The sequence below is a fragment of the Amblyomma mixtum genome, chromosome 4 (assembly GCF_055824585.1).
Source record: "Amblyomma mixtum isolate Tamu chromosome 4, ASM5582458v1, whole genome shotgun sequence".
NCBI lineage: Eukaryota > Metazoa > Arthropoda > Arachnida > Ixodida > Ixodidae > Amblyomma > Amblyomma mixtum.
The window spans coordinates 86,917,445-87,061,623 of record NC_143015.1 but is presented as its reverse complement, the minus strand read 5'-3'; the positions used below and the strand labels follow the sequence as shown (position 1 = coordinate 87,061,623).

Sequence of the window (144,179 nt, the reverse complement as noted above, 5' to 3'; positions counted from 1 at the left end):
ATGCCGTAGCCCCAATGAAACTGACTGGCGGTTGTTCAGAGCCGCTTGGAATAGTCTGCGGTAATTTTTTCGTATCTAAAAGTTCATTACTTGAGCGTAATCAGCTCACATTCCAATATTGACTTCAGGAATAATGCGTGAATGGAAAAGTTGTACATCATCTCGAAAAACCGCTAGCAGCGCTGTTTTCATCAGGGTACGATTTACGTGACATTATTGATTGGGTTTAAAAGAAACCTATCACTTGACAGTCTGTTGTCTGAAATCTCTGGCTCAATGTGCACGCAAAGGCTCATCTGGGCGCTTCCGTCTGTTGTAAATTATTAATCCTTGCTCCCGTTTCCCGGTGATATATTCTACGATTACATGAAGAACAACTACAAACACTGATATGCAGTTGGCGGATTATGAGGTTATCATAACGTCACCAAGACTTTTAAAATAGCAGTGATCCACGGCTGCAAGTATGGGCTGAAGTGCCATCAGCATTCAGCGGGTCTTGGAGTAACACACACCACACCTTTATATGTTTGCAGAGTTATACGTTCAGATAATGTTTGGTTTTTCGATCTTCGGATGCACACGTCAGAACAATAAACCCAGTTTTTGAGAAGGATGTTGTTCGCACTAGCCTAAATATCTGTACACTGACCGTTAGCAACACTTCAAAAAATTTCTTCCTGTTAGCAGGCTCTATAGTAACCGCATGAACTCAGATGGCATGTGCAATGCGCTGAACTAAACGACAGGAGGCCGGCTCACACCCCACACGGCAAGGAAAGTAAATAGGTTTCAAGGATGAAGTAGATAAAGGATCACTTTGTGCGGAGAGCTGGGGAAAAGAACAGCGTGATTTCATTACATGAATCGAAGTCCTTGTGTGGTATTGATAGGATTTCTTATATACATCTCCCCAAGCGTAGTTAATACAGACCTCGTTATGAGCATACAACGTTCAACCGCAAAGGTGAGGAGGCAATGGTAGGGGCTGATTCTCCGCGCGTGGAGTTTGTCTCCTTGACCGAATTCGAGGCACCGTTAGCGAAATATTAATTAGGGCATTCTTGAAAATGGTTATGCTTCGATATGCAGGCGAGACTATGTAATCTGGACGCGTTTCCACAGAAATACGACCAGAAGGACTCCTCTGCGCTTGAGAAAAATTAGATGAAGACGACACTGGACAGTATGGAGCGGCCAAGGCGAGCCAATGGGATGATTTTAATTGAATATAGTTGTATAAGCATAGCGCATTAACTGGGGGACAGAAAAGCCAGCGGCGCCTAGCCCAAAGTCAAGAAGCTGCTGCAGAATAAGTGCAGAAACGAGATCTAGACGTCACTAGGTGCTTCCTGAACTCTATGCTTCCCAGGAGCCAAGCAGTGATCTCCAGAAAAGGTTTTCGTGTGAAGTACTGACGCATAGGTTATAGTAAAAAAGAATTTTGAAATTGTTGCCTTATTTTGCAATAGGCAAGCTTATAATAGCCGACACCTTCGGGCAGCGCAGAAAGAAGTTTTTCAAGAAATTTGCTGTAGCACAAAATATTCGCATAATCTGACGATGAACATCGGTAGCTATTGCGTAAAATGTCTAAAATTTTCGCCCCACATGCCTCGTGCGCGGATTTAGCGTGGCGAAAAAGTTCAATTAAAATAACTGAAATATCAATTATTTTAGTTCACTGTTCTATACAGTTAATATAGGCCGAACTCTCCCGACTGCTACAACCAGCCTTTAAGTGTATGTTGGAGGGGTTCAGAACTGCACATAATTATGCCGGGTGTTTCAGGGTACAGTTTAAAATTTTCAGAAATACGTTTTTTTTTGTAAAATTGTTGCCTTTGCGACTAAATATTACAAGTACTGAAAGACACCAGAAAACTGGTCAATCGTCTTAAGTAGTAAGCCGGCTAACTAATTTTTAACAATTAAGTTTCTAACTTCTAGAGTTAGGCGTCTCGTTACCATTCGATTTGTAGGCAGTTGTTAGTAATAGCCATATAAACTTTTAGAATTTCAATAACGCGATAACCTTTGGCGCTGTGGATCGACAAAATTTAGCTTTTTCGACTGACGTTGATTCGCTCACATGCTTTCGACAGCGGATGTATTTTCTAACGATGCAGCCAAATTTTGTCGAGCCACAGCGGCTATGGTAATCGCTTTTTTGAAATTCTAAAAACTGTTATGGCTTTTGCTAACTACCGGTTAAAAATCTCTATATGGAACTGGGAGCCAAACTCTACCAGTTAGAAAGTTAATTATTAAAAATCAGTTAACCACCTTACTACTTAAGACGATTCCCCGGTTCACTGCTGTCTCCCAACAAAGGTAATACTACACCGCAATAGCCTTATTTCTACACCAAAAATTTATTTCAAAGAATTTTGAAATTGTTCCCAGATATAGTCGATATATTAAATTGGCATTTGATTGTTCAAGGAACGCTTTAACCATAGAAACACATTTATTTTCCCGCATCGACGTTAGACCTATGGGTTGTAAGGCGCTGTAGAAGATATGTGAGGATTAAATACAAAGAGCACGTGGAGTTCCGTAACACGTATTGCAGTGATGCAGCACACTGAGCGTGTTTGCATAGCGCCTCCATCAAACCGTGGCCGCATCGGTTCGTGTACTGTTCCGTGTGCTCAGGAGCAGCACGCAATAGCCACTAACCAACTGCAGCTTTCTCATTTATTCTTTTCTTGCACTGCGTTAAGTACGTTGCTTGTATGCAGCTCAGTGGGTTCTTAAATGCGGGAAATCGCACCACATTGCACAGAACATGACACAGGACAACATGGTCTTCGAACAGAACATATTTATTGCTTACGATGCTGGTGCCACTTGATTACGTGCAGAATATTCCGTGTTGATTAAAGCATCCTTTTCTTTTTTGTGTGTAGCTTACAACTGAGAAAATAACTTCCACGTCCTTGAATAAGAAAAATATTCTTGCTCGTCGCCGTCCTGTTACTTCGGCCAGTTTCCTTAGCCACCTACAACAAAAAAATGGTGAATCAGATTCACATTTCGTACATTACGCAACGTACCTAGCTTCGGCAAGTAACCCGCAACCAAGACACAGCAAGCCTCAGTTTCTTTTTGCCTTCCTCAGAAGTTGAAGCTGAAGTGTAAAGCTGAACAACGTGCCAGTTTCTTTCCATTGCGCTTTGTAGATATGTTTGTTTGTTTTTAGGCCTCAAAGCGGGCATTTATGGCTGAGAGTATTATATGTAAAGATGCAACATCTATTCTTGCCGCTACTCGACTCATATTCAAGGTAAGTAGAGATGTCGTGATCACCACCTGGAACTGGACGGTGATTTTACCTAGCCTGAAAGATCCGCGGTAAAAACAACCGGTTATACGTCATCACAGTTTAGTTGAAATTGTTGCTGTGGGGTGGCGACACTTAAATAGCAAGCACTTTACCTTTTGCTTGCTAATAATAGACTACTATTTTATGCGCTAAACCGGTTTGCAGTTTGAAAGCGGTAATCTATCTTTGGAGGCCAAATTAAGTTTGTCTTTAGTATCGATTGAAGATAGAAAAAGTGAACAGTTGACTAAAGTCGATGACTCGGCACAAAGTTCACATTGTCAAATCCCCAAAATTATGGAAGTCGTCCTCCAAGTAAACTTTTTGTCGGCGCCGACGCGGGGCGCTTTACGAAGGCAGGGCTGCAACTTACATTTGACCTGGAGTTTGATGGCAACGATCAGTGTGGTGCACGCAGCCTTTATGGCAATGGTGGCAGTCGCGGCAACGCCCTCCAGCAGTGTAACCATTGCGCAAAGCAGTCCAGACAGGAGGTTGCCAGGATTCGTGCCAAGAAGGGCTTTCAGCAAGCACTGCGGAGATCAAGGTTCATTACTTGTCACTGTATGGAGAGCTCTTTCTCCCATATACAGGTATTCGTGTTTAGTGTTTAGCCTACAATTAGAGATCCTGGAAAAATTTGCAGAGTACCACTATCACCCTCTCCGGTCCAACGGATCTGGAAGGTAAGATGGCGGCCGGTGCCTTATGTTCCTGGCATGACAACCACGTCTAGGGCGCCCTGTGTACCCGCCTACGTTATGTTGCTATTAAAAGTCACATAATAGTCTTCTTCGCAGTTAGCAGAGGCATATCGTGAACAAACATTCAGGAGGAATAGTAATCAATGATATTTGTAACTTCTTTAAGCTGCAGCTTGCGTATGTTTAGAGTCCCTAGAAGAGAACCCCGGTTCTTTTGACCTGCAACTTTTCCTGCTCGCTGTTTTGGCAAAATTAGGCCACGGTAGGAGAATTCTTTCTAAGGCTGACGGCCAGAAGAGAAAGCTTTCATGTTGCACCACCATCTTTTCGCCAGCTACGAAGGCTGCTTGTGCGCATGGTCTTGGGGGTCAAGGAGAAGGTGGCGCGTGAGAAAAATTTGCGCGTACGCTGTTCGTGGGTAGAAAACCCGGTATAGGATGGCGGTACGTGCTTGCGCTAGGCGAAATGAAATGCTTCGAATCAAGTATTTATACAGAACCCTAATTTATGCTTGAATCATATACCGACTACGTGTGGCTCGCGTCTTACTTGGTTATCATCTTTTAAATGTCGGTTTGATATTTAAATTGTTTTTTAACTTTCATTCTCCTTGCATTGGCTTTAAAGCCGGGAAATGTTCTTGTGGTCCGGGCTCCGCCTGTCATTCATATATCTATATTTTATATTCCTTAGAGATGACTAATAAAACTGTAAAAAGATATATACGCGAAAAATGGCAATTGACGCTTCACATGTTCTGAAGCGTATTTTAGTATTGCAGTGTTATTGCAGGTCGCACGTCAAGGGCCCGGAGTTTCATTTAAAGACCTGCTCAAGCATTCTAAAACTGGAGGCAGTACTGTGCGTTTTCAAATTACCTTTCGCATACGCTAAACAAAACGGTTGAAAAGTTGTTATCACAGTATGTCTTACCACTATAGCCTTGACCAGGCTCACGAGAACTTCGTCCTGCAACAGAAAAGAAATAGCGCTGTCATGAAAAAGCACTGCTACCAATTTTTAATAACGCCCATTAATCGTACAACGATTGCAATTGATCTGTCTGTCGTTTATTTCGCGCATGTTCTCAGCGCTGGTGAGAACTGCCATTTTTCAGTATGAGCTTTGCGAATTTAATATATAATAATAAAGAATAGCTGCGTATTTGCAATGAACCCAATAGAATTGCCGGTGTATTCAAGGCATAGCAAGACTTGTAATGTGGTGCCTGGAAAATGTCGACAATATATATCGAGAAGAATAGTTTAAAAAAGCACGAAATAAATTAACCTGCGCTGATATCCATTTACAGTTTCTGGGCTCGAAAAATTTGGCAACGTAGAGTTTTCCTTTCAGGGTGCTGAGGAAAAACATTTCAACGAGAGGTTTTGTTACTGATTATTGCAACGTAAACGGGCGGGCGCGTTCGCTATATATAGTCCGAAAGTTTGGAATAGAGACCGCTCGTGCGGCGTAAGCTTGTTTTAAATCTCAATCAGAATTAGTAATCGCAAAGAAGATATAGCGCCCATCCCACAGCAAGACTAATTTAAAATTTGATTCTCTTGAAACATGGGAAGAAGCGCTATACATTCCCATTTCTTAGATACGTTCTCCGTTTACGCAATGATGGCTTTCGTTTTGTTAACTAGGAGTTAATTGCTATGTGACAAGGCGAAGTGCATACTAATTAATGGGCTTGAATTAACGGTCTTACCTTGCAAGGGTCACCTTCATTGCACAGAAGCAGAGCGTCGGTGAAGCACTGGAAAGAAAGCATTTGATTAGTAATCAGTAACTGATGTCACCGGTCGATCTCTGCAAATGTGAATATGGAAGCACCGCATTGTTTTTATAACGAGGAGTTCATATATATAACCCTAACTTTCACGCTGGGGAAGATTTCTGCGGCAGAAGCAGCGTGTCGAGCCCCCAAATTAAAAATTTTTAAAAAATATTTGCATTCCGAACACGTCGTTTCTGACATCGGCAGCTTTAAGAGTAACCTCGGGAATATTCCCAGGAATAACAGCAGAAAACTGCTCTGTTGCACAAACATATCTGCATGAGAACAACACACCTGACTCCACGCGCCGAGTGATCCAGATGGATAAGTGCGAGATAAATTGCTTTCCACCTTTAAAATGTGTATCACATTTCCTAGCCACACCTGCGGCTTTTTTCTTGGAACATTCACAATTGTTCTATAGGGAGAGCTCCGAAAATTCGATTAAGCAAAATCTGGGATGTGGACTGTGCTTTTGGGTAACTTCCCCAAATGTTCTGAGCATAAATGCGGCAGCGAGCTCCGCGCAAATCAATGAGCACCTTACAAAAAAACCAAGAACTTTGCTGTGACAAACGGACCGCACATCGCTAAGCGGTTTTGAACTCCTAGAGGCTTATTTCCACGCTCGGCAGGCAGGTACGCAACATTAAAAAAACAGTGACTGCTCCACAACTCTTTTGTACTTGAGTAACCTTCGCAACTAAGTGGATAAAACTTTATCTCGGAATGTCTCTATTAGCCATATCAGTTGACGAAGCGTTTCAAAACATGGCGAAAAATTTCCTTTTGTTGCACAGAATATAGAGCGAGAAACTGCTGTTTGCTGAATTGCTCACAAAATCCGCTTCGCACTGGCTGCAAAGGCAATTCTCAAATTTTTGCGAAACCAGAGGGCTAGCTACAGCGACAGGGGAGGTGGGAGTGGGGATAGCACACCATAGTCACAATCTTCGTTCATCGCTGTTTATAATGCATTTAAATACAGTGGAGCTGTTATTCTTTTCAAATCCGATAAACCTTACAGTTTTATTGAAGGAAAAAGAATTTAACGCGTTTGTCAAGAAATCTTGCGATTTTTTTACTTGACGCAACGTTGTCAAGAATTCGGAACAGCACCCAGGTGGTCCAGCTAAGCTTAGCTACTTGTGACGTTTTGTTCTGCAGCCAATTCGTCATTCACTTTTTTCTTTACCTTACGGAGGATGCAGACGTGCAATTTTAGTGTTAAAAGCCTAGCGTCACCTGTTGCAATGCAGGGAGATGGAAGCGCTGATTCCGATATCATGACAGCGTTGTACAACGTGCGCGTCTAGTCGGGTAAGCTAACAGAAGAGATTGCGTTCCGCGGCTACTGCAGCATTTTAAATATTGGTGTATGTTAAGTATAATAATGTTCTCTGTGCAATGAATCATTCGCAATACACGCACTGGACAAATAAGCATTCGGAAATTTGAAAATTTTCAAAAAGCTGTACAAAGTATTTATAATAAAGCAGACCACGATTTTTTATGTGCGATGTCAGTGCACGCTAAAGACCCCCAGGTGGTCGAAATTAATCCGGAGACATCTACTACGACCCACTTTCTCTGTTTCATCTTTCACTCCCACCTTTTTTCCTTCCCTCACGGCGCGGTTAAGGTGTCCACCGAGATATGCGAGACATGCACTGCGCAAGTTTCTTTCCTCAAAAAATAATTTTTTAAACCAGTACTAAAAATAATTCACCATCTACAAACTTTCCATTCATTTTTTTTATAGTTTAGTCGTGTGCAATAGAACTATGTCATTTTTGCTGTAAATCAGCTTTCCACTTCATTTGTCTATCTTTGGCGTTATCATACCTGAACCAATGGTATTTCTAGAAGCCACACATCGATAAAAAGTGGGCCTGAAATCAAGAGAGATTTCAGTTCTAATGAACTGACAGTTTCTTTTTGGGAGCCAAATTCAGGGTGATGGGGATGGCTTCAAAGCCTTTTTAAAAACAACTAGCATAGTTCGGTCTGTTCAGAAATAAAGGTCTGCTGGTTAACCAGATCCATACTCTTACTTAACAGTTTTACTTCATGCGTCAAAAAATAAGCGACGCCATCTAAATCAACCATCAAGAACATAGTCCTTTCCTTCGAGATTATCAAATTTTTATCCTTTTCCACGGTTATGTACGGTACTCTATCTTGCCACAGTGTGTTCTATTGTAGAACCTGTGCTTATGTCGTCGACAATGTTCCACTGGCGAAGAATGGACGCAGCACGGAAAGTAAAGGACAGAGAGGAGCAATGGAAGCTGTTACCGCCCCTGCATGACGCCGGGACTTCATACAATTTGCAGCATATTGTGTTACATAAATGTCGCCGTGGTGGCTCAGTGGTAATGGCGCTCAGGTGCTGACCCGAAAGACGCGGATTCGATCCCGGCCGCAGCTGTAGAATTTTGATAGAAGCGAAATTCTAGTGGTCCGTGAACTGTCCGATGTCAGTGCCCTTTAAAGAACCCGGGGTGGTCGAAATTTCCGGTGCCTTTAACTAAGACGTCCCCCATAGCTTGAGTAACTTTCACAAGTGTATGATTTAGTACGAATTCAAAACCTTTGCAAGACATTTGTAGATAATGGTAGGAGAAATCTGAAGTTATTGCATCATGAAGTTATTGCCTGAAGTTATTGCATCATACAGCTTTTTGTAGCAGGGGTGAATGTCAATGTCAATTTACAGAGCCCTCCAAAAGAAAAGAAAGAACCTGCTTGCCCAAAATTACATTTTTTCGCTATTTTTTCAATATAATAATAAAATTCTCATTATAAAAGTTTATGCACTGTCATTAAGAATCCAGGGTCAAGCTTGGGTGAAAATTGCAGGCAATTAAAACAACTAAGGAGTAATTACTTTGCATTTTTTGCGTTCCTCACGACACTAGAACTCTTGGTTCAAAAACAGCCCACAAAAGACTAGAGAGAAGAGTAAAGGCGACGACAGGACAAGCGTTGAACTCACAACTAAGGCTTTATTGCGAAAACCTGGGTATATAAGGAAGGCATAATACATGAAAACAAAATTGAACAAACAAAACTATGACTTGCTTTAAGTGATAACGAGATCACGTTTGTTGGCAGATTTTGGACTTCGGGCGCACGCTAGTTTTATCATTGTCAAAGTTTTGTTTGTTCAATTTTGTTTTCATTTATTATGCCTTCCTTATATACCCAGGTTTTCTCAATAAAGCCTTAGTTGTTAGTTCAGCGCTGGTCCTGTCGTCGCCTTTACTCTTGTCTCTAGTCTTCTGTGCGCTGTTTTTCAACCATGAACCTATGCCAACTCGGAAACTTAACGTTCTACTAGAAATCTGCTTTTAGTTGCAGACAACAAAATCTATATTTGAGGAGAAAGTTAACTTATCCTGTCACAGGTGGATTCCGCGTGGCGATCACATGCACAGAAATTGTGGACAAAATCAATTTTTTTCAGCGGGAGGTTGTTTATGAACGCAATATTTTTCGCCTATCGTAAGATTGCACCATTATAAGATAACCGATGGCTGTTAGGGGACACGAGCTGAATTTGAAGAGAAGGCAGGCATTGAAGAGGGCGTGAGAAATTTAGGTGGGCGGAAGAAATTAAGAAGGCTTCGGGGATACACGGTGGCTGCGACTGCAACAGGACATGGTTAATTGGAGAGGTAATGGGAGAGTAAATTGTGCTGCAGTGAGCGTAGTCAAGCTGATGATGATGAATCAATATATCCACAAATCAGCCCTCAAGACTTCTGTAGTTTGCGACCGTTTATTGTCAGAAATGCCCGAAGTAGTTTCCTATGCCACAATATCGATGCAATCGCAAGACACACTTTAAAAGCAACATTCTGCTACGCACCTGAAGCTTAGGCCATTGCCATCAATACGTTCCCACCAGTATCTTATCATATTCTACAGTTGCCTGAAAATACAAGTGTAGTCCAAGAAAGCTGGGCGTGTTGCTTACTGATGTCTTATACGTAATGCCAAAGATGGACCACACTGCAAAAAATTGTGTACGCACCTTATAAAGGAATAACCTAATCATAGCCTCTATTGCCGATATCTAGCAAAGAAAATAAAAATGTCAACCATCGCAGGCTGCCCGGCTTACCTTGTCCAGGTTGAGTTCTCCGGGAAGAGTAATGGGGATCGGTTTTTTGCACGTCTCAGTTCCTTTGAAGATCTTCTTGCATCCAGACACGTTGGACACACAGCAGAGCGGCTTTATCAGGTTCTTGAGTTGGATCACATCTGCAGCGACACAGCGCCATAACGGAATAAGCAATTCATGAAGTTTGTCTGATCCATTAAAGACTATAGGAAACTACCAACTCAAAATATAAGCTATTCCCAACTTTACAGCAAGTTTTTATTTTCTAGGCTAAAGGGCATCTTGAAGGATCATTAATTCAGGTAGTGGACATCTTAACGGTCCAGAAAAAGGATGGGCAAGATGACAAAGGCATGCAGGGTTCTCAGTGGTTATGCAGCTCGGGAAGCTAGAGCCTGATTACCAGAATTAGAATTTCAATCCTTGCTTTGATAAAACTGCTTGGTGAGCTCATCCAGAAAATCGGACTGAATGGGTGCTGGTTGAAGCATTCGCGATAACGCTCACTTGGACCAAGGGCCACCAATCCTCAGTTACTCTACAGGTTACGTGGTAACGTAATTCCAGTGATTTGTTGAAACGAAGTAAGATAATACTGCAGTTTTTCTTGCGATCATATGTTATCGTTTGAAAATTTCATATATTAATGCAACAAGCGATGGTTTTAGGCATAATAAACCATACTGTGCCCGGATTTGTGTGTCTTTGTCGCGTTCCTCATCTTTGTACAGGTGCCGTACGAAGCACTGCGCAAACTAATATTGATGTACGACAAGGTGTGCTTAGGCCTAATTTTTCTTGTCATGCACACCGGTCAGAACTGAGAAAGTTTGGTGGACGAGTCAAATGCTGCTCATCAAAAATCTAAGAACCACTTATGAAAAACACAAGTAGGAAGAAACACTAACATATTAATCAAAGCTTTGAAAACTAAAGTTCCATAAATATGGTAATATTAGATGTACTGGTTTACCACAACGATTTTCGCAATGAACATGCAGAGTGGGAATAGCAAAACAATTAAAATTAGTAAACATCTGAGAACTGCTTTGCTCGACTTTAGCCTTTCATCGACTTACCCAGGCCTATCAGGCTGAGGACGAAATCGAGAAGTTCCAACAAGGCAGCCAGGGCACTCAAAACATCGAGTTTCAGTAGGGCTGCGATCAGGCACTGCAAAGCAAAAGGGTTTTATTGTTCACTGCCCGCGGGTGCGTGAAAAGAAAGACATCATATTTAGTTACGAAGTGCTGTGAAGTATGGCTGGCATACAGGCTTTTTCTGCTTCCACCCTGAAGAATATTACGGACTAAGCATTTCGGTCATCAGCTAAAAAAGAAGCTCATGTGTGCATTGCTCTTGCGTGCGAACTGAATCCTTCCTTTAATATTGATTCTGCTTGTACTACAGGTATCAGCTCTATGCTGCTTGAAAAAAGGGTAAGGTTCAAAGAGTCCGATGGAATATGTTAGCGAACAGTGGGTTTATTTAGTCGTTATTGTGTACTTTTCAACCTGTGTTTTGTTGTTCTGCGAAAGTCGATAATAAAGTGGCCATTACGTGAAATAGGATATCTTGACTTCTATGGATTAGTCTGGAAGAAAAAGAGTTAAGGCTTCTTCTAGGTTATGTCATCCGGGTCAAAAAGTGTTGCCATATTCGAATTTCTAACTACTTCTAGGGCTGATTTTCCAAAATGCTTTTTCGCGCCCCAGAGATACCGAACGGGAAAAATGACACCTCATGATCAACTGGACGTATTAAAAAAAGAAACATAATGGCATATTATTCGCTCCAATACTTTTATTTAGCGCAGAAAATGTAGCGGTAGCGAAATTTCGGATTTCGGGTAATATTTTATACATATTTGCCACCACACTTTCATTGCTCGCCATATTTGTTCTAGCCTCAGCGCCATTGTCTGCGATAATTCAGTCACTTCTTGGGCATATACTATATCCTTGCTTCAAGGTGTAGATAACCATTGGCATTTCCCGCCACCCTATTGCAGCTATGACCGACATTTAATGCGGAACTGATAAAATTTTGTATTACGTAAAGAAAGCTTTTTTTTTTGTTGTACAGTCATCCCGGAGGCCTGTAACAGCGCAAAAGTTTGTCTCTCATCTCATGATCACTACTAGGGGCACTGCTATAAAACTAGAGCAAAAAGTTTTCTTCGGACCGTCGAAGATAGGTTTGCGTTGGCGCTGCAGCAAAACAGCGATCTATACACAGACATAATTGCGGCAACCATGGTCAATTACGATGCTTGTCACAGCCAACCAACTCGATTGGTCGAATGTTGCTACAAGCTTTAGCTAATATATATTATGGTATGATATGTATTATACGTTATATTATGGTAGGGTAGTATGCGGTATGGTAAGGTATAACACGGTATGATGTGGTGGGATATGATATGTTATTACACGATAAATTGTATGTATGGTCCGACGCTGCATGTGGAAATACAAGACAGCTAGTAGGAGCTAATTTAAGAAGTCACGTGTTCTTTAGCTTGCATCGACATTAAAAAGCACGCTCACATTTCAGGACTGAAACGGGGCCATTGCGGCTGGGGTGGGATCACACGATCATCGACTCTCTTCTAGACCGCCTCTACACAAGCGGGCAGCAATAAGTGTGCTTCATTCGTAATAGCTTATAGGGCCAGTGACCAGTGTCCGGACATTTTTGAAAAACAGGCCCACTGCATAGATGAGGCATCGAAGATAACCTCTGTAAAATACTAGAGCCATGCGCGCCCCGCAAAGCTGCAAAAATTCAAATCAAAGCCCGCTCGTTCTTTCCTTCACAAAAACGTCCCCGCCCCACTATTCTGAACCCCCTTGACGTCATGGGGGTTACTTTTGCTAAAGGCACTCCATTGGTGCATCGTTCTGACTGACGGGAGAAGGTTGGGCGTAGCCTTGGCGTCGCGTCGTCTGCACAAGGCTTTCCGCAGCGCCTTCTGTTTTGGCACATGCCTACAAACCCGCATGAAGGAACAACAACAAAAAAAAATGTGGAGGGAGCGTACGGCGACAGCCTTGAACCCTAGCCATAAAAAGTAAAAAATAGTAAAACTGAGTGAGTTGGTTTTCAAAACGCGTTCAAAACGGAGTTTTGAAGGTATAGCAGTGTCGCCGCGTGGTGGCAAAAAAGTTGGCTGGGTAATACAAAGCCATCAATGCCAATGTCGTAATCCAAATGTCTTTTTGTTTGTGCTTCAATTCGAACTTGTCTTGCCCCTTTTGCATGTGCAAAAAGGCGCTCGACGTATTGAAGACCTCGCTTTGAATGGAGAGAAGCGTAACCTCCGAAAACAGACGCTCCAGAGTGCCATCTGTTACAAAGTGGAATTTTCAGGTGAAGGTTTACATCGAAACCTTGAGTTCTGCATTTTCCATGAAACCAACAGGAATGGAATGTAGGCTTCGCCGGCAGCAAACGCTTTGGAGCATTGGTGGAGAGAACCATCGTTCTCGCCGAGCTAAATTGCTCTTCCGTAAAACAAACTTAAGACTGGGGTTATAGGTCAAATTCCAAGGCGCTCTCAGTTGCAACCATATTACGAATTTCACTAGAGACCACTCTGTGCAGCAGAAGTGGCATTGAAACTACCCGCGGGTAGCCGCCAAGTACAGGGGTACATGCAGCAGAATCCAGCTAGGTGAAAGCTTTCGTTATTTTGCTTGCATTATTATCTGGCCGCCCCGAAGCAACAACAGAAGGATTTATCCGCATCCGTGACCGAATACCCAGCCATGGTGGTGGCATTTTTAGAAGTACGATATGCACAAATGCCTGCTTTCTCGAGCTTTCACTGTGCGCTAAAGAATGCCAAAGAATAAATTTCATGACGAGTTCTCCTCTATACTAACAGAACAGGCTGCGGTGGAAAAAAGTACCGAATATTATTCGCACGACAACAAAGGCGCAGATCGAGGCTCGCGGAAATGGAAAGAACACCCCACATTAAAAAGCTTTTAACTCCGCCATCTTTATTACCCATTCTTCAATGAATAACGATCTGCTTCTTGCAAAATGTGCATTTCAATGTTTTCGACTCGCTTAGTATTCTTTTTAGTTTATTGCATTTGTTATAAGATCATAGTGACATGTGCGTTTATGCAATATAAATTTCGTGTGTGACCTAGAGTTATCGTACATTCAATCCGTTTTGCTCACCAGAGCTTGTTGGTAAACCATGCCAACACAGGGGCAGGAACTTTGTTAGGGTACTAAGATAGCAGCTTTTTGTTCCTGTGCTAAAATTTTTCCTTGCATTTGCAAGAGGACGAATTCTAAAGAAATTATTTGTACTTGTATTTGAAAAATAAAAGCTAGCATGACCACCAGAGCTGGAACTGGGGCGCGGTTCGGACGTTTCTACACGCTGAGATACACTTTATCCGGCATTTTTCACTTGCTAAAATAAGAAGCGATCTTTATGTTCGCAGGCAAGTCAGGCGGAGGAAATCTTTGTTTGCAACGTGCTGTCAGTGGAGACCAGCAGGTCCGACACAAAAGGTTAAAGCGTTGCAATGAATGAAAACCGCAAGACGGCCACCGTGAATAGCTATGAGCCAGGGCGGAACCGCTTGCGCATGACGGTGGGCACATTTTGTGCTTCTCACGGTAGCGATTTTGGGGATTGAAAACATTATCGTATGTTCACGAGCCTCAGCGCAGTGCTGCTTTTGTGAACGCCCGCTGTGTATATGCCTCTCATGACTCGCGACTGGCAGGGCGCTGAAGATTCAACTTTGATGCTTTGTACTTTTTATGTGTACATAGAGTTTCTTGGTTCCTCAACTTTGAGAAGCATTACCAATCCAGAAAAATAATTCATCAGCTAAAATTTGTCGATAGTCATGACGAAAGACCACCCAACGGCATAGCTTCATAGCCGTTGCATGCATTCCGTTGAAGGCGGTAGGTATTTTTACTACCAGTCAGATGCGTAGAGGCCACTTTTTAGCACATATTCTCCGTCTCCCCTGGTAAGAGAAGGTAGCCCATAGCTCCCCGGCTTCGGCTATGGAGAATAAATACTTCGCTTCCGGTAAATGTTCGCGCAAGTTTTGCTGAAATACGGACTGATTTCGCTGTGCTTACCGACGTGACGATCCACTACTTTCGCTTTCGTAAACAATATATAATTGTGAAACAATTGGATTGCTGCGCAAACTGAGTGCCGTTCTACGAATGTCCAAATGGACTGCAATTCTGTACTCACCTTCACAAGCTTGACCAGGGCCGCAACAATGTCCGTCTACGCCGCAGAAATGACATACAGAGAAAAGAAACAGTTAGCGCATTAAAATCACAGCGTTATAATGCATTTCAACTTTCTATTCATATTTGTGTTTTCGCCCCGCCGCGGTGGCTTAATGGTTTCGGCGCTCGGCTCCTGACCCGAAAGATCGGGTTCGATCCCGGTCGTGGCGACCGAATTTCGATGAAGGCGTAATTCTAGAGGCCCGTGTGCTGTGCGATGCCAGTGTATGTTGAAGAACCATAGGTGGTCGAAATTTCCGGAGCCCTTCACTACGGCGTCCCTCATAGCCTGAGTTGCTTCGGGACGTTAAACCCAAATAAACCAAGTCAAACCATATTCGTATTTTCCTTGGTTACGAAGATCTGCCAGGCACTACTTATTTTCTTGAGGCCCTCGTGCCTGTTCGATAGGCTATGGTTTGCGACCGGCAAAATCGTTAATCTCTTACTTGACGCTTCTTTTTTACTTCAGATCTTCTACCGTAAACTTTTATAAAGGTTGCCTCTAGTGCAGGGTAGGAAACTGGAACTTCGTTCATCTTGGCCCCCTCGCCTTTCCATCTCCATTTTCTCTCTGTCGGTAGGGGAAGCGCAAATGCCGATTCTAAAACTGAAATGGACTTGTGACATGTAAACATTATGTTTAGTGTCAAGGAATGAGTGGTTAGAGAATGCTTGGTCCTAGAAATAAGTTCAAAGATAGTCGCATTTGTTGGATGATGTTTGGAGTTTTTTAACACAAAAATGCGAAACTTGTATTAAGATGTTTAATAAGTAATAACCTTTGTACTAGGATGCGTTTATAATTTTTTTTTCTTCAAGAAACACGCTCATTAACTCCGGAGAAATTTTATTGCAATGCAAGTTAGAAAAAGGTGGTGAATTTTCTTCTTTCGTTCTGCCCTAAGTCCTTTCAGCCGTTGTGCTCAGACAAAAGCCGAAATATTTTTTAAAAAATCCTGCAGCACCTGTCAGCCGTTCTCACTGTTAAAAAACTTTGTCTCTGCAACCCCTCTCGCGTCATTGTTTTATTTCGTGCATTCCATTCAGTATCCAACAGGACTCATTTGCTGGTCGAAAAAGCTTGGCAGAGTTGCGAGCGTAATTTATTATTTCATTTTTTTATTTAATATTTCTAATATTATTTCTTCATACATCCCGCACACACAAAAGCTTTGCAGAGTGGAGTGCTGATGGACAGATCAACATAGCGCATATGAGAAACAGGATTGAGGTTAAGCAAATATAGTTTTTGGAATGCAGTCGAGCTCACATAAAATGAACATCATGGTAACGTGAATTGCGTTCCTTTTCTCTGAAGTTGGCGGTAATTAGACTTGCCTTAATAAGGCCAAAACATACATTCAGACAAAAGTGGCGTTTATTTATTTAAAACGTTAGTCATGCACTACTGTTTCTTCAAAGATGTCCCTATCAAGCCACTTTCTAAGCTGTCCAGTGCGGCCAACTCTTCCTGGCCGAGATGCTTGCTGCGGATGAGTTGCTTTATGGACGCAATAATGCCTATAGCAATTGACGCGTTCACGGAAACTGGAGGTAAGTAGGTATCCTTGTCTTCAATCGCCTACAATATTATAAGGATGTGGTGAAGAAGTGACCGCAGCGCAAGTGCCCGCAGAGCGTACAGTTTGCACTACCCTTTTGTAAAGTGATCTAGCAGCGTATTCCACTTTAAACAAAGGAGAATTCACTGCAGTTAGGTTCTTGAAGCATCCTTTGCCCGTAGGTAGAGCCGAATAGACCTACAGAAGCCGATGGGAACAAGTTCTCTAGCCGAGAACCATTGGGTATGGTCTGATTGCTTTTTTGTTGATTGGTGTGCGCTGCTTGAGCGCTGTAATCAAGGGTGACGCAAACTGGCAGCCATCTGCGCGCTGTAAGGCGGTAGAGGTGACGCACGCCACTTGTCTGGATGGGCCAGCTGACACACTTCATGACAGATATTCATACTTCTCATATTGCCGTCATTAGTTGATGACCGGCCGTGTGCAGTAGCTTGGCTTTCAACAATGCCCCTGTCTCGTCCTTGCCGCGCTTTTCCTTTCACACTAAACGTTCTGCCCAGCCGGCACATACGCACGCACCGGTTGACTTTGTAGCCTGTCTGGGTGCTCTTGGCGGGTGGTTAGCTTCAATTTCGAGCCGCCTTTTTAAATCGTTTTTCGGGGTTCGACACTTATCTGGAGGAGATCACGGGAGTTGGGGGCACTCTTTGGTTTGCGCGCTGGCATGAATCGAGTGTTTTTCGACTTTAGGGCAGGGTTTACGGCCCTTCGTCGTTCGTTATAACTCGGTAGGGCGGCCATGGTTGTTCGTTTTTATCTGAGAAGTGCAATAGGCATGATGTATATTTTGACAGAGCACCGCCCTCATTCGCAGTAAGCGAGAATTTGCTATAACTGCGGCCGTTATAAGTGGGCTCGGCTGTATTCAAGTTAACAAGCAGAAGAAAAGAATTACCAACATTTGAATGTAGGGCCATACATCAAACAAAGGCGTTCAGCAGCAGAGTGGACCTGAGCCTTTATATTACATGCTAGAGTGTACGTAACTGTTTATATCCGCTTACAACTTTGCTTGGAAAGGCAGCCGTAGGGCTTTAAACTTGCCAGTGCGGTGGGCCAAACAATATTTCAATAGCGAATCTGCTCAGAGCACCACATTCGAACGGTATTCCTGAACACTCCTCTGTGCTTCCAGAAGACACCGATCATTCATGATCGAGTGAAACCATTCCATAAGAATTCTTGCATGTACTCATTCTTTTTCTCCAGAGTTACCTCTTCCCTCTATTCTGTCCTGTTGTCATTGCTTAGCGTGGATGGCAACCCTTTCTAACACAGCCAAGACTAGTTCTGTATCATCTTTCGCTCCTTCTTGCTCGTCTCTCAAATACCTGATAAAATGTCTCTTACCGTAGTCGCTTTGCAAAGATCCAGAGAAGACCCAAGGCACTGAAAGTAAAGTTCATAATTAACAAAGAGTTCTATATATAATTTTTCTAAAGGCGTATAGTTTCCAGGTTCCCTGCTATCTGTTGTGAAGAGTAGAAAGGAAGTTGACTTTTAAATGGACATCACCGGTGTATACAGTAAAGCTTTAAGAAATTTTAAATGCCTCACTTAGCAGCTTCAAACGTTTTGCATTTTTATGAGTTAATCTTACACATCATTTCAGTTTAATAAACTTACGCATTCAATTTTTAATCCCGAGCAATCTTTAGGTATGTGTATTAGCGAATTTAATTTGTATGTGAAAAGCTGATTGAGCTATTGGCACCGGTAATATGGGTGAATTGGTCAGTGGAAAAGTAGGCCATAAGGAGAGTTATCAGTTCAGAAATTCTTCGCGCATGTATCTTTAGAGATTAGCAGAAGGTCCTGATCGTTTCATGAAATGTCTGAGAGAATCGATGAATGCCTTTCCTCCTCGGGTTATTAAGGAAAATGACAGAACTCCTCCATTCACAGGCTGCTGGATGAAGTGTACAAGAGCTTCAGAGCTCTTACTTCACTCTGGCACTAGGCGGTTTTTCATTATACTACCATCGGCAATGATGAAGTTCCTTTCACCTTTCCAATGTCCAAGATGTCCGGTAAATTGGCATTGAGGCACTTCGTGGCTGGAATGCAAACGTGAAAATGTTACTAGCATATCAGAGTGGGACACTAACGGTGAAAATTATGTAAAAGAAAATTGAGGAGCTTCTTTCCCATGATTTCAAATATATAATTGTTACTGAAAACAGAGCACTGATAAACCAGAAATTTGCCTAAAAGCATCTAAAGTGCCGATATATATGCGCTGCATGGCGACCTAGAAAAAGTATATATCTGGTGCAACCGATAGAGGATGACTTCAATACTGGAAAATGTTGACAGGCGCAGTTTAAAAGAAAATGTTGCCAATATATATAACGGAAATATTATTGCACTTCAAACCACATAACATGTTAATTATGTCGGAGATATGTTTACTGCAGTCATTGACTGCTCATTCATGTTGACTTAGTTACCGTGAAAGCTTACTGTATCCTTCACTTTTTGCAGCGAAATTTTAAGCATTCTCCGTCATCACTGAAAGAAAACTTATATCTTATTGGCATTAAGCGTACTCTAGAATATGCGTGCGTAACCTGGGATCAGTACACAAAAAAACCTCGTCGATAAAATAGAACGTCCCCAGAAACAAGCAGCACAATTTGTAACAGAAAATTATATCTTTAGTGCTAGGGAATCAAAAATACGTTAAGGGTTGGGCTTGGAAAACACTTTCGTCGCGCAGCAAAATACTAAAATTGAAATTCCTCCACAATGTATTTAAGAATAAAATGAGTATTGACAAAACACTATACATAAAAAATCGCATTGCGTCTCCTGTAGGAAAGACAATACTAACAAAATTGGCGCTCAACAGTGCCGTAAACGTATGTTTAAATATAGATCTTTTTCCAGGACAATTGACGACTGGAACCAGCTTCCTAATGAAGTGACGGATGCGTCTGATAGTGAAAATTCGACTGAGAGCTTAATTCATTGAGTTGTTTTTTGTTCAGCCTATACTACTATGTGCGCTGTTTCTATGTATGTATTTCCGTGTTTTTGTTGTAAAAGTTGTTGTACTTTTTGTAAGCTTTAATTTAATTTTGATTTCACTGTTTGGTAATTTTTAACTGATCTATTCATATGTGTTATGGCGAACGTTTTGCCATTGTGTGATACCTCTCCTCCCCCCTCCCCGTGCACTTAACCCCCCTACAACAATGCCTTCCCGCGATGTGGGCATTCTCAATAACTAAAAATAAAACCTCACGTCGCGTCACCACTTGAGTATTCCTGCAACTGTACCTGGCCATGAATCGTTCATCGCTTTATCGTACAACGCTATTTAGACGGCAATGGGCAGGTACCGTCGGTCAACCCACCGTGCCTTATTTGCAGAGCGCTTGTAGGAATTTATTTAACTCATGCTGCTGGATGATTGTAAGTAGTTGACGAAGAACGCCTTAAGATAATGCCTCTAGGAAAACTTATACGCACGTTGTATGTCGCACGGAATTAGCACTCCGCTTTAGTGAATTAGTAAATTAGTACTTTGGTTTCCGAAAATATCACAATAGCCTTAAAAGGCGGGCTAAATATGGCGGGCAACGACAAAATATTGCCACTGCCACAACAAATCAAATAGAGCTGCATTTAAAGCGGGGTAAAGCGGCACCAATTCATATCAACGAAGGACGGTTTCGTCATTGCCTGTTCAGATATGTAGAGGACAAACAACGAGACCAGCACGCGCACAAAAAAGAGGAACCAACAATAAGGACCCATCAAATTATCCAGTATACTGAGGAATGAACAGAAACAAGTATACGCCGGCCGCAGTGAAAGCAGCGGTGAAAGTTCTTCCCGTTTTCAGCTCGAGGGAAACCAAACTTTTTTCCCGCGACGAAGAGACAAGCACGGCTTACGCTTCTGGTGCCTCGCTGTACGAAAAAAAGCCTCTTGTTGTCTAGCTCTAACAGCGCGAAAAAAATTGTTCGATATTAAGAAAGGAAATGTTAAAGAAACAAAGTTTAAAAAAGTGCCGCTTGAACTTAATACGACTAAATTCAGAACAGCAAATAATCATCGACGACAGGATGCAGATAACTTTAGAGCGTTTGTTGTAAAGCTTCCTCGCTTGTATTATGGTCCTTGCTGTACATCATCGCTATCTCACAACTTTGGACATAAGCAGAGAAGGGTGAGGACGCCCTACAACGTGGGAAAGTGTTCTTCAGGGTGCACACCTAGACCCCTATGGCGCTGCGCCTTGCGTATTGTAGTTCGTCGTGTACAGTTTTCTTCATTGTAAACTTGGCGCTAAAGCAAATTTCTATTAATAAATGAAGAAATCAGCGTGTTCAGAGCGTCGAAGTAAATTCAATAGGATGTAATGACGGGGAGCCTTCTTATTAGAGAAATGACTTCGAGTTGCGTATGAAGAGACCTATTTTAAAACTTAGCGCGTCTTCTTCTTGGTGACGTGCTCAGCCTTATCTCCCATTCAGTGATTTGCTGCTGTGCCTTTTGAGATGTCTCTGTTGATTTTGCCTAAAAGCTCTGCAAATATTTCATGTAAATATAACATATTTTCAGTGTAATAAATAGCATATTAAAAAAATGCTTTTGTGGCTCATGGTTTCCGTGCGCGCTCGGAATCTCATAGGGCTTGGTTCAATGCGCGGCATCTTCGGAAGCAATTATATTTTTCTTTCGTGTAGACATGGCCATTTTTATGGTCTACTGACGAGATCATGCGAGAGTATACTGACGTCACTGAGCAATTTGGTGTGGTGAAAGCCGACGGACGGCGGCTATTGTGTTAACGGGACGTGTACTGCTCAAGCTGCACTTCATATTCAGCTCCAGTCTTGTCTACTTCCGTGGCCCTTGCGTTGCGCAGTTTTTTACCATTATATTGTACCAACTAGCTGAAACCTGTGTTTTACTACACGTGGGACAAATTCAGCCCTACTGACTGAGCGCGCAGTACGAAACGTAACAGCGCGACAAGCGAGCGACAGAACTCCGTGTGGAGCAGATCTTGGAAGAAAGGAAGAACACTGAAAATAAGGCAGGCACGTCACTAAAGGAAGTGCGGGACAAAAGAAACAGAAGCTGGGATCACGTTAGCCAAAAAAAGGTGCCTTACAGCTGACGCTGCTCCCCAGAGCAACAGGCATCAGCAGAACCAAGACCAGCATTATGGGAGCCATGGTAGAAGATGATGTCCTCGATTTGCAGTCTCTCTCAGGGGCTCAGAAGACTGCAGTGTCCTCAGAGTCTAAACCGGAGCGTATTTATTGGGCTCGGACGAAGGGGACATTTTTTTTTTACTTCTTTCGGCACGTGCGGTTGTGAGTTGTGAAGAAGCAAAAATTTAAAAGCTAGTGAAGGAGAAATGTGCACCGCCCGAACGGGCGGAAAACACCTGAAACTGGGTTTGGAAACAAGCCATACGCGGGTGCAAAACATAAGTATCAAGGTTTCACTTCTTGTTGCCAACTGTAGTGGCACTATTGTCCCGGATGTGAGTAGCTTGTTTTTCAGAAAGGCTCGAGTCGAAACAGGGCTGCGATAAGGGCGCCTGCACCCTGCAATCTTCGCAATTAGATAACATGTTTTTATGCATACACGTGCTTCGAAATCTGACTGCGCAGTTTCGTTTTGTATCACCGTGAAGGACTAAAGCCTCGCCATGTTTACGCACGCCGTTATTATAGTCAGAACAAAGCATGAGCAGCTGTTTCGGCCTGTAGCACCCACGCCGACCATGATAGGGGCTTTTCGGGATTTTTGCCAGATATCATTCCCGTAGCGCGGGAGAGGACACACAAACAGACAAATGCACTGCTATCTACATCTGGGGTATGTGTTCCGGCATAGATTGTTTCTCCTCCACATCTGGACGTGAATAGAGTTAGCTGGAACCGAATGAGATCAGAAGTTTTATATAGCAGCGTAGTTAAAACCGGCCCACTTGCAGGGCTAGTGGAAACTAAGGTATCCGGGTCGTGGATATAAGAGGGTACACGTGTCGTACATTGCATAAAATTCTTCGTTAAGTGACGCACCAGTCTTGGACCCCGACTTTCTCTTCTAGTGAATGCGTGTTTTGGTGGTAGACTCCTGGAACACTAGCATGGAGTCTACGGCATGCCAGAGAACCACAAGATCGCACTGTGCATTTCTCTGCGAAGTGCGAAAGGGTTAACCAAAAGGAAAACAATCCGAACAACTTTTTATGAATTAGCTGAAGAATGTGGAGATACAACTGCAACTGGCCACACTGTTGATCTTCCCTCCACTCTCCCTTCTTGACATTCACTTTCGGAAGTACACGTGGCCTAATTCCGCCGTGCCCTTTCCCCTCTCACTGATAACTTGACGGGATTTGAGCAGGCGTTGATTAGAGTGATTAGGTCTACGGTTGCCCGTGCCCTGCCGCTGGCATGCCGATAGAGATCTTCAAGAGATGGTGCACTTAGCACATGCTGCAACTGTTCTACGGTGGTATCGGATGTGCATGTTCAACCGCCTGTGAATGAGCCCAGGGACAAAGTGTTCAGGAATAGGACCCCTACGGAAAGTTGGACTAAGGGATGGTGCGTAAAAAAACCTCACTTTGCGGCTGCACCACAAGCTGAAGACTGCTCAGACATCTGGATAAAAGCAGCCTTGCAGCCATGCTTCAACAGCATATTGATAATCCCATATTATGTAACATTGAAAGTTGGCGAAGCAAAAAGGTACTAAAATATCCATGAAGTTCATCCTCCAGGTCTTCTAAACGCGGAGGCTATTTGCTGCGGTATATGAACTACGGGGTTCAATGCATAAACGGACACATGGACTCTAGGAGACACCGTAACAGAAGGCTTAGGATTCATCTCTGCCACCTGTTTTTTTTTTTTTTTGACGTGTGCTCTCATCTAACTACGCAAAAGAGTTTATGCCTTTCGGGTCCATCAAATTCGGCGACATTCTTCAATCGCACCGAAAACTTTCAGTCGGATATATGAGGCGCTTAAAGCACAAAAATGCATTCGCTAGACCTTCAGTCTGTAAAGAATTATAGTGTCCGAGACCGGTTTGACCCGCACCCGCGAGAAACCAGAAATGAAATCTGAAATACGGCGTTCCTCAGGGCTCTATACTCGCGCCACTGTTATTCTTTTTGTATATAAATGATATCGTTAACATTTCGTCAGCGGCAGAAGTGTTGGTGAATGCTGATGATACAAGTGAATCTTTTTCCGGAGAGAGCCTTGAGTAACTAGAGGCCACAACAAATGCATGGTTGCATGAGCTCAGTTTATGGGTATCATCAAGGAAGCTTCAAATAAATACAAATAAAATAAAATAAATGATATTTTCTTCAAAAAATAAGCCCAATGTCTTCAATATAAACCTGAACTTTAATGATGCATTGCTTTAGCGCTTAGATCGTCATTCATTTTTTGGTGTTACTTTTCAGCCGAACCGAACATGCTCCTATCGTGTAGAAAACAGAAGAATGAAAGTATCGAGATATATGGGAGCCTTCGAAATCTTGTCCCTGCCAGGCGCAAAAAGCAACTTTATTTTTCGCTTGTACACTCACACTTTAATTACTGCGCCTTAATATGGGGAACCGGAATTAATACCGATTACGATAGACTATCAGCGCTGCAGCGAAGGGCAATTAGAACACTATATAAGGAAAATGTACAATCTGTAACCTTAATGAGAACACAAAATATCCGGTCTTTTCACGAAATATACATACAGAAATTATCTACGTACATATTCTCTAAAGTATTAAGCAATTACAGTCGATTTGTTAGTCACTGTCTAAATAAAGATACTGGCCACAATTTGCGTAGGACTTTCATTGTCATAGAAAAACCTAGGACAAATTATGCTAAACAGACGATTGGTCATCAAATTATGAAACTATGTAATAATTACCTAAACATTCTCGAGATCGCAAAAAACTGCAGAAGTTTGAGAACTTGTAACATGCTTCATGTGCATTTTTGTACGGTGATGAGTGTTATAGCCAACTGTATGTGTACTCTCTACATGTATCTTGTAACCGCTCCTGCTGTGCCCAGTGGGGACAGGGATTCGTCAGGAGACTAATTACCTCCTTTTGTCCTGGCCCAAGGGCAGTACCATGTATTCCCATCCAATAAATCAATAAATAAATAAATATAACTATCACCGCAAAAGCAAAAGCCAACACCCCAATTTTGCCATGGGAGAGTACGGGAAGGAAGGGGGCAAGAGATATCAGAAGAATCGACTTTAAGAATCTTGGGGATGTGGATTTAGTCAGATCTCATGGTACACCTCACGCTTAAGCTCTTTAACGAAACCACCGGCCAAATTTTTGGATGATCTCCAAAGCGACCAACAGGAACAGTGCACTCAGAGAATGAAACATCATCGTCTTTCTCAGAGCTGTAGTGGGCAGGAAAGTCACATATCGCCTGACTTGTCACTGACTCACCCAGAGAGACACCAAACAAACTAATTCCTTAATAAAGAGAGCCTATAAGATGGCCCTCAGGCTACACTTACGCACCTCTACTCTGAAGTTACTCGAACTAGGCTGCCACAAAACCGTCTACGAACACCAGAAGGAGCTCTTTATAGCACAGAAGGAGCGCGTAGTCCTCTCCGTAACTCGCAGGGTCTTGCTGGCGAGACTGGCTTTTCCTGATAGTAATGAAAAAAAACTCATAAAACAGGCAACATCCCGGATTAGCTGCGTAGGACATACTCGGTCCAGCCCTGTCCTTTAATGTGCATACCGAAATAAAAAAGGGTGCTCGGAGTGATAGCCAGGACATTGAAGAAACAACTTGTGGGAAGGGCACACGTGGTCTACGAAGATGCCTCCAGCCACCTAGGGAACATAAGGCAGTAGTCTCGGTGGTTGAACACACTCATCGGGAGGCCACCACAGTCACTGACAATTGCGAAAACCTAAAAGAAGCGGCGGAAGTCGCCGTTGTTCTCGCGATGGCCAAAAGCTACAGGCGGATCACTCCCTACACAGTAATGACGGACATCCACATGGACTTCCGGAAAAATCAGGATGCACTTTGACTGTCTAAAGTGCGTAGAGGCGAAAGCGTTTTCCGCACCACTTTCGCTGCTTCTGTGGCACCGGTGACGTCACATATAATTGAGTACTAATTACCAAGTGATGACAAATCACTAATTAGTGGTTAATTACTGATTAATTCCTGAATACTAATTTTACTGCTAATTAATGACGCTTAAGCCTCGCCTTTAGGAGTTGTAGCGCTGTCAGGGAGTCCACGGAACGCCACCACCCGTTCGGCGCGATGCCTTGCCCTTTGAACGCAACACTTATTGAGGAAAGGAAATGGCGCAGTAATTCTCAGTCATCTAGGGGGACACCTGAACCGCACCGTAGCGGAAGGGAGGAAGTGTGAGAGAAAGAAGACAAAGAGGGCCCGTAATGAAGAAAATGAAAATTGTATTTGAGGAAAGGAAATTACGCAGTAACTGTCTCACGTATCTCGGTGGATACCCGTCAGAATTCAGGGGGGCACTTTTTTTACCTAAAGTGTGGTCACTGATGTGTGGTTAAGATGTTAAGCGTCGCCTCTGAGGGGGACGCGACAGCGTCTTGCAACGCTGCCAGGGAGTCCACAGAACGCCATCGCCCATTCGGTTCTGCGCCTCGCTCGTCGGAAGGGAAGGGAGGAGGATGAGAGTAAGCGAAGACACCGTATTCACTAGACGCGCCTCTGTTCATGCCAAACCATCGAGCTGGCATGGCGCAGTGGATAGCATGCTCGTCTCGCACGCCGAAGACCGGGTCTCGATTCCCGAGCTCGACTAATTTCCTACTCGTTTTTGTTTATTTATATGGCCTGACTGGAAAAGTTAATTAGGCTAATTGAGTAATTAAGCAATTAACTAAGCTCAGTCCCACTTACTTGGAGCATCACTATACGATCCCTTCAATTGGTTGCATGGTTACTAGCCAAAGTACAATTGGCCTCGTTTGAAATTCGCGCACTATGACGTTACGACCGTTTAGTCCAATTGAAAAGCGTGACATTTCTGTCGTCAACTGCTGCTTACAACGATGAGACATTAAAGGCTTTCGCCTTAATAATGCAGGAAAAATACCAGCACTCGAGCTTTCGAAATTCTAGAGGAAGGTAAGGAACACCAAGACACGCCAGCCTGGCTGGGAAATGCACGGCGGGTAACGTAGCTCGAGAATACAGTACCCGAGTTGCTGAGGATCTGCTAGAACTTAGGCCATTGGTTCCCATGTATGAGGATTATTTGGAACATTGAAGATAGAGGATGACCCTACACGCCCATCCCCTGCTTTAAAGCCAACTAATCATAGAATAGCCAACCGCTTGGAGGCGACTCAAGACAAACACTTGCTCTAATATTTACACATTCTAAACAATAATCAACCAAAAGCCTTGCAATGCCAGCGGTCCGTACTGTATTGCAGCTCGTGGGCAGCAAACGCAACACGGCAGTTCACAATTAACAAAACCCGTCGCATAAGCAGGGGGAGGATGCTTTTTCCAGCTCAAGGATGGACGGACGGACGGGCGGATGGACGGATGGACGGATGGATGGATGGATGGATGGATGGATGGATGGATGGACGGACGGACGGACGGACGGACGGACGGACGGACGGACGGACGGACGGACGGACGGACGGACGGACGGACGGACGGATGGATGGATGGATGGATGGATGGATGGATGGATGGATGGATGGATGGATGGATGGATGGATGGATGGATGGATGGATGGATGGACGGACGGACGGACGAACGGAAGTTAGGAGGACTACCTTTGAAACGGGTGGTGGCGGTTGCCACCATGGTTGTTTTTACTGCTCTATTTTTCAAGTAATCCGTCAAACTTAAACCTAGAAGCCCAGGAACAACACGTGAACCGGGCGAGAGCTGCTGCATTCTCCATAGGCAACCACCATCCTCCTTGAGAGGCTTCCCTGCACTGATTAAATATCGTTCATTTCTTCATTGCAGTGTTGCCCTAGCATGTCTGACCTTTTTTTGAACCATAGCTGCTCGCGAAAGCCAGTCAGTTTTTTTTTATCTCCATTTTCCATTTCATCACTTCATGGCAAAAGGACAACAGCGGCATTTTTGTACCTTCATGGATTTTGTTCAAAGTTTCACTGTAAGCTTCCCTTAGTTTGGTGATTTGTGTGAAATTTCAGAGCCAGGCAAGATATTCTAAACCGTAAATGAATTTAAAATTTTTCCATGTTGTGCCGTTGGCCGGGATTATGACTCCGGGTAACCTGGCATGTGCGGAGCCATAGTTTGGCACGCTCATTGATATTTGCTCCGTGCTTTGTAAATTCCCTATTTTGTGCTTGTTGTAATCACTTCAGAAAAATAATCACCAAAGGTTTCGCTCCGAGCCGCCAGTTTAGCTAATCAAAAGCGCACACGACAGATTTTAGAACATCATTCGTTCCGTCATAGGTTGGTATGTCGTGACGGCACAGTTTGGATTGAAGAGCAATTTTGTTTTCCGGTTCCTTGTTTCTGCTGTTCTAAAATAATACCCTCGGCATTTTGAATAATGGTTTCTGTCCCGGAGAGAGGATACTATAAAATTGTGATGCGGCTTTGAACCTGAAATTACAGAAAAACAGTTTCCATCTAGCGAGTGGCTCCCAAGCGATATTATCAACTATCAACTAGGAGCCCCAATATATGCATAAAATGACAACATTTTGTTTTACAGCGGCTGGTACTGCGGGCTGCTAACCGAGTTGTGCGGATTTGTTCTGCGACTGGCAGAATAAATGGACACTGAGGTGAAATTGAAGTTAGCCTGTACGGATCGAGTTCCTCTTTCTAGTGAATAATGGGCGGATATCACACCGAAAGAGACCATTTTTAAGATACAGAACGCCAACAAAGAAACCGTTGCCGTCGAAAACACAGTTTGCTTTAGCGAGCAGGGTGCAATGAAGTCTCGACAAATTATCACACGTGGATCTTTGAGGCTATGATACCCCGTGACTCACTATCAACCATGATAATTGAGTCCTTACTGGCTGTTGCATCAATACCTTGAATGAATGGGCGGGAAGATTTGCTTAACTTTGTTAATTCCAATTTCTCTCCAGTAAATGCGTTTTTTTCGCCACCCAACCAGCATATTCTTAGCCTGGAAAAGCCGCAAAATCGGATATCCATAAGAACAAAAAGGGTGCGACGGTGTCCTTATTATGACTTAAAATTACCGTCCTTGTTTTCATTACAGCAAAACCATAAGCCGTTCTGTTCTGCAATTGTGAGTGTTCCCTTTACGCAGCGGGCAGGCTTCGCGCACTTGCGCGGGACATCACTCTTGCCGCGTTGGATTCCGGCCATATTCCCAATTCACGTTTAAAATCCTTCGACCCAGATCTGAAGCTCTGCTTACAGATCCATTCGGCTCCGGAAGCTCCGGCTTCCAAGAAACTTTCCTGTGTCACCTCTCGCTTGGTGTAGTTTTCACCAACCATTACTCTTTCTTAATCGCTGTCTGATAGCTCTGCATGTGCCATTTGCGGGTATGACGAGACTATATCCCACATTATTTGTGACTGCCCTGCGTACAGCACCGAAAGGCAGAGTCTCTCAGCCGTGCGCTGGAATGTCTAGATCCACGCCCACTGACGGAAATGAAGATTCTCAGCCACTGGCCGCGGCGATCGTCGGGGGTGAAAGCCTCCAACGCACTGCTCTGCTTCTTGCGAACTTCTGGCCTGCATCATAGGCTGTGACTTTAACGAACGATGACTTTTCATAGCGACATCATTTTTCTGCTACTCTCTTTTCTCTTTCATTTTTTTTATCCCCTCATCCCTTTCCCCCCGTGTAGGGTGGCAAACCGATTATTATTGATGTTAATCTCCCTGCCTTTTAATCTACCTCCTAGATTAATCTACCTCCTCCTCCTCCTCTCGTGTCTGAATTCACTGTTTCTTTAAAACTGAAAAACCTTCCGTGTCTTCTATGCTTCTCTAGAAACAGCAAGACACGCGTATCAGCTCCATAAGTGCGATGCGGGACAGATCGCTGTCCGCATTCACAAGTCTTTCCACAATAGCACCGGGTACCTCGAAAGCTGTCTTAGAGCGGCAGTTCAAAAATGAAAAGTGGGGCAAAGGCGTCATTTTAATATCGCGGAAAGAAATATCCATTAATATTTCGCCATCTTATTCCAATTCGAGTTAGGAAAGTAAAACAGAAAAATAACGCATGCGATCAGTGTAGGTATCTAGCGTCAGAAGTAACTGGTGCAAGGTCTGTGGGCACCACTACCTCTTGCGTTTGCGGTAGTATACATCAGGTACTGTGCGAAATTTACTGCGCCGACTGTTCATCAGTATATATAGGTGAAACAAAGGACTTCAGGAGTCGCCTAAGAGAGCACCAGAACGACGTGCGAAAGCAAAAAGTGACAACTAAAGCCATCGCCATGCATATGCAAGGAACTGGCCACGAGATTAACTGGGATGATGTAAAGATATTGACAACAGAAAATAATACATCAGCACGGCAGAACCTTGAGTCCCTTATCATACAGACATCGTCTAACACACTATACAGGAACATCGGAACTCTGCATCCTATCTGTTGTAAATCATTAAAAACGCTGCTGGGTTCTACAGAAGAACGGATCCGTGCGCCGGTTGCTTCACAGTGAACAAGGGAGCCGTAGTGCTCTCGAAACGTCACTGATTTCCATCTTTATTGACATTGGCGAGAGACCAGTAGTCCTGATCAGTATACATTAGGAGAAATAAATAGATCACACGCAGAAATAAATCACAAGGGCAATATTTACGCGAATATCTAATACACTGCTCAGTATTCTTTAAGTACCTTTATCGTTTTAGCCATATGGGCAGTGTTCGCGCAGATGCGCATTGGCAATCAGTTCGGTTCTAGGCGCCTTTCTGTCCAGGAAATGGTGTGGTCGCTGCCTCGTGTTATTCTAGGATGGGCAATTCCAGGGACTGGAAGTGGACGTCTTCATCATGTCTCAGTCGATACCAACTGGTCCACGAAGTTAAGTTGGAGCCGCTATCATGTTACACACCATGTATCTGCAATCTCCTACTAGCTCGTACTGTTTAGAGTGCCTTCAGACGCGGACTGCCTTCAGGATGTTTCTATTAGGATAACAATAGCGTACATTCTGAAGCGAGGTGGCACGGGCTGAGTTGGAGGGATATCGACTGTGAAAATGCAGCAACTGCGACTTTGAACCTAACAGTGAACACCTATTTGTCAAGTGTCTGCAAATGTAAAAGTCCTTGACCATGTCGTCTCAGTGAACTTTTCTATTTTTCTTATCAAAACAACCCGTCAGTATAGGCGACTCTTCTGCTTGCTCCTGACGGCACCAAAGCCGCAGTTCTGCTTGGAAAGCTCTTTTCGCAACGGTAGTACGTGTTGGGTTTTCATAGTTGAATTAAGAACCTGTCATCGAAGCGATAACATGCGGCTAAAAAAATACCTCGAGCGCTGTGCGAGGCTTTAAAACTACGCCAAGCGAACTGCACTCTTTAAATACTCCTTTTTTAAGTCCCCGTAGCTGCGACTTGGATGCCATGCTTTGAACCTGTTCATACATCACTGTGACAGAGCATGCAGCTGTGCTCTCATCGCTGCTGAAAAAAAAAAAGCTTTTAACGCCCAACACGGCTACGATAGATGACCCCTTAAAGAAGAACGAGCACCTGGTGGCGCTGGCTTCAGTTAATATGACACCAAAGCCAGCCCTTACGGCATATGCTACAGAATACGCTCGCATATTCGAAATCAAGCGAAAAATCAAGTTCTCGCCGTTTCAAACCCTGCTTTGAATGATGGCTGGATTTAATTAGGCCGGCTATTTCTACTGGTTATGCGAGCTTGGAAGCTAGAGGAGCCTGCTATGAATGGAATTCTTCTTCGTCGAATCGCTAATTTCATTTTCGAGTGCCTGATAGAGAAGGTAACCCTTTTTGACCTGCACTGGGAGTTTATGAACGCAGTCATCATATGTTTCATAAAACGTTTCATAAAAGGTCGCAGTAGCACTGGAGTCATGGCTGGTTTTGCTGCATGTTTCAAGCGCAAAAGAAGAAACCGGTAGGCCGCCTTCCACATAATTGTACTCGTCAAATGGACGTTAGGAAAAGTGCGTTATTTGTCAGAAGTCAGGCACTCAAGCGATTTGCCTCCAAGCCTTGTACTTTGACTTTTTAGCATGCGTGGAAGTGGAAACTATAGGAGGGTCGAAAAGAAGAATTTGCTTCCTCTCCAAGACATTTATAAGCTGGTGGAGCAGAATTTACCACGTGGTATGGTCCGGAAGAAAGCTCCTTGAGAGTTTACATTAGACAAAATGCTGTACGATATTGGTGGCTGAATGTAGAGGTGCGGACACAGAGAAACAGTGCACGCCATAGGCCTTCTAACTTTTTAGCCATGAAACTAGGATGTTTGTGGTGTGAAAACTGCAATTGGTCGTTGGGGCAGTCTTCAATGAACTCGCGCTGTTTCTTGCTTTTTTGATTTGATGTAGTCGAGGTTTGATTGCTCTTAGAACTAAATGGCATGCGGCGTTTATTAATCTGCGCGTCTGTACAAAACGCTACCTGTCCGCCTCGGACGCAGTTTGGTGTTTTTCTAGAAAATGAAAGGGGATGTACGACTATGTGGCAGTTAGTAGAGCTACACAAAACCGGTTAGCGGCAATTTTACTTCCTCCCTCTGGTGCAGCTGGGAACGCCGGCACCGTCGATACAGTTGGGGAAGCGCACGCGCTGTCAACCACACTTATTTCCATGCTTTATCCTAACATGGAAAAGAGGATGTTTTTGTCTGCTTTTGCGTGGCGTTCGCAGTATTTTATTTAGAGAGCAATTCGCAGGTGGAACGGAAGTGTTCTTAGTTATGAACTTCACTAGAACATTCGCACGCAACATAGACTGAAAACGCTGTGTCGTGCTGGCCTACACGGAGATTGTATTACCGAGCATTTTGTATCAATAATTACCAATCACAAACTAAGCTGTGGGTACTCGTTTGTTTAATACGCCGTAGGCTCAATTTAAGAGATCCCATATCACTGCACTCCGATTGCACCTCATTGTGCAAACGGTGTCGGGGACGATGTGTCGCCTATACACTCCCAGTGATGCGGCCAGTGCTGACTTACTAAGTCAAAGGGCTATAGATAAGCCGGTGAGAACTATTGAGGACTCGTGTGTATCACCCTCTGTCATGTCGTCGGCAGTAGCAAGTGAGGTATATATCGCCACTAGCGCCTCCTACAACAGTAAATAATGTCCCTGTCTTCTTTCTATATGCCTCTAGAAACCATTTCTGCGTTCAGCACTCCTTCTGATTTCAACCAGTGGAAAGCTGGGTTGTCGCTATTACAACGAACGACTCATTCGATCGCCCATGTTTTTCTTTCAAATCCTTCATCTACCAAGGTGCTCGTGGATATTGTTCACTATTTTCCACAGGGTCATTTTTCGCTGCATTACAAAGCAAGAGACATATGTCGCTAACCTTTTCCGTCGTTTTTCCCAGCCTTGCGACAGACTCTATCAGAAGAAATGCTAAAAGCTCTGATTCTTACGTAATAGAAGCAATCCGGAATGGTTGTCGCTTCTGCAGGATTTAAAGCTCTAGGCAATAAAGGAGGCACACACTTCTTATCTCCTTTCATCGAAATGTACGGATGTTGTTATCTTCAATAGCGTTGGGAACCAGGTTACGTTCAAGGTGAAGAACAGATGGTTTATCGGGTTTAACGTCCCAAAGCGACTAAGGCTATGAGAGACGCCGTAGTGGAGGGCTCCGGAAATTTCGACCACCTGGGGTTCTTTGACGTGCACTGACATCGCACAGTACACGGGCCTCTAGAATTTCTCCTCGAAAGAAATTCAACCACCGCGGCCGGGATCGAACCCGCGTCTTTCGGGTCAGCAGCCGAGCACCATAACCACTGAGCCACCACGACGGCTTGAAGAACAGGTATCCAAGTAGTTGTTCCTGCGCTTATGCCGGCCATATTATCCAACAAAATTGTCTTAACCCGTCCTCCAACCTTTCTTTCGGCCCCTCACGCTGTGCTTTCTACTCTTCAGAGGTTCGGGCCGGAGGTCACTACCTGTTCCACACATATGTACTATCACGATGCAAAGAAACGCTAACAGCGCGGCGCCTACGCGCTTCACCGTTCGAATTCTTTTTTTTTTGGGGGGGGTGACGCTTTTCTTGGGTGGTAAGAACAAGACTTTAGAGTCATCCTAGAATGCATCACGGACAACCCTAGCATCTATTTACTACCACCGATGTAAAAGTGCGTTTAAAAGAAATGCGAAGAGTGCAGTGTCTAGGCTTCACTCTGTTCGCGTTTCCTTCTATCGTAATAGCACAGTCATAGATTTTGTGTCTTATTATAGTAGGTGCTTCTCTTTCAGATTGTTCGACTGGCCCTCTTTCCTTCATATCATGTATTAGGCCTCCTTATCCTCTTCTCGTGTTTGAGGTTGTTAATCATTTATTTTAATTACACGCATAATATTTTTAGATAACATCACCAGGAAATCAAAGGTTGGTGAGGCGGTGTTAGTGAACATGATATATTACTTGAAAGCCCCCTTTCGAACTAAACGGTTCGTCAGCCATGATTTCGTCGTGCAAGCAGCACACCTGAAGGAAGGTTTTAAACGGCAGTTTATTTCGGGCCATCATAAGCGCTCTAAGCTTCAAAATAAAGAATGCAACAAGTAACCAAATAATCCAAATAATCAAACATTCGCTGGCACCGAAGATACAGCCTGCGAGTACACAGAAGTCCTCTTGTGCCAAGCAGCTTCTGCGGTGCTGGGTGAATTTTCGCCAATGGGTCACGCTACAGAACCTCGAAGGACGCTGCTTTCTTGGGTGTGGCCCTGGAATTTCTCGGCCGCTGGCGTAGCCGGCGGAACCGTGACTTACCCAGAGTTACTACACGACAACAGGGCCCCTGCCGAACCTCTCCTTGGTATGTTTGTTCGGCCTTTAGATCATGTCACTGCTGCGATCACGCGCGTTGTTTAGCAACTGTAAACCACGTCAAGCACGTAAGCAGTGCTGTTATCTCAGGGAGCACTCGCCTGCTCAATAATTATGGAGAAATCGAGCTCGTCAGCTCAAGCACACCGTTCAATCTGCTAAGCCGCGTTAGCCAACAGCACCACAATTTTTCCCCTGCCCGTACCATCGAATATCTGTCGTAAGATTGAGGAATGGGCGGCTGCTATGGTTTGTAACGTTGTGTGGCTCAGTTTTCGTCTACCACTCACTTTCTTTTGGAGTATTACTGCTCCTGTGCAGGTTTTATGCATATTCATACTGAAAAAATTGCACAGAAACACGAGGAAAAAGCAGGGGCAAGACAAGGACGAGCGCTACTCACAACTGAAGATTGATTCCTAAACACATGCTCATATAAATAGGAAAAAACAAAACAAAACAGACGACATCAAGCTAACATAAAGAATATCACATGTCACTCCCTGTATACCAGAGTGATTTGGCTGAAAAGCGGAACTCCCTATCAGAGAAGCGGACGGAAGTCTGGCTGATGCATTCTGCGGGAACTCATGGAAGCGTTTCATATGCGTACCAGCGGAGAGCACCCGAGTTTGCTTGCAATGGGTTGTGAAAGAAAAGTGCCGATTCAGTTAAGCTCACATAAAAAGTCAACAGTAGAAATTTTAAAATAAATTCATATATTGTACGTGAAACGCACAACACAGAAAACTTGGAATAGCGACACAACAAGAGGTTGCTGAGCTAACCGACGAGATAAGCTTGAACATTGCAGAGAAGAGAACCTGCTAGCTTCCTTCTGTGCACAGAATGCAAAGCAGTGTTGTAAATTCCGCTACACTTTCCCGGTAAAATTAAGGCTGCCTTTAAAAGCACAGGTTGGACAGCCATTTTCGTCAATGAGCTGAAAAGATACGTAGAGCAACTGATACAAACTCAAGTGTTCACAATGAGAAAGCAACAGAAGGCTCGAGAGGATAATAAACAAGCACGAATTGCGTTTTTGCGCTCATAGGAAACGTTCAAGCAAGCAGTTGCTCCAGGAGACTACCCAGAAAGAGTTTAATAAGAATATACGGCTTATTCAACACTGCTCTGTGGCTTACACACAAAGGAAAATAGCATTTGGTATGCGAAATTTTGTTAACAGTATTTTGCAATCTATGATCGTAGGGCAGTATGACGACATCATAGCATCCACAAAACCCAATGTGTACAAAACACTATTTAGTAGCAGTTTTAGTACTCAGTAAAATGTGTAGTTGAAACGTTCCAGGTAGCCGCCGCGGTGGCTCAGCGGTTATGGTGCTCGGCTGCTGACCCGAAAGACGCGGGTTCGATCCCGGCCGCGGTGGCTGGAATTTCTTTGGAGGAGAAATTCTAGAGGCCCGTGTGCTGTGCGATGTCAGTGCACGTTAAAGAACCCCAGGTGGTCGAAATTTCCGGAGCCCTCCACTACGGCGTCTCTCATAGCCTTAGTCGCTTTGGGACGTTAAACCCCATAAACCAAACCAAACCAAACGTTCCAGGTAGCATTCACTCGGTAGTTTCAAAATATGGGGCTGCAAATTTTACTGTTTTAAAAGCACTGAATAACATTTAGAGAGATTTGGAGCATCTGCTTACTCAAAATCACTGTCAAGTGCATGTAGATTATAGCCTTGCTTCATGACGAACACAAATAGTCCGCATGCGTTATTTTACTGAGCACAGGAAGCACAATGGAAAGCCATTCATTCCCACTGCAGGTGCCAGGAAATTTGCCGAATCACTACGGAACATGCGCTTTGGTAGAAGCTCCCATGCGAGCATGCGTAAATCACATCTGACACCTCCCACACCTTTCTGGCTGGTAAACACGGTTTTATTTTCGATTCCTGGTCGGCACCACCTTACTTTGCTTGTTGCACCCCGTATGATCCTAGCCTAAAAGACAACACAAGCGCCATCTTGGGCTGTGCATGCGGAGGCGATGCAGCGGCTTCTGCGTGCACCGTGCTTGCCAACACTGTCCGGCAGTTTCATGTTTTGCGGTGTTCCTTAACTGAGAATGCGGCTGATTCTCCTTGAGTAAGCCTGCAGATAACATAATCCAATTAAGAGATCATCAGGGCTGCACGGCGGAAGCGGCTGTAAAGTGAAATAGCGGCCAGAGCGACGCTACAGGGTTGCGCTCCGCTTGCTACCGAGACACCTGTGTCCTATCTCCTGTGGAACCCATATTTCGAGCTATGTTTGTAATTGTAACTGTGCACAGAAGCGTACAGCTACTGATCAAGCGATGCTGATGTGTTGCTGATCAGCGCAGTACACATGCATCGCGGACTGCTCATCCCGGAGTGCGGCCTGTTTTCATACATACATCTTCAAACAGTTACATCTTCGGACATGCATACATCTTCGGACATGCATACATCTTCGGACAAGGTTAGCTGCCTTCATAACGTATGAAAGAATTCGAGGTTAAGCAGGTCAAGTCACATGCGTATTGTTCGCTGTTGATGTTGCGGTTTGCCGTCCTGTCGAGATGGAAGGGAAATTTTACGTCACGCCTTTTACCTTTTGAGCTATTCCATGGCATTGGGCTGCTGATTTGCCTCGCCCCTCTCGGGCTACTGAATGTACGCTGACGGGCACTCTTGCATGGCGTCCTGATCGAAGTCTGTTATCGAGCTCGTCGGCCGCCGCAGAAAGTCTCCCATTTGCCGGTCGATGATGAGGAAACGAACATTCTGATCGGGTATTGATGTCAGGTGAAAAACGTTTGAGTGTACCCTGGGAACGATCAAGAGTGCCGAGATTTTGCGTGTGTTCTCTTGTCCAGAAAGTTGTCGGTATATTCACGTAATGATATACTTTCTTTAATTACTTTTCTCAATTTGGCTCATAATACACACATCCACTGAAAGTCGTCGAATTTGTGGATAACGTCCAGGAGTGGCCTGAAATATGCAGTGTTGATATTGCGACGATATTCCTATTGCAACGCAGAAACTGAGTTCCCACAATATATTAATCTTGAGGCGCCACCGTGATCATGCAGCGGACAACTGGGTGAAATTTAGGTAAACAGGAGGTAAATTTAGAATCGCTTTTTCAATATGGTCTCAATAATTTCACGCTAACAAAAACAACTCGGTAATGCATGACGCGATAAAAGTCGAAAAATCACTTGTCCTGAGCTTGTATCCTTGATTCAACAACGGTGCCGTACTTTTTCCGTGCAGGTACCGTGATGAAATCGGTTGAACATATCCGAAAGTTCTCAATTCGTACTCAGACGTTCTGGCTTACGCAAGACCTTTCGTGGCAGTTTAATTCCAGGTGGGCGGGAAAGCGGTGTCATGTCGCAAATGCATTGGGACTTTCATTTCTTGCTTGCCGAACCCCCTACGGCTACTCGTTTCTAAATTTTTTTATTATTTAAGCATGAAATGCTTTTAGCTCCCGTTGTCGGCAGTGTGGTGACGTCACGCCGATACCGAGATCCCCTCATCCGGGCACTGAATTCCAGTCATCCGGGCACTGAAATCCACTCATCCGGGCACTGAAATCCACTCATACGGCCACTGAAATCCAGTCATCCGGGCACTGAAATCCACTCATCCGGGCACTGAAATCCACTCATCCGGGCACTGAATTCCAGTCATCCGGGCTCTGGAACGAGAACATCCGGGCACCGTACGAGACTTGACGAGATTTAACGAGACTCTCTAAGCCCTCCTACGCGACCGGCATGCAAGCGCCGGTTGGTCTCCACACGAGACAAAAAATAACTGCTGCCAGTGCCTTCTCAATGTTTATCAAGATATCAGTGGAGCTGTGGGTTTGATAATGCACGGAATTATAATTTCCGATTTCTAATAACTCGTGCAAAAAGCACATAAATGCCACGTTACATTTCGTTGTCATACGTGATCCGGGGGAGAAGCGCTGCGTTCAAAGGGCAAGGCATCGCGCCGAACGGGTGGTGGCGTTCCTCCCTTCCGTTACGGTGCGGTTCGGGTGTCCACCGAGATGGCAGAGAATTACTGCGCCATTTCCTTTCCTCAAAAAACCTTGCGTTCAAATGGCAAGGCATCGCGCTGAACGGGTGGTGGCGTTCCTCCCTTCCTGTACGGTGCGGTTCGGGTGTCCACCGAGATGACATTAGGCCCGTAAACATTTCATGCTTACTCTACTCTCGGTTACGGGAGAAGAAGGTATTTTTTTATTATTTGTGAAGGCGGCGATCTCACTGTGATGTTCCGACGCGCTTGCAACAGTGAATGCGATTGAGAAATATCTCTAAAACGGCAAAAGCCTGACGAAGAAGGCCGTTCTGTAATACATAAAGCGCGGGACTCCGCAGCCCACTCGAGACGGGCAACAATGGGCAGGCGGAAACGGAAATGGCTGTTGACTCCCATTGCACAAAGTTAGAGGCCATTTACCTCCTCCCCAACCTGCTTTCAGTAAAACGGTTTATAGGCGCTCATTTCGAACGGCATACCGCTGAAACAAAGCGACTGTAACACCCTACTGAGGCAATGTTATGCGATCGTTGCATTTCTCGACTTGATGCTTCCCTAGGCAGCACCCGTTCTTCCCGTGCTTAGCGCTTTTCGTATCCAGCCACACCGTATTTCCAAACCCAGCTCCGTCAAAACAGACCGACTGGAACTCTGACTAGTGTGGCAACAAACAAGCGCGCATACCTAGCCAGCCGTCGAGAACTTAGCGCGAGGGCATCAAAGAGAAGCGCCCGCACGCAACAAAGTCATGATACGGAGAGATACGCCTGCCGAGGCACGTATCTAGCGGCCAGCAAGCCATAGAAAAGTAAAGAATGATGGCAACGGAGCCAGCGCCTGCGGGTCTTGGCGAACGCGAAACTGAATGTTTTTTTCAGAGCAAAAAGCTCTACTCCTTGTATGCTGAGCCTGAATGCCTTCTGGCTCTTATATTTGACCTCTAGCGGGAGTAGGGGCGAACGTGCAAAATCGCGCGTTGCAGGTGCCTCGATCTTCATCTTCACCTTCGTCGCCACAGCTTCGTGCTTGGCAGTCACGTCGGCCGCTGCGCTGGTTGCTGCTCGGCCGCTCCTGCTCGCCAGTTGTGGCATGTGATGTGTCACATGATTCGCTCTTACGCTAGGGCAGTCACGTCCGCTGCTGCGCCGACCACAGCTCTGGACGCTCGCTCTTGCACTTGCGGCATGGGATGCATCACGTGGTTTGCTCTCACTGAAGTCCTGAAACAATGAAGTCGATCCAAAGCTAAACCGTGCCTAACCATGCTTAACAGATTTCACTCTGTATGTCGTAGCTCAGCTTAGTTGAGCCACAACCACTGTTTTATAAAAAATTAAAAAGCTATGTACTTTCTGCGGCGAGATAGCTGGATATGACCACATTTTATGGAGCTGCAAAAAGGCGCCGCCACCGGCGGACCTACTACCAGTCCCTTCTCTAGAGCGGTGGGAAGCTATACTGGCCAGCTCAGACCCGTTGACGCAAGTCCGGGCCACTGAGTGGGCTCACAAGGTCGCCAAGAGCCATGGGCTCGAAGCCACCTAGTATAATGCCCACTAGGGCTCAGTGCTGACAATAAACGTTTTTCAATCGAATCCAATGTACTTTCCAGTGAAACGCAGACAACTAAAACACTTTTAAATCCTGTAAGTGTTTTGTATGTACTTTCCAGTGAAAAGCAGACAACTACAACACTTTTAAAGCCTGTAAGTGTTTTGTGCGAAATAGCTATAATTCACTAATATGTTGCCAGTTATTTTTCTCTTGTTTGTGCTTATCCGCACACTTAGTTTTGCCGCTTTAGTCCCGCAGATTTACTAATGCCACTCACGCTTGCTTCTAGACCACATGCGGGCTTCGCTTTCGCGACCTGTGCAAACTGATCTTGGCTTATCTTCAAGACACCCGTAAACTCTGCGGCTTGTGTTTAAGATTTCCAGACACTTAAGTTGTTCCAAAAGAAAACATGGTGGAAAAATCTCTCAATGACCGTGCAGGTTTGCTCAACTGAAGGTAACTCCATTAGAGTGCTTTTCTGGCGTACTCGAAAAAGAATCGCTGTTGTTTTCCACGCGATCACGCTTCCTTGTTTTTTTTTTTGCCATGACCTTCCACGTGCTATGTTTGTGGTGCATGCAGCGGTTTTTCTTTATTCTCTTACAGCTTCTATCCACATTCGCATTCCGATCCAATTTCTTTCATGTTCATTTTTAGCGCTCGCGTGCGCACGTGTTGCACAGGCTGCAACGCAGTAAACGAACATTCTTGTGCATGCTGCCGTGCCAAACTCCCTCCTGGAGTACAAATATTTCGTGAGACATTTTCCACACTCCGCACGTGAAAATGGCAAATAAAGGACGGAAGCTTCAGTGAAGCAGGGCGCTCATCTGCGCGAACCGCACTGCCTTCGCGTTCACGTCCGGTGAATGAGCACAAAATAACCGGCGCTGTCACGTGTCTAGCGCACCGTCAAAACACAGACGGCATGAACTTTAATCTGCGGAGGTGCGGGTTGATGTTCGCCGGTCCGTGGACTTAAAATCTGAAATCGTTCAACTCTATCCAGAATGAGAGGTTTTCGATGCCTTCGCATGATGTCTGCATGCCAATTGTAAATGAAAATATTAGAGAGGACATCCAAGCTCCACCTTAAGGTTAAGATGCGATAGCGTATGTGTATATCCCCACATATGCAGAAGGTCATTCTCAACTTTACATTCATAGAGCCCTGGAAGTCATCAATGCTCCTCCTAGCACCGTGGTGCAGAGGTTAAGCGATGCGCCACCGCCCTGCGATGGCAGGGCGGTGGCGCATCGCAGCGTTGGGCCCTGTGGGCTCCAGGTTGCTCTTCTCAAGCGATCGACCAATCATTATTTTAACTGCCACTTGCCCCGGTAGACAGTTATCTCACTATCGGGTGGGCACATTGTGATGACGCTGCAAGGTCACGAGACCTATAGGTTGCTCACCTGCCTTATAAGGTGGCTGGCTCTCTGCGGACCACCTGCCAGAGCCATGCCCGTGATTTTTCGCTCACTACGCCGACACCGACAACGCCGACAACATATTTTCTGATGAATCAGGCGTCCAACGCGATCGCGTTAGAACAGAACAGAAGTCTTATATATGCTTCATAGACAACAAAACAAAATGACAGCTTTTGTTTCAGGAAAATAAATTACATATTACCACGTTTACGAACAAATTATGGATTACAAAGTATGAAATACCTTATTCCCAACGCTTTAAACGAGAACGCGGTGTTAGCTGAAGCTATCAATTATCCTTCTATTAATACATTGAAAAGATTTTTGCGCGAAATTTTCATTGTGTGGTTGTAGTTGGGTTCACGGTTTTTGTGAATTTCTATAATGTGTACTTTCTTTTCGAGTGACTGCTTTTGAGTGGAATGGACTGTATTTGATTTATGTTTATCATACTTATTCGTTGTACATTATTGATTATAAGTGTCTCTCCTGATGGATTCTGTATTTTTCTGATGGTTTCTGCACAAGGTTTTGCTAAAACAGTTTTTATTTTGTTTGAATGTTGGCACGAGTGTTGTGCACAATTTCAAATATCATGCTAAATTGTTTTCGCTCAAAGTGCTTTGTTCGTTTTTCTTCGTTAGTTTATGATTTGTTTATTCGGAGTGCATCGCTACCAACTTTGTTGTGGGGTCAGGGGACCCAGCCAGGTACAGGTATTGTACCTTTTGTCCCCGGCCCTTAGTTTTCTGTACTGAGAACTAAATGTTAATAAAATAAGTGACATTCTCAGTCTAGGCTGCGTTTGTGCCAATTAGCCCTTCGATCATGTCTGAAGACTACGCAACGTCGTGGGAAATTTCGGCATAATGGGACGTCTTATACGCATGTGACTTGTGCCCACAATTACATTATATGCTGTCAACAGTTCGTTCAAAAGAATGTCTGCCTGTAATTCAATAACAACATTCCTCTTGATTTTCCAACTTTTCTTACATCAACACTTTGACATTCACAGCCACTAAAGCTTGTAAGCATTCATATGTGTCCAAGGTTGCTCCTACAGGCCCAGTGCTACAACGGGTTATGACTTAAAAAAGAACACGTTGGAGATATCATCATGGCTGGCAGCTGGTTGCATGACTCCGCTCATCAATCAAAACGAAAAAAAAAAGAAATCAGCTCTTTAGTGCATCAGTTTGTTGAAACGACAGAAGTCTAGAAACAATTAGGCATATGATTTACTCTTGCCTTTGGCTGCTGGATTAAGTAAAAAAGAAAAGGGTCGACAACGAACCACTATTTTGTAGAAAAAGAATTCGCTGCGGCGGTCGTGAACACAAGCGAAGCTTCAGCGCTGACTTCATTTCTGTCCGAGCGTTATGCTCATTTCGTCAACAAATTGAGCAAACATCAAGGGCCAGCCAGATATAATCCTGTCTTTCAATAAGCTGCATTTGATATCTTTAATTGACCTAGCGACTGGTGGGCCAACTTTCATGGACTCACAGGCTATCTTGAACCCTGGTGTTCAGCGTTCTACTTCAGTATATGACGGCGCGCAGTACCCGTATGCATGCATGTGTTTGATGCACTCGTGAATACTCGTGTGCGTTGTTCGCGCTTTTGCCAAACATTAGCTGGCGGCACGATGTTGACCCTCCTCTACCACCTAAACATTTGGCACCGACCGACGTTTACCATGGTGAGATGCGAGAATAACTGGGTGTAACCATGTGTCACGTAGCGATAAGAAAGAACCGTCGCGTAATACGCATCCACCACTTTAATACCCTCAGTCTTAGCACCCGGCTTATCCCGACTCGCACCTTCTACACGGCTCCTGTCCGACCTTGGATGTCTACGTAAAGCTACTCTACAGCGAGGTTGTCCTCGTATTTAATGCCTAAAACGTGCATGCGTTTTCCTCAGAGTCCTCAATGACCAGATGGGTCACTATGGACTCACCTAAGTACAATGTGGAAATATACTGGCTCAAGCAGTGCAGTCGGGATGTCGTACTTAGGTCAAATGCCGGATAGTACCCTCCACCGCCACCATCATTTATTTAAACCTTTCGCCCTTGGTTTTTACATTTCGGTCGCATATGCTTTTTTTGTTTTTGCAGTGTCTAAGGCCCCATCACTAGGCACAAAGAATGGAAAGCTCTTGGTGCATGTATCACTTGCTAAACAGGTGCAGTGTCTAAGAGGACATGAGGGCTCAGTGGGTGTAAAATATTAAAGTGACCACTTTGGTTACCGCAATTCAAAAACAAGAAGTGAACAAAAAAATTCTTTTTTCGCAGTGCTGAGAACTCTAAACAAGATTTTTTTATTGGCAAGATCTAGATTGCTTTTGTAGACCCCACAAAAGACGCCGCTTTCTAATGTTTATCTTGCATGTTGTAATATTTTCGCTTGTCCTTGTCGCTCATAGCAGTTGTAAAAGCTGAGAGTACGTCACGTCAACAGCATGCATATTCAAAACTTGCACAGCCTTTCGGGAAGGCGATTCTGAACAAGATAAAGGCTGTCCAAAAATCTGTAATGCCCTCATCTATCGAGCTTCATGAAGGGCTTCAGTAAGGCTCGGCGCACAGCATAGCACAGGTAATTTCTCAGCTTGCAAGAGGCTGAGAAATCAGGTGGCTTGCGCGTGTTTTCCAAAGAGCTGTTTACTGCAGAAGATTTTATATAAACCGCAAGGTGATGTGTTGTGCCTGCATCGTGACCAAATGCTGTTCTGTTCAGGCGACAGGAATTTCCCTCTAATGCATAGGCTTAAGAGGCGCAGGTATCTCTCAGTCAAAGGAAACAGAAGCCGTTTATGAGCACACCGAAAACGAGTTCTGAAGAAAAAACGGCCCACCATTATGTTACTTCCTAATGCGAAATTTGAGCGCAGGTCAGCAGCTGTTTCAGCTCTTCGATAGATTGAGGCAAAGAATTCGAGCAAGGCATGTATGTACAATTACAGACAACTTGTTATTTTTCACACATATTCCTTCTTCAAGAAACACTCCACTGACAGTTCTTGATTGTCATGAAGGAAGCTTTCTGGTCGAAGACATGGATGGATATATGCTGGACTTTCTGCTTCAACGCCTGGTTCTCAAAGATGAGGTCTATGCAAGTATTTTGGGAGGTTGTCATAGCCGTGGGAGGCGTCACGAGCGAGAAGAACGGGCTCTTCTCCCGCATAAGGGGTTGGAAATTCTGGCTTGTCTTTATATCTACATTAAGCGGGCGGAGTGGGTAAGAGAACAAACGCGCGTTAATGATAGCCTAGTTCAAATCAAGAGGAAGAAGTGGGCGTGGGCAGGGCATGTAATGCAAAGGCAAGATAACCGCTGGTTTTAAAGGGTAACAGAGTGGATTCCAAAAGACGGCAAGCGTAGCAGGGGGCGGCAGAAAGTTAGGTGGGCGGATGAGATGAAATTTGCGGGAATATGGTGGCCGCGGCTGGCGAAAGACAGGGTTAATTGGAGAGACATTGGAGATGCCTTTGCCCTGCAGTGGGCGTAGTCAGGCTGATGATGATGATGAAAGTCCCCACCCAACCCTGCCACCCTGGCAGGTGGTACCGTTTCTGGCACAGCGTTGCCAGTGCCAAAGGATGCAGTGCGCATCTGTCACTACCGCATCGTAGCTTAAAGCATGATTGAGGTGTCCACTGTTCCAAAAAGACAGTCATGCGCCTGCCCTCTAGTTCAGGTGTCCACCGAGATGTGTGCGACAGATACTGCGCATTTCCTTTCCTCAAAAACCAATTTACAAATTTTGCTGTGGATTGATGGGCGGATAATGCGAGTCGCAGGAAGTGCACGACGTCTTTTGTGAGCGCGGTAGGGAAGAAGTAGACAGCCACTACCAGCAGATGGGCGGATAATGCGAATCGCAGGAAGTGCACGACGTCTTTTTGTGAGCGCGGTAGGGAAGAAGTAGACAGCCACTACCAGCAGATGGGCGGATAATGCGAGTCGCAGGAAGCGCACGACGTCTTTTGTGAGCGCGGTAGGGAAGAAGTAGGTGGTGGTGGTGGTGGTGAAAACATTTATTACGAACGAACAGGAGGTATGTTTGGATCAGCCCGTAAGGGACCGATCCTTACAAACACTAGGTGGAGGTCCCTAGTATGGGACCCCAGTGGCGGTTGCCGCCGCCCGGGCGCGCCCGACTAAGGCTTGTTGGGCCTGTAAGTCGTGGCAGCCGAGCAGGGTCGCCTCCCAGTCCTCCGGGGTTGGGTTGGGGATGGGGGAATAGCGGGGTGGGAGGGGCAGGCCTACAGCATGTGATAGGTGTCAGAAGACACTGCACTACAGTGTGGGCAGCTGCCCCTAAAGGAGGGGTCAAAATGTTTTAGCGCAGCCGGGCACAGCAAAGTATTGGTGAGAAGGCGGAGAAGGAGCCGCTCATCCGCCTTCTTCAGGCCTTTACATGGGCTAGGGTAAAGGCGATGACAATTTTGATAATATGTTGTAATATCTTTGAATGTATAGACCGGATTAAAATCGGGTTCCTGATCGGATGGGGAGGAGAAAACAGCCCGATGAGAGAGCGCGCGGGCGGCTGCGTCTGCTGCCTCGTTTCCTGCCAACCCCTGATGAGCAGGGGCCCATATGAGGTAACGCTGTTCGGGGTCCGTATCCCGTATGCAATTTTGGTATATTCGATAGGCTAGGAAGGGAGTGCAGCCTTGTTCGACGTTCCGACAGGCCCCTCGCGAGTCGGTGATTATGTATTTTGAATTGGAATGTGAGGCCGCGAGAGCAATCGCGACCTCTTCTGCTTGTGTTGCACTGCGGGCTCTGAAAGTTAGGCCGTTAACTGTGTTGCTGTTGTGAACTACCGCGGCCGTGTACCATCCCCCGTGGTGAGGGCTGGAGGCGTCCACGTAGTATACACCTGTTTTGTTGCCATAATATCGGGCTAGCGCTTCCGCTCGTGCCAGGCGCCGACCATTATGGTCTTCATGTGACATGTTTGCTGGAAAAGGCCGCACGTGGAGGGCACGTCTCCACAGTTCCGGGATGCGAAACCTGTCTTCCATTGAAGGGGTGTGTTGGATATGGAGTCGAGCAAGAAGGCGGCGACCCGACTCCGTTAGCGACAAGCGCGTGTACTGGTTTGTAAGGTGCGCCTCCCGGAGCTCCCGGAAAGTATTCACCACCCCAAGAGCCATAAGCCGGCTGTTTGAAGTAGTGATAGGGAGGTCAAGGGCACGTTTAACAATTTTGCGAAGGATGACCTCAAGGCTGTCCTCCTCCTGTTTCCGTAGGTGGAGATAAGGAGTCGAATAGAGAATTCGACTAGTTACGAAGGCGTTTGCCAGTCGCAAGGCATCCTTACTTCGTAACCCTCCGCGTTTGTTCGAAACCCGGCGGACCATGCGGCCCACCTGGTCCCCCACCTTACGGAGTTTGGCCAATGTAGTGTCTGGCCGCCTGTGTTTGTGGATGTAGAGTCCGAGTACCCACATCTCATCACTTTCGCGTATGGGACCACTCTCAAGAGAGAGAGATATTTTAGTTGTGCACTTCTGTGAGGGGCGGAGGTGCACAAATTCCGATTTTTGAGGGGAACATTGAAGACCGCAGCGGCGGGCGTAGCTGTAAACAGCCACTGCCAGCAGATGGGCGGATAATGCGAGTCGCAGGAAGTGCACGACGTCTTTTGTGAGCGCGGTAGGGAAGAAGTAGACAGCCACTACCAGCAAGCCGTCGGCCAGATTTGCAGCACACAGTTCACCAACTTCATCTGATGTGCCAAACATCAGAGGTGGCATTGGAGGAGGAGCGACAAGAGCAACTAAGTTATCGGGAGGTCGCGGGAGGTGGGCGCAAGGAACGGTGCGCGGCTGAGAAATACCAGCGACTGACTGATGCCGCTGACGCTGCTAGCGAGTCAAGTGAACGTGGCTCTGCGTTTTGGCTTGGGATGCACGCACCGGGATCCGCTGGTGCCGAGCCGGCGCTTCGGCAACTGAAGAACACCGCGTGCTATCGCGCGGGTACCCCCATGGAGGAAATGGGAGGAGGAGGGGGGTGTTACACGGACTGCCGAACGCAGGCGGTTATGCGTTTCGGCTTGGGCATGCGCGAGAGACGGCTCAGGAGCGCGCGGTGCCCCAGCTGCGGAGCTGGTTACGATGGCAAAGCCAATACCGCGAAACGCAGGAACGGGCGCCAAAGACATGCGCTCTAAATGTACCCAGACAAACTGAATTGCGTCCAGCGACGAGGGTGCGTCCGACGCGCTGCACGAGGGGCGATGCGCGACTTGCAATGTGAATGCTCTGGTCGCTTCTAACAGCTCACGGCCGATACTCACAGAAGAGGAAGAGCGGTAGAAAAAAAAAAGCGCAAGGTCCGGCGTAAATTTATTCTCGCTTTTCCTTTGCTCCGGTCGCTTTTCGCCGACATCCGCATTGTCATTTTCAGGCTGGATCCCAACATTCGCCTATAAGGTAGCGAAGATTTCTATTTTCCACTTCACCAAAAAGCTAACTTTAAGTTACTTGCCGCGAAAAATATTAAATTTAGCAGTCCAACAAAATCATCAGAATAGATGTATCGGCAAAGAGACTAGCAGAACTTCCTCTTGAAAGGTTACCTGTCATCACTGAAGGGCCACTACTGGCAACCCTGGAGCCCTTACGTTGTGAAAACTGCACTTGTTAAAAACTGGTTCCAGCGCAGCAGCTACGCATTTATTAATATTTACGACGCTGATATGAGCCTGGTTATGAGCCTGGATCCGAGAGTTATACGAAACCAGAGCTTCTCGAAAAGAGCTTGTCTATTCGATCTACCATATTGAAACTTAATGAAATTAGTTACCGCTGGGTTTCGTACTGTATGCTGAGAGTTGTGCTAAAATGAACTCTGGTGGGTTCTCCAGACAGCGATATATCGTCTACATTACTGGAAACGTTAGCACCACGCTCGGCTACTTCAAATGAAGTAACTTAAAACATTTTTATAAAACACAGGATCGTGCAAAGCTCGAATACGCTGAATGATGTGGGGACTTAAAATCATGCCGCTCATATCAGCAGTGGAAGCTCCTCAAAACCGTAGAGCTCTTTTTAGTCTTCGCAGCTGTCACCGCACACCAAGTTGCACAGTAATGAAAAATCTTGGTCGCCAACCGCACTTTCAATACACACGATGATATCACGCCTTTGTCTTTTTTTCAAAATCTTCGCCATTAATCATGTTTTGAAAATACATTCTTGATTTCGACCTCACGTTTTATCGCACACTGATCAATCACGTAAAGTGGGCGTTCCACTTTGAAACACTACAGCTGGCTTGTATTCTTTCAGCCCGCATACATAACCCACGTAGAATCACTTGCCATCTGATGCAGCACTCAAAACAGAGGCTTCCTGCATTTTAAGAAAAATTGTACATTTTGCTTGGTCATGAGTTGTGTGCCTTTCGGTTTTAAGTGCAACATGTGTGGCTTGTTTTGGTTGTTTGCTTTTAATGATTTGTAGTTTTTATTTATCAATTTGTTTGCTTCTCACAGTTTTTCTACGCAGATACAAAATTGCTCTCAATGATGATATTCAGTACAGTGCACGAACCACATGCACTGTCACTATGCGTTTCTACTAAGCCACTTCTGGCCTCGGTTTTAAGGCGAAAGCCTTTAATGCCTCATAATGTCGTTAGCAGACACGTCGGCAGGAGTGTCGACAGACGCGTCGGCAGAAGTGTCGACAGACGCGTCGGCAGCCGTGTCGACAGAGGCGTCGGCAGGAGTGTCGACAGACGCGCCGGCAGCCGTGTCGACAGACGCGTCGGCAGATTCGTCCGCCTTTCGGCGTCACTTTAAAAGGCTCAAGGTTCCAGCATGAATAAAGGCGCATCTAGTGAATGCATGGGCTTCATAAATAAAATAAAAGGAGTAAAGTCAAGAAAAGGAAAATAAAAAATAAAAATAATAAAATAAAAAATAATAAAAACAAGATAGAAATAAGATGTGAAAAATAAAAAACAATAAAATTAAGAAAAGGAGCAAAAATAAATAAAAAAAAACAAAATATGAAAAATAAAGAAGTAAGTAGAAACAAACAGTGGCCAGGAAACGCTTTCGCCTTGCAGCACTTTAGGGAGCCAAAGTGCCCCCTGAATTTTTATTGTACTTCTTGTACCACTTTTGATACCTCAATAATTCCAATACCTTCTAATAATACCTCAAGGGTATTTTTGTCGTACTTCATGCATCTGAATAATACCTGCAGGGCCGTGAGTTTATTTGATTGGTTTATGGTTAGTTCATGGGGGTAACGTCCCAAAGCGACTAAGGCTATGAGAGACGCCGTAGTGAAGGGCTCCGGAAATTTCCACCACCTGGGCTTCTTTAACGTGCACTGACATCGCACAGTACACGGGCCTCTAGAATTTCTCCTCCATAGAATTTCAACCGCCGCGGCCAGGATCGAACCCGCGTCTATCGGGTTAGCAGCCGAGCACCATAACCACTGAGCCACCGCGGCGGTTCAGGCTATTTGAAATAAACAAAATAAATACCATAAAACCACATTTATCTTTGCCGCTCCCCGTTTAGCATGTGCTCTCTGAAATCCACTGCCCTACCAATTAGCGCCTTCGGTGAATTTGCCTACGCGTTACATGCCCTGCGTACGCCTATTCTTGATTTCGACTAGGATATCCATCAGCCGCGTTGTAGAGCGCAGCTCTTAAGCGCCCCTTCATGGGTTGTGCCGCATCGTCGTCCCCGTTGCCGCTGTCGGTGTAAACGAGCGAACAGGTGTACCACAGCTCTGTCATTGATGTCGCCAGAGTGATGCGCGCACTGCAGGTAGAGTGGGTAGTGGAGGGGAGGTTTGTTTGCCATGGCACGCGCCACGAGCACTTACGTGCTGCCTCCTCGCAGTCGCGCCACGGTCCGTTCCGTTGGGGGCACTGGTCTGAAAAACTATTCCTCGTATATGACACTGAAAAATCTTGAGGTGGCCCTTTCAGGGCACCTAGTGATTGTGAGAGGTGATTGTGAGAGACAGGACCCTAGTGATTGTGAGAAGTGGCCCTTTCAGGGCAACCTCTCACAATCACTAGGTGGGCTCCTCATTACAGGAGCCCATTGGCGATTGCCGTGGCTGGGGTTCGGTCGGCCAGGGCCTTCTGGCTCACCAGGTCTGAGCAGCCGAGCAAGGCTGCCTCAAAGTTCTTATTTATTTATTTACAGTACCTACAGCGCCAAACGGGCATTATTGTAGGGCGGACTACAGAAAAAAAGGGAAACAAGGGAAATCCGTACCTACAAACATTCATTCATGCACCGCGGTTACCGACAGGTCAAGAACAATTCTTTTAAAACATCTAAGAAACATCTATGAAACATCTAAGTGTCCCTTCCTCCGTCTTTGCAAGGCTCTACACGTGATAGATTGTCCGCGTCGGCAAACGTAAAATAGCCTCAGCCAGTTCTTTCTGAAGAATGAGCGAAGCAACCGTAAAGAGACTTCGTCTGCCGGTGTTGCTAAACGAGCTGCCTGAGCAGAGAGACAGCGGCGCCGACGCCAGGATCCGTAGGTACGCGCCGCCCGAGCAAAAGGAAGATCCAGGAGTTAACGGCTTCAAAGTACAGGCAAGGCAGCGCCTTCGAGAAGACTGCCGTTCGCGCCGCCGAAGCACAAGCTTGCCGCAGCCGCCGAGGGGACCCTGCTGTTCGTACCGCCGAAGCAACGGCTGCGTGTGGAATTTCCCTTTTGGGGGCATTGTAGTCGTAGAAAGATTTTTTTCTTTGACCCACTATGCTATCGTCCTATCTCTCAAATCCACAACTATCATTTTCCCTACCACGGCTCGCTGCGTTGTTAGCACACTTTCAACCCTTTGCGTTAGGCTCAGTGTTTATCCCCCTTGCTTACCGCTGAAGTATACGTGCCTGAGGTGCTTTAGATATTCAGCGAACTGAATGAGGTGTTCAAAAAGTCCACCCGTAGGGAAACGCTTTATTAAAAATACACAGCGTAGAGCCGGCACATCCAAAACTATATGTTAAAACATGCAGAACGGTGTCCCAAAAAACGAGGATGCCGTCCAACTGTGAATCTCTTTCTTGGAGACAGCGAGGTAAAGCAGGTTGCATCAACGTTGCGTGATCGGGTTGCTTATTCCAATCGATGGAAGCGATTTTCAGTGCGAAATGACTTCTAGCCACACGCCCGGGGCTTCAGCGGTGCGTGTCCGCTTTATGTCTCTGAGTAGCAACTGTAACTGACTCAATGGGTGGTGGTAGTGAAAAAAATTATTAGGATGGAACCGGAGTTATGTTTGGATTAGCCCGTAAGGAACCGATCCTTACAAGCACTAAGAGGAGGTCTCTCGTTTGGGACCCCGTGGCTGTGGTAGTGGTGGTAATGAAAACATGTAATAATCATAGGAAGAGGTGTTACAACCCTTACAACCACTAGGTGGGATGCCTAGTCAGGCACCCCATTGGCGACTGCCGCAGCCCGGGCACGCTGCTTTAAGGCCCTTTGGGCCTGCAGGGTGCAGCAGCCAGACAGGCTCGCCTCCAAGTCCTCCCGAGTGCTGTTTGAGATGGGGGGTAAGGATGAGTTCTACTGGCAGGCCAACGCCACGTGGTAGGTGTCAGACACCTCCCCACAGTGTGAGCACCACCCGTCGAACTGAGGATCGAAATGTTGTAGAGTTGCCGGGCGCAGCATGGTGTTGATGAGCAGGCGCAGGAGTCTCCACTAGTTGGCCTTCCCCAGCCCTTTGCACGGGGTGGGAAGAGTTTCCTTATGTTTCCATATTTCCATAAAAGTGCATATTTCCTTAAAAGTGCAAACCGGATTGAAATCGAAGTCGGCGTCGGGTCCCGTAGGAAAGGCCAGGAGAGAAAGCGCGCGGGCTGCTGCGCCGCCTGCCTCGTTTCTTTGGAGGCCTTGGTGACCTGGAGCCCAAACGAGAGATCGGTGCGCGGGATCCGAGTCTTGGCTACAATTTTGGTGCGTACGATAAGCCAGTGGAGTAGCCTCCCATTGCTCGACGTTTCGACAAGCCTCTCGCGAGTCGGTGATCAGATATCTGAAGGAGGAGTCCGAGGCTGCCAGGATGATGGCAACCTCTTCTGCGTGATTTGCTGACTGCGCCTTGAAACTAAAGGCGTCTACTGTTTTGCCGTCGTGGACGACCGCGGCCTTGTACCGTGCCTGGGGTCCTGGTCGCAGGCGTCCACGTAGAAGAATCCTGGTTTGATCCCAAAATAGCGGTCCGAGGCTTGCGCCCGCGCCAGGCGCCTATAATTATGGTCCTCTTTGGACATGTTGATGGGGAGAGGCCGCACGTCGAGGGCGCGCCTCGAGTATACGGGAAGGCGGCATCTCTTCTCTGTGAATTGAGTGTGGTGGATCTGAAGTCAGGCTAGGAGGCGGCGACCCGACCCTGTCTTTGTGAGACGAGTGTATTGGTTGTTGAGGTGGGCCTCCCGAAGCTCCCTGAAAGTGTTCACCGTCCCCAGTGCCATGAGGTGGCTGGTAGAGGTAAAGATTGGGAGGTCCAGCGCTTGTTTCACGATTTTGCGGAGGATGACCTTGAGGGCCTCCTCCTCCTGTTTCCGCCGGTGGAGGTAAGGAGACGAATGCAAGATTGGACTGGTCACGAATGCGTGCGCCAGCCGTAGGAGGTCTTTGCATCGTAACCCACCGAGCTTGTTGGAAGCCCGCCGGACTGTGTGGCCCACCTGTTCCCACACCTGCCGGAGCTTAAATACTGTTGTGTTGCAGTGTCACTGGTTGTGTATAAAGAGTCCGAGGACTCTGATTTCCCTGGATTAATGATTGGGACCGCTTTCCAAAGAGATATTGATTTGGGTCGAGCATGTGCGCGTGGTGTGCAGAAGCACAAATTCAGACTTTTGTATGGAGCATTGCAGACCAGAGCCTGCAACCACGTTTAAACCTGCAAAAACTGGCACGACTACGATAGATGATACCTTAACCATCAACATGATGTTGGCGGCGCTGACTTCAGTAAACATTGAATTAAGGCTAGCCCCTGCCGGCCAAGCGCTCCACAATACGTTCCCAGATGCGCGATCAAGCCAAAAGTCAAGTAATCGCCATATTGAAAATTTCTACAGCGACTGGCGGGTATGCACCAAGCGAGGAATGTGCACCGTAAATGCCTCTCTTGAAGCTTCACAAGCCGGCTATGAATCGAATTCCGTTTCCTCGTATCGCGAAATGTACTTTTGTTGATTAATGGAGCAAAGGATCTTTGTGTGCTCACACTGGGAGTTTATCAAGAGTCTTCTCGGCTTACAAGTTTCATACGAGCTCGCAGCAGCACTGGGGATGTCGGTGGTCTCGTTGACGGTGTGAAGCGCAAAAGTGGGCGCCGGTTTAGCAGCCTTCCAGCAAATTCTACACGTCAAAGGAGTGTTTGACAAAGTGTTCTCTTTGTAACAAGTGAGGCAGCAAGATATTTGCCTCTAAAGCTTTTAGTGGGCCATTTGTAGAATCCGCGGAGCTGTGGGCTTCAGGAAATGGCGGCGGTACAGAATTGCACAGATGGCATGGTCCAGAAGGAATCACTTTCAGCTTTTTTTACTTTTGACAAGGGTTCGACCAAATTCTCGGACGCATCTAGAGGCGGGAGGCGAGGAACAAACAACGCCTTTGTTATTGTAACCAGTTTCATCAGGAGACAAGGACGTTTGTATTGTGAACGCTGGTATTGGTCGCTGGAGTTGTCTCAGGAAAATTAGCATTCGTTTTTAATTCCTTTCAAGCAGGGCTTCATTTCTCTTCGAACAAAATAAAGTGCTGGGACAGGAAAGTTGTGACAACGTGCCAAAATTATTATGTACAGGCTATATCCGCATATACATACGATGCTTGCGCGGACACATTATTGAACCTGATTTGCGAAACATATGTATTGATTTTCTTCTTTTGACATTATTTATGTGAGAAATGTTCTTTCCTCCTGCTCCAGTCATAAGATATCTTTGTGATGCAGCCGACAGCAGATGTGGTTAAGGGTGCAATAGCATTCTGCGTATATAAAGTGTACTTTTCATTTTCACTATAACAAATGTTGTAACCATTACCAATGGCTACCTGACAACCCCAAAAGAAGTTTGGTGCTTGTGTGTACTATGCGAAGGTATGTGCAGACGTCCACAGACCTCTCTAGAGCGCTGAAGCGACAAAGCGGATAGTGCACTGCTGTCATTCACAAATGACTTAGAGCTCGAAAGAACACATTACCGCGCATGGACATTGCCATAGATCGTATTCAACTCGTCAGGTCTTTAAAACCTTTATCGGGCACACCAGGCAGTGGCGCTGTCACAAATGCAAAACCGAGCGCGCCGCTCAAGCGCCCTAGAAAGGTGTGTGGACGAATGTATAGTTACCCGACAGCTGGTAGAGCTCCACTCGCTAATTAGCGGGAGTTGTTAGCCGTTCACTGTAGCACAGCTGGCACACACGAACTTCACCTATTCTAATGCTTTATTCTAACACCAATGGGGGATGTTTTTGTCTGATTTAGCTTAGCATTCGCGTCGCAGTAGGTGGAGCGCCAGGCGCAAGTGCAGCGGGCGTGTTTTTATCCTGAACCTGACTACAAAATTCGCATGCGGCGTTTCCTGAGAACCCTCTGTAGTGCTGGCCTGCACTTAATTCATCTTGATGATATAAATATACTAAACACCTTCTATACAATAAAGAAATAACTAGAACTCACGTATGACTACACACACGTTGCATATGCTGTAGGCACCGCTCAAGAAATCACGTATTACAGGACTGAGGTCACACCTTAGTGTGGAAGAAGCTTTGGGCGTGCGTCGCCTCTGCAATTAGACTGACAACGTCAGTGCTGAGTTGCTGAGCAAAGGGACCACAAATAAGCTGGTCAGAATCGTTAAGGACTAGTAGTGTATCGCCCTTCCTCTTGTGATCAGAAGTAGCGTGCCAGGCACGCAGCCAGACTGACGTCACTAGCTAGATTAGAGGATATCTCTATCTTTTTGTTACGCTCGAATGAAACGTTTCCGCGATCAGCCGTCCCTCTGACCTCTGAGCGTTTCCGAGCTGGTTTGCCGCTAGCATCCCGAACGAGTTTGTTTCGGGCGCACATATCCGGTCAGAAAATAGATTTCTTTTAACTGCCTTCAAATATTCTAGTGGACATTGTCCGCTTAGTTCATCAGGGTCACTCTTCGTTTCGTTCTCTGAGGAGGAATGCGAACAGCTTACTTTTGCGTGCGTTTTTGCTTCCACTCTTTGGAAAAAATCCCGTTATTTGGAATTACTAAATGCTCTATTTCTTACGTTATACTGGCATTACGAACTATTTGGCACTTCTCATCTCACGGACGGATCTTATTTTCCCGGAAAGGGTCAAATCTCTGTTTTCTTATTAGTTGCTCAGTGTCAGGTTGCGTCCACGATTAAATGACTCTCTTAAAGCTATCTGATTAGCTTTGCCTACTATTATCTTGGGGATATCATTCCAGCAGATCCTTAACCCATCCACCAGCCTTTCTCCTGGCAGCCTTGCAACGCTTTCTATGGCTTCACCAGTCTGGTCCGCGGTCCCTCCTTATTAGCTATAGATGCACTAATATTGATTCCAAATATATCACACTCATCGTAAATTAAGCACGGAATGGTGACACACTTGTGCGTTGAGTAGAGGTGCTGCTGGTGGAAACTTTATTGCCAAAAAGAGAGCGCATAACCCTCCAAAGCTGCCCTTGAGAGTAGGTGACATCCTCAGACCGGGACGTCTTAGGACGATGTCGCTGCTTTGGCTCATGCAGTGAGGGCATGTTGGGCTGTGTTCATATGACAAGCCCGTATCATGTGGTAGAGTGTGTTTGCACCTGCCAGTGACCGTGGGGTCAAAATACTGCCAAAGTACGGTCACAATTCCTTGTCCTGGCCTATCCTGGCCTTTGCCAGTGGCTGAGTAACGGCGGTGCTTGCAGCGATATTATTCCACTATGTCTGTACCGCAGGAAAGGCGGTAGCGAAGTTCAGTCCATTTGGGCTGAAAAAGAGGTACCCGGGTCACCACTCAAAACAGAGTTTTCCAAATGCATCTACTTCAGCAAAAATTCTTTGTAAAACACTGGTTCGCTGAAAGCTCGAACATGCGGCGTCTTTATGGGGCCCTGGAAAAAAGAAGCTCATATCCGCCTTAGAAACTGTTCAAAACCGTGCAGCGCGTTCTATTCTTCACAAGTATCGCCACACATATAGTGTCATGCTGATGAAAAGCGCTTTGACTAACCACGCTTTGAACGCGCAGGAAAATATCACACCTCTGTCTTTCTTTTTGAAAATATACGACTGTAATCCTGTTTTGTGCGACAAACTCATTGCTTCTTCCGCCCCCCAATGTTTCATCACGCACTGGTCATCCACACAAAGGGAAAGTTATAATTCCACATACAACCGCTTGCTTAAATTCTTTGATTCTAGGTGCATCATCCGAGTGAAATAATTCACCATCTGACATTGGATTCACCGACAGATTCGAGCACTGAAGCAAATTTTACGTGTTCATTTTTCTAGCCCATGAGTTCTACGCCTTTCGGTTTTTAGTGCACCGTGAGTGCTGTCTTTTGGTTTCTTGTTAATTTTTGGCGTGTTTTCATTTAGTTATCATTCGCCCAGTTTTGCCACGCTCACACATAATTGCTCTATATCGTAATCTTCGGCACAGTCCACGAGCCACATGTCCTGTTGTAATTCATAGCTGTATTCCCAATTACTGTATTCTTTTTGTGCTTGCCCCGCCGCGGTGGCTCAGTGGTTACGGCGCTCTGCTGCTGACCCGAAAGACGCGGGTGCGATCCCGGTTGCGGCGGCCGTATTTCGATGGAGGCGAAATTCTAGAGGCCCGTGTGCTGTGCGATGTCAACGCACGTTAAGGAACCCAAGGCGGTCGAAATTTAGAGCCCTTCACTACGGCGTCCCTCATAGCCTGAGTTGCTTTAGGACGTTGAACTCCAATAACCAATAACCAACCAATCTTTTTTGTTCTTGTACTACTCCCCTGAATGACGCCCGCAGACCGATGAGGGTATTTGAAATATACAAATATATTGCAGCCACATTAACGCTCCTCTCTGAGCTTGCAATCTGTGGAATACACTCCTTTACCGACTAGGAGATTCGGTTACATGCTTACAAATTACATGCCTTCCCATGCCCCTTTTTGATTTCGACACAGATATCCATTTGTCGCGGGATATTATAAACAGCCCAGATAATTGGCCCAATATTGGAAACGGATTATCAAAGAGGCCGGTCCTACAAATCACCAGAGTGGAACCCGCCCATTTGCAAGACTCGGCCGGTTACCTGTGCTGCTTGGGATGTTCCTGTCTCCCAAACTCACATCTGTCAGTTTCCTTTCCACAGCTCCCTGCGTTGTGCTCAACCTAATTTCAACCCTTTTTGTAATGATAAATGTTTATACTCTTTGGTGAGCCCAGACGTATACCGTGATTGATGTGCTTTATGTATGCAGTGAACTATACAGTGTTTTCATAAAATTTCCTTCATAGGGAAACGCTTTACTAAAAACCTATACTGCAGCACAGGCCTATGCAAACAAGGCATTCAGAACACCCAGAGCGGCGGGCCAGACAACCAGGATGCCGCCCAGCTTTGAATCTATTTTTGTGAGGCGACGAGCGAAATTAGATGCCGCCGGCATGTCCCGATCGAGTTATTTGTTCGATCAATGGCAGCAATTTTTTTAGCGAGCCCAGCCTGAACGACCATCGAGGAAAAGGTGGCGGAAATTGCAGGCAGTGAAGAACAAAGGTGGATAGTTTTTGGCCGGCAGAATGCTCATTTTATGGTTAACCTCAATATAAAACTGAAGATCCGATGAAAGCGGCTTTACCTTCTACAGGAGCAGCCAAACTTTCGAAAACATGAGCTCATAGTTGCTTTCTTTTTTTTAAAACAAGTGTTCCCACATATCGCCACAAAGAGCCGGACCTTAATACAGGGTTTGGAAAAGTTCCATGCCGGCAATTACGTTTATGCAGTATTGATGTATGTGCGCGTGTGCATGTTGCGCGGCACATGTATCATCTGAAAGGTAAAAAACATATTTGTCTCACGCAGGTGCCCAACTTTGCAGTGTCATTTATGTTTTAGGTGAAGGACGTATAGTGGTAGCGCGCAGTGCTGTTGTTTTGGACTTAGTACATACTGGAATGAAACCAGAACAGGGCGCAGGTAGCAGCAGTGCGTGCCATACGGAATCAACATCACGGAGTAATGTCCTTGTATAGGCAAGTGGTAGCGGCGGCAAAGCTGCGGGAAAGGAAAAAAATTGTTAAAAGCAAAGGACGTGCAGCTGCGCAGACGAGAAGGTCATCGAGAAACTGTGGATGTGTTTTGACCTATCTTGTTTTTACATGCAGTCGGATGTGAGAAGCGCAAAACATTTGTCAAGGTTTTCTATCTAATAAACAGCTGTTATTTTGTGACACTACCACTTTTTGCTATTTCATGCAGCCATATCTCCTGAGCGCCAACGCTAGAGTACAAAATTGTGGTGGTGGTGGGAGCTATTTTTAACCCAAACAAATTCAAACCAGGTCCTCAAGGGTGGACTCATACTTGTCCAAGTGTTCGACCGCCTGGGCTGCACAGAGAGCTGTGTACACTAGCCATGTTTGGCCAGCTAGTTGAGCAGCTCGCACAGCGGCCTCCCGTCAGCAGTGAGATTAGTTGGGAAGGGGGGGGGGAGGGGGTACTGCCATGGGTTGGGGACATTCCCACAGGTAGTGTATGAGGCTGGCGTGGCCGCCGCACATGTTGACCAGAGTCGGAGGGTCAAGGTAGTGTGGAACGATGAAGTACTGCACGTAGGCTGATATATAGCAGTTTCTCTACCGCCACTAAGCAGCACTGTATTTGGATCTACTGTATGTTGAGGTAGCGGGATTGTGAAGGGGTTAGTTTTTAAATGACTGGTCATTTGGTGTAATGTGAGGAGAGCCCGCGAAGTTTGCTGCCTTGGTTCGAGTGTCCCATCTTCCAGGGAACGGAGGGATAGTTACGGGGCCAGCACATGGATGTGCTGATTAAGGGCGATCGAGGCATATCCTGTAACCCAAGTGAGAATTCTTTCCTGGGTAAGCGTATGTTCTGATGGATGAATGCATCAGGTGGTTGATGTTGTGATTCTTTGCAGATATTTATGGTACGCATCTTAGAAGTCGGCACAAATTTCCGTGATTCCAGAATCTTGTGCAGCATTTGTGAGAGCGAAAGCGATGGCCGCGCCATCAGTTGGCTTGGTGGGTGGCTGTGGCATCGATTTGGCCATCCTCATGGGTGGCGAGAGTGGTACAGTATCCTGGTAGGGTGTGTTGAGATGCGTCCGCCTAGATTTTGGGGTCTGCTTCAGTAGTTTTTGGTAGATTATTGACATCGATCCCGGAGTCTGGCCCTGTATAGCTTGGGGTTCATACTTCTATTCAGAGAGATCTGATGCGCAGTTAGCCTTGCATGATTTTTCTTATTTTTAAATGCGTTTGAACTTGAAGGCCGCAAAACATGTCAGGGTTTCCAGCCCAATAGAGCTATGCTATATTTGTGAGAGCCTGCTATTTTTCTTTCTCGGATTTCTTATAGTACTCTGTTCTGAACACATACGAGAGAGTAGAAAATTGTGCGTAGTGCCTGCGTCCTGCACTACTTTAGAAATCTAGCATTTTATGGACAGCACATCTGTTTCATTGAGCCTGTAGAGAGGTGCTCTCATCATTCAGAACCACTTAAAAATGCGTGTATCAACAGTGCTACCGTAGACTACGTCGAGATGTCTCTGTCTGAGTATACTGTAGTAAATGTAAAGTTCTCTTAATTTCGCGGGCTCTCCGACTGCCTGGTCAGCCTATTAATATCCTAAGGCAGACCGCGCTACACACCGGCAGGAACGTCGTGAACGCGTTCTAAATTTGCGGCACCAACGAAGAACTCTTCCCTCCACCTCCCATTGCTCGGGTCATGCCGACGCCAGTCTTATTCCTCAGGAACTCCCTTTCTTGTGAATTGTATCCCGACTATATCCTTCACAAACCTGGCAAGGCCGCATGTCTCATGTGTAGTGAGCATACGTCAGACCTTCATACAAATTAGTTATGTTTTCGCACCTTTTAAGTACCCACCATAACTCCCTCATATCTCAAGCCTCCTGTCACCTCACGTGGGGACGATGGACCACTCCGCCTACCTCTCTGCAGCCCTTCCTCTAGACGCTTCCTGTAGCCGACATCCAGAACATCCAAGGGAGACGTGGTCCAACACCGCCTTAGTCGTTAAATAGCGCCCAACAAAACGCTACTAACTAGGATCTGACATGAGCTTAGAAATAAAAATTCCCCTCTCTATCTCTCTTAATTTGCACCCATGCAACAATTAGTCCACTGCTCAAACCATTGCTAGCCCCATTGGACACGTGCACTATAGTGTGCCATCTTGTCCAAAAGGAATTTGTCCCCCTTTGGGGTTCGTTACCACGAACAGGCGCCAAGAGTGCAAGTATCAGTTCTGCTTTCCCTCGTGCTCACTTGCTTAGTCAACTGAGACGCCCACAGACCTCAGAGTTTCCAAGGGACGGCCATCGTCTCCCGTAGGGGGAATGAGACCGGACCGAAGCTGAGCCGCCAAGTGATCCAAGCGGTCGGGTTCCACAAGGATACCCCGCTCTTCATGACTTTGCTCAGCGGAGATTTCCTTGCAGCGACCTGCATAAGACAGCCGAAGCATCCCGTCCCTTGTCCGTAACGTGGTATAAATCCTCCAACAAAAGCATCTCTACATCCTTTAGGTATCCACACATCTGCTCAGCTTGGCTCAAAGGGGTTCCCATCCACCCATTCTTAAGTATTCACTAAGGCCGCCTCTACCCGACTGAATTACAAGGGAGTGCAACCTTTCCTACATGTACGAGAGGCTGTTTTAATAGTGTACATGAATGTGCGAACTGACAGCACCCCCTCGGTGATAGGACTATGTAACTACTTCCAGTGTTAACCGGTGTGAAATGGGATCTCCGTCCCCGGATCTGCCGGGTTGATCCACCCTCCGGTTGATGGCCTAGAGCTGTCAACAGTCAATCAAGCCCATCATCAGGCAGACTACCAATCTTCTACCCGTTGACACGTCCTATGTCTTTGGGGTGGCCCGATCTACTCCTCGCAGCTCAAATTCCGTGCCACTTATGGCAGGAGTCTCCAGTCCAGCACCATCACCTGGACCCCGAGCCCGGCACCTTGGGGGAGGGCCACCCAATTTTTAACGTGACAGAGTTAAGGCTCCCGTTCTGCAGTAACTACGACGTCGGCGTCGTCCATGTTGGGGTTGGTGAGCAATCTAGATGACGTAAACTTGTGACGTCATCAAAATCTGGCAGGCTACAGGTGGCCGCTAAATTTATTATTGTTCGCGAGAAGTTGCCCAAGAGGAGCAACCTGGGTCGCGAAAGCCCCACTGAAGGCAGCATCTGCCATTGCAGGGTCAATGCTTAACCGTTGCACCTGTGCGCCAGTAGTGGTGTGACGACTTTCAAGAATCTACGAATCTGAAGTCTAGAATGAATTATTCAGCAAATATTGGCGTTAACCTACTAAAGCTGTCAGGTCATAGCGAGAAGGCGGAGCTCTGCGCTTCCATTTTTTCTGAAATGTCTTCAAGGCTGCCTTCAACTTGCTTTATCGGCTCAGGCAAACCAAGCCAGGTTCTGCAGCTCACATCGCCGTCCACAGAAGAAAGTCTACCATACCTATAGCCGGAAGTGGGAGTCCAACCCCTGGCGCCACCAACAGATTAGCTTCGCAATCCGCTTCTTTCGGCTACTTGTCATCACCGCAGTATTTTTTTATACGTGTGTTTCGGTGAACAAAAGTGAGGCGTGCGTGCCGCAGGCGGTAGGTGTGCTAGTACGGAGTGTACAGCCAAGAAATGGTCCCTATGTTTTAGAATTGGAAGGAGCTTTAAAATCGCTGAGCCTATATCTGGTAAATTCGGACGAAGAAAGTGGTTTCCCATTATCAACCCCAACCAGTTCTCGTCAAAACCGAAATGAGCAGTGCAAACATTGTCACTGCGTTAACGGTTTGTCTCTTACAGAAGCAAAATTCATGGGCAAAGATGCTTCGCAAACAAGTTGAAAATACGAGGCTGCGCTGAGTATCGGCCAAAGTCAGGAAGAGATTCAGATATGTTTTTTCTTGCAAGCACACATAAAGTAGAACGCCATTTCTTTGTCGTCAAATCTGAAGCCGGAACGTGGCAAAGGTGCGTCGCCTTGTTCTTCCAAGAAAAGGTGAAAATATTAGAATTGTATGACCCATTATAGGTGAAAGATTTCGATCCTATTGAGTGTCGGAAGGAAAATGACGGAAGGCTGTTATATTGCTTTTGAGTGCACGTCAATGATCTCGTCATTTTTTCCCGCACAGTGAACTACCTTGATCGCATTTTTGTCGCCCCCTTCCAGAAGGCTTAAGGTGAAAGCTAGGGCGGTTTTCTATATTTGTTGACACAAATATGCTTGGCTGTAAAAACAAGGCATTTGTGTTGGCTGCTTTAAAGCGCCTATAATAAGTGACTTGTATTTAGTAAATATTATAGGACAGCATTTCTAAGCTTATATGGCCTAGGTGTTGTAGGAGTCTTTCGTTTCGTGGGCGGAATTTCAGTGGTCTTAGAACGTTACAGAATACTGAGGCATAATAAGAATCATTTGTACATGCTTAAAAGTTTGTCTTTAACCGTTTTCCTAACTGAATAAGTGCCCACGCACAAGAGTCCCAGTTGAAAAATCCACCAGAACGTTCTGGTGTGTTCTGGTGTTAAAACCAGGATTTCCTGGTGTGGCTGGTGTGGGCACCAGGCCAGCCTGGTGTGCACACCAGACCAGCCTGGTGGTGTCTGGTGTGCACACCAGACCAGCCTGGTGGTGCTGGTGTGCACACCAGACCGGTGTGGTGGTGTCTGGTGTGCACACCAGACCGGTGTGGTGTTGTCTGATGTGCACACCAGACCGGTGTGGTGTTGTCTGATGTGCACACCAGACCGGTGTGGTGTTGTCTGATGTGCACACCAGACTGGTTTCATGTCGTCTGGTGTGCACACTAGACTGGTTTCATGTCGTCTGGTGTGCACGTACACTAGACTGGTTTCGAGTCATCTGGCGTATATGATCCAGCTCAAGCACACCAGACCTGTTGCTGTATTCATGTGCGGGAGCCGAGCGCCACCAAAAAGATCTGTTCGGTTCATTCTAGTTTGCATGATGTACCAGATACAATCTCAGGCACATGCCAGACATGTGGCCAAGGATTATTTCATGCACTGACCAACATGTAGGTTGGTTTGGTACTTACTGAGATTAATGAAAGATTTCTGTCCTGCTTAATTGCATAGTCCATTGTTGCAACTATGGGTGTTCATGTCTTCACACCACAGTCAAACCGTAAAAAAGTCCAAGGTAAATTGTGAGGTGCATTTGCATATCATACAGCATATAATTTAGTAGTTATTACTATTACACTAAGGATGAATGGCAGTCTGTTTATTATGTGGACAAAAAAGGCACACTTTTTTAGCTTCCAGGTATAGTTAAATGCTCATATCAGCCAGGACAACAAAAAATTTGTATCTGGTGTGACTATGAAAACATAAAGGCATGACAGCAGGTTGAACTAAAGCTTGAAAGAAATTAAAACACATTTATTCTCAAAATTCAGCATAGAACTCCTTCGTTTCAGAGTTGCAGTAGTGCCTTCGCGAAATGGGCATTTGGGAAAGTGCCCCTGAAAGCATCGCAAAAGAACACCATCAATTCATTCCCCTGAATTGTAGCAATGTGGGGCCTTTCATACAGCCAGGCAGCTTCCACAGTGCTTACCAGTGCCTTTCACAGTGATCAAGGCAATGAAATTACTGGAATCAGAATGGTGATAAGGAGGTGGGCTTTTGTGCAGACACAATACTTGACGGGCAGGTGGGAAAGTACTGAAGTGCTGCCAGCTGCATTAAGCACTGCCAGCTCAGTTGATAACAAATTTTGCAAGGGCATTTGAAGACAACTTCACACAGCACTGTGCATTTGCTCATCGACGCAATGCCAGAAACCATAAGGAACAGCAAGACAGGAACAGGCATGGCTGAGTTGGCAACAGTAAAAAGTGCTACACGGCAAAACAGCCGAAAACATCCTAAGCTCCCCCTGTGCTATAGATTCTGCCTGTAAGAGCTTAATTTTCTGACTGACATGAGAGCTGTACATTGTTAAGAGATGAAGAGAATGTGAACTATCAAGTTTAAATGGCCAACGATTATTTCGTGCACTGACCAAACACCACCAATTGCATAGCTGCTAAAAGGAGCATTTTGCTACTAGTTTACTTGTTTTAACACCCGCTAGGTGAGATGCCCCAGACAACTTTTTCATCAACAGCCAAACAAAGTCTCAAGGTCAGCACATGTAGGTAAAAAAAACAAGCAAAAGACATTTTACATATCATTATATAAAGGGTCTTGGAAAACAATGCCCTTCTAAAGTTACATGCACTGAAAAAATTCCCCGCTGTACATTACCACTGAAGGCTATGGAAAGGTGCAAAGGAAGTGCAAATACACTGTAGAGAACATCTTCAGCATGAGTTGCTGTTTTTCATGACAATGCCTACTTCGAAGCACGAAGGACAAGAATAAAAAAACTCGTGCTCAGCAGCAGAGCAGCAAATAATGCACAAGACAGTACACCGCAACTTGACATTACTTAATAAGGCACAATATTATATAAAAAAGGGCTCATATCACAGGATACAATGTCAGTCAGGTTATCCAGCTGAAGTAAGCAAAGAATAAAAATAAATGGGTGCAGTTTTCACTGGATATAAACGAATGCATGAGAACTGCTTCAAAGAACTGTTCATGAACTCGGAACAGATTGAAAACACAGAGATAACAGTCCCTGATAAGTGTGTTCATTTAACAGAAATGAACACTTACAAAAAAGCTGGCTCATTCGGGTTGCTAAGTCATATATATAGGGATACATCTTGTAGAGAAATCATCAGCTAAACTGCATATACTGTGGGGCAAAGGCTTCTCCGAATACTAAGTTCCGAACCTCATGTGAAACACGGCACTGCAGGAGCATTCATGCTTTGGTTGGTCTGTCCAGCGGGCTCAATATTTAAGGCTACGTGTTCCCTTGATGGAGACAGTTGGCAAGTACGTATGTGAATTTGGTACTAAGCTGCCATTGAAGCATGTATGTGTTGACGTGTTGGCAAATGCAAAGAAAAACATGCCTATCGAAACATTTTCTTGCTGAACATGCACAAGACAGTGTACTGGATGACACTGCCACGTGACAGTGAACATGCACAACAAACAAGACAGTGTGTTAATGATAATGGAACACGCTGCAACCTCAAAAAACACTAACTAGGTACCTTGCAATGTGCTGCCAAGTTTCATGACATTTTGAATTTTGTAAAACGCAATAGCAAGTTGGCCACAATCATAAATGGAGATCAGTGAAAAAGTGGATGAGTGAAACTGCTATGAGGAAGATGTGCAACAGACTGGGCAAAGGGCATTTTGTCTATGTCGAAAAGATCAGCATCATCATTTTTGCATTTTTCACAAAGCTGTATTCGTGTCTCACATGCTGCATACATATCGTAAAACTGTGCTCAGAATGACATCGCTTTGAACCAGTTTTGACCACTGGTTTTGTAGAAAAAGAGAGGAACAGAGCTGTAGCAATCACTTCATAAAAAGACCTCAAATATGGTAAATATCCATACCACAGTCTTTTGGATGTATAAGACGACTTGCTTGTACACTGAAACTTGCTTCAAGAAGTATTATGTTGCAGTTCACCGATGAAAAAAGCTCAAAAGCTGAAGAAGTTTAAATTTTTGTTTCCCTGCAAAAGTGGGCCGTGTCGAACTGTACGCCCGTGCTTGTAAAAACATAACACCAAGGAGGCCTAAAAGTTAAAAATATGCTGAATGGTTTGTTTCATAGCTCGGTAGTATCCAGCATGCAAAAATATGGTGCACAGGGGCGGCATTTTCCCATTTGACAGCATTTGAAGCAAGTGGGATACAAGTGTCTTACTCAAGAATATTTTCATGCTGTTCCCTCATGGTACTGAAAATGACTAATCACTTTCATGAAGATTAGGCATCTTCACTAAGAATGTGCTCTCTTGTTCTACAAGCACACAAGGTGAAACAACGCTTTCTTCGCAAAGCATGCAGAGAGCGATGCCAAATGGAGGGTGCTCGATTCTGAACAAAAAGGGCAGCTCAAACACTTCAGTAATCAATTCTTGACACAACAGCAAGATTTTGCTGTCAGCAGCAAACACCTTGAGAATTTTAACAAGTTTGCCGTTACTTGCTTCCAGGTAGCATGAACATGTTCTTTCTGCTTGTTGATAATGGGCGCTGTGTACAGTGAACCCCTTGACACGAGCTCTAAGGTACTCACTTACGCATGCCTCGGAACCAATGTTTTGCCTCAACAGTATTTGGATGGGTTCTTCATAGACACAAGGTGGCAAAGCTGCACCTAAGACACTAGATTTGTGCTGTTTAGAAATTTTACCTGAAATTAGCTCCTGCTGCTTTTTCAAAAATGGAGGAAGAGGTACCAGACGTTTCAAAGAATTTAGAACTCCATTCATAATGAATCTTTCTGATATTTGCCGAGGAACCCCTTTCGCAGCAGACACAAGCTTCAAGATGTCCCCGTTGCCCCCTTCAAATGGGAAGGTTGACGTGGCCCACAGTGGACCTGTCATCCTAACAGATTTCGCCAGATGTAGAAGTTGATGAACATTGAATGTTTGCGCACTTTCATCATAAAATATTTTCACTTCCTCCACAAACTGTTTCAGCAACCTTTCTGCAATAAAAGTGTCACTGCGTTCAACACTTTCTCTCAGCAGCATAAAAATGCCTTCTACCAGCAATGAAAAATGCCTAATATATCTATCTGGCAGAATGTTTTGAAGGCATGGCACACTGTAGTATAGCAACCAATACTTCCATTCTGTGGCTTTCCAGAATGCCCTCTCTGAAATTGGCCTTGGCAGTCTCGAGAAGCTTATTGGTGGCCGTGCTTTCAATATACGCTGATTTAGCTCGGCAATTCTATTTCCTACATACCAAGGCTTCCCAGTTGCAGACAGCCAAAGCTCTGTCATTTGTGCAGTCACACCCTCCAGGACACAATGCATATAATCGGGAGGGAAGCCCCAGACCAAGTCCAATGTTCCTAGCTTCGTAACTGGAGATGGCCCCTTCACGCCATCGACAGAGCACTTTCTTGTAACTGCAAGGGACATGGCTGACAGCACAGTGTCGTGGGACCTTTCAACCATGGCACCGCCTTCAAACGTGTACTTTACTGTGCCTACAACAAAAACACAACAAATCATTAAAATCAAAACTCACTTCATGCCGCACAGATCAAAGCAGTAGTAAAGAACAAATGAAAATAATTAAAAACATGAATATAACACCGGCAAAGTATAAAACATCCAACTAGCCAAGTAGGCTGTTATTCCTTACTTTTACCGCTGGCAACCAATCTGCCATGTAAAACATATGCTGTATATCTGTGTCCTTCATAAGACTGAATGAAAGCAGGAGTCTCACCGTCAACTAAAGTTCCCTTGTTAAGACACCAAGTGCAGCCGTAGTACCCGTTGTACTGCTTTGCATTGAGCAAAGCAGCTCTGGCCGGTGAGTCGACACAGCAGCACACAATTCTGACTGCAGACTCCACAACTTGATCAGCAAAGGTCCACATCAGGCTGCCAACCTCTTGGAACTTGTCCACAAAGGTTTTCATGAAGAGATGTGCAGGTGGAAGGAAGGAAGGAAAGAGACTTTAATGGATAATGGAGAGGTCTGCCACACTGCTCCAACCAAAATATTCTTCCACCGCAGAGGAACGGGAAGCTCATTGAGGGCAACTTGTATTGGCCACACAGAACCTTTGCTTGACTTAAATACCAGTGCACCATCAGTATTCATCGTCAAAGTTAGGTCACTCCACTTCATTTTGTGGTTGCTGCGAACTTTCTTGTAGAGCAGGCCATCTGTGATATCGGTGAAAGCCTCTGGGCATGATGAAGCAAGCTGAAGCAGGTTGCTTCCAACTATTTTGCCCATGCGTTTCAGGAGCTGTTGCAGTTGTCGCTTCAAGTTAAGAGTGATGAAAAAGCTCCCCTTCTTCAAAACCTCTCCTAGGCTTGCAACTTCTGAACAAATTCGGCAACGCCAGTGGCTGGTACCATTGCCATCAATTAAGAACTGGCAAGTCGGGCAGAAGGCATGAATGCTCACCATTTTTGACTGCTGAAGCCTCCACAGTTTTCGAAAACCATATTTGGTTGAAGGAAAAACCTCTTCAGCAAAGAGGGCGTTCAGAAGCTTGAGCAAGCTGTCAACTTGTGTCCATGGTAGCTTAGCTGCCACAACAAATGATAATATCAGGAGCATGGCTTGCAGTCGAGTTGTGGACTGGCCAGGAAGAGTCGTCTTTGAGTTGGCTGCGATGAAATCAGAAAGATCATCATCTGGGTCGTCAGCTTCCGCATACACATCAGGGTCTCCCTGCTCAGCATTCTGGTTAAAAGAGGCAGCACTTCCTGCTTGTTCAGAGAGCTGAGGTAGTGGCAGCAGACATTCTTCACTCTCAGTTTGTTCGTCTGTAACCTCAGCGTCCCCTCTTGGTACCTCATTTACTGCAGCTAACTGCAAAGAATAAACAAAAGAGGAATGTATTAGCTACATCAGACAGTGACGAAAGCCCGAGTGGCATGCTTTGAGAAATCTGGCCGATTAGTGGGTCAGCATCTTATTATGGCATGATGTGAGCCCAATTAATGCTGAATTGCTGCTCCATCCTCACACCGCTTGTTCTTTACCCAGATTGAGCATTTGAGACTATTCCAGCTGACGAAATGGGAATGGATGTGAGAGGGCAGCAGTTGTAATTGCGTCCACTGCACACAACTCTGCCATTCGCTGTGATAAGATGCTGACCAAGTGACCGGCTCCAGCTCTCACAGTGCTATAAAGTGAGCTTCACACACTGACATGAGAAGATTTGTCTGAACCGGTGTTCTGCTGGACAAAGAGAGAGACCTGAGAGATCCGCTATGTTGAGGGCTCAGTGTTTTGACTTTTTGTCATTCTTACTGGTATGCACAGGAATTTTCCATAAAAATTACTACGGGCTTTAAAATGTATCAGTGCAATCCGTGCTGCTCACAGATGATGTCAGAGCAGAATTGCATGCATACTTCCCAGCATTTGTTGCATACTTAACCAAGTGTTGTCAGTAATCAGAGCTTTATTTCCTCGGATGTCTTTTATGCCATCGCCTAGGATGGTGAGAAATGACAGGTGGTGGCTAATGTACGACACGTAAACTCATGTTTGCCACATCTACATATAGTATGCCGATGTAGTCGACACCTCTCACACATTTATAGTGTTTTGGAGTTCGTGTTTGACTGCATTTATGTTGATGAACTCTTCTATACGCAGCATTTTTCATTGGCGCCTGTGCTCAAGTCCCCAAATGATGGCGGCTACATCCAATTTGGCTGCTATTTGGCTGTATTTCAGCCTAGCTATGTTACAAAAGGCCCTCACAACGCAATATTTTGATCCACATTTCACCTCACCAGTCTCCTTCTGCTTCTGTTTCTTGTTTCTCTTAATTCGATGCTGCGGAGTGCTTTTTTTCCTGATATCATTGTACACCCGCGCTGCCTTGCTCTTCTGCCACAATCTTTGATGCGACAAACTTTTTTGCCATGGTTTCATTCATCACATTCATCATTTCCGTTTCCTAGCCCTGTTTCTCATTTCTGCATGCTGCGTTCTGCTATGAGCCGTCTGCATCCATCACAGACAATATTTTGGACGTTGATAGGCCATGTAAGCAATGTAAGCTCCGCCTTTTCAGGAACTCTCTTTAGATGCTTACCGCGCAGGTAAGAGCATGGCCACTGCCTGCGGTGGGTGTAAGGACGCTAGGTTCTCGCGATTCCGCAAAAGAAAAAAAAGCTGACTTTAGCTTTCTCCCCCCCCCCCCTTTCACAAAGAAAAAAAATTGTGTGTGGTGGGGGGGGGGGGGGGGGGGCAAGTTGAAATACAGAATAAACGAATAGGTCCAAGTTATTCAAAAGGCAACGCTTCAAAGGAGCGCGGCGCAGTCTAGCGAAGCAAATCTCCATTACGGTAATGCACGCACAACGCACAGCAGCAGCCGCGCCGTCATGATCCGTGCCGCCGGTGCTCGGCGTTTCGAGCTGTCCAGCTCCAGCACCCGTTTGCCCTTCTTTGCTGTCCCTACTTCACTCAACTTCTGCAGTGCCTTTTATTTCGCAGCGACCCGTACCTCTTTTCCGCATCCACACCCACAAATATGCACTTGCTCGCCCCGCGTTTTGCTTCAAAAATTCACTGAAAAGCGGGCTTCTCCTCACGGCTCGCAAGCCTAATGGCAAAGGTCGCTTTTGCAACAATGCACAGCTCGGAAAAAAAAAAAAAACACTTGCGGATTCTTTATGAGTTCATGGAATGTAAAACTTTTCGCCGCAGAAAGTGAATGGGCCCTAGCATATGACGTAAACAAGTCGGTGAATTACCTGCGGTGCTTGAGACGTTGCAGCGGATTCCTTTTGCAGCCGGCTCCATGTCGTCTGCCGCGGAATTTTCAGTGATAGCGCATTTGGCTCCAAATAGGCGCGGTAGCGTTTTTTGGGAGGCATGTTGGAGCACCTCCTTTGCACGCTTGTAACAGGCTTGTACAAGTAGATGAGGCGTTGGCTTGTATAAGGTGCAAGAACGACACTGAAGACAGATGGAACGTACAACCAAGGAGGCGACTACAGACTGCGCGGGAAATTCCGCGCGCCCGCCTCTCCTTTCCTTTTTTTTTCATAGCTTCAATGCGCGCCCGCCTCTCCCAGCAAGGCAAACGCTACAATCTAGCCAAAAAGAAAGTGGCGCTTACAAAGTTAACTACTACATTTGCAACATCTACAGATAACTCAATCTGTTTCAGAGCAACGCGCTAAAGCAGTCTCATCAGCATGCAATTTTTTGTTTGACAAGACTGCAGCGCCACACACACCATTACGTTGTCAAAACATCATGTAGATAGTTTAATTGTTCCAACCGTTCCAACATCCTTTTTGTTCTATACTGCGCGACATTGGTGACTTGCTCCCGAGTGTGCATCAGTGCAATGGTGTTTTACATTTACGTGAAGTTTCTGCTTGACAACGTGAAAAAAGTCACTTCATCGGTTCTTGTGAAAAATTTCCACCCAAAGAGCACGGAAGATTTTGCGGCGGGAAATATCTATCAGGTCTATTGGGAGGGGGACGACAAAACAAAGGGCGGATACTACGACGCGGAAATCCTACAGATGACAGGTAAGAACACTTTTATTACTGTCTGAGTACTTTTGTAATTTCTACTTTGTGGCAGCTGTAGCTACCCGTGTATTTCCAGTGCCTTTAATGTACAGGGCGTTGATTGATATTGAAACTTCATTCAGCCTCTATGTATGTACCGCCGTGAGCACGCTTAACAGAGACGCTCGAGCGATTGTCTTTCACTGACGTTAGTGCCGCTGGGCGTCGGCCGCTGCGTCTGAGACAAAATTAAAGTAGAAGCAGGGCACGAGCTGTCTCCAACGTCCGCAAACATACCGTGCAGTATGGCCTTGGACTCTGCGCCCAGCGCTCAGAGGCTGTAATATCAGTGCAGGACGCGCAAGCGAACGTTCCTCCAAGCAACCACAGATATCCGTCGGACGTACGAGCTAGATCCGAACGTCCTTTGCCGAGATCGGACGTCCATCGGACGTACGAGCACAATCCGATTTCGGATATCCGTATTCGTATACATCCGCCGGACGTACAGACAGTATCCGCTTTTGTCTATCCGCATTAGAGACAAGGTGTACGTCCGAGGGATGTACGGTGGAGTATATTCTCCGGATATGAGTATAGAGTTTTTTTATAATTGTTCACACAGAAACGTCGCGCCGTTCGAGTATGTATACTGTAGAGTTCGCTTTTTTAACCTAGAAAATTTTATTCGCGAAGAAAATTTTTGCCAGTTTTATTGGCTAGTGTGCGAGAAATTGCGTTAATATCTGCATATCTGCTTTGGAGAAATTATTTCCATGAGCTACACGGTTTGACTTGAGGACTTTTGTAAATTCGCGCAATTCCCTAGTCATATACTTGCAGTGCAAGGGCCACTGCTGAACTAAATTTATTTAAGGGTAGGAGCGAGTGCTACACAAATTTACAGTAAATCAATTACTAATTTACATCTAGAAAACATATAAAAATCAGTAGCGACATCGTGTCCGCCGTGGTAGCCACCCTAGCCGTGGTAAAACGCGATTGAAACCACTTGTAAATTCAAAACTCCCGTTTAACTCCGCTATCATCATCATAAATGCAGCTTGTAGTCAGCCAAATCCAATCCATCAGCCACAGAGTGCAGCGGCGTAATGGCGGCGTTGCTGGTTTGGTGCGAAGTGTGGTGCCCCTTTTGAGCTCTGTTACTAGAATGTGTGGCTTTTTTTAGTCTGCGTACGAAAGTGGTGTGTAACTTAACAATTCGAAGGATGCGGCAAGTGCCTGAAGCCCTCCTGGAACGCTGGAATATCGTACTACACCGACTTCGGATGAAAGAAGGCCTAGTGTGATTGCCTACGGCATGCCCTACGGAGGTAAGTGCAGTACACTGCTTGGGAATTACTTTTATGACAGTGGAGCAGGATCTGTAACATTCTCTCGCGGGAGAGTTGGAGTTATGTTATGGCTATACGGTGGTGTGGGCTACGGATGGGTTGAGACTTGTTGAGAATGGGTTGAGAATACCAATAACAAAGTTGCCAAGCATTTTTGAATTTATCATGGTCTACTGAGATTTGGCGTGGACTTGATTACTAACCTTTTTCTTTTCATTTTTTGCAGAAAGCTGTTCGCTTCTGCTTCATCATGGAAGTAGGAAGATGGATGTGCGCTCGAAGTTTTATGTCTTATTGAGGAGTTACACACTTCACATTAACTCAGTCCTGTGCTGATGTACAGTCACAATAAAATATTCTCGCTGTACTTTCAGTTGCTTTTTCATTTTATTGCCCCGCGGACACGAAGAAAGTATGCATGTGCCATATATGCAAACATCCGAGAAAGATCCGGGAACGGACGTCCGAAATCGATGTCCGTCCGGAACATCCGAAACGGACGGCCAACGGCCGGCCGATGGATAGCTGTGGTTGCTTTGTTAAGCGTGCTGACGGCGGTACAGCACTCGAATTTGCTTGTCAGGGCTATAGGAATGTGTTCTTGAGCTTTTCTGCCTTTCGTAACGCGCACCGCTGTTGTGCAGTTCTCACGTTCAACTTGCAGGTTTGCGAATTCCGTCCTGTTTGCAGCATGTTGCATGTTGATGGATGTAACGAAATTAATCTGGCAGTGTCCGGTAGATGGTAGAGTCGCCCAGCTGAAATTACCCCGGCACCTCCATCAACTGGGCCTCGTGAATACGTTTTTTTTTCTCACTGGCGCCCCTCCAGGCATTCTTCAGTTGTAGTAATGAACTGTCTTATGTACAAGTGATGAGTGGCTGGTCTTCCCAGGGTGTACCCGTTGCTTTTTTTTTTTTTTGGGGGGGGGGGGGGTGTATCACTTGGGACTAGTTCGGAAGCATAAAATGTATACTTCACTGCTCTTGGTTATAGCTCAGTTGATGACCATGTCCTAGCTACGTGTATTGAATATTAAACTGTGAAGACCTCTGTAGCCGAGAAAGCTGCCAAATGTGACAGAGGTTCTCACGCCACGCTAGGTAGGAAGTGTCGATTCTGCATTGTTTCTTGAAAACTTGACATGAATGCGAAATTCTAGAGGCCCCCGTGTACTGTGCGGTCAGTGCACATTAAAGAACCCTAGGAGGTCGAAATTTCTGAAGCCGTTCACTGCGGTATCCCTCATAGCCTGAGTTCCTTTGGGACGTTGAACCCCCATAAACAAAAAAGCCTGGGGCTGCAGTTTCATATAGCAATGTTTGTTACTGCTGCTGAACAGTGGCGAAAATGATTCATTCTTAAAAAAAGGACAGACTACTCAATTGAGCAGCCAGTCTCTGATGAGTGTTGGGGGAATTCTGGCTGATGGCCAGATAGGCACTGTCAATTAAATAATTTAGAATAGAAGCTGCTGAAAAAGGCTTGGTGCAGGAAACATTATCTTGCATTTTATCATTACAATCAATGTATGGAAAATTGTGCGAACATACTCCTAAAAGAGATTTCTTCCCAGAATTCAAAGAAGAAATGGACCAACATATTTCTGGTCAACGACATCGTGGCGCAGTCGCGCGCCCCGCAAAACGCCCAACAGACCTGGCACGTGATAAAGTATGTATGCGCAATTGAAACCCGAACCTTGTAATGAAATGTGATGCTTAATAGGTTTTCAGTAACGTTGTGTCACATGCAAGCATTTCTGCAGTTTGCGTCCAAAGAAATTTAATTTTTTTTATAATGTTAAAGACAATATGGGTGAATATGTGTTTTGACACTGTGTTAACTACTGCAGGTTCGAAACATCAAAAAGTTGCGGATGCTCGCGCAGCAGGCCGCAACGGACGACCTTAGCACGGAGACAGCAGCAGAGAAAGAGGTGCAGAAACTGAGAAAAGAAAATGAGGAGCTGCGCCAGCTGAACATCAAGCTGCAGCACCAGCTCTTGCGCTTCCTCTCAGCTGATGGTACACTCCTTATAAGGAGTTTTTTTTCCTGTATTTCCTGCTGGTCAAGCTTATTGATTAAATGTTTTCAGGTCACATAACCTGGAAAAATTTTTGGGTGGTTTAAGAAGGAAGTGTGTGTGTGTTGGGGTGGGAGGGGGGGAATAGCTTACGGCGCATATTGAAATCTGCGGACTGAAGAGCAACTTGCTCTCACTTTGAAGGATTTAACCTAGCCATGACTGCCGACAAATCTTTTTGTGTTACTCTTTTACTCTCTTCCCTTGCTTTAAAACACCATACCAATAATTGTTGTACCTGCTTCGGTGGCTGAGTGGTCAGGGCACTTGGCTGCTTAGCCAGGACACCTGTGTTCAATCCTGGCCGTGGTGGCGGCGTTTCGAAGGAGGCAGAACACAAAAAGGGTCCGTGTACTCTGCAACGTCTGCCCATTAAAAACCCCATGTGGTCAAAGTTATTCCGAAGCCCTCCACTGCGGTGTCCCTCATAGCCTGTGTGTCGCTTCGGGACATGGATTAATTGTAAATTGTGGCTAAGCCATAAATCACAATTTTTTATTTGTTCACAAAGTCAACACGCTAGTAGTTCACTCAGTCATGTTGGCTTGTTGAATAAGACCAAGCTTTCCATTAATGTCAGATTTAAAATTCATTACTTCAGGTGTTAGAAAAAAAAATAATAAATACCTGACAAAGCCATATCTAAACATGCAGTTTCTTGTGGGACACGAACTGATAGATTTTTTGGCACAGCAGTGAGCCATGCCGCAAAAAATCCCAAGCTATGGGAAGGAATAACGGGGGATAAGGTTGTAGTGGAGCTTATTTTGGAGGCACTTTTCGCACAGATGCATGGCTGATTATGTTGGAATCAGTGTAACATCTACCACAAAACTGCGTCTAAACTTGAGTCGGGCATGAATCTGCAGTCGAATTGTCAACCAGCACATGCATGAGCGTGTATGAGGGCTGTTTGTGGAGTGCGAGGCGTTTACCATGGGAACAGGCACACAATATTATAAATATACGGGACATGTGCCTCGCGGCCCGCTCCTAACAAAGACTCAAGACTCGTCCTCTGTGGCTTCAACATTTCTCTTTGAAGCACTGAGGCGACCAACTTGCAATGCATTCTTGCAAAGAGCAGTAAACACAGGAGAGGACGCTGCAGCCAGGCAAGGGTTGTACTGCTCCCCTCAGCACCGCTGAGGAGAGTTCTTTCAGTGTTGTAGTTTAGAGGCCTTGCACTGGATAAAGCGTGAGTGCTCCACATTGTACTCTTGAGGGTAGCTTAAGTATTGTCTGTGTTCTGCCTCAATACATAAAAAAATTAAGCTGTGCTCAAATTTCGCATTACAAAAAACCATGATCGTTGGTGAAGTTATTTTCATTGGCCTACATCTGTGCCACCCTTTGCAGCACTGCCTGCTGCGTCTGCACCTTCCGCGGCCGTGGCGGCTGCATCTGCCCGTGCTGCTTTTGCCTCTGCTGCACCTGCCCATGCTGCATTTGCCTCTGCTGCATCTGCACCTGCGGCGTCTGCTTCTGTTCCACCTGCGACATTGGCACCTGCGGCATTGGCACCTGCGGCATTGGCACCTGCGGCACCGGCACCTGCGGCATCAGCAGCTTCGTCACTGATGGCTGCTACATCGGCAGCTGCTACCTGGGCGCCTGCAAAAGATGCCCCTTTGGCTGAGGTGTTCCCAGCTCCCTCCTCTCCACCTGCAGCCACCTCTGAGCCCCCACCGAGCCCCATTCCTGGAGCCCTGGTTCATGTGGAGTTCACAGAGGGTGGTTTGGGCAGCCAGGAGGAAGGCCCCACCAGGGAAGGCACACAAGTGTGCACGCTAGCAGAGGATGGGAGGGTATGGTTAAAGATACAGCTTAATAATATTTAATATTAGTAGTAACGTTACCACTTAGTTGTTTCACATAATAGCAAGGGCGAGACAATGAAACTCTTGTGTCTTGTGCCACAGGCACTGGCAAGGTGGCAGAAGCAGAGTACATTCACAAGCAACAAACTTGCCGGGCAATTACTATTCAGGCAGCTTCATTCCTTCAGTGACAGCCATAACATTAAAGGTCCCCTGACCATGTTCAGAGATTACAAACAAACAAGTACTCTGGATAAATTGGGTCGCTAGTGGCAACATCTGTACATCGTTTTTTGGTGTTTTCTAGCTGATAAAAGCTCACATTTTGAATGAGAGTGGTCTCTGAGAATATAACGGGATGCATGCCAACTCAAATTTATATTGTGTGTTCCTCTAAATGATAGTGTAGGAATGCAACAAAAAACACACCTGTACTTCCATCTTTTCATGGCTTGCAGTGTATGTGTGCGTGCATTGATAATACTGCACTTTTCAGTTGCTGGAACCAAAACAGAAGGCAGCGAAATTTCTTGATTGTGATAGCTATATCTCCAATATTAATTGGTCAATACAGAAAATTTTTGTGGGAGGGCATTCTTTGAAACAGGCCGGAAACCATTGAAGTCAAACAAAAATCCAACCAGATGGTGGTCAGGTGCACTCGGGTGCGACGAGAGCAGTGTGGAATGAAGCACAACTCTTGGTTTGGAATATTCGAGCTTAACAATAGACTTGCATGGGACCTGGGTATTGATTTAGGCAAGATGTGTGGTATATAGCTGGTTGTCTGCGAGTGTGAAAGCTTCGACAGCTAGTAAGAGGACACATTCTGAAAATATTTGGGGCTGTGAATTCCTCATGTTTGTTATTGGAAATCCGTGGGGGAGGCATTTGTGTTGCAGTGGACGTAACATGGCCAATTTTGATTACTGTAATTTCTTGGAAGTGCCTACCTTTTTCTTGTTTTGTTGTTTTATTACTTGGCCAGGGGCCGCAATATTGTCATGAGCTGAGGGCAGATAGGAAAGTGACGTAACCTTTTTTTTGTGCTGCATTAACTGCTATATTCCAACCTACACTGAACACAGATTGCCTTGAAGCAGCTGTTTTTATGGGCTGTATGGCTGTGTGTGTTTTTTCACATTATGAAGTGGTGTTGAAAGTAGTTTGGTTTGATTTCATGCAGGTTCACCTGGCCAATGGGGTACAGATTGCCTTGAAGCAGCTGTTTTTATGGGCTGTATGGCTGTGTGTGTTTTTTCACATTATGAAGTGGTGTTGAAAGTAGTTTGGTTTGATTTCATGCAGGTTCACCTGGCCAATGGGGTCTATTTGGCCAAAGGAGTGTACGACCAATTGTTGACAGTGCCCAAGGACTCACACTTCGTGAAGCGAGCCGCGACTGCCATTTGGTCGACGGAAGGGCTCGCCAAGCGGAGTGTGACGGGCACACTGTCCAACCGCTTCGTCGCCCAAGGCGGAGAGAAGCCGCCTCAACAGCCCCTCACCCCCCACAAAGTTGATGCACTGAAAGGTGAATGCGGTCATCTTGCTCTCTGTTCTGTGATTTAACTGCAGTTTAAATCTCAAATTTATTAGTTCTGTGATTTAACTGCAGTTTAACTCTCAAATTTATTAGTTCTGTGATTTAACTGCAGTTTAACTCTCAAATTTATTAGTAAGCAGACTAAAGTTTTCACTCAATGTGCTCTGTGTCCGCAAAAATTGATTGCTGTTAGTGTTACACATTCTGTGTGATTGATATTGTGCTTCCACCTTCAGCCATGAAATTAAATATTTAAGTGTTTTTAAAAGAAAATAATGCCTGAAAGGTTTATTGTTCACAGTGGGAAAGCAATTGAGGAATTTTGATAGCAGATAATTTGACAGCTAGTGGAAGAAAGGACCATATGTTGTGGCATCATCACAACATCCCGACTGGATTGTGAGAAAACTGCCCATCATGGCAGGTAGCAGTGAAATTAATGATTGGTTGTGAGAGGTGGCTCTTAAATAAAGAAAACTGTGAGCCGCAGAGCTTAAATGCCCCCTCAAATTTTTTTGTTTGTTTACAGCTGCATTCTAATGTACCGCAGCTAAATTAACTAGTGCGGAGATCCAAATGTGCGGCATTCTAACACTCATGGTGCATTTTCTTTTCTACGCAGTGTTTTTCACGCACTACGCATCACGAAAAGGCTACGGAGAGGAGGACGTCGCCAAAGCCTCGAAAAACATTCGAATGTGGTTGTCCCAAAAAGCCTGTGAGCTGCGGCGACAGAGGCCTCCGAAATAAACATCTTGCGTAAGCATAGAAAATTGCATGTTTCTTTATCCAAGAAGTGGCATAGGATTTTTTCCTATGCAACTTTCTCCATATAATGCACCATTACGTCTCATTATACATACCGAATGCAGCAGGGCACATGCCAGGCTCGTGATACGAGCCTGTATGCCTGTATGCATGGAAACGTCGTCTGGTGTCACGGCCTGGTGGATTTTTATGCCCATAAACATCAGCCCGGAAACACCAGCCCGGAGACACCAAACCGTATTTTCTGGTGTTAACACACCAGGCACAACCTCGTGGGTTTCTCGGCCCCAGAAACACCAGCCCGGAAACACCAGCCCGGAAACACCAGCCCGGAAACACCAGCCCAGAAACACTAGCCCGGGAACACCAGCCCGGGAACACCAGCCCGGAAACACCAGCCCGGAAACACCAGCCCGGAAACACCAGCCCGGAAACACCAGAACCGTGTCTGAATTTCCACTCTGGTGTTAACACCACATACGGCCTGGTGGAATTTTCGATTGGGGTATTAAACTTCTTCAGTTTTTAATTGTTTTGAAGCCGACACACTCCTGCACAGAGTGCAAGCAAGCATCTGTGGTCAATACTTCCGCACATTCAAGGCTAGTAAAAAGAAGCATAGCGCAATATGGTTTCTCGAAATGCTTGGTAAGTCTTGCCATGATATAAGGAATGAAATATTTCATTTGCAGGAGCCGCAATCGAAGGGCGAAAGCTTTCAAAGACAGGTCGTTGTAGCAATATAGCGGAACGCTCGCGGCGCAAGAGAAAAATTTAGGCAAACGTGACCGAAGAAGAGCAAGGTGAAGAAGGCGCAAGAAACGTCGAACCCAGAAGGGCGCAAACAAAAGCCATCATACCACGCATTCATAAAGTATTTCATCTCCTCAAGAAGATAGGATATCCCTTGTATGTTAGAGTCGTTTTTTCGGCCTCCGCAAAACTGGTAAGACCGCACAAAACAACTTCCCACCAAAATATGAGGCTGCAAGATGCACATAAGCGTCAGAAAAGTTTCGGAACTGTAAAGGAATCGTAGTGTATCTTGTGGCATTATCATGCGGGAAATGCTAGCTAGGTCTTTCAAATTGGCCGATGCCAAATGAGCGCTTGAGCGATCATTATCGGAAGGCAGGGAAAGGCAGGGACAGACGCAAGGCAGGGAAAGGCATTGATAGACACAGGGCAGTGTCTTGGGTTCGTGGAAAGGGTGCAGTTCCATCTTTAATTGTTGCCGTATATTGTTTTTCCATAGGATTAAGCTGTCCTATGAGACTGAAGAGGCGAGAAAATTTTTTGACGTGAGCCCGGATACTTGGGAGCTCACTGTTGCAGTACTCGCTTTATCGATAAAGAATAAGTCGCTGGATGAGGAAATGATATGACAAGGTGGCGTTTGGCTTTCGTCACATGTGGTATTGCAGCTCTTTATTTGCCATGGCTGACTGATCATCCTTATTGGGAAAGAGCGTATATTTCTTGCAATGACAGCAAAATACGGTTGAAGCTCGTTCCTGCGCGCGTCCCCTTTCGTGTGCTCTCTGGTTTGGTTTAATGATTTTTTGGGGGTTTTGTCTTCCCAAAGCAACTCAGGCTATCAGGGACGCCATAGTGAAGGGCTCCTGAAATTTCGACCACCTGGGGTTCTTTAACGTGCACTGACATCGCACAGTACATGAGCTCTAGAATTCCGCCTCCATTAAAATTCGGCCGCCGCGGCCGGGATCGAACCCGCGTCTTTCGGGTCAGCAGCCGAGCGCCGTAACCACTGACCCACCGCGGCTGGTTTCGTGTGCTCTCTGGTGTGCGCGTAAATATTTCCGAAAGCATTACGAACCTACTCGCTTAAAACGTAACGTTTTGGAATAGAGGCTCAGATTGCGTTAGCCGCCGGGTGGTGTTCTTCCGCTAGACAGCGGGCATCAGCAGTAGTAAGAGAAGGATTACGGGAGCCATCTGTTTCCCGTTCGTTCTCTCTTCCCTCTTTAAACCCCTCATTCCCTTCCCCTGTGCAGGGCAGCCAACCGGAATCCTTTCTGGTCAGCATCCCTGCCTTTCCCTCTCTCTGTATCTATCTATTGGGAGCCATGGCAAGGGTTCATCATCTGCCATGGATCCAGTAATCCTTGTCCTGGACCTGCTGATGCCCGCCTTGAATTGCGATCTATCAAAGGTGTTGTGAAGTCAGCCCTGTCTTCATATACTAATACGGCGCATATATATCGGGTCGGGGAGAAAGCGATCTTTATTTGAAGGCAATAACGTCAAAGGCCACATTGTCCCGCAAATTGAGCGTCGTCGATATCGGCGCCGCCGTTGTAAGCGAAACATCGCCATCATCCCTCTGGCACGTGGTGTCCTGTTAGCAAACTAGTTGGCAGGTAGGCCACCTAGGCCACGCGACCTTACAGCGTAATCACATCCTGCCCACCGTGGCAGTTAAACAATTGATTGGTCGCTCGGGAAAAGAAACTGCGCCGCATAAGGCCCACCGCTAGGAGCACCTGCCATCGCAGGGCAGTGGTGCATCGCTTAACCGCTGCATCACTGCTGCGCCAGTAGACAGGGGGTGTATGAGGATTTCTAGAGATCTATGAATGTAATGTCAAGAACGACCTTCTCCATATATGGGAATTAACCGATTACGCTATCGCTTAAGGCGGAGCTTAAGTGTCCGCTCCAATTTTCGCATTTAACACGTATGGTTTCGAGTTCTTAAAAGCGCCAAAACCATAAAAGCGACCGAAGCAGAAATATGCGCCACCTGCACGGCTCAAAGGATCTAAACCTTGATAGATTTGGGAACATGCCATTCATGTGCGCAAAATGTGAGCATGTTGCATCGGATGTGAGCAGATTGCTTTCAAGAAGAGCTGAAGTGGAATGCGGGCTGATGCGATACGCGAGCCTCGTCCTTCAGTTGCACACACAGGTGTCCATTGTTTGAAGTACTATGCGCAGTTAGAAAACATCGAGCATAGACGTGCCTCGAAGTCTGACTGCGCAGTTACGCTTTGTGACCTACTGAAGAGCCAAAACATATCATTGCTTGCGAATACCGCTATGATATTCAGAACAAGGTCTGAGCAGCTGCTGCAGCCAGCAGCGCTCATAACTACTACGGCGGGGCTGTTTCGTTAATTTTTACCTCTCCTCGTTTCCGTAGTACAGGAAACGACAATGTTCTACTACCTAGCATGGGACTCTTTCCTTCTGGAAGGCTTGTTTGTCCCCCACATCTGACTGCGAATGCAGTTGGTTCCGTCCGGATGCAATTAGCATTTCACTATAACACCAGAATTAGAACCGACGCACGTGTCGGCAGCCAGTGGGTGCTGCTCTTGGTTTTTCGAGCTGTAGGGGCTGTGTTTAGCGCCCCAGTGTTTCTTTCAGTGACGCACACACCTTGAAATTGTTTTCTCTTTTTTGTAACTTGCTTGTTTCCCTGTTGAAAAAAGTTCTATGATGCAATAATCTCATAAAGGCTTCATCATAGACTATCGTACAGTTTGGGTGATATTGTATGAGATCTCTATGGTGACTTTATGATTTTGCAGAAATGTATGACATTTGTATGATAATTGTAGGATATTTGTATGACAAACTCTGAGTTTATTGCATCATACAACTTTTTTCTCAGCAGAGTTAAGAAGTACATGAAACCTCCTGGAATGCAGGCTGTTTCATCAAAAAGACTTTACACAATTTAAAAAATAGGCGCTTTCGAGTAGGAAGAGTGCTTTTTGCAGAATAGCATTGCCAGCGGTGTAGTACGTACATCGGAATACAGCTAATATGTGCTAACTGGCAAGATGGTTAACTGATACTCAATAGTTTACTATTTAGCTAGCACTGTTAACCTCTTTAATTACTGTGAGGTGTGTACACAGCCGTAAAAAATATCCACATCAGATTTTAGAATTTTGATAAAGTGGTTACCCTCGCGTAGTGGCCCCAAAAATCTTCCCAGTTTTGGCGAGTTGCTCGCAATGGAGAGGTTGCTTTGGCTGCAAGCTCCTCGGAAGCGCATGTATTTTGACGAGATGTAGCCAAAATTTGTTGAGCCACAGCATTGAGGGCGCCCGCGTTTTGAAAACTCTAAAAACTTATATAGATATTACTTACCTTGGGCTTCATGCCTCTCAATAATTAAGGAACATAATAGCAATAATTAAAAACTTAACAATTCAATATTAGTTTACCATGCTACACGTTAGCACATCTTAGTTTTATTGTGATGTACTTACAGCGCTGACAATGCTATGCTTAAAAATATGCTCTGCTAACTTCAAAAGCCTATGTTTGAAAAATTGTGTAAAGTGTTAGGTGAAACACCCTCTATATGCACAGCGAATTCGGCACGCTCTAGTACCCCAAGCTTCCATGAATTTTCCGTCTGCTAAGTGCCAAAAGGTTTCTTTCTAAACAAGAGGAGAAGATGGAGGCATGACAAGAAGGCGCCGAGAAAGCTGAAACTGAAAGCTCATACTCCAGGGCTTCTAAACCGTGAGGGCCTCTCGTACGCTATATGGGTTATGAGGTTTAATACCAAAAGCTGTACTTGGGCTAAAAGAGACGCTGTATAGTGGAGGGATTAAGACTAGATTTGGGCTACTTGGGCATCTTTGATATGCGCTGAAAATCAACTGCAAAGGGCGATTTTACATTTCTTCTCACCGAATGGGGTCACATTATTCATATACAAACTGACAACTTTGCATCGTATCTCTCCTGCTGCTTAAGGAAAAATACCATTCAGAATGCTATTCAGAAAAGAAATGCTATTCAGTTCAGTTCATAAACATTCGTCCAGTGCCTCTAGCATGGTTGAGCTCGGTTAAGTGTAGTGGTTTGCAAAAAGCAATCCCGGATTGTTTTTTTACTATCCGCCGTCATCTAACTACGTAAGTGAATTACTGAGCCTTAAACAATTCTATCCTCGTGCACTGCCAATCATACGCTTAAAATAACAGAGATAAAGTCTGCACTTTCTACTCCTGGTGGTTACTGACGCGTCCTGCGTGGATCACGCCGTGACACACAAATTAAAATAACACTGAGCAGAAATTGAAGTTCGTCTGCATCGACAGATTACTCCCTTCTAATGAGTAACGGGCAAGTGGCCGCAAACAAACAGCTCTCTTAAGCTACAAAACAGTAAAAATTAACAATTAATATTGCTACCCCGGGCCGTTTTTGCCGCCAAACTGCAATAACGTCAATAATGATAATGAAATGCGGATTTATGACGCTATGCTACCATATGACTCCCTAAAGAACTGTGTAGTGTCCATTCTGGTCACCGCATCACGAGCTGGAAGTGGTTGGAAGAAATGTTTCCGTTTTTAAATCCAATTTCGTGCGCAACTTTCCGCGCAGTGCAGTAATGGCCACGAGAACATAGTGTAAATAATCAATTTTTATTAAGAACAAAATGCATGTGGTGTTCTCATCAGCGTCTCTTTGAGATGCCTTCTAACCATGGCAGCAACGTCATTTCTCACGTGACACCGCAACACTGTCTTTCCTTTCACTGATTTATAATGCTCCTCTACGAATTATTACAGAGAAACCTCATTATAACAAATACTGATATTGCAAACTATTGGCTACATTGAATTTTTTGTACATATTTTAACAAACGCGTGCATTTCTTGCTTTATAGAACTGAGTTGGCCTTAAAACAGATATACCGCAATGGGAAGCGCCAAACTGTGCTAGCTTGGATGACTGTGCAAACTGTGCTAGTTCCTCGGAATCAGCGACACGTCAGTTGTTGCAGCTTTACAGGAGCCGTACTCTGCTCATGTGGACTGTCACGGAGTGGATGCTGCAAGAATGGCGATAGCTTTCCGTCGTGGCGTCGAAATTTTACCTAACACCGCTATAATGCGAGGAAGCCACTTTGTTGTTTGACCTGGCACTGTCGCAAGCTGTGATGCTTTTGAGCTGAAGCCAACGTAACTGTCGTTTGCATTTCGCTTTATTTTTTTGAGCCCCCGCAATCGCCGCGAGCAACTTGGAAACGGCGGCAAAAGTACAGAATAGGTCTCGCCCAGTTGCTGTTTTTACGCTAAGTAAAATCTCTTCTCCAGCGAAGTCTTTAACAAAATATTAAAATACGAGTTTCGGCTATGTGGAACGTGTTACAATTGTTTACCCATTCGCTATACAAAGGTTTCACTGCATTTTTGGTACCTGGATTGACTGCGAAATAGCGTTTTCCTTCAACCTAAATCTCTTTCACGCCTTCTATGCTCCTATGTGAACAGTAGGGCAGGTGTAAAACTCGATATACTTTCAGCGCCACATCACAGCCTGCATTCAAACATCTCTCCGCAAGACTAAAGACGAACTGCAACAAGTCGCTCTCACGTCGTGGGCTCAAGCAGTCGCCCCCACCTGGAGGCTACGTAGCCCCACAATGCCTTATTAATTCCAGTTACAGTGAAGTTTATTCACTCACTCCCTCCACAAGAACTCATTTTATATTGACGCAGTCGTAGTGTCTTGGCATAAAGCTGAACAGAAGCAAGGCAAGAGCGCAATTGCAATTTCAGCAACCAATGATGCCGGAATTGATTCATACTGCGATCAGTGGAAGTGAGTTATAATTTTAACAAGGTTAAATAATGAGCGTGCTCATGTTGATGAAGGGTGTCAAAAGTTACCCTGAACAGGGTCTGTACGAAGGTCTACAGCTGGCGCTTGGGCTGATTATCATATACGGTTCTGAAATGCTGTGTTTAGGTGCGCTGTGTCTGCTATGTGGTATAATGTTTAACGTCTGAAAGTTGCACATGGGCTTTCTCAGACGTCATTGTTCAGTAATGTGGATCACCTATTGTTCTTTTATGCGCACACTTGCATTTTACCAGCCCCGTAATGCTTCCGCCGAGTCAGCGATTCGGTCATCGCCACCCTGGATATAGTAGCCGAAGTTTATAGCCTCAAAGCCGCAGCGGGCATTTACAAGGGCGATACTTCCGCGAATATCTGATCCATTTTTGTTTATGCGTGGAGGAGCTTTACCATTTGTAGTAGCCACATACGGTTAATTATCTTTACCCCGGTCAGTCTATGCGAATAGATTTTTTCTTTTACATAGCAGGCAAGCAAAACAATCAGTTTGACAAAGGTTCGAGACCTTTTTCTGTTTGGACAGCTGTGTAATAAGTGCCTGTTGTCACTGTATACTTAATAACTGTAGGGAGCTAGAGAAGACGGACCCATCTTGCTGCAATCCTTAGCTGCCGGTTCTTGCAACAAAATTGTTGGAGCCGCTATCGCGTTTACCAATATGTTAACTACAGACGCCTGTGAGCACACATCGAATGGAGTGCCTTCCAATGTGGACTGCTCGCCGTGTGGTTTTGGAAACACATCCATACTGCACATACCTACAAGGTGACACAAGGGCAGCGGTGGAGTAATATATCCACGGTGAGAGGGCGGCAAGTATGACTTCGTGCGTAACAAAGGCTATGCATTTCTGAACCATTGTTTATAAATTGTCCGTAAATATAGAAGGTGTAGTCACCTTGACTGTATGAGATCCATTCGATTCACTTCCTCCTGTCACTCTGTATTCCTGTTGTCAAGTCCTAAAGGAGAGATAACGGAATGGGCCGATTGGGATCTATGGCTTTGCTGGTTCCACGTGCCGGCGTCATCTCCGCTGTTCAAAGTGTGGAAGCGCTTCCCGAAACAGCAGCACGCTTCGGCTTTCCAGAGTTCAAATACGAAACCGTCACCGAAGCGATAACATGCACTAAAGAAATAAAGAACACAGCGCATAGCGCATAGCACGGACACTAAGCCGAGTTAACGACATCCTTTCAATACAGTCTCTTTTTTTTCGCACAGGTCGCTCTGATTTAGACGATATGTTGCTATCGTAATCATACATTATTGCGCCAGAGCATGGACTACGTCGTCATCACCGCGCAAGCATGTTCTGTGTAACCCGACACGACTACGATAGATGGTCCATTATGATCCGTTCAACATGGAAAAGCTCCTGGTGGCGCTTACTTCAGTTAACATGGAATCAAAGGCAGGACCCGCCGTCCACAGCTGCGCAATACGTTTGCACTTACCCGGTAGCCCTTTTTGGAGGATGACTGGTTTGCAGGCGGCTAAAATGTGGACTATTTATGCCTGTCATGAAGCCCGACAAGCCAACTATGAGAAGAACCCATTTGTGTCCAGCGCCCCATTTCAGTTAGGCGTGACTAATGGAGACAGGTGGTGGTCCCTTGTCATCTGCACTGGGAATTAATGAACAGACCGCTATCCTGGCAATGCTTCAAAAAAAGGCATCATTAGCACTGAAGGCGTCGTTTGTCTTACTGACTCTGACAAGCGCGAACTAGGATACCTGTTGGTAACTTTCCAAGTAATTCTCGAAGTTGAGCGGGTGTTTGACAACGTACGATCTTGGCCAGAAATGAATAACCCATGGGGTTTGGTTGTAGTGTGGCATTTGTAGCTAACATTGTAACGTGAACTTTCAGAAATATAAGCACGACAGTTTTGCTCACATTTATGAGATTTTTCACTCTGGCAATGCGCAGTTAGCCACATGCCACGGATCACAACGATGCTCTTTGAGCTTTTTTATTTTGGACCTAGGCTTTAGAACTATAGAGTTCATGTGTCACCATTCAACTGCGACGTATGGCGTGTGAACACCGTTATTCTTCGCTGGGACTGTCTCCCATGAACGCACATGGTTTATTGATGTTTACTAGGAGGGGTATATGTGCTATTGGAGCAAAATAAAGTGTTCCTTTTACGTGCACATCTGTACAAATATCTCTCGTACCACTTGAGTGACAGTTGTGTTGGCGTCGGTCACGAGATGGGATTCCCGGCCACCTGACGGCAGGTAGAGTTCCACAGCCCAGTTTGTGGCTGCTTTTTCCTGCGCACTCCGGCATAGCTGGCAACGTCAGAGCCGGCAGTGCAGCTGGCGGGGCACGCGCTGACTCAACCGCACTTATTACCGTTCTTTATTCTAACACCAAAACGGGGAAGGTTCTGCAAGCTTTTCCGTGGCATACGCCGCAGCCCATATGCAGTTGAAATGCCGGGCAGCCGGCGTTGCTACACTCGCAAGACGTGTCGCCCCAAAATGCATTATCGTGACTTTGTAGAGCGAATTCTAATATACTTATTACGTGCCCTACACTTCCTATACAACAATGACCAATCTTGAGCTCTGATAATACAGTAATTTTTAGTAACAGTGTGCTTGTTGAATTCTAATTCAATGCCATCTACCATCCTCTAAAATGAAGTTGTTTAGTATACGCAAATTAAATGTTTATGCCATGCTTTGAGCATTTAGTAGCAGCCATATTTTTGCAAAGTGCCTAAAATGTTTAGTGTTGGAGAAATAAAGGTTAACATACATTCACGACTACTTCGCAGTGAGTAAGTGCAATTCAAGAACTATGTTTTACGACTAGGTTGAATGAAAATAAATACATGGAAAACAAGCTCCATCCTGTGTTTTTATGTGACCCTTAAATCGATCTTTTTCTCTTATGTTGCTATTTTGAGTACTCAGAGCTTACCAAATTGGAACTCGAAACATATTTTAGACGCACGAGTTGATTACCTCATCAAACTTGCTCTTATAAAGATCTACTTAGGTGCGAAAATAGTTTACAGAAATGAACAAATTTTAAGAATGCAATATACATGAGTATTATTTAAAATCTTCTAAAAACCAGAGAGCAAACATTATTAGTCCAAAGAGGGGCTACCCGCGAAGGTCTTCATTGGACACTATTGAGGAACTTTAACTTTAGGGGCTCGAAGTTTGGGAGACAATATAGAGACAGAACACTATCGCGTAGAGAAGGCAAAGTAAAATGGTATTATAGGAACTCGGTTATTACAGGAACTCTGAAAGGCTTCAAATGCTAGAAGCAATCAAGTCGCCCGGGCTAACCTTGAAACTAGCGAACTGCCACTTTGTCTCTGAAGAGCATTGGTTTTTATAAGGCCACAACGTAAGCAAGGATGGAGTACACGCTCACCCGTAGAAAACAGCTGATATCGCAGAATTTCCGCTGTCGGCAGGTAGGAAAGCTTTGCGCATATTCCGCGGATTGGGCACATATTGGCGACGATTTGTCAAGGCTTTTTCGCGCAGCGCCGAACCTCTCACCCAAATGACACAGGTAGGCGTTCAATTTAAAGGTGAAGCGCCGCAAGCGCAAGTCTTCAAAAAAATTTCGGCGTCATTCTCAGTCTCCTCCGGTCCTCGGGCACTTCGTTAAAAAATCTCTGCCTCTCCCGTAAACGAGAGTAGAGTAAGCATGAAATGTTTACGGGCCTAATGTCATCTCGGTGGACACTCGAACCGCACCGTACAGGAAGGGAGGAACGCCACCACCCGTTCAGCGCGATGCCTTGCCATTTGAACGCAAGGTTTTTGGAGGAAAGGAAATGGCGCAGTAATTCTCTGCCATCTCGGTGGACACCCGAACCGCACCGTAAAGGAAGGAAGGAACGCCACCACCCGTTCGGCGCGATGCCTTGCCCTTTGAACGCAGCGCTTCTCCCCCGGATCACGTATGACAACGAAGTGTAACGTGGCATTTATGTGCTTTTTGCACGCCTTATTAGAAATCGGAAATTATAATTCCGTGCATTATCAAACCCACAGCTCCACTGATATCTTGATAAACATTGAGAAGGCACTGGCAGCAGTTATTTTTTGTCTCGTTTGGAGACCAACCGGTGCTTGCATGCCGGTCGCGTAGGAGGGCTTAGAGAGTCTCGTTAAATCTCGTTAAGTCTCGTACGGTGCCCGGATGTTCTCGTTTCAGAGCCCGGATGACTGGAATTCAGTGCCCGGATGAGTGGATTTCAGTGCCCGGATGACGGGAATTCAGTGCCCGGATGACGGGAATTCAGTGCCCGGATGAGTGGATTTCAGTGCCCGGATGATGGCTCTAGGTCTCGGCGTGACGTCACCACACTGCCGACAACGGGGGCTAAAAGCATTTCATGCTTAAAATTCTCTGCCTCTCCCGTAACCGAGAGTAGAGTAAGCATGAAATGTTTACGGGCCTAATGTCATCTCGGTGGACACCCGAACCGCACCGTAATGGAAGGGAGGAACGCCACCACCCGTTTGGCGCGATGCCTTGCCCTTTGAACGCAGCGCTTCTCCCCCGGGCCCCTATGCGCCTGCGCGGCTTTGCTTCGATGCGCGAAGCCCCTAAGAGATCACGTATGACAACGAAGTGTATCGTGGCATTTATGTGCTTTTTGCACGCGTTATTAGAAATCGAAAATTATAATTCCGTGCATTATGAAACGCACAGCGACTGATATCTTGATAAACATTTAGAAGGCACCGGCAGCAGTTATTTTTTGTGACTCCTTTGGAGACCAACCGGCGCTTGCATGCTGGTCGCGTAGGAGGGCTTACAGAGTCTCGTTAAATCTCGTTAAGTCTCGTACGGTGCCCGGATGTTCTCGTTTCAGAGCCCGGATGACTGGAATTCAGTGCCCGTATGAGTGGATTTCAATGCCCGTATGAGTGGATTTCAATGCCCGGATGAGTGGATTTCAATGCCCGGATGAGTGGATTTCAATGCCCGGATGAGTGGATTTCAATGCCCGGATGAGTGGATTTCAGTGCCCGGATGATGGCTCTCGGTCTCGGCGTGACGTCACCATACTGCCGACAACGGGGGCTAAAAGCATTTCATGCTTAAAACGCAGTGACTGAAAGTTCATACTGGCGTAAGCAGCGTGGGGTAAGGCGCCGTCCTCGTTCATAAAAGCGACGGTCTAGAAAAAGTGATCGCGTATGCTACCTTGTGGAAGGCCGGAGCTAACTATTCACGACTGGAAAGGAGTTCCTCGTCGTCATCTGGTCAATGTGAAAATTTCACCCCAACTTGCATGCCCGAACAAAAATGCTAAGTTGTCTGCTATCACGATGCACTCTGCCATCTTGCCAGTTTGAAGGACACCTCTGGCCGCTTCAGTCGGTGGAGTTGCGCCATCGTCGCCGTCGACAAATTTCGATACAAGCACACCAATGCAGACTGCATATCGCGAGCCCCTGTCGACAAGCCACCGAAAGAGAGCGATAAGGACGCCTTTTTGGTACCAATAAGCGCGAGTGATTTCGCGAAACGCCAACGCATGGACCTTGACCTATAGCGTACAGTCCTGTATTTCGAAGTCAAGACTTCCTCACCTCTTAATTGGCAAAGAAAAACTTTGCCCACAAGAAGACCGCCTGGCTCCTTCTAGTTCCGACAGTTTACGAAAATGAATTCTGCACGCTTCCCGCGGCGAACCAAGAGCTGGGCGCCTCGTGTTCAGCCGCAGCTTTCGCCACATTGAAAACAAGGACTAGTGGCCACGAGTGTCTACAAACGTCGCATGGTAGGTAAATACCTATCGAGTCTGCGAGAAAAGGAACGCCGCACCGACGAAGCCAGCACTTCTGAAGTCAATTTCATCACTAACCAGGTCATTCGTGAACATTGTTATGGACATCCTCGGCCCTTGCGGACGATGCCGTTCGGAAACAAGTGGATAATAGTGGCAACCAGCCACCCGAGCCGCTTCGCCAACGCAAAACCACTGCCTAATGTCCGAGCACAAGAAGATGGGAAACGTTTTGTCGAATTCATCCTCCTGGAACACGGTGCCCTTATAATGCTCATCACGGAAAGGGCCACAGCGTTTACCGCGGAGCTGACGCAAGCCAACTTGCGCTCCAGGCGGACAAGCCACCAGATGACAACTACTTACCGTCGCCGCAAAAACGACATTGCAGAGCGCTTGTACAAGACCAGCGCAGGTTTACTTGCCATATATGTCGACGCGGAGTGCAGGACCTTAGGCGTCATGCTTCCCTACATTGTCTTCGCCTAAAAAATCGGAGTACAGGTGACCATTAAAAGGACACCCATTTGGGCTCGTCCACGGCAAGGAAGCAACAGCCACGGTTGACAAGATGCTGTCCACCGTTACGGAAAAAAACCTTGATGTCAAAGCCTACCTTCACCGCAAAGAAGCCAGACGACTTTACCGCTTAAGGATCAAAGACCAGCACTGCAATGGCCGCAAACGCTAAAATCTATGGAGACGGGGCGCAGAATACCGGCCAGAGGATCGAGTTTGGGTTTGGACGCCCATTCTCCGATGCCGACTGAGTGAAAAACTTTTGCGCCGCTGTTTCGGCATCCCACGGTTACACGCACAATCATTAGTGATCCATGTTGTGCACTCAAAAGCCATATTTTTTGCACTAATGGATTTTCTACGTTTGCGTTCTGAGTGCTTATTAAATCATTAGCACTACAAGGATGTGATAGCGGAAATGGCGACCGCCGTCAAGCGCGACGCTTGCGAACTCTGTTGCGTCATCAGAACCTGCCCACCATAGAAGGGGGCAGCCTGCCCACCAGATTGTAAGCAAACTGCCCGCCTTGGCTGGTGGCAGTTAGATTAATGATTGCCTGCGAGACGTTGCTCGGGAAGAGCAACCTGGGTCTCACAAGCCCCTCTGCTGGCTGTTTAGGAAACAGCCACCAGCCGAGGCAGTGGCGTATTGCTTAATCGCTACGCCAGAAGTGGTATGAGGTCTCCGAGCGATCTATGATGTGAACTAGAGAATGACCAACGACGTATAATTGGTCATCAATACATAAACGCTCTCGCAATATACCCTTAAAACAGAGCTACAACCGAGTCAGATGCAACAGAAAATGATAGCGCATTCAACCTTCTACGGCTTTGTGACGTCCTCGGACACCAGGACTATAAATGCAGCACCGCATCCAGGCATCGGCAGTGGGCTCGGCGATCTTGTCCAGCGGCGGCCGCTAACCATGCGTCTGCTCCTTGTGATGCAGGTTAGTTACAACACCACAATAAGAAGTGATGATCGATTTTTAGTTCTTCTGCCGAGCCCACATGCATGTTTAAGTACTGCTTATGATTGTTTTCGCACTACTCTGCTGCTTCTCTGTGGCGATATTGAAGAGAATCCAGGACCGTCAGTTGAGGATATGTTTCAGAAGCTCATAGATGGACAACAGGCGATACGTGCTGACATTTCTGAATTAAAAACTCGCATTGAAAACACAGAAAAAACAGTTGCGAGCTTCGATATACGTTTGTCGAAACTGGAGATGACTTCAGATGATGTAAAAGCGATGGCTACAAACATTACGGACGTACAGGATATCGTGGCTCAAATACAGGATACACTGAAAAAGAATCAAGCCATGATTGTCAATTTAGAAGATTACAGCAGGAAGTCTAACCTAGTTGTGTTTGTTATTCCGAATATTCCTAACGAATCTGAGTCGGACTTAAGTGACAAGGTTCTTACAGAAATCTTTGAAGGCAAATTAGGCACCAGCTGCATGTCAGTTAGTCGTATACACAGGATCGGTAAACCTTCACCGAAACAGCCTATAATTGTTCGCTTTCAAGACTCGAGAGAAAAAGAAGCTGTGTTAAGCAATGCTTACAAACTGAAAGGGACAAATGTCTCTATCCAAAATGATTACTGTGCTGACACTCTTAGAAGACGTAAGTTACTATGGGACATAGAAAAAGACAAAAAAGGAAAAAAGGTTCGGCTAATCCACGACAAACTGTGCATTGATGGCCAGTTCTACAAGTGGGATGACGGAACTATGTCTCGCGTACTCTTACCTAAACGTACCAGTCTTTCTTCTTCGTCCGAAAGCTAGCAGTTAAATACCAGGCTCCTACGCCTCCTTTCTTTTAATGCTCAAAGTTTGGTAAATAAAACAGATGCCTTAGAAGCGCTTCTTTTTTCATACGACCCACACTTTTGCGCGATCACCGAAACTTGGCTGCACGAATCTATACGGGATGATGAAATTGTACCTCCCGGGTACAAACTTTTCAGGCGTGATAGGGGTTCTCGAGGTGGCGGCGTAGCAGTTATTGTTAAAGCGTCTATTGATGTTATTTCCAGTGAAGAAATCCCTGGATGCGAATCCTTATTATTAAAAGCCAGATACGCAGAAATCACATTCTTTATTTGCGCAGTGTACCGCCCCCCAAATGCAGATGATACGTTCTTGTCTAATCTATATGACAATCTTCTAAGGCTGCGAGGCAAAAACTTTGTAGTAACCGGTGACTTTAACTTTCCTTCGTTTGACTGGAACCATATCAATTATGGAACTTCCTTGCAGAGTGATACGCTTTTAGATATTATGTTTTCATTAAACTTGCAGCAAACGGTGCATGAATCCACTCGTGGCACCTCTATTCTGGATCTTTTGTTTATTACTGAAATATTTCAAGGCGCGTCCGTGAAAGTTGAAAACGGATTATCGGACCATAAGTTAATTTACTTCTCCTTCATGTTACCATCTAAACAAGCTAAACCACCTAAATCAGTCGTTCTTAGAAAAGATTTCCTTCGGGCAGATGACACCTCGATTTTAGACCACCTGGACTTGGTTCTTAATGCAGTTGAAGATGATGTTGAAGCCTTGTGGGCTAAATTTTGTGGTGCAGTTAGGTTTTGTATCGATAGATTTGTCCCAACGAAACAAGTTCGCAAGCGTAGCCGTAACCCTTGGATAACCAGTGAAATTATTCACATTAAGCGTAAAATTAGGAGGCTAAGGAAGCAAAACAAGGAGTCAACGCCCCTTTTTGCCAACCTAAAACATAGCCTGTTACGTCAAATAAACGAATCAAGAAGAAGTTACTTCTCCGATGGTCTAAACAAGTTCATTAGCAACAATGTCCAAAAGTTTTGGCGCTATTTGAAAAAGAACAATCTTGACATCGAGAAAATAAATATTGGGGAAACTTCAACTGCTGACGCTTGGGAGATAGCGGAACACTTTAACAAGTATTTCCAGAGCATTTTTTCAAAGCCTGAACAATACGAACTTCAGTATTCAATCTGTACAGAATCGCAAAGTATTACAGTAAATCGTGAAGGAGTCGTAGCCATGCTTCTAGAACTTGACGATAGCAAATCAGCAGGACCGGATGAAATACCAAATGCTTTTCTAAAGCGTTACGCAGAACAGATATCGGCATTTCTGACTAACCTTTTCCAGTTATCGCTAGATTCAGGTGAAATACCAGCACTATGGCGCACGGCACGTGTTGTCCCAGTTTACAAAAAAGGTGAACCGTTATCTGTCGCGAATTATCGACCAATCTCGATCACAAGTACGTGCTGTAAAATGCTAGAACATATTGCCACATTCCTGGACATTCTCGTGGCGCCGTCTATTGGCCGAACTGTCTCAACCGCCAGCCTGGCTAGCCTTAGCCATGGTGGCGGGCGGGGCTTCTTCGTCGTCTCTTCTTCGGGTTCCGCTCGGGAGTTCGCTGCTACCTGGCGCTGTTCAGTAAAACGTGACCTGGCTGTCCCGACTGTATAGCCGTGACATATTTGGTGGAGGTGCTGGGTATCGTCCCATGTACACTGACTCTGAAGACACCTTTGAAGCCAGCCCTCAGTGCGTGGACACAACCCCCGTCCACAAAGCGAGCCGCCGCCTGCGAGGCCTACAGCCAGAGTTCAGCGGCCTGACAAAACCGGCAAGAGATATGACATCAACCACAGCTAGCCAGACCAGTCAACATTTTGGAGCTGACACTCCCTTCGTACTTCACGCGCCCAGGTCGTGAAAAGGTTGTGAAAAGCTCGCGGAGGTTGTGACAATATTGTAGCATCATATATTCGGCAACACTTAGAAGGAAACAAGGTATTATCTGAATTCCAACATGGTTTTCGAAAAGGGCTCTCAACTGTCACACAACTGCTATCGACTGTGCATGAACTGGGATGTGTGTTAGACGGGAACGGTCAACTCGACGTATTGTTCCTAGACTTCTCTAGAGCTTTTGACCTGGTTTCACATGCAAAACTGTTGTTTAAATTGGAATGTATCGGTATTCCTCAAAATATTGTCCACTGGATCAAGGCCTACCTTAGTGATAGGAAACAATACGTCACCATTAGGAACTGTTCTTCTCGGATGTTAGATGTTACTTCTGGTGTGCCTCAGGGAAGTGTCTTGGGCCCGCTCCTTTTTTTAGTTTTTATCAATGACCTGTTAGATGTTATTCCTGCCCAGGTTTCTGCCCGATTATTTGCCGACGACTGTGTTGTGTTTAAAGAAATTACGTGCACAAAGGATCAAGAAATTTTACAGGATACTTTAGAAGCTATTTCCCACTGGTGTACAAATTGGGGTATGCAGTTAAACACTGATAAAACGGTACTTTTAAGAGTAACAAGGAAAATATATCGTGTTCCTTTACATATCAGCTTAACAACAATAATATCTAAGAGGTGGACTCATATAAATACTTAGGGGTTACGTTTACAAATAAATTAACTTGGTCAAAACACATATCAGAAACTTCTGCTGCTGCACTTCGCAAACTGTGGTTTCTTAAGCGAAAACTTAGGAATGCTCCTGCCAGTACTAAGTGTCTTGCCTATAACAACTGCGTAAGAGCTAAACTTGAGTACGCGGCGGTTGTATGAGACCCCATAATAAAAAAGATATCATACAACTCGAGCGTGTGCAAAGAAAAGCTGTGCGATTTATATTTGGAAAATATAGAAGACACGATTCCCCATCTACGCTTATAAAGCAACACAACATTCACACCCTAGAATCCCGAAGGAAGGTTAGTCGCCTCATCTTGCTTCATCACTGCCTGCAAGGAAAAATAAAAATGAAGTTGCCTAATTGCGTCAAAGCTCATTGTACGAGAAGAACCAGACATACGCAGGAACACTCAATGCCAGCAATTTTCGCCCGCACAAACACATTTAAAAATAGTTACTTCCCTAGAACTGTATCCGAATGGAATGCATTACCTTCTCATATTTTTCTGTCCAGCAATTTTGTAGCAGAGTTGGAACGTCATCTCTTTATTTCATGAGTATTGTTTGTTTTGTGTTGCGATGCCTGTCTATATATTCAATTCTGATTGATTGTCTGACTTATTTCTTTTTTTCTCTATGCACATGCTTGTCATTTTTTGTATTGAAAAATGTTTGAATGTGCCCCTCCTGCTAGGACCATGCATGGTCCGCAGTATTTCAAATAAATAAATAAATAAAAAAATACGATCCACCGATGATTCCTTAAGGGAGCTCTGAAACAGGCTGTAATAAAGTTTCCGTGCGTCATTGATGTTAAAGCACCCACTTCACAAATATTGTCAAACAACAAATATTGATTAGGCTTTGTAGAAGCTGAGTTATCTGTAGTCAAAATGATGTTTTCAGAGTCTTCCCGCCTTCCCGCTCCTCTCATCACTTTTTGCACGCTGAAAGGTCGGCGCTTCTTCGCCGACCCCGCCGCCGGTGGTGGGGCTTCCTGACCCGCCGGAGCTACGCAGCTTATTGGTCGTGGCCTTAGTAGCTGCCTGAACTCTGAAAGAATATGACGGAGGAGGGTGCGAGGATGAAAAAGCCGCCAGGAAGGGCTCGGCAAATTTCGTGCGTGATTGTGGGTTCGCTGTTGCGTGTAGGAGCTTATTGTTTGGCTCAAGTGTTCATGACAACACAATGCACTGATTGAAAGAGTATATGGGCTATCCTCGGAAGGTGTCTCAGAGCCTCTTTAGGAGTTTTGTGCTTAATCCGTGCCCATTTCTGGTGACCTTTCATATTTATGTAAAGTAATCGGGACGATACATATAACAGGGCGAATGACGCGAGAGTTTGTAGCGTTTGATGCTTTATTCCTCACCGCGGCCGGCTCGCGGATATCGCTTTATTGTGATGGAAGACGCACCGAGATTTATTTCGAATGATATTAACCATTCGAAACTGCTTCTCCGTGCTTTGAGACTGTTGTAGTTGCTTTTAGTGCTTTAGCTCGAAAGTTACTTGTCAGCTTCAAATTGAGCGCGGCTGACAGCAGCGGTGATTCTATTCCTCGAAGACCGCTGAGCACGTTTGTTGTTGCTATCATCGCCACCGCGTCGTTCTGTTCTTTGCGGACGTAAATAGGCGCGGTAAAGAATTCGATTAAACATAATTTCTGTCTTGAAACCTGGAAAAACCACCTAGGCGCAAATAATTTAATAAGGACTAAAAGAGACGAGTAGACAACGGACAGGCGCCTGTCCGTTGTCGCGTCGTCTGTTTTGGTCCTTGTGAAATTATTTGCGCCTAGGTGGTTTTTCCGAGTTTCAAGATGCAATACCAACTAGATTAAAACTTCCTGTTGGGCGAGTTGGTAGTTCATATTGAATTAGAAATATTATAGCGCAAACAAAGACACGGACAAAAAAGGGAGGAAACACACACACTAGCGCTTGTGTGTGTGTTTCCTCCCTTTTTTGTCCGTGTCTTTGTTTGCGCTATAATATTTCTAATACCAACTAGCCCGCCAACATACCTTACTGAGCTAAATTTCTGTCTGCTCGTCTGTAGTCTGTGGCGTTCTCGCCGTTTCGTGACAACATGTGGACACAGTACACTAAAGCTAAGAAAGAAGAGAGCAGATAAAAATAGGGGTCCAAAAAGTAATTGCGCCAATCCACAAATGGCACCATAGTGTCTCTGGATTACTCGCAGAGGTTTGACTCTACACCTCAACTCTTTGAATAACCTTATAAATTTAGAGGGAAAAGAATAAACAGCATAAGAAGTCAGCACAGCTTATAAAGCATTTATTTTGACAGAGTGAAGTAACATAGCATAACCTTTGGTTGCAAGCGTTTCGGGCGCTGAATCCTTTGCTGGCGACTGTTCACGAATGAACGCTTTTCTTTGCAAGCCATCTATGGGCACAGCTCTTTGCTGTAGAGAGTGTACCTGTTAGCGCCACACTTGCTGTCGAACTGCGTCACGCATTCCTCAGGCACCGAATCCTTGTCCTTGGTCTTGACAAAGAGGATGCAGTCTGTACAGAGAGAAAAAAAAAACATGACAAACCCGAGAAAAATTTTTCATGTCTTTCGGATGAGAGATTCTTCTAGGAGGATATAAATGAGCATAGAATGTTTCTGAGCATGTTTCTAAGACTCGGGAGGAGGAAAAAAGGGTTATAAATTCGAGATGCCTTATCTTCACGCCCATTGTAAGACAAGGAGAGCCAGCAGACGGCGCCGCACGAAGCATGAGTGTTCACTGACATCCCTTGGAGACATTGTGAAGAGTCATCATCATCATCATCATCATAATCAGCCTGACTACACCCACTGCAGGGCGAAGGCCACTGTATCCCCACTACTCCGTATTACTGGGTGGGTTTACCGCCTAGCTAGTTGTACGCGCTGATTTTTTTGGAAATGGCAACAAGATAAAACCTTCGTGTCGAAGTCGCCACCGAAGACATGCTTAGTGTGACCTTCAAGCATAACGGCACTCAGGTCTCAACCCCTCATAAGCCAATGGCATCATCATCATCATCATCATCAGCCTAACTACATCCACTGCAGGGCAAAGGCCGCTCCCATATCCCTCCAATTAATCCTGTCCTTTGTCAGTTGCCGCCACTGTATCCCCACAAACTTCGTAATCTCACCCGCCCACCTAACTTTCTGCCGTCCCCTGCTACGTTTGCCTTCTCTTGGAATCCACTCCGTTATTCTTAAGGGCCAGCGGTTATCTTGCCTTCGCATTACATGCCCTGCCCAAGCCCATTTCTTCCTCTTTATTTCAACTAGGATATCATTAACCCGCGTTTTTTCCCTCACCCACTCCCTCTTAAAGTTACACCTATCATGTTTCTTTCCATAGCTCGGTGCGTTGTCCTTAAGCTGGACCCTTTTCGTTAGCCTCCACGTTCCTGCCCCATAGGTGAGTACCGGTGGTGAAGGGTAAGTTGTGCATATAAGTTGTGAAGGGGTTCATGGACAAAGATGCAGCACTGTCGAGTGTTGGTGGTTTGACCTCTGACCTCTGACGGTTAGCTCAAGGTGGCCGCTATAATAACTAGTAATTTCTAAGATGGCAGTCAAAGGAGTCGCTTCTTTATCCTAACAACGTCTTTGTCAAGAGCAACCATCCTGTGTGGTTTCTTTTAACCCGTACAGTGGAGCCCTTAAGCTTCTTCTGAAGATCAAAAGGTGTTGCAAAGTGAGGACAAGTGCTCTTATCTTGGAAAGGTTTGAAGCTTGACTTGCGCAAAAATTACGTATGGCACCTAAGACTACTTATGTGATTTCTATGAGAAAGGACTTTGTTGTACATTACCTATTTCTTTTTATTAAAAATTATCATTTTTTCTAATGACAAACCTAGTAATTACATACGCTTATAATGTTTTCAGACTACTACCTCTTCGGCTGTTCTCTAAGAGAGAGCAGGTAGCATATCGCCCCGCGCAGCTACGAGTTGGTATTCAAGCAGGAGCGCCGACAGATCAAACCCTGTAAAATCGTCGTAGCTATGACTCGCTGTGAGCGCGCTAAAGCAGCACTCCGAATGCAAGAAAAAGCCACGCATTTTAGGGGGTGATTTACTGTGGAACGACTCAAAAAACTTACAGGAGACTACGAGCGTGCCACGCGAGTGTTTTACCGTTAGCAGTGGCTTGATAGCAAGGATTTTTCTTTGTGTTATGTCTTAAACAATTATGGCCCCTCTAATACTCGAGAACACCTACACAAACACGTGTCGCTTTGCGCACCATGCCAGCCCGTATGTGAATTATACCTTCGGCGTTGACAACCACCCCTTACGTGCAGCCAGGTCCACATTGGACAAATTCTTAGATATGTTAACGAGAGTGCGCGGGCACATGAGCTTCCACTTTTCTAAAGAACAAACGTAAACCTCTCGCGGCACTCCAGAAACGTTCATTGCGAATCGAAGTTTCCATTTTCAAAGATCTTCGGAGTAAGTCGTGGTGTGCTGGCGCCGGCATGATAGATGCGAACACTGTGGGGCGAGAGAGCCTCTCGACCAAATCTTTGGAAGTGCCCAAATTCTCCAGAGCGGGCAAAAATATTGACAGTGGAGAAGCCGGGAAAACATCCTACTAAGAGCCCTGAGCCCTGAGCTCCGGCGCACCACCATCCATCTGATGGAAGAGGCCGCTACCGTCTCCCAGGCCTGCGTGCCGGCGGTGGAGATAAACGCCTTTTATGATGAAAATAAAAAATGTTCAATCAATCAATCAATCTTGCACGTGAGCTACTTCAACCAGCCTTTGCAACAAAAAAGCTTCATGAATATATCAGGGACTTGTCAATGCGCTTGAAACGGAATGCATAATTTTCACTTACAGATTGTGTGTGCGGTTTCTTTGTCTGTTGTTTGTTTGTTCCGATGAAACATTTCAAAAGAAATAAGTACATGTGCTCTTTTCAAATAACGAATTCAAATGACTCGTCCTGTCTATGTCCGTATTTCTGTGGCTCATGTCTTGCACCATAGCGTAAAAGGCAATTAATTGTAGTGCATAGGCATCTAGGCTGTTGCTCTGGCCGCATGAAAACTGCTGCCGCCAACCCTTGCGTCGGTTACTAACGGAAAAAAACACATTCTATACATCTACAGGCGCCTATGGCTTACAAGATTCCTTGCCTAGGAGCTCTCAATGTAGCCCTGCCAGCAGAAGTGCAGGTTATCTACAGGCTTGCTGGTGTGTTTGCACAGCGAGGGGAGGGAGCTCGAAAAGACTACGACGTACACTAAAAGAATTCAGAACAGGTTCTTAAACAGCGAACAATTTATTGAGTGCAGAGAGCAGCATTTAATTGCAAGCAGTGATACGCTGCAGCACGAAAGAAAAGAGAAAATTGTAAAGAGCAATATAGAAAAAAAGAATTCTCTAAGCAAAACGCCATGCTAAGATAAACCTAGAACACATTTTTTCACCAACACACCAAGAATTCCAAGCACAGTGTAACAAAAAAAAGGAGCTAAAGGTCAAATCACAAGAAAAGAGTGAAAAACGAGACACGCTACATTACCTATTTCTTTTAATTAAAAATTATCATTTTTTCTAATGACAAACCTAGTAATTACATACGGTTATAATGTTTTCAGACTACTACCTCTTGGCTGTTTTCTAAGAGAGAGCAGGTAGCATATCGCCCCACGCAGCTACGAGCTGGTATTGAATTGAATTGAATTGAACATTGTTAGCAGTACCCTGTGCATCGATAAAAGTGCCCACCCAAAACTAAACGTCAACAACTTGGCACTAAAATATATTTACAGCTCATGATAGTTCGTCTAACCTAAAGAATATTCGAACTGTAGCCGCCGGAAACAGGCAAAAGAAAAAGGCGCGGCAGTTTGAACGAGAACTAAAATCAAGAAATAACGCAAAAGCTGTGTCAGTACACCGTTGGAAATGCAGAGTCAAAATTAATAGCGGTAATAAATAAAATCGAGGGTGTGCCCGATTTCGGATCTCCGGCTTTGGCAATCAGCAGTGTATCGATGATTGCCGATTCAACTTCTTATTGGAGTTGAATCGGCAATCATCGATACACTGCTGCTTTCCGCTGCTGAATCGGCAATCATCGATACACTGCTGATCTCCGGCTTTGGCAATCAGCAGTGTATCGATGATTGCCGATTCAACTCGAATAAGAGTGCGTGTTTTAACCTTCATTCTTGCATACAATTTCTCACCGCCTTTCTATGTCTTGCAGTGGTTATCATGATCGCTGCAGGAATTTTTAACTACAAGACGGCGTAGTTGAAGTACTGTTTTACTGAGGCGCCAGCCAGAATGGCTGATGTTTACAATTCAACAATTCAACAGTAAGTTCATCGACAGCACACACATAGCGCAGTCCGCGAATAGAGCGACTGGAGCATGGCTTTTTTCTCGGTTTTAATCCAAATTCAACAAGTCCCAAAGGGTCTGCGAAAACATCATTAACTCTTACTGTTAATTTTACTTATAACTGTTAGCTTTCACTGTAAAATATTACTTTTGACTCTCTTTTGTTTCCATGCACATGCCATAGCGGCCGCTGCTCCTTTTAGCGGTGCTCATTCTTCGCTGGTCTCTTATGGTCCCGCTTTGCTTTCGATGCTATGTGTGCTCGTCGCAAAGCGTGTTTTAGGCTTATCGAAGGAAAGTACTCTGGAACTTTTTTTTCGGCCTCAATTCCTCTAGTTACCAACTCTTGTTTCCTTGTTATCATGTGGGTCAAGGCAAGCATGTCCATGCAGCTCTTGGTTCTTACTAAATTGTTGGCAGTTTCAGCGCCAGTCGCGTGTGTCATTCGTGTACGTGTTTTTCTTCTCGCTCTGAATCCCTTCGCTTTCCTGTCAACGGACGCAAGGCACGTGTGGCCTCGACAGTGCCAGGAAGCTCTTTCGGTTAAGCGAAGTCATGTGGCGTGGAAAAACGTTGCAGGTGCCACAACCACTGCTTCCTCCACTCGCTACCCTCTGCGTTCCCGGGCTGTGGTCGACAAGGAAACCTTGAGCGGAGGTTGCCTATCTATTCATCAACCATGACCTAACTAGCTCCAAAGCAATCACTAGTAAAAAAAAAATAGACTTTTGAACAGGCGCAGTACATCAGCTTCAGCCTCCGTTTTTCGAACCACACAGCCCTCGCGGTGACGTTCGGTATACTCACCTGTCGACCATTAAAAGCTTCCTTGCTGTACCCGGTTTCTGCAACACTGTCACAAGAAACACATCCAATAGAGGTTACCTGCGGCGCTACTGCTATTGCCGCAACTTTAAAGCAGCGAATTTTTCCTACATAGATGGTACCAATAATCTAAACTGGCTAAAGAATTCAGCACCACGGGAGCTGCCGGCGGCGCGACTCTCACTTCAAAAAGCATCAATGACTAGCCACATTTTTGCCTGACATTTATGTGACGCTGTGCAATGGTCAGCATCCCGTTATTATATTTCGCAGATGCAGGTATGGTAAAGAGCGCTGTGGGGCACAGTGCCGAGGTGCCGCAGAAGGTGACATACTACTGCTCCTCTGAGTGACATGTACCGGTATACGCTTTCCACTGCGCACAGCATTGCTGGGAACTTTTTGAGTTGAGTTGAGTTTAATGGCGCATAAGCGACTAAGGCTATCATGCGCCAAGCTCGGGGCGCATGAATGGGGCCGGGTATGGCTAGAATTGAAAGCACCATATTATCTATAAAACCTGTCTTATACCTCAACAAGCCCTGTTAAAAAAAAACACCCATCGGAATACGTTGAGCCACCCTGTATTGACTGCCACCTATAGCGTACATTCTCTGAGATGCTGTGCATTTAGGCAGACCGGCTGCTATCCTGCATACACGATATTTGACAAAAGCATGATAAAGCCCTCGAAGAAGAATCTAAGATCGAAACAATCCAGGGGCTCTCTCTTCCGCGCGTAAATGGTAGGTATTCACTGCTGCAGCAGCAGTTTGATTATTAATTTCGTAAGGCGAAATTTTTGCTCATTTTTCCGCATTCCTCGCTACGAACGATCTGGAGCGGCCCGTACAAACGACGCCATATTTGCGGCGATATTACGCGATGCTTACTTCAGTGATGCTCTACACTTTTGATCACGCATTCGCCTTAATCAAAAACTGCATTATTACAGACTTAAGTTGTCAGTCCTCTACAACGAGTGAATAGTCTAATATCTTTGTGTAGCTTCGTGCCTGAAGAAGAACGTGCCGCTTTAGCTTACGATAAGTGCCCGACAGCGGAATCCGGGTGACGTAGCAAACATCGCCGTCGAAGGAGAGCTGCTGGGCCATTTCCTCAATTGGGCCGGCTATAAAGAAAAACATTGAAAACACCTTACATGCAGGTAGTACACCGCAATGTGCGGCATTTGACATGTATCAAATTGAGGATGTAGCATCACCGCACAGGATGCATGAAATGGCGCCGTAAAGCGAGTGTTAGGAAGCATGCTTAATAAGTATTGTTGAAATGAGCGGCTTCCCTCAGGCATTTTTTCTCTCTGCCCTTCCAAATATACCATTTTTTTCTCATTGGAATGTCGATGCCTGCATGTCAGTCGCACCACCGATTGTACATATGTGACTCGGGAAGGGACTCCTTGACTACCACGTTGATCTTGCAACCACTAAAGTGCATTGCAACTTTTAACGCGAGAGTGCTAGAGCTGACGTTCGGAGAAAAATCCGTAAGCGTAGTCACACTAGTTCGGGATTGGATGGAAGATGCATGGAAGAGAGCGAGGCAGCAGGAGGCCATGCACCACAGCAGACGCAGGACAGAGGGAGGTGACTGTGTCGTCACCTCCCTCCGTCCTGTGTCTGCTGCGGTTTATAGCCTTCTGATGTCTCACCAACTGGCCTACACGTCTACCCTCCTAAATTACGTGTCCCCAGACGTTGGCTCTTTTATATGTACCTTGATTCCCGATAATCAGTGTGCAGTGTACCGCCCTGAGTCGTCACCTCCCTCCGTCCTGTGTCTGCTGCGGTGTATAGCCTCCTGATGTCTCAACAACTGGCCTGCACTTCTACCCTCCTAAGTTACGTGCGGCAGCGAGGGTCGAGGAGATGGCGGTGCGCCAGCTGAACTGCAGTCACAGCTTGTGAAAATTTTCACTGCTGTGTGGTCGGCGCGTCGAGTAATCTGGCTGGTTGCAAGATGTGGACAGGGGGGGATGGGGGGGGGGGGGGGGGGTAGAAAGGCGGCGAAGGAGCGCTTGTCAAAAATAAAGCCACCGAGATGGGTGCATGCGTACCGTTTTCGTGGCTTTGGTGTTGCAAAGGAGGGCTCAATTACATCGACGTTATGGCGATCTGTCCCGTTAAGGATTGATGACGAGTTATCAATCTTTTTCTCTCTTTGATTGCCTCTTACACTTTTGTGTTTTAAAGGCGAAATGAGGCAGTGCGGCCATAGGAGCCTCTTCTCGGCGATTTCAAGATTCTTCAGAAAGCCACGTAATCCGCGATGTGCAGATAACGTTAGAAGCGCAATTCAGTTTCAGATCACAGCACATCGAAAAGTCGCAATTTTCCAAGCTTCTGCTGCATGTTTCAGCGTAATTTCCTGTCACGAGATTGCTGAAGGCGCGTTCATGACGAAAAAAAAAAATTGACCAAGTTGAATAGTTTCCTGTCTCCTTCACGGTAAAAGCAAAGTGTTTGTTGTGGAAAATGGTCACAGGAGAAGAAACTACCTCCATAGGCGCGATTGTCGGGCTAAGTGATAAAGGCATTACGGTGTAGTCGCCTTCTGTTTAAACATGACGACGATTTTTTTTGAGGTGATAGATGATAAGCGTGCAATAAGTCGAGCAGCCATATGCGCTGACAAATTACACGCGCTCATATGCCCTAGAAAGGAAACGCGATTAGGGGCCGTGTCAAATAAACCTCCGCAGGGTGTCTGCTTGGCAAACACATAAGAGCGTGTGCAGCCAAAAGGACATGAAACAAAAGTACATTGCGCTGTAATTAATAAAAATGCAGGCACAAACATATTTTCTCGAGATGTAGCTGATGTACTGCTAAAACCGTCCCTAGATCTCTCTTCATTGCATTTTATTCTTAGAAACACGGATGTACGGCTTGAAATAACAAATGTTTGATGGTTGTCAGCGGATGGTCCAACAAATGGATCATGTTAATGATTTATTCTAGAAAGACAGCCATATAAAAATATGTTATTTCGTTTTCATATTCTATTACTGAGAAGTGTTTGGTAAAAGAGCCAGTTAAGATATTTGGGAATAACACTAGTGCAAGACCTGAACTGGAGCACTTATGCGGACGATTAATTTTCTAATGGTATTGGGGGATAGGTTTCCAAACCAACTTAAAGCACGCTACATGGTATGAAGCTGTGATTCTCACAAATATTTTGTAGGTCCAGTGCTACAGCATGCATCTGTGCTATATAGCACTCGTCGAAATTATTTCTGAAAAATTACAAAAACTTCAGAGGCACGAAGTGTGCGTTTTTTCTCCGATAACGGACAGAGTAAGTGGTAGAAATGCTCTCTTCCTGTGACCCGGATCTGTTCGAAACATGTAGAGAAAAATATCGATCGAAGCGATTATTCCAGATACTCTAACGACAAATCAATATCAGCAATGAAACATGCATACAAACACCTGGAAAACAGAGCTATAGAACAAACTTTACCAAGTTATCTGTCACAACAACGCTCTTATTGATACCCTCACGCATTCCTATTTCGCGAACGAATAGAAACATGGAATATAATCCCAATGTCGCTTCTAGAAGAAACTCCGTCTGAATTCGAACACTTTCTGGGAGATCACCTGTTAGAATTTGGCATTTTATGATTATTTATTGAATATTCCGGCGTGTTTCCAAAAGAAATGCAGGTAGCAAAAGTGGCTGTCATTCACAAAGGTGGTGCTATTTCAGATATGGCTAACTACAGGCCTATTTCCATTCTTCCGATATTATCCAAAGGTCTGGAAAAGATTATTTATGTGAGAATCAATACTTTTCTAGTCAAACATTCAGTTCTATCAGACAGTCAGTTTGGTTTCAGAAAACAAAGGTCCACGGAAACGGCACTAATTAAGCAAAAAGAAATAATAATAAATGCGTTTGAGGAAAAGCTTCTTGTACTAGGAATATTTGTTGAATTTTCCAAAGCATTTGACCTGCTTAATCATGCTTTACTGGTACATAAACTAAATAACTATGGAATTAGAGGTAACAGCTTATCTTTATGACAGAAGCCAACAGCCACAGAAACCAAGGGGCACAGGGGATTTTTTTTTTAATTATTTATTTTGTGGTGTTGATCAATTTAGAATATTACTGAATATGTTATCGTTTTTTTTTTTAAAGATAACTGATTAGAAAAGCAGAAGAAAAAACAACCACCTGCCGCCGGTGGGATGACGTTCTACGTCACACCTGCGGTAACTCAGGACGTTCTACGTCCGCCGCTTGTGAACGTGGGTGGCGCTGATGAACACTCTCAAGGTTAGGATACTTGTAAACATAAATACCCCCGAAAGCAGAAGAATTGACAGCCGTCGCCGTAGCTCAGAGGTAGAGCACCGGACGCGTAATTCGGAGGTCGTGGGTTCGGATCCCACCGGCGGCAGGTGGTTGTTTTTTCTTCTGCTTTTCTAATCAGTTATCTTTAAAAAAAAAACGATAACATATTCAGTAATATTCTAAATTGATCAACACCACAAAATAAATAATTAAAAAAAAAAATCCCCTGTGCCCCTTGGTTTCTGTGGCTGTTGGCTTCTGTGATATTTATAACGAGCCCCTCATCCCCTTCCCTTGTTTGCTTAATTGCTTAGCGAGGGCCTCGATTCTGGCAGCATTGACGCCTTAGGAAGCATAAGAGGGTTCTCACGCAGCTTCCACCCTCTCCGTTCGATGACGTTCTACGTCACACCTGCGGTAACTCAGGACGTTCTACGTCCGCCGCTTGTGAACGTGGGTGGCGCTGATGAACACTCTCAAGGTTAGGATACTTGTAAACATAAATACCCCCGAAAGCAGAAGAATTGACAGCCGTCGCCGTAGCTCAGAGGTAGAGCACCGGACGCGTAATTCGGAGGTCGTGGGTTCGGATCCCACCGGCGGCAGGTGGTTGTTTTTTCTTCTGCTTTTCTAATCAGTTATCTTTAAAAAAAACGATAACATATTCAGTAATATTCTAAATTGATCAACACCACAAAATAAATAATTAAAAAAAAATCCCCTGTGCCCCTTGGTTTCTGTGGCTGTTGGCTTCTGTCATATTTATAACGAGCCCCTCATCCCCTTCCCTTGTTTGCTTAATAGCTTATCTTTAATTGAATCATATCTGAAATATCGCAAACAAATGGTCTCCCTTAATAGCACTATATCAACCTCGCAAGCTATCCTCTCTGGTGTACCACAAGGCAGCATTCTGGGCCCCCTATTATTTAATATTTACATTAATGATATATTTTCTGCTCCCCTTCCTGTCAACATAAGAGCGTATGCAGACGACCTCACAATGCTTTCCTCAGGCAACACAGAAACAGACCTGCTAGAACACGGCAATAAGTTCTTAGAATTCATGCGTCAATGGTCCTTTAAGAACTACCCAAGGGTAAACATCACGAAGACCAAAGCAATAGTATTCCGAGCTAAAAACAGAATGGTGCGTGCAAATATTGACCTTTGGTTAGCGAACAAAAAAATTGACGTCGTGCCAGCTGTGAAATGTCTTGGCGTTGTTTGGACCGAATCACTTAATTGTGATAAACATACTGAGAATATCTGCGCTAAAGTAAACAAGATTAATGGCATCCTATGCCGCCAGAGGCACACACTTCCGCCTAGAGTTAAAATATTAATTTACAATCCATTTATATTGCCACATATAACTTATTGTCTTATGGTCTGGAGGACAACAACCAAGCAAAACCAAATGAAAATTCTAATGGCGCAAAAACGAGCAATTAGATTGATAGCTAATGTGCCGTGGTGTACTCATACGGGTTTATACTTTGCAAGATTCAGTCTCATGAAAATCTCAGAGTTATTCCCATTCAAGTTATTCCCATTCAAGTTAAAATCTCAGAGTTATTCCCATTCAAGGCCCGTGATAGTAAAATTCGCCGCGCATAAAACCAAGACGCAGGTGCACTCAAAGCGATCGATGCTGAAGGAAAAGGAAGTATCTATGAGTGAAGATTTTTCTGCGGCGACACGTAAGGCGAGAAAGCGGCTAATTGACTATGCGAAAGAGTTTGATTTAAAAGTCAATTTAAGGCACAACAAACTAATTGCCAATGGCAAATGCTATGGATATAATGCGGAAACTGACCTAGTGTTTGAAATTGGACCTGCTCTAAACAGTGAACCCATTCAGTCTCCGCGCTCCCTTCGCTCTGGTCGAACTCTAGCTGGTACTGGAACGTAGGGGCCCGCCAGGGGTGGTGTTACTGCCATTGAGAACATTGGTCTGAGTGTGGTTTTTACTAACATAAGAAGTCTTTTGCCCAAAAGAGATGACTTGAGTGCATTGATAAACGATTGTAGCGCTGATATTATTGCCTTAACAGAGACATGGCTGTCTGATAACGTGTCCAACAGTGAACTATTTTTTTGTGAAAAAAATTACAACATATTTCGATGTGACAGATATGAAAGGCAAGGTGGTGGTGTTTTACTTGCTGTCAACGACCGAATTGAATGCTTTCGTGTTGCCGTAGTGACTAGTTTAGAAATTGTGTGGTGCTGTATAACTTTCCGTTTTAAGAAAATTGTTATTGGTGTCTGCTATCGACCACCGTCAAGCCCCATTAGTTTCTGTGAAGATTTACACGACTGCCTCAATACAATTTCTGCGCGCTTTCCGGATGTGAGCATTTTTCTTTTAGGAGATTTCAACTTCCCAGACATTGAGTGGAATCATAATAGTCCAGTCTTTCTTTCTTCGTGTTCCAATTCTAACCACTTCCTTCACATATGTTCCGATTTCGGATTATCGCAACTTATTGAGCTCCCCACACGTGTCACTGCCACTGCCTCATCCCTTCTTGATCTCATCCTCACATCATCTCCAGACATCGTGTCTTCTATCATTCATTTGCCTGCGTTAAGCGATCACATGATAATCAACTTCAACCTCTCTCTACCCCTATCCCGCTCACGTAAGCAGTTCAAATACATCAGAGATTACAGCAAGGCTGACTTCCAGGCTATTAATAACAATATGTCTTTATTTTTAGATGAATTTTTGAGTGTTTATCTCGACCGTAGCGTACATCGTAACTGGGAAATCTTCAAATCTAAAGTTTCTGACCTCGTAAATAAATACATAATAATCAAAAAGGTATATAGCAACAGTGCTGCACCCTGGTACAACAGGTATCTTAATAGGCTTTCCAATAAGAAAAAAAGACTTTTCAGGACAGCTCGCTTCACACACTCTGCTGTCAGGTGGTCCGCGTATAAAGCCGCTGCAGTCGCTTATTCAAAGGCATTAAAATCAACCAAATTTACCTTCTTTAATCAGACTCTTCCAGCTATGCTAAGCAATGACCCGAAGCAGTTTTGGAACACAGTGAAAGGCAAAGGAAATACCACCATACAACTATTTACCCCGGATGGGGATCCAGTTCCTGACCACCTGTGCGCATCGCTTCTCAATAGCACTTTTATCAAAGCCTTCTCTAGCCCCACCGACACTTCCGTCCTACCTTCGCTCATAGAATATCACTTTCTACCAATTGATCCCATCGTCATCTCCTCAGAAGGAATTCGTGGCATTATTAACCAACTTAAAATGTCATCCTCTTGTGGTATCGATGGTCTCAGTACTAAATTCTTGAAAAATACCGTAGAATATTCTTCCATTATTCTACATTGTATTTTTTCGCAGTCTTTAAACCATCACACCCTTCCTAATGACTGGCTCACCGGCAAAGTAATCCCAGTGCACAAATCAGGGGAAACGCAAGATCCACGTAATTATCGTCCCATCTCACTTACTTCCGTTCCATGTAAAGTTCTAGAGCACATCATATTTAGTCATCTTGTTAATTTCCTAGAATCAAACCAGTTCTTTACTCCGAAACAGCATGGTTTTCGCAAATTCTCGTGTGAAACGCAGTTAATGATTTTCACTAACGACTTGCATGTTTCTTTAGACTCTGGACTCATTACTGATTGCTTATTCTTAGATTTTTCAAAAGCCTTCGATAAAGTCAGTCATTCTCTTTTACTTTTAAAACTGAGCCAACTTAACATTGACCCTAATGTACTCAATTGGATTCGTGCCTTTCTTAGTAACCGTACTCAGTTCGTCTTCGCCAATAACCACGACTCATCACCAGTGCCAGTACATTCAGGTGTGCCCCAGGGGTCGGTTCTTGGCCCGTTATTATTTCTAATATACATCAATGATTTACCTTTAAAGATTTCATCTAACATGTGCTTGTTTGCTGACGACTGCGTAATTTACAGAGTAATTAATAACACTGATGATATTATTCAGCTACAGACAGACTTAAATAAAACTTATGACTGGTGTCAATCGTGGAAAATGGAATTAAACATATCTAAATGCAAATGCATGCGCGTAACCCGTAACCAGCAAACGAGCCCAGATTATTTTATTAACGACACTCAGCTGAATCCAGTCTCGTCTTACAAGTATCTTGGCGTTAATGTTTGTTCTAACCTTTCTTGGAAAGCTCATATCAGGTTCATTACTTCAAAGGCTAACCGCATGCTAGGGTACGTCCGCAGGAATTTTTCATCCTCTCCACCTTCATTGAAAATGCTATTATATACTACACTCATTCGTCCGAAACTAGAGTACGCATGTTCAATTTGGGATCCTGACACCATCACATTAACAAATGAACTCGAGGCCGTGCAGAATCGAAGCGTCCGTTTCATCGTTGGAAACTACCATCGCACTGCCAGTGTAACAAAAATGAAATCTAATCTTAAACTCCCCTTACTCTCCACTCGCCGTAAGCTATCACGCATTTGCCTCTTCCATAAAATTTACTATCACAATCCTTGCCTGAAAGCCATCTGTGTAAAGGCACCATCTTTCATCTCGCCTCGCATAGACCACAATCAAAAAGTAGCTGTTCCACAATGCCGCACAGTGACCTGCTCTAATTCCTTCGTAAAACATGTCGTGACTGGAATAATCTTTCACCCACAGCCACCTGTGTTAGCGATACTGCGCGTTTTAAAAGCAAATTACTCGCACTGTTAGAATCAGACCAATTGTGATATGTTGTTTACTCATATATAGACTACATAAGGTTTCTTTTTTTGTAATCCTTTTATTTATTTCTTTTTACTCCTGTACTTTTGTTCTCAATGTTTTCGTCCTATGTCTCTAGGGTCTTTCAATATTGTTCGTATATATAGCCCTGTTTTTGATCTATGTATTGTTTTCTTCACTGTCCCACCCCCTCTGTAATGCGAAAGCCCTGAGGGTAAAATAAATGAAATGAAATGAAGTTAATCTCTATGTATAAAAATGCTGTTTCAACAAAGAATGATCTCCTCTTATCAAGTTTCAACCTCATTCGCTCGATTCCATCTTATAACACACGGAACAAAATGTCATGGTCCGTACCTTTATGCCGCACTACATACGGTAACCATTTACTGACATATAGTCTACCACACCACCTCAATATTCTGCACATCATACTTGAAAAGACTTCACGGCATAAATTAATAACACTTGTTCCTTTGTTTGAATGTGCATAATTTTGACATCATGATGAGAACATATATATATATATATATAGCTTTGTGTATCTTCTTTCTACTTGATTTGTATCTCGGTTGATTATAAATGCGTTTCCTGGACATACAAATTTTGAGCAGTTTCTTTTGTCAAATAATGTCTAGTGAGAATCGAAGCATAACATCATGGAAATATTAAAGTATATATTTTGTGGCTGTATTTTCTTTTGTGCTTGTGAGTGCGCTCTTCCACTGCTGTTGTGATTAGCTGCCAGGCGATACTGCCGGCAGAGGGCGCAGGGTTGCCCTCAAGCTGCACAAACGCAGCTTTTTTGCCTTGCGTCCTCTCTCCTCTGTTACTAATCTAACCTTGTGAGAGTTAATAAAGATGTGTGTATGTATGTAAATATTTGTGAATATTGTTCCTTTCTTTGAAGTTCGACTTCATCACCCTCTTTGTACCGATTCTCGCAAGACAGCTGCCACTATTCTGAAGAGAATAAAGAAACAAACTAAACAAATGGGCATTTGTCAACGTGCTCTACCACAAGATTAATTTAATCTTGGCCGTTTGTACATAGCATACATGGCGTCAGTTCAAGAAAGAACGAAAAAAAAGTCGGCGTTGTTCATCGTGCCCTGACTTGTGTTTCCCTTTTTTCCCAAGCTGACGCTAAGCAAGCCATGCTAAAATACCTTTAGATTAACAAACTAGAGCTATTGTTAAAGATGAAAGAATTTCACTAAGCAAAAAATTTCGTGAATTAGAAAATGAGTCGCATTGAAAAAGAATGCAGTCTGAGACAAGACCTGTCCGCATAACTCTTAAATAGGCTAAACTTTGAAGAGTGTGTAGTCATTTATAGACCTGTCGCACAAGTTAGCTGAAACATACCGCAGAAGGTTGCAGCCCGAAATGTTGCAAAATATCGTGCCTACCTTCACAGCGGAAAAATGGGTAGTAGGCCGAGTCCGTGACGTTAAGTCCAACGCAGTAGGGTCGTTGCTTCTCCATTCTGAGAAAATACAAATTACGGAGGGCAGCATGATTGCTCACTGAGAAAAAAAAAAAACAGCGAAACTATATGCCTAGGGCCTTTGTGACTTTTTACGATACCGATATCCCCGTAAGGAGGAAACCTTTGTCAAGCAATCGCATGCATCATCTTGTACACCTCATACCCGACAACTTCCTAGCCACTGGTCTCTCCCATTGGTTTCTAGTAACGCGTAAATTTTTACTTTTGTATGCTTATTTGCAGTCAAAACAGAAAGCCTGGCTGGCAAGTGAATAGCCCCTGAAAATGAACGCTTAATGCTTCACACGCATGCAAAAATACCTGTGGAGAGCATGCTGGTGAGACGGCGTGGTACGGAGGGACGGTGCGGCCTCCTGTACGTAAGTGCTAAGCCAGGTGAGGGCAATGGAATGGCTAATTAAAATAAATATTTATAGGTGGCTAGTCGGTCGTGCATACCGAGACTGGGGAGCGCATGATTCTAGACAAGGAAACAACACCACATAAGAACACCACCAGACACGGGCGCAATAATTGAAATGTACACCACTAGCAATTGTACCTTTGCACTAGCAGTTAGACCAGCAATTGTAACTAGTACACCACTAATTGAAATGCACGCCACTAGCAAGGATCGATATTTAATTTATTTTAAATTGTAACGATATGATAAGCCTGGAAGTCAAGTTTTTATGGAAGGTATTGCATTACATAAAAATTTCTAAAATGCGTTCCTTGTGTCACGCTTCGATACTTGGCTACTACCGGCAGTTTTTTTTTCCTAGTAGAAGAAAATCGTAGCAGCTCTTGCCTTTGAAAGCTCCTACTTGGTATAAATAATCCAAGTCGTCGCGCTGAAGACTACTTTTTATTTGACACCCGACAAGAGCGCGCATTGTTCAGAACGTTCGTGGCAATATTTTATTAGTGAAGGGGCGCTTTACAACAGGCACGCTACTCACTCACCCACGTGTGCCGCTTGCGTTCGGGTAGTGAAGGACGTAGACAGCGAACAGCTCATCGGGCAGAAACAATGGCCGAGTGGTGTACATGCATCGCTGACTGGTGTCATCCACGGAGTCGAAAATCGCCACGTCACTATCCAGCGTTTCCGTCGCTTTAATCAATTCCTCAGTCTGGCTGTTCTGAAATGATGGTTTTGAAACGCGTCGTGAGTTGCATTGTAGTGAATCCACGGTTTCTTGAATTCGATAGGTTTTTCAGCGGATCACAGCGCAGAAATTACAATACACACGCTTGAATATTTACTGGAAATAACTGCCAGGCTCAGCTTGAATTATGCTGTTATGGCTGGAAAATCATACAGTGTTAGCTGATTCAAACACGGAGAAAGCTCTAATCGTTAATACGGGTGCTGCACATAATCGATTTTTCAAGGCATATTTTGCGGTGTGGCACAGAGGAAGACTAGCTACATGGAGCAGATGCTATGCTTTGTGGCACAACATTTAGTGCCTTTCGATTTGCTGTCTATCCCTCGAGCAAGAAGGGATTGCAGTGGACGATTCTAAGATCCGAAGCAGTCTTCGGGAATATAAATCCGAGCTTCACTGCGAAAGGTAGGAACAAGATGAGGTATCGCATGGAACGAGAAACGAGTCACATGGTCTCAGAAATTTACTCCATCACTGCGGCCAACGAACCATTATTTTTCGTAACGTGCGAATATTCAGTTTTACGGAGTGCTTTCCAGCAAAAAAAAGATCTAAATTTGAGTTCTATTCGACGACTTTGTTTTTTTATTAGTGTATTTCTGGTTTACAGTGCATATGCAAGCCTAGGAGGGACAGGAATAAGGCATGAAAGTACACCTGAATAAGGCCTGTCTTCGTGTACAAAACCATCCACAAAACAGAAATTCAAATCAATATAAAACTGCCTACTGATAACACAAAAATTCATGATCGAATGGCAAAGCCATATTCAAAGTGTCCAACATTGAAAGAAATGTTTTGTGATATATTACAGTGCAAAGCATCCAAGACAAACTACAAACAGCATGGTTTGTTGAAAAGCAGCGTATCATTCTCAAGGAAAGTAATTGGTGGCAAGCTCTTAGAACACACGGCATCGCAAACCAGAACATGCCACAGTACGCGCGGTCAACCCGGCCGCGGCGGCCGCGCCTCCACGGAGGCGAAGCGCAAAAGGCTTCCGTGTGCTGTGCGATTTCAGTGGACGTTGAAGATAATCTGAACGAAAAAACGTAGCGTTGAAACAGGACACAGAAAAATGAGGACAGGACGGGGCTACACCTCATCTTCACCTACATCTGTCCTCACCTGTCCTCATCTTTCTGTGTCCTGTTTCAACGCTACGTTTTTTCGTTCAGATTAGGTATGACCAACTGGCCCCACAGTGTAGTCGGTTAGACGTTGAAGAACCCCAGATGGTCGAATTTATTCCGAAGCCCTCCATTTCGGCACTTCTTCCCCTCTGTCCTCTGTCATTCGTTCAATCATGTCGCGGTTAGGGCGCCCACCGAGAACCGGTACAATTACTGCACCGTGCTTTTCATCAAAATCAATTTTTTTTATCAAAACTTGTAACCTCTAGGGGTGCGAACATATATGCTTTGAAATATTTTTTAAAGTGTTTTATTTGACACTTTATATACACATCCAGATTTTTGTGAGATGTTCCGGCTATTTAACTAATTTGCGACATTTAGCAGTTTCTCGTGTGTCTTCGCCTGCGAAAGCTTGAATGTATAGAGCACGAGTGTCTCTTGTGTAGCGAAAATAATTTTACTATGTGGGTTTTTATGCCCCGTGCAAGTAGTCCGTAATATACATATCAGTCGTTTGTAGAGTAGTAAACCTTCAATTTGCATCTCACCGGTGAAATTATTTGAAGAGACTTTTTTTTGCAAACTTACCGGAACCCTTACTGCTCAAATAGCCTGCATAGTTGTTGCATAACATGCGTTCCTCGAAAATTACTCCCAAAAGTTTCACTGAGTTCTCACGAACTACACCGTAACTTGCAAATGGTAAAGTCATTGCGGATGGATCAGTTCTGGATCCTAAATACGACAAACCCCTTTATGGCGCCATGTTATTCCAGCAGTTTAGATTTTAGTCAGCATGAAAATTGTGATAGCTAATTTTTGACTATAATTGTAAGAGAACCATGCCACATCGCTCTGAGAACTAATTAGTATAAGATATAAAAAAGGGCTTCCTTGTAGTAGGTTAAATATATCAATTTTTTTTCAGCTACTTTAAAATACTTGGTTATCTCAGGGTAACTGGTGGATTCCAAGAGAAGGCAAACGTAGCAGTGGCCGCGAGAAAGTTAGGTGGGCAGATGAGACCAAGAAGTTTGCGGGGATACGGTGGTCGCAACTGGCAAAGGACAGGGTTCATTGGAGAGACATGAGAGAGGCCTTTGCTCTGCAGTGGGCGTGGCCAGGTTGATGATGATGATGATTATTATTCGAGTAAAACCGAATCTCAGGAAGTGCATCAAAAACCATCTCTGGCTGACAGCGCTTGGCGAGGTGCAATGATAGGCGCTCATAAACGGAGCCAAATGGACACAGTTAATGTAATGGCAGTTACTATTGTTCTGCCATGAGGGGCTCTGACCCTATATTCCATTTTATACAACTTCCCTCTGCCGGTTCTAGGAGGGTAGTGATGACTGCGCTGAGCCATCTGGGCAGCGATGAAACGACAAGCCGGCGAGTCACCCCGCCACCTCTTCGTGATACTTAAGAGTTGTTGCGGGCGCTGACATGGAAAGTACAGCGCAATGGTGCACTGCTGAGCGCAAGTTATGGAAGAGCCATGCGGCTGCTATGAGAGAAAAAAAGGACGCGAGAGTTTTGTGCTAACAATGTGTTCTTTGATGGAGATTTCGGTAACATGTGAAGCTTTTTTCACTACCGCAGTTATACAGGGGCTGCGGCGATACGAAACTAGGAAAAAAGGCAAGAGCAGCTGCACCCGGCATTTCCTCGAAATTCCTCTAGATTCATATATCCCATTTATGTAGTAGTTTCAGTTTATGGAGTTTAACGTCCCAAAGCGACTCAGGCTATGGGAGACGCCGCAGTGAAGGGCTCCGGAGATTTAGATCACTTGGGATTCTTTCACGTGCACTGACATCGCACAGTACATATGCCTCTAGAATTTTGCCTCCATTGAAATTTGTCCGCCGCGGCCGGGATCGAACCGCGTCTTTCGGGTCAGGAACCGAGTGTCATATACACTGAGCCACCGCGGCGGCCCTCCCATTTATGTGGTCGTTTAGAAGTGCAGAGGTGTGCATACACTCTAAAGGGAAGGGCGCAAAAAAGGAGCAATGTGTCCTCTAGCGAACACTCTTTTACATGAGAGTGGAGGCTAGAGGACAGCTTACGGCCATTTTACTCCAATACAGGCTTATTGGCTTTTAGAGCGTAGAAAGGCGTGCAGAAGGAGTGCGTAATCGATTTTAAAAATTTAGGCAAACTGCCAACTGATGTACGTTTCTTTACCCAAGAACTCGGATTTCATGGATAAGCATATAGCAAGCTTAAGAGCCAAGCTTAAGCGCCACTCTCGAAAAATGTGCGCCTTCAGATCCTTCCACACATAGGCGCTGCTACCGTCTGCGATCAATCTCGAGAGCCCTGACGTCACAGTTGATAGCAGTCGACGCGCTCCAGCCTACTTGCAGACGTTGTCATCCTGACAACACGCTCAGGCATTATGGGCTCCTCATGCCCATTTGCGCTTGGAATTCTGTCGTATCCTCCTTCACTTCACTTCACTTTAACACCTTAAAGACCCCACTTTAGGTGGTATTGCATAGGGGGTGGGAGTACAGGTAGAGTTTGAATATGATTGCCTACATGGTATTTATGATGTGCATATTCATATTGTTAACAAAACTTGATTGGCAGGTGATGACATCAACGCCGTGGGGAAGGCCATTCTAGTCTTTTGCAGTGCGAAGAAAAAAGAATGCGGAAAAAGTGACGGTGTGGGCGCGTTGGCGTGAAACTTGCAGTGGATGACCGGTGCGATGGGATGTGCGAGCTGGCAGTGTGATGTAGGGTGGTTGGCCGAGGAAACTGTAAAAAAAAAACTTATGGAACAGACTAAGAGAAACAATGCGATGACGATGGGCAACAGTTGATAAATCTGATTGTCGTTTTTGTGACGATACACTGATGTCGTACGAATAGGCAGAAGGACTGAACCTCGTGGCGCGATTTTGGACAGATTCTCCTGAGCTGCGATCAGGAGCTCAGGAGAGTCTGTCCAAAACCGCGCCACGAGGTTCATTCATTCTGCCTATTCGTACGACATCAGTGTATCGTCACTTAAACGACAATCAGGTTTATCAACTCTTGCCCATTGTCATTGCCCTGCCTTCCAAACCAGCACGAAAAATGTAGGCAGCACTGACACGATGTCAAAAATTGCCGCACGTCGGAAAGCAGTTAACCCATGTGCATGCTTTGATAGCTTTTCTCTGAGTCTGGAAGCCGCAAACAATACCTACACGAAAAAGGCCTAAGCCAGCTACACAAAGGGGGCTAAAATTCATTGGAAGGAAGGCGTTTCAACTTGCGGATGGGTGAAGGAAGAGGCGGTGGTCACGTTTTGGCGATCGTTTCAATTATATTTAGAGTGGTAGCTTCTAAGACTCCCGGCCTATGCGCAGTAGCAGCAGTAGTCGCGACATCCCGGACGAAGCGTATGCGGAAGCTAGAGGAGCTGTAGTGCTTGGAGGTGCGTAGTGTTTGCTGCGTCGTGTATGCAGAAAGAGGGCAATTTTTGAAGTACAGCCAGGCCGGAATGAAACGCGAACACGCATATGTCATACATTTCTGCTTTGCAGCGAGGTATTCCTTTACAACCTATTTTCGATTATGCATTTCAGTAGGCCCTTTACCCAGGCACATTAATCAGGCTAGTTGTACACTTCAGCTGAAAGTAGGCAGGCAAAATATTTTCTTTTCTTGAGATGCTCTTTTCGCGTTTCATTCCGGCCTGACTGTACATCAAACTACCGCGGCGCCCACACCAAATCTGCAGTGCTTTTTTCGAATACTTCAGCTACTTTTGAAAATTAGAAGCAGAGACTGGGTACCGCAAAAATCAAGCGGAATTTAGACTTGCGGCGTCCGGTGGGCCCTAGTACAGAAAGAAGGCTGTGTCGATTCCGCGTTTGTTTGGCCGACTTAGCAAGATGCTAACGCCGTTTCCAGCCCTCGCTACCGTCGGGCCTTGCTCTGTGTCCTAAATTCGCAGCATGGCGTTGCCAACACGGCAAAGTGGAGTCACATTCCATGAGGAGTACAGAGGCCTTTTGTGTTTTCTGAAGGTGTTGGCCACGGTTAAACTTGAGACGTACGAGAACGTTCAAGGTGCGGGAGCTCAAGCTTCTAGCCAACTCAGAAAGATGGCAAGATTTTCAGGTATAGGCTAATAGAGTCGCAGACACCTCCAGGGCAAGTTATGACCTGCAATGCAGAAGCCACCAGTGAAAGGGACATGAATCAAAATTGCGTTTTGAGCAAAATTCTACATTGTGAAATTATTAATCAAAAAACACCACGGCAAACAAGCCATCCGACTAACGATTGACGAAAGCGACAATTTAAAACGCTTAAGCGCAGTTCATCAATGCGGTGTGCTACCTCCTTTGAAACTAGAAAACTGTTGTTTGTCTTTTGCTTGCGTAGTAAGAATTTCTGAATCGTTCGTAAAAACATCGGCGGGTAGAGGATGAGAATGGCGCCCTCTAGTAGCATGAAAAGTGCCAAGAAACGCCCCAGACCTTGTGGTTGAGCTGCATTCATGGTTCATTGCGTCGACAATACGTAGTAGCAGTCACTCGGATGATGCTGCCTCACCGTACGACTATTGCCCAGAGGTCGACAAAGTACCAGGAACGGGGGCCTGCAATGTCCATGTCACTGACTCGGTTAGTTCCTTCGCGGGGCGTGTTTTGCTCGACACAGCGGCTATTTTGAAAAGAGTATTCACGTTACCAGTAGTATATACCACTTGTAGGCTTTAAACATCATTTGGGCAGGACTGGATACCGTAGCTCATGGGACGAATTACCAAGCATAATCAATGGCTTAGAAAGGCAAAGCAGAACGATGGGCGCAAAAAAGTGATAGGCAAAAACCTAATGTACTGTTCAAAGGCATAGAAAGGGACCGCAGTTTACGATTGTTAGTGAGGCTCTAGAAGGGGCAAGGTAATATTTCTACTTAGGGTAGGTAGCGACCGCACATACGGGCTACGAAAAAGTAAATGGAATAAGAGTAGAGTGGAGTGAAGTTGACAGGTACTCTCACATTCTCAAGTAGAACTATTAGGCAGTAATCTGAAATTTAGCGGCTGTAATACATTCTTTTCTGGTAGATATGGTAAATATTTTGGATGTTCGTCTTATAATGCCAAAGGAAAAAATGTTGCAGAAATTGTGAAAATTAATAACATTCGTAGCACAAACCGCCGGAAAGGTTCAATGATTTGGCTGGAAAATACCTCCAACTACAAGCAAACGTTTCCTGTCTCTCAGAAAGCAGCTATTTTTGGTGGCGTTACTAAAGCTAACTTTTTCCAATCATTTTGCTTGGAAAATGCTGAAACGTAGAACATGAATGTTGTTCTGAATGATCAACATTAAAAGAGCAAATGCGGAACCGTAATCCACACTGAAAATTTCAAAATGAAACACTCTACTCAAGAAGTCAGTGAAACTAGAAAAACGCGAATACCATGAAAGAAAAAAGTTTACAATATGTATATTATATATTAAAATATTACGGATTCGATTGACTGAAAACTACGCATAAACATAGATCTGGAGCCTGGTAATGTTTTCTTTGACAAAAGAAAACCTTGACTAACAACGTCTCAAGCGTCACAGCTCGAAATAGCCTCTAATTGTGTCGCAAGACCAGTACAGACAGCCAACAAGCACACAGGAACAGTGAATTGCGTTTTGGAAATCAACCTGGGAAGAAAACATGCCAGACAACAACAAGCTGACATCAGTGCAGTTGAGGTGGAGTCAAAGGAGCTCGACGACGTTCTTTGAATTGAGCGAGGCATTGGACGAGGCGCCTGGAGACTTGCGGCCTCTTTTTACGATGATCTTATTTAATTCTTGGTGTATTGCTCACAATTACCATCAAGGCATACTTATTCGTGTGAACTTACAAGTTATTCCGGCCGCTGTTAAAAAAAAACATAGTAGCATCGTTAAACATCGTCGAACATCTGCTTCCCCAAATAGGTGCGAATGACGTCACTTGAAGAGTAGCAAGAGGGGATTCTGGTGCAGGCTCTTTTGGGGATGAATGGTGTATGTGTAAACATGTGGAACCAATCTTGAGCCCATAACGTAAATAGGCGGGAAATAGCTGCCATAATACTGCTAACCTCTCTACTGCGTCTTATGCCGCGCGAAACTTATTACCGTGGTATCAGGGATAAATTATTCTTGATGGACGTCAGTTCATGCTTTGGGTTCCTGGTTTACGCAGGTATTCAACGTGATAACTAACACCAGACTACGACCTACCATCCCCAGGCTCACTGGCACTACTAGCGCCCGAAAAACGTACCGCGTTGGCCCCTAGATACACCTGACAATGCTTAGATGACTTGAAAGGCCATCTGTATCCATTCAAAGAAAATTTTTGCAGTGGAAGCGCTAGCTTTGAAACAACAGAACAGAGATGACGAACAGAAGGACGAAGAAGAACGAGCGCTGGTTCTGTTTTGTCTGTCTATTCATCGTCTATATGTGACGTTCTCTCAAAGTTAGCGTTTTCATTGCAAAAATGCTATATTGTCACGTTGTAGTGACGGCAGTCCAGTGGTCAGGAAGACACCAGCCAGACTTGGAAACGAAGCTCTTTATTTGGGGTGACTTGCGCCCGCAAAATAACTGAATCACTCGGCGGCGGCGTAAGCAACAAACGTGCTCGTCGGTAGTCGAACTACGGATGCCCGCTTCTCGGGGCATCGTTCAATTTAAAGCCGGCAGGGAAACTTCGAGATAACAGGCCTAGATCATCTAGAGTAATCTAGAAACAAGTAGATGCAGCTGTTCATGGCTGTGAACAATCGAGATTAGTCCGGTCGCTTCTCGCGTCACGAACAAAAGTGATAACAACCCTTTCCTGCAGCCTTGAGCGTGAACGAACGAACACTACAATGACACGTGGCATTACCCCCCTCTCAAAGAAGCATCGCCTCGATGCTTTAAAATGAAAATAAACACGGAGAATGCTAACTTCGAGTCCTTTAACGTTCATAATAAGGTTTAAGGGCAGCGGTAAAAGCTTCATGTCTGGCAGTGTCGTCGTCGTCGTCGTCGTCGGTGTTGTAGTTGTCGTCGTAGTCGTAGTTGTCGTCGTCGTCGTAGTTGTCGTCGTCGTCGTAGTTGTCGTCGTAGTCGTAGTTGTCGTCGTCGTAGTTGTCGTCGTCGTCGTAGTTGTCGTCGTCGTCGTAGTTGTCGTCGTAGGGGTCGTCGTAGTTGAGGCATAGTCTTGGGTTTTCGTCGATGCAGGATCTTAGTTCTTGAGCTCAGAAGCAACCTCACCTCCAGAGGCTGCTTTATTCAGTTTAACCTTCGGGGGCTGGGGAAGCGTCCACACACTGCATAGCCTCGGCTAGGAGATACATAGCGCGGTGACGATGGCGACGATGGCCAACGCAGCTGGCTGAGGGCGATGGGGGCTTGGGTCCCGTCGTCGAGGTGCAGGACGGCGCAATGCTGCGGCGTAAGACATGGCTGGGGGCTCCATAGGCTGCGTGGTGGACTGGACTCAGGTCCTGCGGTGGATGAGTCAGAGAGCTGGCGTCACGACTTGTAGGGGGTGTCCGGAACATGGAAGGCTACCCAGCACCTCCACCAGATGTCACGTTGTAGTGACGGCAGTCCAGTGGTCAGGAAGACACCAGCCAGACTTGGAAACGAAGCTCTTTATTTGGGGTGACTTGCGCCCGCAAAATAACTGAATCACTCGGTGGCGGCGTAAGCAACAAACGTGCTCGTCGGTCGTCGAACTACGGATGCCCGCTTCTCGGGGCATCGTTCAATTTAAAGCCGGCGGGGAAACTTCGAGATAACAGGCCTAGATCATCTAGAGTAATCTAGAAACAAGTAGATGCAGCTGTTCATGGCTGTGAACAATCGAGATTAGTCCGGTCGCTTCTCGCGTCACGAACAAAAGTGATAACTACCCTTTCCTGCAGCCTTGAGCGTGAACGAACGAACACTACAATGATACGTGGCAATATGAACTAGCCTCAGTCCTCCGTTTATTTACTAATAAAACTTGCTCACCTCGCTTTTTAGTCCCGCACTAATATCCACCGCTTTCTAGCGGGGCTCCAAATTTCATCGGCACAAAATGTTTACTTCTTGGACTAAATAAGAGATGGCGGAAATAGTCTGAATGTACATTGGTAGCATTGGAATAGGACGCAGTATTTATGGGCCACTGGTGACCTATTCCCAATGGGCATGGTATGCAAAGAGTGCGTTGGGTTCATTTTGATGTACAGCATTAATTCTGTTCCTAAGAGTTCTCGGACCAAAACCATGTCACGGAATTCCACAAAGAGCTGGAAGTTTTCCCACGCACAAGATATGGTTTCAAAATTTTAATATATGATTTGCCTTCTTGCCTGAACAGTTAAACGTGCCCAGTTTTGATACGATGCCTTTTGATATATATTTTCCTATCTTTAGGTACCATTTGAAATATCTTTTTCTATATCCCTTTGCATCCCGAATTTTTTTGTGGGCGAGAAGAAAAATTGCTGGTGGTTTTTTGCGGTTAAGAAGGTATTAAAGAGCGTCTGAAAAATTATGAAGACAGTAAGTACAGTGGTTTTCAACGGAGAACCATGTCCATTATACTGGACACAGGGATTTATTTGTTGCACATGATCTGGTTTGCTCGTTGATTGAGCAATGCTGTACGTCATCTCAAGAGCTTAGCCGTTCTTAGAATCACAAGTACAGTACTGCCAGACTTAAGAAAAAGAAGTAACTTGCACTAGGAGCGACATTTACTTGGAGTATCGTCTTTGTGCTTGATGAAACATCCAAACTTAAGGTCAACTCTGGCGCTTACTTGGTGGTGAAATCGCGAAAACAGTTTTTGCCTGCCTTCAAGCAAAGAAAGACTTTGCATTTTGTGCACTGAACTTATGACTTTGCCTTGCATTCGGAGAGTCGACACCTGGAGGAATTTGCCATCACTTGAGGATCTGGCCAATGGCCTTCTTGATCAAAACGCACGCCAGGGCCTGGTATTTGCACGGCAGCCCTGTGGTGGTGTGCATGTTGAACAGCAGCATCTGTAGATGGCCTACCACGCCGCTTTCTTTCTTGGGAGCCCCTGATAAGAGCTTCTGCTACCTGCATCCTGAAGTCTAGCAGGTGAAGCACTTGACTCTTCATGTAGCCTGCCTCTTTGGTGTCTTCTTTGTAACTCAGCCAGCTGTTAACCAAGGCGAGATCCGTGAAGTGTAAAATGGCTTTTACAGATCATTTCTTAGTTTTCATTTTTATGCGATACAGGTTGATGAGAAAGTCGTTCAGGTCTACTCCTCCCTTGTGATTGTTATAGAATCGGACGCTTGCCGGCCTTTCGACTTCCAACGTATTTTTTCTGTTTCATGTCGTAACGCCTTGTAGAGTCAACTGACTGAGCTCTACAACATGAAGACAGCAGCGTAACTGACCGCGTATCCATCCATTTCACCGGTTCTTTCGATGTCGATCGGCGCGGTAAATGCCTGTGCCGTCCACGACTGTGCTACTTTTTGGCGTGAACTTTGCGGTCGCGTTCCTTTGTCAAACTTTTCGTTTTGGTCATTTTCATCCCCACTTGAAGAATCGTCGCTGCTTTCTTCCAGTGGAGACTCTGCCTGGAATTTCTCCACCTCGTCTTCAAAGTCCGAATCGACGTCTAGGTCGGACTGGTCCCCGAAGAAAAGCTCTTGAATATCTTCATTAGTGAGCGTCTTTTCTGCAAATAAAAGAACCAAATAGTGCTGAAAATCATATTACTTGAATGAAAAACCCCATCAAGATATTTCTACCAAGACATTAGGAGTTATGTAATTTTGGCGCCAGAAAATATTCAAAATCAAAAGCAACCTCCTTTGCACGGGTACTTGAACAAAACGCGCCAGTTGAATCCTAGTGTCCAGTACACTGGACATAAAAACATTGTCGCATTGCGGAAAAACTACTCATAAATAGGACACACTTTTAACCACATTGTTTCAAACAGAGCATAGTTATCTCGCACGAATTTATTTATTTGAATTGAGTGAGGACAAAACGGTAAAACAAATTACTTACTTGAGCACGTTGCACATGGCCGTTTGGTCGCGGAGGACGCCATTCCTCTGTGCTGACCTCCTCTGAAGATGCGGCCGAAAGAGGAACTATCTCAATCGAGATATTCCTCGTCTCCTCCGGAAGCCTTGGAAGTGGTTTCGCTTTTGATTTTGGGCTTCGTCTGCTTTTTTCATCGCTTTGTTTCTTATGTCCAGTGTACTGGTCGCTGGGTCGGAAAGGGATATTTAAGGAAGTTATATAATGTTGTCGTAATGACTGCTATTTCCTTTCTTGCAGGCTTCACAGATGTAGCACTGATTAGTTATTGTGATGAGATTATGTGTGTGCTCGTTGATCAATGTCTGCTAATCCTTCTTTTTTTATTTTAATCCTTCTCGCCGCGCCTAATCGTTAAAGGGAGATGGGAGCTTTGTTTAGCCGTCCTCGCTAGTTTTTCTGTTTTCCCCTCAGCCATTGCACACGACGGGATTAAAGACTGAGTTCCTTCCTGACCAATTACGTTTTGATTTTACTACGTTAATTAAGTTTACTTGTACAATCGCTACATGTGCAGTTTACGTTTATTTATGTCCTTAAATTCTTGCACTTGCTCTAAGTGCGCCTGTAGAAATAATGAGAGTTTGGTTATGAGCACTTAGCAAACAATAAAAAATTCATTTATTCAATCATTGTCTTGTTGACTGATCCAATGATTAATGTTACACACAATGCTTTTATAGAGCATCCTCAAACAAAATTTACATGGCGTATAATACTTTTATATTCAACTGATCACTCGTCATGTTACGAACAAAATATAGGCTCTCAATACATTTGCTTCTGGTCTTTGTGGAAGCTTACCACAAATTCTTCGTCAGACCCTTTTACGAGTCAGAAGTATTACGTTATAGGCGTAGCTTTGTGAATTTATTCCCCGACATTATAACGCCCTCCGCTCAAGCTAACGCGTCGACATGACCAACGGTGGACTATAAGGAGTGGGAAATTCTGCGTGTCACGATGGCACGCAACGCTCAGCGTGCTTCCGGAGGAAGTCAGAGCGATAGCGGTGCTTTTAGAAACAAACCGGGGGCTTCGCTTTTTCTAGTTCAGAAGAGAACTCTTAAACGTCGTGGGGCTTACATCTGCGAGTAACTGTCAGCTTCACTTACAGGAGGCGCGGCGCCAAGAGCGCGTGAAGCGGCCAAGGCGAGCAGCAGGGCAGAGATAACACGAGCAGCCATCGCCGCAAACTGCAAAACAAGGGTGACGGATTCTGGCCACGTATAAACACGGGCTGAAACAGTCACGCGATTTCATGCGTCAAGCGCATGACACTTGTGCATGCGCGGCACGCGCGTCATATGTAGCGCAACAAAAAAGAGAAAAGGGACCGCTTGTGAACAAGCTTCAGTCTCTTGCACCGCTGGAAATGTGCGTCACATAAATTCTTTCGACTCGTACCCATGCGATGTTATCAAACCACTCCCGGCACAGTGGTGCAGCGGTTAAGCGATGTGCCACTACCATGCTATGGCAGGTGCTTCCACCGTTGTAGTTTGTGCGACCCAGGTTGCTCCTTCCGAGCGACCAATCACTAATTTAACTGCCACCATCCATTGTGGTCAGTTTTCTCGCAGGGCGGTGGACAGGTTGTGATGACGGTAACGGTCACGAGGTCACGGGAACTAGGTGGTCTATCTAGATTGCTTCCCGTGGAATTAGTCGCTCACGATGCCAATGAAAGTCACTACGCCGGATTTACTGAAGAACGGGAACCTGGACACTTTCGGGTTAAAAGTTCGCATGAGCAACAGTGTTACATGGTAAAATCCATCTCGCGCACTAATTATTAATTGCAATCACTTAAACATTACCTCCAAATAAACCTTAATAAATGGAACCACACAGCCAAGAATGTATTCTTTTTCCGCATAGATTCAGATTTCTTGAGTAGTAATATTTATTTTGCACAAGTGCACTTACTAGGTACCATACCACAATATAAATTTCTAGACTGTCTTTAGCGAATGTTCCCTTTTTCCATGACTTGCTACCCGCTACTTATCCTGCTGAGCAATTTATCATGGTGCCTATTGCTTCTCCTTTTATTCTTTATTTTTATGGCGCAAAATTGTCATATCTTAATTTTAGTACCATTACCGTTTAAGAAATACAATCCATTTTTTGTGGACATGTTTGTAGCAAAATAAGCGCATTGCTTCAGTATATTTGATTTTTTTGTAAACTTTGTCACTTTGTCACAAGACTATTTTTTTATTCACCTTGATGTGTTATTTCAAGTTTCTTTATTTTACTTTTTGCATGAATAGTCGCTCGCCTCTTTGATGAAGCTATTACAGGGACAGAGAAGCGGCCAGAAAATTCTTGTTGCCCGAAATGCAGCCATAACCTCGGTAAATAAAACGAGCTTAACTGGATTAAAACCTCCCTGACTACTCCTAGAGGACAGCACATGCATAAATGTGGAGATATTCGGCATTCACAACATTCAACGCGAAATGATTAGCCGGAAAATTAGGGGCCCCGAGTATTCTGCTTCTTCCGGCACTGTTCCTCAGCGCGATCGTCTCATCTATTTTATTTATTTCTAGATACCCCTAAAGGCCCTCTTCACGAGGGTATTACATAGGGGGTGGTAAAAATTACAAATTGTATACATAGAAGGAACATTTAACATGAGTAACAGGGCAAAAAAAGAAGCAAGAAAGAGCAATAACTGGTAGTCAGCAACAATCGAAATTTGGCGGAACAACAAGACCCAAAAAAAGAAGGAAAAGAAAAAGAAGAAAGAAATCTGTTGCTGAAGCCTTACAAGTCATACAATATCGCGAATCACCGAGTTTACTTTTAGCGTACAAATCCGACGCACAAGGCTAGGATATGACAGTGAATCTTGGATTTTTCTCTGCAAAGACCTAACACTGTTTAAAGCTCTGCATGAGTGTCTAACCGCTGCTTGCCACAGGGTGGCGTGGCCTCGTCAGGCACTTTTCCGCCTTTTGAACACGTCCCCCAAAACAATAGTTTTGTATTATTGTCTTGAATAAAAATTATTGATTGATTGATTGATTGATTGATTGATTGATTGATTGATTGATTGATTGATTGATTGATTGATTGATTGATTGATTGATTGATTGATTGATTGATTGATTGATTGATTGATTGATTATGGCGCAAGGGCATCTGCGACCAAACAGTGCAATGGCCCAAGGTATTTTCGTTTTCGCAAGATGGGATCAAAGATTCATTTCCCAAGCATTTCAACCCGATTAAGCCCAGCTCCAGGCAAGGCTAGGATTGCCTCATTTTTTTCTATATTTTCAAAAAAAAAATATTGTTTCTGCTGGAGCCTCGACAAAACTTCTGAACTGGTTGTAAAAGGCACAAGCAAACGGCTCTATGCCTCTTTTCCAGTGTGTTGCGCGTTGAAAGTGGCGTTTTTTTACCCCCGCCTTGATCACGCGCACCATCTTTACGGCAAAAATCTTTCCGTTGCTTATTTTCACTGCTCAGATCGAAATTGAACTGGAGAGACAAGTTTCCTATTTTTTTGCGGCAGCTTATATGAACAATATCAACTGACTGATTTTGTAAAAACACATTTCCTCCCTGGCCTTTTCTCTTATTGACTGCGCTCAGGAGCAGTTGGTATCGCTGAAGAGAGTCAAAATCAAACTCCTCGATTACTAGGTCCTTTAGGGTCGAGGGCTTCAACTCATCCTCGCCAGCTACCTGAATGCGTTCGCTACAGGACAAAGGCCGCTCTAATGTATCTCTAGACAGGGTTGTCCTCTGAAAGCTGCAGCCAACGTATCCCCGATCTCACCCACCCGCCCAACTCCCTGCCACCCCTCGCTACGCTTGCCTTCTCTTGGTATTTAGTCCGTTACGTTGGCGACGATCAATTATCTTGCCTTCGCATCATATGCTCTGCTCAATCCCATTTCTACTTCTTGATTTAGACTAGGATCTCACGAACCCGCGATTCTTCCCTGATCCAGTTTGCCCTCTCCCTGTCTCTTAAAGTTACACCAATCATTTTCGCTTCCACAGCTCGCTGCGGTGTCCTCAATTGAAGTTGGACATTTTATTGGCCTGCCCCATAGGTGAGCAGCGGAAGGATCGAGCTGTTATATACATTTCCCTTGAGGGATATTGGTAGACTGCTATTTATGACCTGGGAAAACCTGTAAAATGCGCCGCATCGTATTCTTATCCTTCGAATTCACTCTCATGATGCCGATCTGCGGCCACAAAGTACCCTAACTACTCGTAATCCCATTCTGCTTCCGGCTCCTCGCCACCAATCCTAAACTGCTCTTACCTTTCAAGACTATTGAACACTACTTTGATATTGAGCACAATATTTATACACCCATTATTCTGCGGTGCTCGTATATGTCTTTGAACTCAGTTTGCAGTTCTTCTCCACAGAGATTTAGCAAGACAATGTCATCAGCGGATCGCAGAATTACTTACCCATATCCCCAACAGTTCCAAATGAAGACCTCTGAATACCTCTTGTAAATAAACGGTGAATAGCAGAGGCCACATGTTCTCTCCCTGCCTGACAGACACCCTTTCTTATTGGAACTTTATTGCTGACCTTATGGACGACTGTGGTGGCTGTGCAGTCGTTGGAGATGTCTTCCGGTATTTCAACATAAGGCTTATCTACACCCTGACTCCGTAATGCCTGCTTGACTTCGTAGGCTCAGACAGAGTCATATTTTCGGTATCTATGGTAGCTACATACGGAGGCTGGTTATATTCTGCTCATTTTTATTGCCTGATTGACAGTGGGTATGGTCCATTGTGATGTAGCCTTTAAGAAAGCCTACCTCTTCATTTGGTTGATTGAAATATAAGGTTACACTCACTTTATTAGAGATAACCTTCGTAAATACATCGTGGGAAATGGACAGTAAGCTGATCGGTGTGTAATTTTTCAAGTCCTTGACCGACCCTTTCTTATAGATTAAGTTGATATTAGCGTGCTTCCAAGCTGTCCGTACTCTCGAGGTCATCAGCTTCTTGTGTATACAGGGTGACTAGTTTTTCTTGTACAATATCTTACCGTGCCTGAACAGATCTGCTATTACCCGATCCCCACCAGCTACTTTCCCTTTTTGTATTGCTCCTAAGGCTCTCTTTACTCCCTCTTTCGTTATTGGCGGCATGTAACATTGCTTGTGCTACTGCATCTCTCATTATCGTCCTTATTACATACACTACTGCACAGAATTGTGTAGAACTCTACGGCAGCTTTACACATAATACCCATATTGCTAAAGACATCATCCTCTGTCTCTTAGCGCGCACATGTGGTTTAGCTTATGTCTATAGTTATCTCCTCACCGCTTTATCAACCTCACTTCTAAACAGCATTCCCATTTCCCCCCTTGAGAAAGTTCCTTATCTCGGTTGTCCTGCTCTCATTGATTGACTTTTATAGTCCTGCCAATTCTGTTCTGTTTGTAGGGTGACAGTTTCATGCTTTGGCGTTTCTTAATCAGATCTGTCGCCTCCTCAGAGAACTTTTGGGTATCCTGTCAAACCATCGTGCCGCATATTTCTACTGCAAACTCTCTAATGATAGCTGTGAAATTATCGTTCAATGATTAAACATTAAGGACGTCGTATTAAGTTAAAGCCAAATATATGTTCTGCAGAGACATCCTATATTACTGTAATTGCCTTATTGACGCTTGCATATTCATGGGCTTCCACTTCAATAGCCTTTTCCGGTCCCCTTCATGTATAAGCTAATTCAATACTTTACCATCCATGCAACAACCAACCTTTCTGAAGAACCTCTCATCCTCTAAAACTCCATGGTCAGGGCAGAGTACGAGGTAGATTGTATTTTTATTCTCAGCCTTTGGAGCACTTCCACGTCCACTTCCAGTTCTTTCGCTTGCGGATGAAGGCATTCATGTTCGATTAATTATTCCTCTCACCGAACTCTACTATGAACTCCCCTCTGCTATTTCTAGAGCCTGTGCAATAGTCACTCACTGCCTAGTCTCCAGCTCGCGTCTTGCCTACCTTGGTATCTAAATCGCTCAACAGTACATTCGTAAGTACTGTATGTACGATGTACTGGAATTGCTTCATAATTCTTTGTTTAGGTTTGGTTGATACTGCAGCGAGATTTTTTTTTTCTTGGTGGCTCCAGTTTTTACTGTTCTTTGCGATCGGTTAGGTTGCAAATATTTTTCTTATTTTCATGCCCATAACTTCTGCTTTTGCTTCAATGCAAATGTCACTGCTCTCATTGTAGCTGTTACCACTGCTCATTCTTCGCTGTTTTTTTGTCATGACAATGTCATTTGCTGTGGTTTCTTTTGGTTGCGCTGCGCTCTCAATTCTCGGTATTCAAGTCGTAAAATGTGTTTTAGGTTCATCAAAAGTTGATATTTTGCTTAGAAAATTCCTTTTGCCCTCGATGGCTCTTATGATCCACACCTGTCACCAATTTTTCATGTGTGTCACGGCTGGCATAACAACACTGCTCTTTACTCTTAATAAATTTTCGGCAGTTTCAGTGGCAGTTCGTGTGCCTTTCGTCTACGTGCTGGTCTTTTCGCTCTGCTTCCCTTCGCAATCCTGTTAGGTGACGCACGCCACGTGTGGCCTCGACAGTGCGCGGAAGCTCATGCCTATAACCGCAGGCGTATAGCGTTGAAAAGCGCTACAGGTGCGCCAACAACTGCTCGCTTCACTCTTTATCCTCTGTGCTGTCGGGTCGCGGTTGACATGGAAACCTTGAGCGTAGGTTGCCTATCTGTTTTTAACCATGAGCCAGCTAGCACCCAAGCAAATGCTGCTGAAAAAAGAAACCCCTCGAATTTCAAGCAAGTGCAGTACAGCAGCCTTTCCTTTGCAAACCACATGGCGCTCGTGGTGACACCTAGGGGTGGCCTGTCGACCGATGATAGCCTCCTTCCAAACCTGACCACTGGTGACCGCAGCAGGCAGCTGAAACACTTTAGAAACTATTGCACTAGAGATTACCTGCGTCGCTAATCCCATTGGAGCCACGCAAGAGCAACAGATATCTCAGACATGCACATTATTAAATGTTGTTACTGGCACAAGCCTGTAGCACTAAGGCAACTGTCGGTGATGAGACTCCCAATACCAAAATGAGGAATGACCGGCTACTTTATCGTATGATGTTTCTGTGATCAAGGTGGGAATTGGGGCTAGTTGGTTGCTCATACTGATAGCTTCCACGCGCTGCTACGAGAACTACAGGGCAAAGCAATGACCACTAGAGATCTGTCTTGCGATCGTTATTTTGTGTGTTGTTTCCAGTGGTAGCGCGCGAAATCCACTAGTTTTTGCGATGCTCTCAGTATACCGCCGCTGTTTATGTGTCAGCGTTAAAGTCGTCCGTACAGCGAAGAACTCCACTTCGGACGGCAGGCGTTGCTTCGAAAAGCCAGCGTAAGGCGTGACGTCAAGCGTGTATCTCTTGAATGAAAATGATTTCATAGGGGACTTGTAATATGAATAAAGTTCGACGCATGTTTGAGATGAAGTAACACTACAACAAATTTTTTATTATTTTAGTCGAGATTCAAAACCATTACCCTTGCGGTACCACCAAAGTATGCTACCGCGTAGGTTACGCAGGCACGCTGACTTGGCAGGTACAAGGAGGGCGTGTGTGAATGGTGTTGGCAAAACTTATTAATTTGGTAATTAGCGGAGTAAAGTAGGGACGTGCTTCTTAGTGAGGTGCTAATTAGAGTTACATTACATGCACTAACTGCAGCGTGGAAAATTTCATATACCAGCATGTGTAAACTATGTTGCAATAATTGAGACGAATGTGTTAATGCGAACAAAGAACAGTGACTGTGCATGAATAGAAACTGCTGATTGTGGCTGTTAGCGCTTAAGTATCCCTATAATATGGTATATAATTTTGTATTTATTAGGCGGAAGTCTAGTGAGCTTGCGCACAGCACACACGTTGCCACAGCTAATCACTTCAAAGAGCGCTATGCACCAAGGAGACTAGTGACACGTAGTGGTAGTCGTTCCTCTGAGTGCTGCGCAACCGTGGCACGTAGCGGTCGGTGTTCCTCTGCACACGCCTAGCCACCGCCTTTCATAATGGCGCGCGGTATAACTAGAATTTGTTGCACCACTAGTTACTATCCACATTATCTTGGAAAGTAAAGGGGGGTCAAGTTATCGAAGGATAGCTCAAGTACAAAAGAATTCAGAAGTTATTTCGTGTGAAAACGGTCGGTATTCACTTCCTACGTAATTATTAGTGCAAATCGCATGCTGGAATATTGAAAACACCACTTCTTTAAGGAATCTTATTTCCTAAAATTACTGTTATATACGTCACTGGTCAAAGCTCGCATATGCTGCAGCAGTTTGAGATCCGGTACAACAAAACCCAATTTACTCATTACAAGTGGTGCAAAACTATTGTCTTCTTTACATAATTTGTGACTTTAACCGAATTGGCAGAATTTAGGCAATGAAATTAAATGTTAGCTTGCCATTTTTAGCATCTCGCCGTAAACCCTTAGACTTTCACTTTTTCAAAAAAAACCTTTACATCATTCCACCCTTCGCGACGAACTGATCTCCCCTCCCCAATACATTTCATCAAGGCTAGATCACACGTACAAAGTCTAAATTCCATTAGGCAAAACCAATGCCTTGTGTCAGTCATTCCTCCAGCGCTTAGGTGTTGAGTGGAACCACCTTTGCTCATCAACCTCTACAATTGTTGATAACCAACACTAAAAGATCGTATTAGATAGCAAGGTATAAGCAGGAGCATCTCTTTTTTTTCTGCTTCCAGTTACTATATTGTACCGTTGCACTGTAGGCACTGTATTATCTTCTATTATCCAGCACATGCAGAACCCATTAGACAATATTGTATAACTAGAAGCCATCATTTCTGTACTACTAATCCTCCTCCTCTGATCATGAACCTACATCTGCTCCGGTCACGACACCACCAGGCTCCTACGCCGCCAAAATTAAAAGATATTCGGTGCCAGCTTTCCTCTCTTCCACTACACCAGCCTCTCCATCCCTGAGTGACGAGAACCGCTCCTTCGACCTCCGGCTCGCTATGCTGAAACGCCAGCAGCGAGAGCAGCAGCGCATTTCCCACGACCTACGACAGCAGATCGATGCCTTGACCCAAACCCTCCAGACAACCACCTCCTCTCTTACTTTCCAGCTTACCAAGCTAAATGAGCACCTTGCCACACTCACCACTCCCTCCTCCACCGCCCAGGTCGCCCCTTTGGCCGATCTTGTCGAAACCACCACTCAGGGACACCACACTCGCTTCGTTCAGCTAGAGACATCGGTTCTCCAGAATCTTACCACCCTCCAAGCACAATCCAAACAAATGGAATCCTTAGCTTCTACGCTCCACTCCCTGCATGAGTCACTGCCCTTGGCCAAAAAGAAGGAACGCGTACCCTCACGTGCCTCTACCCCTGCACTGACATAAGGGCGTTTGGCGCGGACCTCGAGATTGTGCAGTGGAACTGCCGAAATCTGCGCCATAATAAGACCCCCCTCCACCAGCATCTACTCGCCCGACCCTCCGTGCCCCATTTTCTCCTTCTCCAGGAAACTCGGGCGGCCCGCACTGCCCCAACCTACCGCGCCTGCCATGCCACTACGGCCACACCATTTGCGCCTATCTATGTACGCAGCAACGTGCTCGTGGAGCCACTAGACATCCCCCCCACCCACCCTCCTGAACTATTTAGTTGGTGTGGTCTCTCGTCAATCTTCTGCCCGCGTCTCATTCGCCCTTTTGTCTTTCTACAACCCCCCTGAAATCTCCTCTTTATTCTGCGCCCTGGGAAAGTTCCTTCACTCTCTTCCTTCAAGCTCCCATTTCCTCTCTGGTGGTGACTTTAATGCCCCTCACACACTCTGGGGCCACCCACAAACCCTCAAACCCGGCCGCCTCCTCCACTCTCTAGCCCAGGATGCCCCCTCACCCTTCTTAATACCCCTTGCTCCCCTACTCGAGCGGGAACTGCCTCACAGCGCCCTACGACGCCCGACCTCACGTTCTCTCGAGGTTCACTTTCCTTTCACTGGCAGGTGACTGCCGAAACTCTTCTCAGCGACCGCTTTCTCACCCATATTTTCACCTCTCTTTCCCACATCCCTCGGTGTCATCCGGTCACTCACACTGACTGGCACGTCTTCCGCGCTAATCTCGCCTCCGACTCCTTTCAATCCTACGACGTCTGCACGTCGCGCATCACTGCAGCACTCACGTCCAGTAGCCGTCGCGTTCGCTCTCGTCAACCAGTCCCAGACCCTCACGTTCTCCGTTTATGGCGTCGCCGTAAACATCTTCAAAACTCTTTTCGCTTCCAACCCCACAATGCCCAACTTTCCTCCCGGATCACTGCTCTGCGGGCCGAGATCGTCGCCCACTGTGCCTCTTTCGAACACTCTCGTTGGAGTGCTCTTTGTGACCGTCTTGACATTGCATTGCACTCGCGATTCACATGGTCTCTCTTCAAATCCCTCCTCGGCACGAAGCCTGCCCTTGCTCCAACTCTAGCTAAAGCCATCACTCAGGGGACTCCCTCCGATGTTTTTTATCAGCTCGCCTCTCTCTACCTCCCGCCCCCTCTGGCGCCCTCCTACCTGGTGGTGTACTCGGGGGCCCTAACACCGATTTGGACCACTCCTTCACTCTCCGAGAGCTCGAATCGGCTCTGGCTGCTGGCTGAGGAGGTGGGGACGCCCTGTACCATCCCTACCTCCCCGCACCTGAAACCCACTTCAGCGGGCCGTATCTACGCCCTCCGGATGCATTGTCCGTTGAGGTCCTCGCCATTGCGCATGCCCTCCAGCCATTTGCCCTCCTTCCCTCTCTTCAAGAGTACACAGTCTATTCAGACTCACAAGCCGCTATACACCACATACAGAAACGCACCCTAACCCCTTCTCTCCAACAGGAGGCCGAACGAGTGGTCTCCGCATTGCAGCCTTCCATCGGTTTCCTCAGCTGGGTCCCTGGGCATTCAGGAATTGACGGAAATGAGCTGGCCCATCAGCTCGCCCGCGACACACTTTTCTGGGCACCGTTGATGCCCTGGCCCAAGCCCTCGGGGGACGGTGGGAGACTCACCCTTCGCCGCACCCCAACAGAGGTCTACGTAGAGCTCCGCCTCGACAAACACCTTTACCCTCCCCCTTATATATCACTCACGGTGCCGGAGGCTCGCCTTCTTCGACACATTCAAATGAATGCAGTCATCACCCCGTCTCGCCTCTTTCTCGATCGCTATCGATCGGACCCTTCTTGCCCCAACTGCCCCTGTATCTATGCGGACCTGGCCCATTGCCTCTTCTATTGCACAGCAACTTCTGGTCGCCCAGGTGGTCGACATGCGCGGCCTGCAAATTATGGCCGAATGAAGCTCTTCTACTACTACTACTAATTACTTTGCAGCACTATACGTTGTTTTTGCAACTTTATGTAACCACTCCCCTCTATTATGCCTATAGTCCTGAGTGTATAAATCAATAAAAATTAAATACCTGAAAATCTGTGTTGCACCGAAAGGTGCTTATCTTTAAAAAAATTCTGGCGGACGTCGTTGAGACAACGGCATTCACGGTCACGTACAGAATACATTATATTTATGCTGCGTGTTGAGGTAGACTACTATCCACATGATCTTGTGAAGAACAGGAGGCCCAATTTCTCGATGGAGAATTCGAGTTTAAAAGAATTCAGGTGTCAGGGTACAGGCGTAGCTTTGGGAACAAAATCCCTCTACATTATAACTCTCTCTGCTGTAATCAACGCACCGGCATGACCAACGGTACGATATAAGGAGTTGGACATTGTACGTGTTACGTTGGCACGCATTGTTGGGCGTCTTTAAAGAGGAAGTCAGAGCGATAACGGTGCTTTCAGAATCCAACCGGGGGCTTCAGTTTTTCTTGTTTAGAATTAAACTCTTAAACGTCGTGGGGCTTATATTTGCGAGAAACTGAGAGCTATACTTACAGGAGGCCAGCGCCATGAGCGTGTGAAGCGGCCAATGCGAGTAACAGCGCAGAGATAACACGTACAGCCATCACCGCAAACTGGAAAACAAGGGTGACGGATTGCAGCCAGGTTTAAACGCGGGCTCGAACAGTCACGCGATATCTGGCGTCAAGCGCATGACACTTGCGCATGGGGGACACGCGTGTGATATGTAGTGCAAAACAAAATAGAAAAGGGACCTCAACTGCTTGTGTGCAAGTTTCCGTCTCTTGCGCCGCTGGAAATGTGCGTCACATGAATTCTTTCCACCCGTACCCATGCGATGTTATCAGACCACTCGTGGCGCAGTTGTGCAGTGGTTAAGCGATGCTGCACAGCCCTTCAATGGCAGGTTCTTCCACCGGTGTAGTTTGCGTGATTCAGGTTGCTTCTTCCGTGTGACCAATCAATAATTTAACTGCCGCCTTCCATTGTCGTCAGTTTTCTCGCAATGCGGTGGCCAGGGTGTGATGACGCCACAAAGTCACGAAAACTAGGTGAACCATCTAGGTTGCTTCTCAGAGAATTAGTCGCTACCGACGCCGACGACGATGACAGCATCGGACTTAGTGATGAGCGGGAGCCGTGAAGCTTTCGGGTTGAAAGTTCGCACGCCCAACAGTGTTAGGGAGTTAATATCCTGCTCCCACACAATTTATTAATTTAAATCACTGCAACGTAACTTCCAAACAACCTTCAAAAATAGAAGCGCGTAGCCAATACGATATTGATGCAATTACTTGAGGAATTCTTTTCCCGCATAGCGGCAGATTTCTTTACTGACGATATTCAATTTGCACAAGTGCACTAATTAGGTATCGTACCAAAATATGTTTCGAGACTGTCTTTAGCCAATGTTGCCTTCCCTCATGATATGCAGCCGCTACTTTTGCTGCTGAGCAGTTTATTATTGGTGCTTATTGCTTTCCCTTTCATTTATTTATTTGAAGATACTGTCAGTTCCTAATTGGAACTGTTGAATGAGTTGGCTGATGTACATGAGTTGAATGCAATCAGGCATACATTGAGAGCAAAAAAAATACATGAATACAAAGGAATATCTCAGCGCAATCTTATACAAACAAAATCGAAAGCACGATAGCGTGACACAAACTAAGCGTCCTTAAGACACGTTCTAGTACGACTTTTGCATCAGATATCTAGCGAATTTTTGTGGACCTGTTTGTACTCAAATAAACACAATTACTTCAGTATGTTTGATTGTTCTTGTACGCCTTGTTACTTTGTCACTAGACTGTTTTTTTATTCATCTTCATGTTTTAATGCATGTTATTTTATTTTATTTTTCGTATTACTCTCCGCTACCAGCCTTGTTAATGCTATTACTGGTCCAGTTGAAGAGGAGAAAAAAATATTCGCGCCCGAAGTCCCTCCAGAACCTTACTGCGAAATAAAACGAGCTTAAGCGAATTGAAACCTTCCTGCCTTCGATAAGGAGACAGTGCTTGCATAAAAATGGATATCTTCGGAATTTAAAACCACCAATGCGAAAGGATTAGCCGGAGAATTAGGGCCCCCGTGTATTCTGCTTCTTCCGGATTGTTGCTTTGCGCAATCGTCTTATCAGTTGTTGAAGGCTTAAGAGTCATGCAAGTTCGCGAAGCTCGGACTTTACTTTTAGCGCACCAAATACGGCGCGCACGACTAGGATTCTCTCATTGCAACTACGTTTTCAATAAAAACAAATTTCCGCTGCAGCCTTTACAAAACTCGTGAACGGGCTGGAAAGGGCCGGAGCAAACTGCGGTATGGCTCTTTTCCAGTGCGTTGTGCGTTGAAAGTAGCGTTCTTGAGTACTCCCGCCTTCCTTTCGCGCACGACCTTTGCTCCAAAAATCTTTCATTTGCATGTTTCCCCTGCTCAGATCAGATGCAAACTGAACTGGACAGACAGATCTTTGTAGATATTTTCTAATATTTTAACATAAGTGTCATTTACACCCTGACGCGGTAATGCCTGCATGACTACTGAGGTTTAGACGGAGTCAAATGTTCTTCGTTACCTATGAAGGTTATATATGGGGGTTGGTTATATTCTGGTCATTTTTCTACCACCTGATTGCAAGTGGTCATTTTGTATTGTCGCGTAGCCTTTAAGGAATCCTGTATGACCGTTTGGTTCATTGAAATGTAGAGACGTACTCCCTCTGGTAACGATAAACTCCGTAAATACCTTGCGGGCAACGTACAGTAAGCAGATCGGTCTTTAATTTTTCAAGTCCCTGACCGCCCCTTTATTATGTATTAAGATAATAGCGTTCCTCCAAGCTGTCGGTACTCTCGAATTCATCAGCCATCTGCCTTTGCGTATACAGGGTGGCGAGTGTTTCTTGTAGAATCTCTCCACCGTACCTGAACAGATCTGCTGTTACCCGATCTTCAACAGCTACTTTTCCCTTTTGCATTGCTCCTAAGGCTCTCTTTATTCCCGCTTTCGTTGCTGGCGGGATGTCGCTTTGCTTTGTGCTATTGAATCTCTCATTATCGTCCTATCCTCATCACACTGACTGTGTTACAGAATTGAGTATAACTCTTCAGGAACTTTATATATCTTATCCATATTGCTAAAGGCATCGTCCTCTCTCTCTCAACGCACACATCTGACTTTCGCATCGGTCTAGTTTTCTGTTCTCCGCTTTCACCTTACTCTGATCTTTACAGCATACTTGTTTTCCCCCATAATAGCTCCTTATGTCAGTTAGCCTGAGCTCATTGACTGACTTTGATAGTTCTGCCAATTCTATTACGTCTGTGGGGTTGGATGCTTTCAGGCTTTGGCGTTTCTTAATAATATCTTTAGACTACTTAGAGAGCCTGTCGGTGTCCTGTCCAACCATCCTTCCGCATACTGCTACTGCAAACTCTGTAATGACAGGTGTGAGATGAATGTTCATTGCTTGAACATTAATGGACGCCGTCCTGAGTCAAAGCCGAATATATGTTCTGGGGAGACATCCTGAATTCCTGTACTTGGCTTATTGACGCTTACGTGTTACTGGGCTTCCTCTTCATTAGACTCCTTGGTTCCCCTTCGAGTAAAAGCTCATTCGTGATTTTAACTTCCTCTCAACAACGCACTTTCCTGAGGACTTTTACATCCTGCATAATTCCATGGTGCGCGCAAAGTACGAAGTCGATTGCATTTTTATGCTCACCTTTGGGGTACTTCCCTGTCTACTTCGTGTTCTTTCGCTTGCGGATGAAGATATTCATGTTCGATCAATTATTTCTCTCACCGAACTCTACCATGAACTACCCTTTACTACTTCTATTGCTATAGCCTGTGCAATATTCGCTCACTGCCTACTCTCGAGCTTGCGTCTTCCTTACCTTGGTATTTAAATCACCCATCAGTACACTCGAATGTACTGTATGTACAATGTACTGGAACTGCTTTTTTATTCTTCTCTTAGGTTTAGTTGAATCTTCCGCGCGTTTTTTTTTTGCGGTTCCTGCAGCTTTGACTAATCGTTACGATAGGTGAAGTCGTAAATATTTTCTTGTTTTCACGCCCATAACTTCTACTTTTGATTTTGCTTTTGCTTCAATGTAAATGTCACTGCTCTCACTGTAGTTGTTGCCATAGCTCATTCTTCACTGTTTTCTTGTCATGATTTTGTCATTTGCCCTGGTTTCGCTTTGCCGCGCTGTTCTCTCACTACTGGGACTGCTTTTTAATTCTTCTCTTAGGTTTAGTTGAATCTTGCGCGCGTTTTTTTTTTGCGGTTCCTGCAGCTTTGACTGTTCGTTACGATAGGTGAAGTCGTAAATATTTTCTTCTTTTCACGCCCATAACTTCCACTTTTGACTCTGCTTTTGCTTCAATGTAAATGTCACTGCTCTCACTGTAGTTGTTGCCGTAGCTCATTCTTCACTGTTTTCTTGTCATGATTTTGTCATTTGCCCTGGTTTCGCTTTGTCGCGCTGTTCTCTCAGTACTGGGACTGCTTTTTAATTCTTCTCTTAGGTTTAGTTGAATCTTCCGCGCGTTTTTTTTTTTTTGCGGTTCCTGCAGCTTTGACTGTTCGTTACGATAGGTGAAGTCGTAAATATTTTCTTCTTTTCACGCCCATAACTTCCACTTTTGACTCTGCTTTTGCTTCAATGTAAATGTCACTGCTCTCACTGTAGTTGTTGCCGTAGCTCATTCTTCACTGTTTTCTTGTCATGATTTTGTCATTTGCCCTGGTTTCGCTTTGCCGCGCTGTTCTCTCAGTACTGGGAGTGCTTTTTAATTCTTCTCTTAGGTTTAGTTGAATCTTCCGCGCGTTTTTTTTTGCGGTTCCTGCAGCTTTGACTGTTCGTTACGATAGGTGAAGTCGTAAATATTTTCTTCTTTTCACGCCCATAACTTCCACTTTTGACTCTGCTTTTGCTTCAATGTAAATGTCACTGCTCTCACTGTAGTTGTTGCCGTAGCTCATTCTTCACTGTTTTCTTGTCATGATTTTGTCATTTGCCCTGGTTTCGCTTTGTCGCGCTGTTCTCTCAGTACTGGGACTGCTTTTTAATTCTTCTCTTAGGTTT

At 45.2% G+C, this 144,179-nt stretch overlaps 3 protein-coding genes and 1 pseudogene across 12 annotated transcripts; 1 reads left to right on the top strand and 3 right to left on the bottom strand.

The window, feature by feature from the left end:
• Positions 1-2,812: 2,812 nt before the first annotated feature.
• Positions 2,813-22,094, bottom strand: LOC149347309 (uncharacterized). Its single transcript, XM_089587004.1, has 10 exons — positions 21,948-22,094; positions 18,827-18,876; positions 18,170-18,208; positions 15,193-15,228; positions 11,027-11,120; positions 9,948-10,087; positions 5,750-5,797; positions 4,966-5,001; positions 3,702-3,861; positions 2,813-3,005 (listed from the first exon to the last, which is right to left on the bottom strand). The coding sequence occupies exons 1-10, from the start codon at positions 22,009-22,011 to the stop codon at positions 2,998-3,000; spliced, it is 675 nt and encodes a 224-aa protein (XP_089443130.1). The 5' UTR covers positions 22,012-22,094; the 3' UTR covers positions 2,813-2,997.
• A 40,042-nt stretch (positions 22,095-62,136) lies between these two features.
• LOC149347308 (uncharacterized) lies at positions 62,137-71,944 on the bottom strand. The gene is made up of 5 exons (XM_089541539.1): positions 71,672-71,944; positions 69,064-69,764; positions 68,661-68,893; positions 68,325-68,415; positions 62,137-62,242 (listed from the first exon to the last, which is right to left on the bottom strand). The coding sequence occupies exons 1-5, from the start codon at positions 71,792-71,794 to the stop codon at positions 62,137-62,139; spliced, it is 1,254 nt and encodes a 417-aa protein (XP_089397665.1). The 5' UTR covers positions 71,795-71,944.
• An 806-nt stretch (positions 71,945-72,750) lies between these two features.
• On the top strand, positions 72,751-80,002 carry LOC149347307 (uncharacterized; annotated as a pseudogene).
• Positions 80,003-96,802: 16,800 nt separating this feature from the next.
• Positions 96,803-139,751, bottom strand: LOC149347306 (uncharacterized). Of its 10 annotated transcripts, XM_089586997.1 has the most exons (8): positions 139,612-139,738; positions 128,711-128,791; positions 116,157-116,335; positions 115,111-115,187; positions 105,671-105,757; positions 104,608-104,653; positions 99,867-99,954; positions 96,805-97,750 (listed from the first exon to the last, which is right to left on the bottom strand). In XM_089586997.1, exons 2-7 carry the CDS (start codon positions 128,780-128,782, stop codon positions 99,909-99,911), a joined length of 507 nt encoding a protein of 168 aa, XP_089443123.1. In that variant the 5' UTR covers positions 128,783-128,791; positions 139,612-139,738; the 3' UTR covers positions 96,805-97,750; positions 99,867-99,908. The 10 variants fall into 10 exon arrangements, with proteins under 10 accessions (XP_089443128.1, XP_089443123.1, XP_089443121.1 ...); XM_089586995.1 differs by lacking the exon at positions 104,608-104,653 and having other exon boundaries at positions 96,808-97,750; XM_089586996.1 differs by lacking the exon at positions 96,805-97,750 and having other exon boundaries at positions 99,705-99,954.
• Positions 139,752-144,179: the final 4,428 nt, after the last annotated feature.

Bases quoted from the DNA above. Each gene is read 5' to 3' on its own strand.
- LOC149347309 (XM_089587004.1), bottom strand. From the start codon at position 22,011: ATGGCTCCCATAATGCTGGTCTTGGTTCTGCTGATGCCTGTTGCTCTG. The intron at 18,209-18,826 runs GTGAAAGGAACT...CTTTACTTTCAG, and splicing joins ACATCTTGGACATTGGAAAG to TGCCTTGGGTCTTCTCTGGA. The intron at 11,121-15,192 runs GTGAGTACAGAA...TTTGCTTTGCAG, and splicing joins CCCTGGTCAAGCTTGTGAAG to TGCCTGATCGCAGCCCTACT.
- LOC149347308 (XM_089541539.1), bottom strand. From the start codon at position 71,794: ATGCCTCCCAAAAAACGCTACCGCGCCTATTTGGAGCCAAATGCGCTA. The intron at 69,765-71,671 runs GTAATTCACCGA...TATTCTTTGCAG, and splicing joins CAACGTCTCAAGCACCGCAG to TTAGCTGCAGTAAATGAGGT. The intron at 68,894-69,063 runs GTGGAGTGACCT...TATCCATTAAAG, and splicing joins CGCAGCAACCACAAAATGAA to TCTCTTTCCTTCCTTCCTTC.
- LOC149347306 (XM_089586993.1), bottom strand. From the start codon at position 128,782: ATGGCTGCTCGTGTTATCTCTGCCCTGCTGCTCGCCTTGGCCGCTTCA. The intron at 115,188-116,156 runs GTGAGTGAGTAG...GTATTTTCTCAG, and splicing joins AACGCAAGCGGCACACGTGG to AATGGAGAAGCAACGACCCT. The intron at 105,758-115,110 runs GTAGGCACGATA...TTTTCTTTATAG, and splicing joins CCCATTTTTCCGCTGTGAAG to CCGGCCCAATTGAGGAAATG.